Raw genomic sequence first — 135,678 nt, 5'->3', positions numbered from 1 at the left:
CTAGGCTATGCTGTTAGAGTTAAACAAACTAATCGATTAATCAATGAGTCAATCAATGTGTATGGATTTGTACTCATAATGCACCTCATTCCGAGCTCATGCTTCGAAAAGTCATTTGGTGTGACTGATGGTGAATTTCCCCAAAGTGACATGATTAGAGGTGATTATTTAATTTTGAGAGGGGGAGGTTCAGGCTCAGGTGTTTTGGAATTCCAGCCATGTTATTGTTGCTGTAACCCCACAGGGAATTAATCGGCCCAGGTCCGGTTACGAGCCTACCTGACTCTGACAGTATGCGGTCTGTGTAACTCACCGTCTTCCACCCTGAGTAAAGATAGCTTATTCGGATGCAGGGCTGGTTACAGTCAGACGTTTGATTTTTTTATCTCATGAGTAAAGATAGTTTATTAGGATGCAGAGCTGGTTACAGTCAGACGTTTGATTTAGCATATGAGCTCACCTTCGTTGCGTCACACGACCTTGGGGAAATGTTTGACTGTGCACATGTTGATTACGGGTTGCTTTCCCTTTCATTTACAATTGGTTCTACTACTTTCGGTAGTCACAGCCGATAACCGAGTAACTGATTCTTCATGGTGATAGTAATAATTAGGCTTATCGTGCCCGGTTTCAATGTGATACGGGCACGTGAATAGGCTACTGCGGTTAGCTGTAGGCCCTATGCCAAAAGGAGAAGTGGTGCGCATTTTATAGTCTGGCTACCGTCTGGCTGGACTATGAATCACTTCGATGTTGTCATTTGATAGTCACATGGCCTGAATAAAACACAACCACCGACTGTTTCCTTGTTGAGATTAAATTGGCACATAGCCTACGCGTTCGTGCTTTGTTGCCATTTTAGAGCAACAGCAATGTGTAAACAGTCATTTGTTGTATTTTCTTAAAACTGTATTAAAAAGTATGGATTTCAGCAAACAAAGAAAGGCATGAAACAACAGATGACAAACATAGGTATATGATACGGTTTAAGAATTTACATGTTTGAAGTAGGCCTATCGACGCATAACCACTCGAAGGAGTCAGAGGTTCATTAAAAAAAAACTGGAGGAGGAGTTTAGTTACTTGGCTAGTGATAATCTATGCATACTTGTCATGAATTAGTCATAACCGGTATTCACATAGCATGTTTCATCTTCCTGGAGGCAACAGTTTATTGAAACAAACACCCTGCGCCCATAGCTACTGGAAAATAGTTTGGGAGTGCTGCGATTTTATTGCTGACTGGGGGAAATAAATTGCAAATGCAACCTATTTCTATGTGGAAACTGAAATGGATTATTAATTCATTTTCCATTTTAGTAAACACTCTTATCCAGAACAACTTACAGTAGTGAGTGCATACATTTTTATACTTGTCCCCCGTGGGTATCAAACCCCCTAGCGTTGCAAGCACCATGTTTCACCAGATGAGCCACATCATCACATACCACTAGATGTCTCAATGTACACAATTACTGTATTGTGCATTGTTTTTCTTCGTGGTGATGGAAAGTCTACAGGTACAAACCTAGATTACCAGCCTATATAAAGTAACGTACATTTACATTAAGTGGTTTGTAAGGATGGTAAATTAACACTGCACAAAGAAATAGTTGTTTTCCATGTTATTTGATCAAGAAAAATGTTACATTTGATGTGGATGTTTTGTGTTTTTGCCCATAACTTGGCAGCCTTTGATGAAAATGTTTGAGGACAGGGTTTTGTTCTTTTGGATTCCATTACAATGAATCTCAGAGAAAGGGACAGGGCAACAACTCACGCAATTCCAACCATTGAATCCTGCTAGACACTGTTCTTAATTATACAACTACCTTCTTTTTTTTTTGCCAAAGTGGAGAGATGCTGAACATTTTCTTTGGCCCGAACTGCAGACGTCGATATCGGTCCGCTAATACAAGTAAAGGCCCAGTGCACTACTTTTGTGGGAAAAAATACATTTGTTCAAAACATATATTTTTTCTTTCAGATTTTTCAAGGGGGTGCTGCAGCACCCCTACTTCCCGTTGCTATGCCTGCACCCGTGAATAATATGTGTGCAGGCAGGCCATTTATATTTGTCTCAAGTCACATAAGGTGTTGCTTGCTTCCTTCTTCCAGTCACTGCTGCTTGTGATGACATCCAGAAAGAGATTAGGATGACACAGATTAAATGATGGCCATGGATGGACCCAGGGGTTCTAAACAGTGCTCTGGACCTGCCACATCTCATTGCGTTCCAAGACGTCAATCCTGAACCCAAGACGTCAAGGGGAGAAGATACCTTCTTCAGACCAGCTATGGTTAAAAAAAAAAAATTCCAATGTCATTTATGACCTTATCAGTGATGATGCAACTCTTGGCTTGACTGCCAAATAGTGTCTTGAATATATCTTATCAACGAGAACTGAGTATGGAAGACAAGGACATGTCTATTGAAGGGGCCATTGCGAATCACTGATGACGGTATATGTGGCCAAGCCTAGTACTTGCAGTCAGGATGACATTCATTCATTAATGCGAGTGACTTTACCGGTTACGGAATCTCCCACGGTGTGTGTGATCCCATCTACGTGGTGTCTCCGACCGGATGATTCATGCCAGGGTTTCTCCAGTGTGGGGCGGGAAATCATTCATACGCTGTTAAAATGATGTCACGCCATCTCCACAGCAATAGGCAATGTCTCGAGTCCACTTGACCTTTCATGAAGACGTTAAGACGCGTCACACACAGGAAAATACTTATTTGGTCTTTCTCTTCTGGGTTTAACACAATATCTTTAACCATATTTGAGAGAGAGTGTATATCATATGGTTATGTAGCAGACACCTCTTTAAGCAGGCTAATGAGAAAAATACATGGAATAGTTATTCTAGCATGTGGCTGAGAGGTTGTAGTAGGCTACTATACGCTTGGCTGACAAATCCTGGAATGGTATTGGAGAGAGCCTGCCAGACAGTGTGGTGCAGAGGGGGCCTCACAGGCATTGTGTTACTGTGGGTGTGTGTGTGTGTGTGTGTACTAGTGATCGAGTCAGCATGCGGCTACTGCAGTTATTTAGGTCACAGTGAGTGTTTCCTAGCATCGTCCTGATCTCGTGAGCTTACATTCTGTTAGGCGAAACAGAATGTAAGCTCGCGAGATCAGGATGGTTCGTATGAGGGTAAGTTTCCCCAGACGTCAGGTGTCTGTCACACTGGGTCCTCTGTCAGCCCCTGGTGGACGAGTTTAGAACTACACCTTGTTAGTACATCAGTCAGCTCTATGGCTCTAGAGAGCCTTATGACTTGGTCAGGGGGTATATCGGCGAGGCATGAGGCCAGCTCATGGTTATCATGCTAGGTTTGACTTCATAGAGCCATAGGCATGTTGGCAGAATGTTAAAGGTGTAGATCACTAAAGGACTATCGCAATGTAGGGCCCAGTTTTTCCGCACCGTGTGTCTCGACTTGTTATTGGCGATCACTAACTAGGGACAGGAGTTTCTGGTCAGGTGACAGGTCACATGGCCAGGAAAAAACAATAAACCCTGAAAATATTAACCATATGGATCCATGGAATGGATTTGAGTCATTTATTTACAAAAACAGAAAAGCAGTTACATGAACAAATAACAGTCACACAGGATATAATTGATGGGTCATACAAATGCTGCATACGGACGAGACCTGGCAGTGGTTCTACCGGACACCAGTCTTGGGGTCAATTTCATTTCAATTCAGGAATTACACTGAACATCTAATTCCAATTATCTTCAACGCTCAATAAGGAACATTGGGAAATGGAATTTGGTTTACGTTATGAATTGACTGGAATTGAAATGGAAATGACCCCAAACCTGCCAGACACTTATTTACATAATTTAAAGGAAAATAAAACAACCGTGATAATTGTTGGTTTTGTGCTTGTGAAAGAGTGGTTCCTCATGGTTTAAAATCTGATCCCTGTTAGTCTCGTTCTGCCTGTCCTCTCTTCCCTTACCATTTCCTCTCTGTGTGATTTTGTTGGTCTAAAACTTGAACTCTTTGTATTTTTTGGCACCACTTCGTGTGTCTTGGGGCTGGGCCTTCCTCTTCTTTTGCTGTGGGAGAGAGAGAAAGAGAAATGAGAGTGCAAGAAAAAAATAAGTTGTCAATATTGTCATACAACAGTGAAAACACTACTTTCCCCCCTTCTACTAACCCCCTATCCCAGCACAACATGTTGACATAGGTCTCTCTCTCATTATCTCTACAGGGCTGATAAGAGGGAGAGAGGAAGGAGGGAGATAGCTGTGCATGTGCACGTCCCTTTCAAATACTGCTATTATAGGAGGATGGCCATATTCACAAGCATAGAGATAACATGTTTTAAAAGCAAGGCCTTGCAATATTAGTTATGAAAGTACTTTTTTTTTTTTTAACATTGGATTCCTGGAGCTAAAGTTGTAATAGGGATTTAGGTGTTGAAATCACTCATACTAGTAGAGATAATAAAAATGGCCCTCTAGTCTTCCCATCTAGTGTTTGATTTTGCTTCCTTTTGAACTGAAAACGGGTACTACAAACACTCTTAACCTCAGCAAGGCTCTAGTGGTCTAATACATTTCGAAAACCGGGAATAAGATTTCCAGTACGCTAGCCTGCAGTCGCTCCCACCTCTCACCTTCTGTTTGGCGGCGTGCTCGGCCACCATGTCGCTGAAGTCCTCCTTCTCCACCTGGGCCTCCTGGTTCCTGACATGCTCTTCGTACTTCTGGGTCATGGCCATTGGGTCCAGCTCCAACTCTTCTGGGGCCAGGGCTACCTCCACCCCCTGGGACTCCTGGCCTCCACCCGCCTTACGACCAGCCATCGCCTGGAGAGGGATAAAGAGAGAGCGAGAAGCAAAAGACAATTTGAAATGGCAGTGGCACCCGAATTCCCTAGTGTGTGTGTGTGTGCGGTACAACTGCGTCTAAATGGTTTGGAGACCTGGCCAAAAGTAGTTCACTATAGATCGGGTGCTGATTCGGGCGCAGTTGTAGTGTGTGTGTGTGCGTATGATCCTGAGGATGGATGTAGATGTGTTGACTACGCAATGCATTAGTGTACAGTATGTATCAAAACTGCCATGAAAGCAGACGTGGTTCTTACCCCCGATACGTCGTAGATGTGTGTGGATGCCATCATGGCTGCCCCTCCAGAGCCCGTTCTCCTCTCTGGGAGCACCGTGAACAGCTGAGGAGTCTCATTCCTACACATAATTCCGCAGAAATAAAATCACCAGAAGATACAAACCCACACACTCACAGCCTAGGTAGCACAACACACGCAATAGAGAATACACACACAGCTTAAGTATGGCCACACACTCACCCGTCCATGGCCTCCTCAATCTTCTTCTTCCTCAGCTCGATGAGCTCTGGAGTCTCCATACCAGCAGGCACTGACGAGAAGCCTCCTGGAGTGATCAGACCACTGGGGGGAGAGGCATATACAAAACACACACAGGGCTGGGGTTGGAACACTGATCAAGGTACTCAAGTCAACCAAATGCAAATGTCATTCCGTGCGATCAAAGGCCAATTGATCCAACAGTATAAAGAGACTGGTTCATTTCAAGTCAATGTCAACTTGTGTTTCAAACGTCCAGTAAGCAACATGTGAATGTCTACCTGTCTGCCGGTGTGAAGAAGCCAGTTTCGTCTGGTTTCTCCTCGTCGCTCTCATCTTCCTCCTCTTCCTCTGAAGACTCCTCATCTGAAGGCTCCAGCTCTCCCCACGGCGTACGATCTACTTCCTCCTCCTCAGCCTTAGCCTACACAGAGAGAGAGAGAGAGAGAGACACACACACACACACACACACACATTAGGGCACCAGTCAATACACCAATAGATTAAAAGCAGGCTGGTTGTACGACATAGGCATATGTGGTAGTGAGTGTAGGGAAGTTTGGTGTATGGTAAATATTAGGGGTATGAGGCACGGTTGTAGGGTATCCATCAGTGTATGAGGAGGATCTAACCTGGAAGTCTCCTGCGTTAGTCCCGAACACATCACCGTACAGAGGCTTGCCTGTCTCATCTACAGGAGGCTTCCCCCAACCACCAGCGTGGTAACCAAACGAACAGCTCTGAGAGGAGGGAGAGAGCGAGAGTGGGAGTTAATCAGCTGTAATGAGATTCACGATACTGCAACATTTCAATACAGTGTTAATACTTTTGTAACAAGTCGGTAAATTGTTAAAGAGTGTGTCTGTTAAAGTCGGGATTACCTCTGGGATGGGTGAGTTGAGTCCAGGGATCTTGAGGTTAGGATAGGAGGGAGGGGGGCCGTATCTCTGCATGGCGATCAGCCAGGGAGGGGGCACCTTGTGGGAGTTCTGCACAGAGAGGGGATGGTGAAGCAATTTTAGTGACAAGACCATTGTGTATCAGTGTCATTCTGCTCTCAAAAAGACGATGATCATCAATACAATTATTTTAGTCAAATCAAACAAAGCACAACTATAAAGCTGCCCAGCAACAATAAAGTTAGTGGCGAGATAACAATAACATGAAGTAGCGGTGGTGGTGGTGATGAGGATGAAGATTAACTCACCGGTCCAACCGGCATGCCCAGAGCGATACGCAGTTCATCTGACAGATCGCCTGGTTTCTTCTCCTTCAGCCTCGTCTCAAACTCTTTACCCTGAAAGAGAGAGAGAGGTCAGTGTGAGAAACAGAAACCTACCAGAGCAGTCCACTGACAACCAGGATTTCATTCAAGAACAAGGAACTATTGAAGGAAACCCAAAATCAACCACATAGGAGAGCTGGGCCATATGGACAAAAATCCATATCGCGATAAATTCCCTAAATGTATGTGATATTGATAAATAGAATGGTAAGTTTATAACATTCATGTGCTAGGGAAGTGAATTTGAAATAATTCACTATTCAAATAATATCATGATATTTTTGGGGGATATCCGGATAGTCGAAAGAGATGGGTTAGCTGACAATGTCACACACAAAAAACGATGCGCATGCTTCAATGGTGCAGAAGTCCGTGAGTTGTTATGATTCTGGATGGCCAGATGGCTACCAACAATGATAAGAAACTGCCATGCTGGGGAATCGTAAGTGACTCGTTTCAGCCGGGCCGTCATTGTAAATAAGAATTTGTTCATAACTGACTTACCTAGTTAAACAAAGGTTAAATAAATAAAAGCTCATTTCATCTTGTTCTTGATACCATGTCTTGTTTTGAGGTGTTTTGACTGATTTCATGTCAATGCTAATATGGAAAAAATGTGCTAGCTGGCTAACCAATAACTGTAATGATGTATTTGAGACAAAAGTGCTCTTTGTGCAAATGTATTTATGTTTTCAATAAACATAGAATATAGTTTACATGTTGTCAACAATCTAAGCCAACCCTGTGTGTTTTTCCCCACAGTTGCGCACACATCGGATTTGTTGCTAAACAACCAACCTGTCTATACATGTAAAACTAATCAAATTTGTTTAAACTTGGGAATGCTAACTGCCCCAATGCATAGTGCCAACTGTAAAGTTTGGTGGAGGAGGAATAATGATCTGGGGTTGTTCTCATGGTTTGGGCTAGACCCCTAGTTCCAGTGAAGCGAAATCTTAACGTGACAGCATACAATTACATTCTAGACAAACACCCTTGGGATGAATTGGCACGTAGACTGCGAGCCAGGCCTAAACGCCCAACATCAGTGCCCGACCTCACTAATGCTCGTGGCCGAATGGAGGCAAGTCCCCGCAGCAATGTTCCAACATCTAGTAGAAAGCCACTCCAAAAGAGTGGAGGCTGTTATAGCAGCAAAGGAGGGACCAACTCCATATTAATGCCCATGATTTTGGAATGAGTTGTTCAACAAGCAGCTGCCCACATACTTTTGGTGTAGTATATCTACCTCGTAGTATAGGTCTCCATGGATGGAGAGTTTAGGCTTCATCTGCCACTTGAAGAAGGCGTCGTGGAGCTTCTGGTAGTCAATGTCGATCTTGCCCATCTTGGGACGAACCTTCTCCCTCATCTTGGTCTTCATGGTCTTGGCATCCTCCTGTGAACAGGGAACGTAGTGTTGAAGAGTTTACACAGGATAAAACAGATGCATATTAGATTGTGTCCTACTACAATAGAAATACATTAGGGTTCCCCGACTGGAGGCCCGCGGGCCGAATTTGGCACGCAGGTGATTTTATTTGGCCCCTCGAGTTTATTTTACTTTTTGGGGGGACTATAAAAACACTAGCAAATCAGCTCCAATTGATTTTCATTTTGGAAATCTGTTTCAAAGTATAATAGAGAGATATACTGTATATGATCAAAAGCGGCACACGCCCCATCAGATTTGTCTTGTTGTTGTTTTTCTGTAATACTACTAGCCACCTAGCAATTTTATAAAGTTGGTTTCAGACAGGTTCCCAATCTCCCAACCTCAATTAGCTACCAAGAAGACAATTTCAGGCTATCAATCAAGTTAAAGTAGCTAGCTTGTCTAATTATCTTAGCTGGCATGCCTGCTGGCAAGGTTGGTTGACTTTAGAAAAAGCAACTAATTACTAAATGTACTGAATAAGACTCGCATTCCTTTCAATCTTTTACCCCGATTTTAGCAGAGATTAAAATATCCACCAATCAGGAGGATACAGACAGCTCAAGAGGTGTGCCTAGATGTGCAGAAAAATATACTTGTTTTTTTTACGTGATCATACACAAGCAAGGTTTGAAATTACTATGTTTTAGTCAAATTTTATATCTGTGCTTCATGCAGTCAACAAATTTGTAATTATGTTCCGGCCCCCTGACCATCCGCTCAAGAAAAATCTAGTTGATGATCCCCGAAATACATGGTCCTTCCGTACTAAGTAATCACAGATAAAAGCAATGCCCCAACCACATTCTTACACCTATCTAGTCATGATGGATCCTTATTAACCTCAAAGAGGAAAGCATTCAAACATGAGTACATCCCAAAATGGACCCACTTATATTGCCACCAGCTTGTGGCCCGACTGTACCCACTCAACCCCAACCAGTCACCCACCTTCTCCTGCAGAGCCTCTCTCATCTCCTGGATGCCCGTCCTCTTGATGAACTCTGGCAGCTCAAACGGGGGCTTCTCTATACCCCTCTTGCCCTGGAGGTACTTCCTCTTGAAGCACCAGTGTCGGGGGACGGGGACCGTGTTCCTGGTTGCCTTCAGGTGTACCAGCAGCTTGGGCTCCTGGGCCGTCACATCGTGCATCTCCACCACGTCAGGACGCGCCACCAACTGGAGAGGAGAGAGGGAGGGGGATGACAGGAGAGAAGGGAGCAAAAAGAGAGGTAATAAAGTTGGGAGGTCACATGCTGACTAGACTTGGGACTCGCATGCGCCATCGCGCGCTTGTCAATTTAGTCCATTCACGATCAGGACACGCAGGTGGAAATATCAAAACTAACTCTGAACCAACTATATAAATTTGGGGACAGGTCGAAACGCATTAAACATTCATGGCCATTTAGCTAGCTTGCAGTAGCTAGCTTGCAGTTGTAGCTCATTTGTCCTGGGATATAAACATTGGGTTGTTATTTAACACAAGGTCCTCTACTCCAACAATCCACAGAGAAAAGGGTAAACCTAGTAAGATTCTAGTAATCTCTCATCCTCCAGTCTTCTTCTGACTTTATATGGCGGTTGGCAACCAACTTTTATTTGAATTTTTACATTTTTACCTTTATAGGCAATGCCAGTTAAGAACAAATTCTTATTTTCAATTACGGCTAGGAACAGTGGGTTAACTGCCTTGTTCAGGGGCAGAAAGACAGATTTTTACCTTGGATTATCACCCACGTGGGTATATGCTTCTAAAAACCAATAACAAGAGAGGCGCCTGGCTACGCAGATGCTCGTTGACGCATGCGACCGGCTTGGTTGAAATTAATGAATAACATGTTTTTTTTTTTTTGGTGTGGTCAGGATGTCAGACGATCCCGCAGGTGAAGAAGCCGGAAGTGGAGGTCCTGGGCTGGCGTGGTTACGCATGGTCTGCGGTTGTGAGGCTGGTTGGACCTACTGCCCAATTATCTAAAACGATGTTGGAGGCGGCTTATGGTAGAGTAATGAACATTAAATTATCTGACAACAGCTTTGGTGGACATTCCTCCAGTCAGCATACCAATTGCCTGCTCCCTCAAATCTTGATATCTGTGGCATTGTGTTGTGTGATAAAACTGCACATTTTAGAGTGCTGTTATTGTCCCAGCACAAGGTGCATCTTTGTAATAATCATGCTGTTTAATCAGCTTCTTGATATGCCACACCTGTCAGAACAGGTACATTAGAGTGTCTAGTTTAAGAAACAGATGCCCCACAAGTCCTCAACTGGCAGCTTCATTAAATAGTACCCGCAAAACACCAGTCAAGAGGCGACTCTGGAGGTTCTTGAAATTTTCCGGATTGAATTACCTTCATGTCTTAAAGTAATGATGGACTTTCGTTTCTCTTTGCTTATTTGAACTGTTCTTGCCATAATATGGACTTGGTATTTTACGAAATAGGGCTATCTTCTGTATACCAACCCTACCTTGTCACAACACAACTGATTGGCACAAATGCATTCAGAAGGAAGGAAAGAAAATCCACAAATTAACTTTTAACAAGGCACACCTGCTAATTAAAATCATTCCAGGTGACTACCTCATGAAGCTGGTTGAGAGAATGCCAAGAGTGTGCAAGCTGTCATCAAGGCAAAGGCTGGCTACTTTGAAGAATCTTAAATACAAAATATATTTTGATTTGTTTTACACTTTTTTGGTTACTACATGATTCCATGTGTTATTTAATAGTTTTTGATATCTTCACTTATAACATTCATGAAACACAGCATTAATGACACCAGCTAGATCTTATAACCACTATGTTATAAGAAAATGGTTTACCTGTTTGAGTTCAGCCACAGTCAGTCTGTTCATCCTTCTCAGCTTCTTCTTAGACAGCTTGGGAACATCTGTTCTGATCTCCTGTACACACAGAGAGAGAGAGAGAGAGAGAGAGAGAGAGATGGAGAGAGATCAAGAGATGGAGAAAGAGGAGTAAGGAGGACTTCCATGGTCAACAGTTCCAAAGAAGGAGTAATTGACAACATGAACAGGAAGACACTATCCCCCATGTCCCAATCCTCTAACTTTCTCCCTGAAAGTGCACTACTTAGGGCAGTAGGCTAGATAATTGAGACACTGAACAGTCCTGCTTGAGATGTTGTCTTCTTCCTCCAAGCCAAGGAATGAAGAAACCATAGGATAGATGAATACTAACGTCATCACTGTCATCGCTGTCTTTTGTCTCCTCCTCGAACCCCTTCTTCTTCAACATGGTAGGAGCCTCCTTCTTCTCCGGCTCCTTCTCTTTCTCTTTCTTCACATCGTCAGTCAGCTGAGGGATGAACAAAAATAAAAAAACAAACAGTGAGAGGGACGGAGACAAAGCCGGTTAAGTGAAGCAATTTACTGAACATGCAAACAGAAAACCAATATCCAAATTGAACAACAGTATATTGTATTTCATAAGTGGTCATCAAGATGGTAAATAATAAGGTCAAGAAGATTGCGGGCAAATGTGTAGGATGTTTTGACTGATCATTTGTTCATTCGTTATGAATAAACAAATGATCAAAACGGAGCAGGCTCTCACCTTGAAGGCCTCAAAGATCCTCTTGAAGAAGATGAAGTTAGGATCGTAGATCTCCGGTTCCTCAGTGACGTACTCGATCTCCACCTCATGCTCTTTCTCCTTCCCCCCATCCTCCTCCTTCTTCTCCACCGCCTGCTCCCTCTTCTCCTGCACACGCCTTTTCTTGTTCTTCTTCTTGCGGTTCCTGCGCTTGCGGTTTTTCTGAGAAGGGAAGAGAGAAAATGTCAGGAAATAGCACCATTTCTTAATCCGCACACCAACTCAGTAGCCTTGTGGTTAGAGTGTCCACCGTAAAATTCTACGGTTGTGAGTTAAATTCCCTGCTGAGTCGCATCATTCTGAATTCGCATTGGAGAAGCGCCAAGGTTCTTCCCCTCTGTTGCCTTTTGAAAAGGAGGCAAGGAGAGGACGGGAGGAATCAAGAAAATACAATTGAGATTCACCCACAGACAGCAGGAGAGAAGTTGTGAATGAGAACAATACTCACATCTTTCTTGGAGAGAGAACTGTCATCCTCTTCCGTCTCAGACAAGACGGGGGCGGAGGAGTTGTTCATCTCCATCTCCTGGCTCTCCTCCTCCTCTTCTTCTGGAAAAGGATAGAAAACACAGAACATTCACTGACCAGTTCAAGCTCCTATAAGGCTCTGAACCCAGATAACAAGAACTAGGACTGCAGTACTTAAGAATAGAAAGATACCGTCAGGGTTAGAGGTTTGGTTGATGTCAACTTACTGAAAGATATGAAGAAACATTCAATAAATATATGTGATAAATAGAGTTAGCTTACTTTATTTGTTTAAGTCATGATTTTGTCATTTGTTAAGGATTTATGCATAATCCCACTCCAGTGTGTAGTTCCCTGTTCTGACCTGTGGGAGCAGTGCTTAGCTGCTCCTGTCTGATCTCCTTTAGTTGGAGAATCTTCTCCAGGGCCTGAGGGATCTTAGGGCCAATGCCCACCTCCTCTCCCTGCCACACCTGTTAAACACACGCACACTAGATTTTCTTAGGTCATGTGTCTCCTGATACTAAACATATCGCATATACATTTCTTCTAAATCTTACACCGAGCAGACTTCTATAGCAGCTGAATTCTTACCTGAGATAACTTAAGTCGCAAGCATCCAGTTCAATTTACATGGGTGTTAAGTATTTGTCCCTTATGTTTAAGACAAGGACAATGTCTATTAGCTTGACGTTGGGTCGTACCTCTCTGGCGTCCTCCCCTGGCGGTGGGGGAACTCTCTGTCTCTGGGTATGCATCATGGACATACCAGGAGGGGGTGGGTTCATTCCACCAGTATTTATACCAGGAGGGGGTGGGTTCATACCTACAACACAACAAGACCCACATTTTGATTTACATCAACCATGTCGATGTACCGCCATTGTGTTACGTAAGCATGAAACAGATGAAAATGGACAGAAACAGGGAGGGATTATCTGGAAATGTTCAATAAGAAATGCTTGTTATAATTTTCTGTAGAGAACGACCGATATGGGTTTTGAAGGGCCGATATGGAGAAAAATTGAAAAATGGCCAATATTTTATGGCGATAATACCTTGAAAATTTGAACATTTTAATAATTTGAACATTTCAATAATTGAATTAACTTTTGAATACATATTCCCATAGAAAGCCATATACGGCTTCAACAAATCGTTTATACAACCATACAATCAATTTGACTTTGTTTTTAACACTATAACTACTTAACATAATGGTACACTTCTTGATAAACTGGGTGAAGCAAGATTGCATAGGCCTAGTCACAATACAGGTGAATTCATATTTAAGAGGACTGTCTTCATGGATTAATTTATTGACTCTTTTGGGCATTTTTCAGTAGTCTATGGGGCAAAAGAAGACAATCTGTTGCCCTTTCATTTGAGACCACGTTATAGGCCTACTGATAAACACGTTTTATTTTATAGAAGTAGCCCTTTGTCTTAAAAAATATATATTTTCAAAAATATGTGTTGTCTCTTTAAGAGACATGACACCACTCCTGTGTCGTGTAACCAAAGTATGTGAGCAGAGCCTAGAGAGGAGCTTGCCGAATTTGACTGAAGCGCAGAGCCAGTTTCCCAAAGGATGGAGCAGCGGCTGTCTCGGCCGCTCCAATTTCGCTCCAGTTCCACTTATTTCACGAGATCAGGACATGCATTTGTAGTCTACTTGTGTGCTGCTATAGCCCCTTGCTTTAGCTACGGTCATGGAGTTCGCTAAATATTTTCCATAAAGAAACTGAAAAAAAAACACAGGTGCAAAATCAAGGTGACTCACAAAGATGAGGACCAAGAGCAAGAGCACGGTGATGTAGTGCCCACTAAAGAATCACTGTGGAATCTGAAAAGACACGTACCCCGAAAGCATGATGATGTATTACATGCACATGCTAACAGAAAGGAACGAGATGGGTAGCTAGCTAAGTGTGCCATTGTATTCAAGTATTCATAAACAAAAAATTATCTCTTAAAAGTTTCCTTCAGGTTCGTTCTACTATCTATACAATAGGCTATCCTTGATTTTGGCTCAATAAGCCTAACATATTACCTCTTTCAAGAGGCTTTCTGTTTTGACAGGGTTATTTTTCCTTAAAAAAAACGCCTACATAAAGAAAAACTCCTCATCCCCGCCCAGCCTGGCAAGAGAGAGCCGAAGGGTGTTCAGCATCCCGTGGCTCTGCAATCGCAGAGAGGGTACTCTCTGCTACTGGCCTACTCTCCAGGCACCGTCACGAGCCTGAAGCCACAGACTCTGGCCAAACTTGTGTTTCTAAAAGTGAATTCAAAAGGCACCGTCATGGAGTTCACTACATTTTTTCATAAATAAGCTGAAAAAGCAGACCACTTGTATGGCATCATGTGGGCCAGCGGTCTTCTGATGTGAATGTTGTGAACAGAGTGCCCTATGGTGGTGGTGGGGTTATGGTATGGGCAGGCATAAGCTATAGACAACGAACACAATTGCATTTTATTGATGGCAATATGAATGCACAAAAATATCGTGACGAGATCCTGAGGCCCACATATATGCATATCTGTATTCCCAGTCAGGTGAAATCCATAGATTAGGGCTTGATTTATTTATTTCAATTGACTGATTTCCTCATATGAACTGTAAATTCACTGAAATTGTTGAATGATGCATTTATATTTTTGTTCAGTAGAGATGTGCAATGGATTATGATCATTGTAGTTAATTACCACGTTTTATGCGCTAGACTATGTAGAATAATGGCCTATTGGAAACTACAACTCTCAACTACATTACACAGTTCAGGCTGGATGTGATTCATCTCTAGAGAAACTGTGCAATGCGCGCATTGAGCTCACAGAAGAAAAAAAACGAACTAAATGGAATTCAAATAATTGAACTGATGACGCAATTCGTTTTTTTAAACTGAAAAATAACTTACGTTTTGGTTAATCGCTCAGCACAAACACAGCTTTAAAGTTAGCATACCTTGCATTAGGGTTTGCATATTAGCAATCACAAATAAAGTTAGTGTAGTGAATTGACGTTACCTAGCATCCCATTCTCATCGACGGGGCTGCAGTGGAGCAGGTTAAGAGCTTTAAGTTCCTTGGTGTCCACAACACCAACAAACTAACATGGTCCAAGCACACCAAGACAGTCGTGAAGCGGGCACGACAAAACCTATTCCCCCTCAGGAGACTGAAAAGATTTAGCATGGGTCCTCAGATCCTCAAAGGGTTCTACAGCTGCACCATCGAGAGCATCCTGACTGGTTGCATCACTGCCTGGTATGGCAACTGCTGTATATATTGTCAATGCTGCTCTTTAATTACTTGTTACTTTTATCTCTTATTCTTAGCCATATTTTTTTGTTGAAACTGCACTGTTGGTTAGGGGCTTGTAAGTAAGCATTTCACTAAGGTTGTTGTATTCAGCACGTGACTAATAAAATTTGATTTGATTACCTAGCAAAAGTTAGCTCTATGCTGAATGTTGTTTACCTAGCTAGCTACTGGTATGTTGCTTTCAGGGTTTTCGCCAAAATGTTCCGCCGGACAGTGTGACCGGAAAGATTGTAATTGACCTGAACACTAACGCATTATGGTGTCCACCCACGGTGAACAAAATCACATTTAGAGGATTGTAATTCATCTTAACAGAATAGAAATGTGCCTGTAAAGGTAGTAACACAAAGTAGAACGATGTTCTTATAAAAACATAACAGGTTTTATTGAAAAGCAAAACATTGCCCTCCCTGCTAGAAATCATAAATGAATATATATATATTTATATATATATTTAAAAAAAACATTATGCCTAGAAGAACAAGCTGCCTACACAGCAATAAAACTTCAAAATAGAATGTGTATAATATAACTTGCGAACGACCTGTCCTATAGACTATTTTTATGAATATTTATTAAGAATTAATAAATAACAAAACACAGCTGTTAAAATACAATCTAGGCCTGAACATTTTAACTAGGCCTAATAAATAACACAACATGGCAGTCTATGAACAGCAGGGCTAGCCCGCCCCACTCCCGATGCTAAAGAGGCCACTCTGGGAGGCCATGAAATTAAGAAATTAACAACCTGATATTGGACAATCAAATTCGATATGTAAATAAACAACATTCGGTAAGGCTGGCTCATGGAGAGAAAGCTTATTTCACAATGGTCCTGTAAAACAAGGCCCACGCCATGCATTTATGAAAGCACTGGTTACCATAACCAAAAGGATCTCTTTTTACACTTCTACTGGATGTTAATAAATGTTATGTTATAATTTGAACTATCGTGGGGGTCGTGACTCGCCATGTGTGATATGCGTGGCTCATTGATAAACAACTATTATATGCCGTAGGCTGACTAATGATTGCAACTCTCCGATGTGAATAGTTGCCAACGATCGTTCGTTTCCAAGAGCTACTGAATAAACTCAAATGAAATGCACCAATTTCACATGATAAGCCTACATATAATTACTCTCCTCTCTCAATCCATTCCAAATCTGTATACTATACATGACACAAGGTTGGGATAAGTTGATCTTGCCAAGGGCGGCAGCTGAACTGTTAGGACAGGGCCTGACGAACGCAATTTGCCTCTAATTTATTTGAGTTTGAGGTGGACCGTGACCTGCTCCAAGTGAGCCGCTGCTGTTGGGAAGTCGAAACTGTTACAACACCTTGGAGCAGCGTGCGATGCGCCTTGTTACTTTCTCCTCAAAAAAAAAGTGAAATCTTGAGGCATTCTATACTGTTTTGGAGAAAGAATCCCCTCGGTGGGCACACTGAACACAGAGATACTCAACACAACCGTCACCAATTTTTGCCAAGTCGGGGTACATTTATTAACCTAAAGTATATTTGATTTTGAAGTTGGAGCACACCATCAATGAATAAAAAGCATTATATCGCAATCAAAAAAATAATAATTATGCCGGAAACCCCTGGTTGCTTTGTAAGGGCTGCAGCCTGTATGAACATTGTCTTGCCAACCATTTAATCAATTATCACCTTAGAAATGTCTACATTCTGTGTGGCATTATTAAAGTGTGCAAAATGTATATGCAGCAGGAAAGGTCTAGAGTGGGTAGCTAGCAAGCAGCCCAGAGGTTCCTCGAGGACAGGCTAACTAGTTAGCAGTGGCGCCGGATTGCAGGAGTTTCACACGAGAGGCAAGTGTGTTAACATGCTACAAAGGGGAAAATCGGCTTAGCCGATACTCAAGGGCCGATTGCCGGTAACTAAGGGTTAATATCGGCCCGACCAATTACGAGTCGTTCTCTAGCGGTGTGCACTACTGACCTCTCATCATGGGGGGCATCATGCCAGGGGGTCGTGGCCCCGGGTCAGACATCCTGGTCCCTGGTCCTCCATGCTGCATCTTAGCGAGCTCTTGCTGCCTCTCATGCTCCATCATCACTGCCGCCTGACAGAGGGAGGAGAGATGAGGAGGAGGGAAGGAAGGAAGAGAGCAGGGAAGAAAGAGAGGAGGTAAGGAAGAGAGAGAAGGGAGGGGAGAGATGGATGAAGGGAAGAGAGGTAGGGAAGAGCGAGAATTAGAAGATGTGATATATTTCAAGCAAGGAACGGTACCATTACAATGTGATTGGTTGTGACACAAAACTACTGATCAATAACAACAAAATAATTTAGATGGGAGAAAGACATGAACAGCCTCCAACCCTCACCCTCTTCTGCTGCTCCAGAAGCTCCTGCTCCTTCATGTGCTCTTCCATAGCACGGGAATCCCCCTGAACACACACACACACAAAAGGTAAACTTTTGAAACTATTCATCACCAACTGATCAATACCAGAACCCCTCTACAGCCACTGCTTCCATCCCATGCAAGAGAAGACAGACTACTTTACAACTAGGGCCTAGAGTATTTCCTAGTCAGGTAAAACTCAGGGGCCTAGATAAAACCCTCTCCGGTGGTTTGGTCTTACCTGCTGCTTGGCCCTCTCCTCATGCTGCATCATCATGGCAGCCCTCTGCTGCACCATCTTCAGCTGGTCCTCCTGGGAGAGGCCAGGGGGCATGCCTGGAGGCTCCATGCCCATATGCATCCCTGGTGGAGGGGGTCCACCCGCCATCATGCTCATCGCCTGGAGCATACCCATACCAGGTGGCATGGGCGGCATGGGCATTGGGGGCATGGGGGGGATGCCTGGCATCTGGGGGACAAAGATAGAGGAGGGAAGGGTGGTTGTTGGTAAGGTTGTTTTTTTTATTTGGGTAAGTAGTTAATCCGGCACCATGTGCCCTAACCAGGAAAACTCCCCTTAGTTTTTACTGGTCAGATCACATGGTAAAGGTAAAACTCCTGGTCCTATTCATGACAGATTGATCACATGCTGCAGAGTGTATGGCTAAACAATCACAGTAAATGTAAGAATGAGAGGAATTAGATTGGACTGTCTAATAACCTTATAGGGTCGGTTGGTGCTGACCTGCGTGGTCATAGGTTTGTCATCACCCCCTTGGTTGGGCTTGCTGAGCATCATTCCAGTCTGAGTGGAAAAACACAGATGCACACAAAGATAAATTGATCAGATAAACGCACAAGATGCAATACACGCTTCCACTCTCCTCCTCACTAGCACACACTGACCCGCATCATGTATCCCTTGAGCCTGTCCAGCATCTCCTCTCTGGGGCCTAAGGAAGGAGGAAAAGACAACTGTAAACAAACAATGAACAATACAGCTGGGACAACAATGATTTCATTACAAATGGATGAAATTAAAGGTTCATTTATATTGCTGTGTAGTTAAATCAGCCACTTCAAGGAAAACATCTGGCATGCGTGACTTGCTAATAGATCATTTATCCTTGATCTGAAAATGTGGTTGGAAGGTTTGGGGGTGCAGCAATTTGTTTTCTTGGAGGGGGGACGTTTTCTCCCGTGCTGCAGATGGCTATATAGGTCCTATAATACAGGACTATTAAAAGCCCAGTGCAATAAGAATATATTTCTACCCGTTTGATATTTTTTGAATTCATTTTTTTCAGGGGCTGCTGTACCTCATCAGCCCTACTTCCCGCGGCTGTGGTCGGAGGTGCCGAATTGATGATGCGACGCAAATGCGGAGCCTCAGGAGGCCAACTTGAGCTTGGTACCGCGTCACTGTTCGCCTCAAATTTTGTACAAATGTCGCGGGCTCAATATAGCTTTGCATTGACGGTAGGTTTTATATAAACACAAACTTTGACAACTTCATTCACAACAGCTCTGCGCTGCTGCATGGTCAATCCGATATTTGCATTGGCCATGCAGCATTTACAGTGATACAGCCTCTGCAGAAGTCAGGGAATTCATACCTCTTGCACTTCGCTGAGCGGCGCAGAGCAAGTGTGAAGAAAGTTGTCAAGGAAGTGAGTTTGTGTTTATACAGGAACTCCCGCCCTCAACCAATCATGTCAATGCCGGACCTATATTGAGCCCTCCACATTGTTACAAATTTTGAGGGGCATGGCAATGCAATACTGAGCTCATTTTTGGGCTCTGCATGCCTCTGGGGCATCGCTATTGCGTCACATTATCCTTACGGCGCCTCCGACCATATTTTCGAATTAAGCATAAATTGGCTTTAAATGTGCCTTTTATCAATCAAACACCCAACCAAAACAGCAAGTTAAGATTAGCTGTTAGCTATCAACCACGATGACTCACTAACGTTAAGCAAAATACTATGCGTAGAGGTGTTGAACATGCATTTGTAACTAATATGTATTGTTTGTGTAGATAGCGAGCGAGTTAAGATACCGTTAGTTTGCACTCTCCATTACTTTCATGAGGGCCTGCGAGCTAACTTTGCCGCGGAAGTACATATGTATGGATAGCATGTTAGCGGCTAGCTACTGCTACACACAATTCATTCAATTCAAAGCTTGATTCTAATCATACCCATGTTAGGTGCGCCTAGCTCGCCTAGCTTGGCTTGAAGCTCCGGATTGCTCCATGTATTCAGGGCCGCCACAGAGCTCCCCAAGTCAGAAGGCATGGGCTCAGTCCCCGGCGGTCCGTCGGAAGCCATGTTGAAATTCAACAGAGCAATGGGACTCTACAGAAACAACAGACACGAAAACCTGACAAATCTTGCAAACCGGAAAAAGCAGTTGGAGATTTCTGGGTAATGTAGTTTGTGGTAGGAGGAATAATATTATCCATGGGTTTCCAAATAACAACCACTAGGTCGCAGTATTTAATTAAGAAAAACACGATCCTGATTCATTGCCAAAATTACATGCCAATGTGAAGTAAGAGGCAATGTATGCTTGATCCAAGAAATGTGGTCAGAGGCGCTGTATGCATGGTGTGACACAATTGTGGAGCCTCCAGAGGCCAAATTGAGCTCCATACAGGGCGCTGTATGTTCAATCTGTCACCTGCATGGGCCTTGCAGCATTTCCCTTACAAAAAAAGATTTCAGTCAGTGGAGTATAACTGCAGTATAACTGCAATTACTGCGTCCAAAATACCAGTTTCAAAACCGCAATCTTTTGTGTTCTGGTGATACTGCCTCTGCAGATGTCAGGGCATTCCTACTTCTTTGTGTCCTCAGATCCTCAAAAGGTTTTACAGCTGCACCATCGAGAGCATCCTGACGGGTTGCATCAATGTCTGGTATGGCAACTGCTCGGCCTCCGACCGCAATGCCCCCCCATTATTGGGGGAAAGCATACAGGAGAACCCTTGGTCATGAGTGGTGAGCAAACGCATCCAATCCCAGTGGCGGTTTAGCAAAGTGTGTTACACTCTGTGTGAACCGGAGGCATCGCCGCGATGGTTACATTTGTAACCCCAGCATTTGAGCCTGTGTGTAGGCCCCATGCCCTTACTTGGCATGATTGAAACCTGTAGTGCAGGGGCCGTAGAGCATATGAAACGAGAGTATTATACGTATGTGCTATTGGCAGGTAGCATACTGGTTAAGAGCGTTATGCTAGTAACAGACAGATCACTGGTTCAAATCCCCGAGCTGACTAGATGAAAACCCTGCCGACTTGCCCTTGAGCAAGAATTAGAACATCTTTATTTGACAACCAATAAACAAACAAGGGGGGGTAGAGCGTGCAGAGAGTAGGCATAACGATAGAACAGTTGGTCACTGAGTCCTTGACACACTCTCCCACGTCTCGGCATCTCCTGTTGTAGGAACTTTCAGGCGCATTCTGCCATGTAGGGGCCTCAACCAGCTATGAGTTGACTGTGGGCTTGGCCGTAGAGGCGGCTGGTGGCACCGGAGTAGGAGTAGAGGTTTTCACAGGTAGGACGACGACGTGCCACCGCTCCAGGTTGGGTCCGCAATGAGGTGGAGGCGTGGGGAGCCGAGTATCGGTGGGCAGCTACAGCTCTGGCTAGAGGAAGGTGCTTAGACAGCTGTCACATATCTTCCTCCATCTTCTAAAAGCTCTCCGTAGCCCCACAACGGTGACTCCGTAGCCTAAGGTGCCTCTGTGTAACTACAGAGATTGCCATAACTCGTACCGAGCACACAGCCAATGTCTGGTTAAGGTGGAGCACATCGCCAGACAGATGTGACACCTCCTCGACTTCGGCCTCGGAGAAGGATGTCTGACAGGTTGACATTCGGGGACAGGGCCGCAGAAAGCAAAGTGACATTGTTAGCCGCTGCCACAGCTTGTCAACTGAGGGTATAGCTCGTGTCTGCCAGTTGCGCAGTCTTTGAAGGGGGGCAGTGAAGGCATCTTTGCATTCCCTTATCAGCAACCTGGAACGAAGTGGGCAGCCAGCGTCTCCTCCAGCCGAGGGATACCACTGGTGGTGGGTTCTTGCCATCCATGCACTGTGGTAAAGGGCAAATATGATTTTGCCGGTGCCCTTGCCCTTTGTCCCATGAGCACCTGTTGTGGAAATATTGGTTCAATAATATCTCTCAGATACCGGAGCCTGGGAATTCAAATAGACTTTATTACAAAGTAACAAGCCGAGTTGGTCCATGGAGCAACTGCCGGACTCATTCTCAGCCCACTCCTTTTATACAGTTTCATGCTTATACAAGTTTCATAGTCCCCCCACTTCATGCTAACAACCATATCCCCTTGGCCTTACTCCACCATTGTTTCTTTGTTTCCAAATCTAAGTTCTTTCCTCCAGGCCCACCCACCATCATGCCCTCTGGCCAGGGGTCAGAAGAGAAGGGGGTTCCGAGGCATCTGGCAGCTCCCTCAATAAGCCCCGGGAAGTCAGAGCATAGGGAAGCTGGCAGAGTGGATGATTGTCCCAAGGAGAGGTCGAAATACTCTTCCCTTTCCTCGTTGTCACCGCCACACTCACCCTGAGGTAAGGGGGGCCCTGAATTTTTGTGTTAGTGAATTTGGCTTTTCGAAAAGAGAGTCCTCCATATCCCCATTGTTGTCCCCTTCAATGTCATCATCTCTGGAAGAACCCCCAGAACCTGAGATTGTGGAGATAACGATTTCGAGGGGGACCTCCACACCCGAAAAACGGCACGCGTTCCCGCAAGCGTCCCCTTGGAGAACAGCAGGGCGCAGCTGACACACTGCAGGGTTCCCTGGATGCTGTCCCTGGTGTGTTTTGGGCCCAAGCAAACAAAACATGTGTGAGTCCAAAGCCACTGAGAGAGAGGAACAGCTGCATTACGCTCTTAAAACAGCTTTTGGTGGGGGCTTCTTGCTCATGAAAGATGATGCTGAGTGGATGAACAGCGGCAGGATGGTCTTGAAGCCCATCTCGTCATGCAATTCTTCAGACTAATCTCCAATTTCGCTGAAGAAAATGGATTGTCACTAGTTACCACAGCCACAAAGTCACAATTGGCTATATAGTAATGATTAATGGAAACAAAAATGAGCTTTTTTGTCATCATTTAAGTTTAGGCTAGTAGTACAACCGAATGCATTCAACCGAAATGTGTCTGCCACATTTTACCCAATGCCTCACAAGGATCCACCCCTTTTTCCCCCAATTTTCACCTAAAATGGCATACCCAAATCTAACTGCCTGGAGCTCAGGACTTGAAGCAAGGATATGCATATTATTGATACAATTTGAAAGGAAACACTTTGAATTTTGTGGAAATGTGAAATGAATGTAGGAGAATATAACACATTAGATCTGGTAAAAGATATTACACAGAAAAACCAACTGTTCTTTTGTATTTTTTTGTACCCTCATCTTTGAAATGCAAGAGAAAGGCCACAATGTATTATTCCATCCCAGGTGAAATGTAGTTGTTGGCCAATAGATGGCAGCAGTGTATGTGCAAAGTTTTAGACTGATCCAATGAACCAGTGCATTTCTGTTCGAAATTTTGTATCAAGACTGCCCAAATGTGCCTAATTTGTTTATTAATAACTTTTCATGTTCAAAATTGTGCACTCTCCTCAAACAATAGTATGATATTCTTTAACTGTAATTGCTACTGTAAATTGAAAAGTGCTCTTTATTTAACCATATAAAACCTTAATTGTTCATCGAAAATGTTGAATAATTTACCACAGGTTAATGAAAAGGGTGTGCTTGAAAGGATGCAGATAACTCTGCAATGTTGGGTTCGATTGGAGAGAGTCTCTGTCTTTAATCATTTTCCACACACAGTCTGTGCCTGTATTTAGTTTTCATGCTACTGAGGGCCGAGAATCCACTCTCACATAGGTAGTGGTTGCAAAGGGCATCAGCGTCTTAACAGCGCAATTTGCCAAGGCAGGATAATCCAGAAATCTGGCAGTGGCTTCTGGTTAAATTCCATTTTCACAGAACCGCTTGTTGCAATTTCGATGAGGCTCTCTTGTTCAGATATCGGTAAGCGGACTGGAGAAAGGGCATGAAAGGGATAACGAATCCAGTTTGTCTCATCCGTTTTGGGAAAGTACCTGCGTAATTGTGCACCCAACTCACTCAGGTGCTTCGCTATATCACATTTGACATAAGCTTGAGTTCATATGCACGCAAAAAAATCATACAATGATGGAAAGACCTGTGTGTTGTTCTTGTTAATGCAGATAGAGAAGAGCTTTTCAATTTTGTCCCGCACATTTTGCGGAGAGTTGCGGAGAGTCCCTGTAATCCTAGACTCAGATCATTCAGGCGAGAAAAAACATCACACAGATAGGCCAGTCGTGTGAGAAACTCATCATCATGCAAGCAGTCAGAAAAATGAAAATTATGGTCAGTAAAGAAAACTTTAAACTCGTCTCTCAATTCATAAAAACGTGTCAATACTTTGCTCCTTGATCACCAGCGCACTTCTGTATGTTGTAAAAGCGTTACATGGTCACTGCCCATATCATTGAATAGTGCAGAAAATATATGGTAGTTCAGGGGCCTTGCTTTAACAAAGTTAACCATTTTCACTGTCGTGTCCAAAATGTCTTTCAAGCTGTCAGGCATTCCCTTGGCAGCAAGAGCCTCTTGGTGGATGCTGCAGTGTACCCAAGTGCAGTGGCGAAACTAGAGTTTTATACATGGGGTGGCCAGGGGGTGGCCAAGGCAACTTCAGGGGTCCATTGACCATGGCAGAAAACTTGTGTGTAACCCTAACCTGGCATCTAATGAGCATGAATGAATCAATACCTTTCACACACACACACACACACACACACACACACACACACACACACACACACACACACACACACACACACATACACACTGTACTCACATACTGGAGAGACTTAGGTCCCTCTGTTTTGGTGAATATATAATCTGGGTCTGTAAGTGTGGAACATCCAAAATGTTTTCAGAAAATAAAGCTCAAGCACCAAGGACATAAGATAGCATTTGCATAGTTTATTTACAAAATAGTAAATTCACAAAAAAACACTGCAATTTGACATACTGGGTATCAAGCAGAAATGGACTTGAAAAATAAAAATCATTTTTGTGCCCGTCAATATTACAAACTTACAGTATCATATGTATGCTCATATATATTATGCTAACTAATAGCAAAGAAAAGTTTTGGAATTGGCCTAATCAAGACCAAATTAAATATGTGTGACATGATACATGATATCATTTTAGAATGGCAGTGTACTAGCTAGTACACAGTGCAGGTTTTAATCATGACCAGAGGGACCACCTAAATGCCAAATTATCCTAGGTAGATTTAAAACAGCATAATTCTGCGGTTCTGGTGAGAACTGACAAAATGTTTCACAAACTCATCCATGTTGAGGGAGCGTGACTTCCGAGGTGACTTAACCTGTCATCAACCATTGTAGTCCTAAGTTGGGTTTTAATCAGTTTTAAATCTAATAAGCTTCTCCCGCAAGAAGCACTGCTGACTGGTGTAACAACAGAAATCTTACAAAGTCGAAATAGGTCATGGAAGACCTCTTTATAAGGTTCTAGATACACAACAAAGTTAAGGAGAGTAGACGGTCTGTCCCTTCCACTTTTCTCTCTCCTATCAAGAAGCCGCTTGGTTTGATGAACCTCATGTTTGAGGTCCTCTAAATCTTACTAAAAGGTCTGAGCAAAGGCTCCTAATTCAAGAATGTGGTCCTCTTTGGGTTGAAAGACTGGACCCCTTGCATTATCTCGCAATTCTTCTTTGAAAAACGCCATAGCAGCTCAGCTGTGAGACTGTCGAGCACCTGATAAAAGATTGGAAGCTCTCAACATCACTTTGGTCACCATTTTTCTGTCCTACAGTGCTCATCATCAATGAGTTGTGAAATCTTAAGCTTGTTTTTGGCTGTCTTTTACACACTGTTTGTACACTTATATTGCAGTGATCTGCAATAAAATGCAAATCTTGCACTGTTTTTAATCCTTGCAGACACACCAGAATGCTTTCCACTCATGGCGGATGCACCGTGATAGACTTGCCCCACAATATTATTTGTAACCCAGACCATGTTTTTCAAGGCAATCAATGATCATTTTTGTGAGACCTGCTGCATCTAAGCTTTCAGCTGACTGAAAGTGTAAAAAGCTTTCATGGATGGCCCTTGTTGTAATAGTACCTCACAATTAAAGACATTTGTTATTTTTTCTTTAAATCTTTGGTTTCATCTGTAATTACACTAAAAACTTCCATTTCTTTTACTTCTCTTATTATTTCACATTGCACCATCTCAGCTAAGCCCTCAAAAACTTTGTTCTAGTGGCTTGTGTACTTAGCATTGCCAGAAGAATTCATATTTTTCTCTTTGAGAGGGTCATGATTAGCTATTTCTTCTTACCCTGGTTGTGATTACCCTTGTTGTGAGAGTCATCAGACTCTCGATGACCTCTCTACGCATTATTTTGAGTGGCAGTTAATATGAAAGGTATAATTCAGGGATCCACAAGATTATATACTAACAGCTGCTGACAAAAATGTGTAGTTTAAAGTATAGGCCTGGCCTTCATTTGGGTCCTTTTGGAACAGCATATCTGGTGTTTGATGCAGTTGGGAGGGGCTAGTAGATGACATCTCCTGGGAGGTCTCTGTGTCATCCCATGATACATCTATTACATTAAAATAACAGAATAACCATTAGTGTATAATCACAATACAAATGTGATGAATGAAAACTAGTTAGAAAATTCAAACATTTATTCAATGGAAAATTGATCTTTCTGGACTGCACCATGCTACCTTGTTGACAAAATGGCCGAGCGCCACAGATTTCAGAATTGCGCTCCTCCCTCCCCGCTTTCTTTCGATGACGTGACGGGTCTTTTCCCGGTGACCAGCGGCTAAGCAGAATCGAATCCACCCACTGGTTATACCCATGCACTTCACGCTGGGCTGTGGATGGAACGGGGCTTAACATAACGGACTAGAGAACAGATAAAACAAAACAACATATTGAACCGCTAAACAACCACCAAAAGGTAGGATATTTCTTTAACTTTTCTTAAAATAAGTCACACGTGTAACTTCTTTTTACTCATTCGGGCAATTACTAGTTTACTATGAAGAAGGGCGACGTCATTACATCGGAGCTGTCTTCTAAAGACAACCTATAATGCTGCTTAGTACTGTAAAATAATTGTATTTCCCTGTAAATGTACAGCATTATACTGGCACCACAGTCACCAGCTTAATACTGTAATTAAATGTTCTGGGTCTGTCTCTGGCTCTGATCTGGTTTTGAAACCATGTAACATCATGTAGTGGTTGTATGGCTGTAGCAAGCAGTGTTGTAACAGTGTTTTGACATCTTCCTGTTCCCGTGAGGATTTCATGTGTGTTAGGCTACTTTTATATTTGTTTTAGACCGACCAATTGTTCCGTTACTTCTGAAGGCAGCACATTTCGAATTCATTTACTAAATAGCTTAGCGTTTAGTAGGCTCTCTATCCTCTCAGATACTCAACAAAAAAAGACTACTAAGTTCGGACTTGTCGCTTGTTTATTCAAGAGCCACAACTAAATCCAAATGTGGTAACTGTCAAATGTGTGGAAGACATGGGCGGTGAGATGAGAGGAGATGTTCTTCAACTCTGCTTGTCCAGCTGTTCACTGTGTCACCTCGAAGAGGGCATGCCTTTGACAGCTGGCCAGCCCATCAGTTGTTTTTTGATGGAAACTTTCCTGACCTTCAGAATGTAGTTTTTCCTGTTCATGTCTGTTTGTAGCTTACACTGTAAAACCATTCCCTGTACATTTACAGCCTTATACTGGCACCACACCAAGGATGCTGTAATATGATTTACAGTGAGGGAAATAGTACTGTAAACTATATTACAGCATCTCTGCTGTAAAGCAAAATTACAGTATTAAGCTGGTGACTGTGGTGCCAGTATAATGCTGTACATTTATAGGGAAAAACCTACAGTAAAATACAATTATTTTACAGTACTAAGCAGCATTGTAGGTTGTCTTTAGAAGACAGCTCCCTGAAATGTAATATTATAAGAAAAACAATATGTTTAGAAATATTTATACAGTACCAGTCAAAAGTTTGGACACACCTACTCATTCCAAGGTTTTTCTTTATTTTTACTATTTTCTACATTGTAGAATAATAGTTAAGACATCAAAACAATGAAATAACACACATGGAATCATGTATTAACCAAAAAAGTGTTTAACAAATCAAAATATATTTGATATTTTGGATTCTTCAAAGAAGCCACCCTTTGCCTTGATGACAGCTTTGCACACCCTTGACATTCTCTCAACCAGCTTCATGAGGTAGTCACCTGGAATGCATTTCAATTAACAGGTGTGCCTTCTTAAAAGTTAAATTTGCTGCATCAGATGACCTGGCCTCCACAATCAACCGACCTCAACCCAATTGAGATGATTTGGGATGAGTTGGACAGCAGAGTGAAGGAAGAGCAGCCAACAAGGGCTCAGCATATGTGGGAACTCAAGAATGTTGGAAAAGCATTCCTCCTGAAGCTAGTTCAGAGAATACCAAGAATGTGCAAAGCTGTCGTCAAAGCAAAGGGTGGCTACGTTGAAGAATCTAAAATATAAATTATATTTTGATTTGTTTATCCCTTTTGGTTACTACATGATTCCATATGTGTTATTTCATAGTTTTGATGTCTTCACTATTCACATAGCTAGCTTCCTAGTAGCTGAGTTAAGAAAACCTACAGTAGGTATATGGTAGTACAGTGCATTCGGAAAGTATTCAGACCCCTTGACTTTTTCATCATTTTGTTACATAACAGCCATAAATGGATCTGTTTTTTATTTATTTAATCCATCGAAACACAATAGCCTATACGTTGACAGTGACAAAAGCCAAGGCATGAGGTCAATGGAGGTCAATGGAATTGTCCGTAGAGGATTGTGTCGAGGAACGGATCTGGGGAAGGGTACCAAAACAATTCTGCACCATTGAAGGTCCCGAAGATTACAGTGGCCTCCGTCATTCTTCTAAGTATTCAAAGAGATTCTTCAAAGTAGCTACCCTTTTCCTTGATGGCATCTTTGCACACTCTTCACATTCTCTCAACCAGATTCACCTGGAATGCTTATCCAACAGTCTTGAAGGAGTTCTCACATATGCTAAGCACTTGTTGGCTGCTTTTCCTTCACTCTGCGGTCCAAATCATCCCAAACATCTCAATTTGGTTTAGGTCGGGGGATTGTGGAGGCCAGGTCATCTGACGCAGCACTCTCCTTCTTAGTTAAAATGGCCCTTACAAAGCCTGGAGGTTTGTTGGGTCATTGTCCTGTTGAAAAACAAATTATATTCTCACTAAGCCCAAACCAGATGGAATGGCGTATCGCTGCAGAATGCTGTGGTAGCCATGCTGGTTAAGTGTGCCTTGAATTCTAAATTAATCATAGACAGTGTCACAAGCTAAGCACCCCCACATCGTAACACCTCCTCCTCCATGCTTTACGGTGGGAAATATACATGCAGAGTTCATCCGTTCACCCGCACCGCGTCTCACAAAGACAGTGGTTGGAACCAAAAATCTCAAATGTGGACTCATCAGACTAAAGGATAAATTTCCACCGGTCTAATGTTCATTGTTCGTGTTTCTTGGCCCAAGCAAGTCTCTTCTTATTATTCGTGTCTTTAGTAGTGGTTTCTTTGCAGCAATTTGACCATGAAGGCCTGAATCACACAGTCTCCTCTGAACAGTTGATGTTGAGATGTGTCTGTTACTTGAACTCCATGAAGCATTTATTTGGGCTTCAATTTCTGAGGCTGGTAACTCTAATGAACTTTTTTTTGTTTTACCACTTTTTCTCCCCAATTTCATGGTATCCAATTGGTAGTTACCAGAGGTTGACCGATTAATCGGAATGGCCGATTAATTGGGGCCGATTTCAAGTTTTCATAACAATTGGAAATCTGTATTTTTGGACACAAATAAAAAATTTTACACCTTTATTTAACTAGGCAAGTCAGTTAAGAACACATTCTAATTTTCAATGATGGCCGAGGAACGGTGGGTTAACTTCCTTGTTCAGGGGCAGAACGACAGATTTTTACCTTGTCAGCTCGGGGATTCAATCTTGCAACCTTACGGTTAACTAGTCCAACGCTCTAATCACCTGCCTTACATTGCCCTCCACGAGGAACCTGCCTGTTGCGCGAATGCAGTAAGAAGCTAAGGTAAGTTGCTAGCTAGCATTAAACTTATCTTATAAAAAACAATCAATCAATCATAATCACTAGTTAACTACACATGGTTGATGATATTACTAGTTTATCTAGCGTGTCCTGCGTTGCATATAATCGATGCGGTGTGCATTCGCGAAAAAGGACTGTCGTTGCTCCAAAGTGTTCCTAACCATAAACATCATTACCTTTCCTAAAATCAATACACAAGTATTTATTTTTAAACCTGCATGTTTAGTTAATATTGCCTGCTAACATTAATTTCTTTTAACTAGGGAAATTGTGTCACTTCTCAGTCAGGGTATATGCAGCAGTTTGGGCTGCCTGGCTCGTTGCGAACTGTGTGAAGACTATTTCTTCCTAACAAAGACAGTCAACTTCGCCAAACGGGGGATGATTTAACAAAAGCGCATTTGCGAAAAAAGCACAATCTATGCACGACTGTACCTAACCATAAACATCAATGCCTTTCTTAAATTCAATACACAGAAGTATATATTTTTAAACCTGCATATTTAGCTAAAAGAAATCCAGGTTAGCAGGCAATATTAACCAGGTGAAATTGTGTCACTTCTCTTCAGTTCATTGCAGGGTATATGCAACAGTTTGGGCTGCCTGGCTCGTTGCAAACTAATTTGCCAGAATTTTACGTAATTATGACATAACATTGAAGGTTGTGCAATGTAACAAGAATATTTAGACTTATGGAGTCCACCCGTTAGATAAAATATGGAACTGTTCCGTATTTCACTGAAAGAATAAACGTTTTGTTGTCGAGATGATAGTTTCCGGATTTGACCATATTTATGACCTAAGGCTCGTATTTCTGTGTGTTATTATGTTATAATTAAGTCTATGATTTGGTAGAGCAGTCTGACTGAGCGATGGTAGGCAGCAGCAGGCTCGTAAGCATTCATTCAAACAGCACTTTAGTGCGTTTTGCCAGCAGCTCTTCGCAATGCTTCAAGCATTGCGTTGTTTATTACTTTATGCCTATCAACTCCCGAGATTAGGCTAGTGTAACCGATGTGAAATGGCTAGCTAGTTAGCGGGCTGCGCGCTAATAGCGTTTCAAACGTCACTCGCTCTGAGACTTGGAGTAGTTGTTCCCCTTGCTCTGCATGGGTAACGCTGCTTCGAGGGTGGCTGTTGTCGATGTGTTCCTGGTTTGAGCCCAGGTGGGAGCGAGGAGAGGGACGGAAGCAATACTGTTACACTGGCAATACCAGTAGTCAAAGGTATATGAAATACAAATGGTATAGAGAGAAATAGTCCTATAATTCCTATAATAACTACAACCTAAAACTTCTTACCTGGGAATATTGAAGACTCATGTTAAAAGTAACCACCAGCTTTCATATGTTCTCATGTTCTGAGCAAGGAACTTAAACTTTAGCTTTCTTACATGTCACATATTGCACTTTTACTTTCTTCTCCAACACTTTGTTTTTGCATTATTTAAACCAAATTGAACATGTTTCATTATTTATTTGAGGCTAAATTGATTTTATTTATGTATTATATTAAGTTAAAATAAGTGTTCATTCAGCATTGTTGTAATTGTCATTATTTAAAAAAAAAAAAAAAAATCGGTATCAGCTTTTTTTGGTCCTTTAATAATCGGTATCGGCATTGAAAAATCATAATCGGTCGGTTTTTGGGACTGCACTTGAAGAAACGTTCAAAGTTTTCCGCATTGACTGACCTTCATGTCTTAAAGTAATGATGGACTGTCGTTTCTCTTTGCTTATTTGAGCTGTTCTTGCCACAGTATGAAATTGGTCTTTTACCAAATAGGGATATCTTCTGTATACCACCCCTAACTAGTCACAACACAACTGATTGGCTCAAATGCATTAAGAAGGAAAGAAATTCCACAAATTAACTTTTAAGAAGACACACCTGTTAATTGAAATGCATTCCAGGTGACTGCCCCATGAAGCTGGTTGAGAGAATGCCAAGATTGTACAAAGCTGTCATCGAGGCAAAGGGTGGCTACTTTGAAGAATCTCAAATATATTTCGATATATGTTTGACACTTTTATGGTTACAACAATTCAATGTTATTTATTTCATAGTTTTGATGTCTTCACTATTATTCTACAATGTAGAAAATAGTCCAAATAAAGAAAAACCCTTGAATGAGTAGGTGTGTCCAAACTTTTGACAGGTACTGTATATAAAAAGGGCAAACTATTAACACAAGAAAGCAACGAATGCTCAAGAATTGGTTGCATTCTGGAGAGCTGAGCACATTCGTTAAAGGGAAGTGCCAACATCATCGCCACACACCCCTCGCCTTCTTCTTGTCTCAATGTGTCTTGAGTGTGATTAGACATTTTATCTTCACACATATTTTTAGATGCATTGCTTTCCACTGCCAGCCGCATCTCAATAATTAGCTAGGCCTATTGCCACGTGCTCAGACCAAAATTGCGGCATTCCCAGCTTGGCATATTAGCCTCCACGCTTGTGATTTCAAACAATCCACAGATACAAGAAGCACATGATCATCTGTGGCTAAGTCATGCTCTCCGGTGAAGTATTTTGAATGATTCTGAAACATGTTTCTTGTTCGCTTGGCCTTCGTCAGAGCTTTAAAACGAAATACTTAAACCATCTTTTGATTACTGAATGTGTCTGCACCGGGGTCTCGGGATGTGACTGCGTTATTTATATCATGTTAATCAGGCCTTTTGATTTGAACATGGATAGTTTTAGTTTTGTAGGCTAGGCTACCTATTTCCTTATTTCATTTATGGATCAAGCCTTAGCAGTCACTCCGATTTTGTTCCCAATGATCCGTGCGTTAGTTGATTATGTTGCTGTCCTGAATTTCTGAATTTGTACCCAACAGCGGTTCTGAATTTGCGATGTACCCCACTGTCCATGTCTTCAGTCCTGTTTAAGTAGGATAGATGGGCTGTATGGGCTACGGTATATGTTGAATGTGATTGTCTGCCTATAACCAGCCTGAGTAGGCATGTAACTCCATCCCTATTCTATTAATTTCTATTTAGAGAAAGTAATCAAATTAGAAATGAGCTATTATCAGGCCGGTTAATGCGATACATGTCTGTTGTTGAATTTGGTCAACTCCACCGCAGTCGACCCCGCCCCACCTACTCAGCCAGTGCTACTGCGTTGCGGCGGTGGCATACTGCATACTTTTTTTTCTTAACAGTACATACTAAAAAGGATGAGACGATGAGTACATAGTATGCCGTTTAAGTATGTAGTACGCTAGTATGGGTGTTCGGACAACCAGAGGGTGGTTGAAATGTGTGCTTCCTGCTATTTGGAGGACATGCACAATTACACTTGCGCAGGTTCCAATGCTTTAGCACGAATAATGGGGGTTATTATAACCGACTAATGTTACTTCAATAGAGTAAACTGTCTCTCTGTGTGTGTGTGTGTGTGTGTGTGTGTGTGTGTGTGTGTGTGTGTGTGTGTGTGTGTGTGTGGCCTATTCAGTATAGTAGTGCTTTCAGGTCTGGTCTAACTGCCTGTTTGTGGTCAAGCCTGTCTTTGTATGAAACAATAGGTAGGCTACACTACACCTTTAGAACAGCTTTAATTACCGCAGGCAAAAATTGATACAGTATTACACTGTCTAACTGTACTCAAAGTCCATGTGTGAGTGGTAGGCTGTTTCCAGCACAGGTAGGCCCCAGAGGGGGTTATCTATTATCTCAACCAGTCTTCTCTCTCTGCCTATATAGAGCTCACCAGTTGTAGTCTTCAAAAACGTCAATTAAACCTCTGGTTCGTTCAGCCATTCCTTATGGGGGAGATTTAATGGGGCTTTGGGGTAAAAGCTGAAAATAAGGTCTGAGGTTAACGCAGGTTTGGGAGATGTGATCTGTTTTGTTCTGTGAGATAACATCAGTCAGTTGACATGACCTTTATGAATAATGAAGCCTTTTACATGCTTTATGTGCTTATTTTGATAACATTAACGCTTCAAAATTCACAAAAAGTGCCGTTAGCTGATGAAGATGATCTGATAGAATAAAATTGTTAAAATCTCATAATCCTGTGTTTACCACAGACCTTATTCGCTGGGTTTATTCAAAACCGCCATTCATTTCCCCCATAGGCTTTGGTCAACGAGCCATGTCAGAGTTGGCCTAAATTAGTGTCTACAAAAAGAGGCCATTACTATTGCTCTCTATATGCGGTAGCAGTTAGCCTGGGGATAAGGTTATCTCCCATGTGATACAGATGTCAATAGTGACAAATTGTCACTTCATTGCTTAATTGTTTTAAGTTTTAGGCTATTTGATTAGCAGTAATAATACAATAGTGATAGGCTACAGATCAGTAAGAAACAATATGTCTTGAATTGGGCACACCAGTGGGGCTGATCATGATGTGTCTGGAATACTAATCTGTCATTTCACGTCAGTGAAACTATTTGCAGTGAGGCGCAAAACAGAAAAATATTCCACGTGAGGAACATCAAATATTAATTTGTGTTGAAAACCCTACGGATTACAAAAAGAAAACCAGCCCCGTCACGGACCAGGATGTCTTGCTCCCAGGCAGACTAAATAACTTTTTTGCCCGCTTTGAGGACAATACAGTGCCACTGACATGGCCTGCAACGAAAACATGCGGACTCTCCTTCACTGCAGCCGAGGTGAGTAAAACATTTAAACGTGTTAACCCTCGCAAGGCTGCAGGCCCTGACGGCATCCCCAGCCGCACCCTCAGAGCATGCGCAGACCAGCTGGCTGGTGTGTTTACAGACATATTCAATCAATCCCTATCCCAGTCTGCTGTTCCCACATGCTTCAAGAGGGCCACGATTGTTCCTGTTCCCAAGAAAGCTAAGGTAACTGAGCTAAACAACTACCGCCCCGTAGCACTCACTTCCGTTATCATGAAGTGCTTAGAGAGACACCCTAGACCCACTCCAATTTGCGTACCGCCCAAATAGGTCCACAGACGATGCAATCTCAACCACACTGCACACTGCCCTAACCCATCTGGACAAGAGGAATACCTATGTGAGAATGCTGTTCATTGACTACAGCTCGGCATTTAACACCATAGTACCCTCCAAGCTCGTCATCAAGCTCGAGACCCTGGGTCTCGACCCCGCCCTGTGCAACTGGGTACTGGACTTCCTGACGGGCCGCGCCCAGGTGGTGAGGGTAGGCAACAACATCTCCACCCCGCTGATCCTCAACACTGGGGCCCCAAAAGGGTGCGTTCTGAGCCCTCTCCTGTACTCCCTGTTCACCCACGACTGCGTGGCCACACACGCCTCCAACTCAATCATCAAGTTTGCGGACGACACAACAGTGGTAGGCTTGATTACCAACAACGACGAGACGGCCTACAGGGAGGAGGTGAGGGCCCTCGGAGTGTGGTGTCAGGAAAATAACCTCACACTCAACGTCAACAAAACTAAGGAGATGATTGTGGACTTCAGGAAACAGCAGAGGGAACACCCCCCTATCCACATCGATGGAACAGTAGTGGAGAGGGTAGTGAGTTTTAAGTTCCTCGGCATACACATCACAGACAAACTGAATTGGTTCACTCACACAGACAGCATCGTGAAGAAGGCGCAGCAGCGCCTCTTCAACCTCAGGAGGCTGAAGAAATTCGGCTTGTCACCAAAAACACTCACAAACTTCTACAGATGCACAATCGAGAGCATCCTGGTGGGCTGTATCACCGCCTGGTACGGCAACTGCCTCGCCCACAACCGTAAGGCTCTCCAGAGGGTAGTGAGGTCTGCACAAAGCATCACCGGGGGCAAACTACCTGCCCTCCAGGACACCTACACCACCCGATGTTACAGGAAGGCCATAAAGATCATCAAGGACAACAACCACTCGAGCCACTGCCTGTTCACCCCGCTATCATCCAGAAGGCGAGGTCAGTACAGGTGCATCAAAGCTGGGACCGAGAGACTGAAAAACAGCTTCTATCTCAAGGCCATCAGACTGTTAAACAGCCACCACTAACATTGAGTGGCTGCTGCCAACACACTGACTCAACTCCAGCCACTTTAATAATGGGAATTGATGGGAAATGATATAAAATGTATCACTAGCCACTTTAAACAATGCTACCTAATATAATGTTTACATACCCTACATTATTCATCTCATATGTATACATATATACTGTACTCTATATCATCTACTGCATCTTTATGTTATACATGTATCACTAGCCACTTTGTTTACATACTCATCTCATATGTATATACTGTACTCGATACCATCTACTGTATCTTGCCTATGCTGCTCTGTACCATCACTCATTCATATATCTTTATGTACATATTCTTTATCCCCTTACACTTGTGTGTATAAGACAGTAGTTTTGGAATTGTTAGTTAGATTACTTGTTGGTTATTACTGCATTGTCGGAACTAGAAGCGCAAGCATTTCGCTACACTCGCATTAACATCTGCTAACCATGTGTATGTGACAAATCAAATTTGATTTGATTGGGTGAGAAGACTCCTGACTACACCCATACTCCGCTGTCTGTCAACCCACAACAGTCACAGAAATGTGAACGTTCCTACCCAGACGATGTGTAGGTAACTGACATGCATGTATAGGGGTTGAGTAGGTATTCGGTACGAGCTGAAACTGTCCCAAAATATGGCCTTTTTCTACTAAAAGAGATATGTTCAATTTCCACTTCATTCTCTTCCGTCTAAGATGGTCGAACTTCATTCCATTATCTTTCCCCATAGTATTACCCTCGTGACTCTAAAGGAGTGGCGAGAGTCAGTTAGAAAGTCAACTCTGACCAGTGGGAAAAATCTTTGAGTCAGGGAACAACAGGCAATAGCGATGGGTGTGGCAGAGTAGTGGGTGGCAGCTGTGCCTGACCGGGCTCTCTTTCTGCACCAATGAGAAACAGACAAGGCTTAGGTTTTGTTTGTACTGACAGTTGAGGGGTAGAACAAGAAGAGACCTCAGTGTGAATAAGCGTCAGCCTGTGTGAGTGCGTGAAAGTGACAGGCTGAGAAAGAGTGAGAAAGAGGTGAGGCAAACTTAACTACAGAATGTGAGTAAAGGTTTTAAATAGATCAGAAGCAATTATATGCCTCAGACTCTCTCTCTCTCTCTCTTTCTCTCTCTCTCTCTCGCTCTCTCTCTCTCTCTCTCTCTCACTCTCTCTCTCTCTCTCTCTCTCTCTCTCTCTCTCTCTCTCTCTCTCTCTCTCATTTTTCTGTTTGTTGTGGGAGAGCATGAGTGGGAAAGCGGGAGAGAGAAAAAAAATAGAGTGATTGTGATGTGAGGAAACGGGGAAAGATAGAGAGGCTGTGGAACTATGAAAGAAGAGTCAAACAGAGAGCCTGAGAGTCTTTTGCATGTTCTTGGCTGTGTTCCCTCCCATTATGCGCTGTCTACACTGTGTCTCTCTCACACACACACACACACACACACACACACACACACACACACACACACACATACCAGCTACAACTTTACCTTAGTCTCTGCTCATGATTAGTAGCTGTCTCTTCAGTACAAATCAGTGGAGGCTGCTGTGGGGCGGACAGCTCATAATAACGGCTGGAACGGATTATATGGAATGGCCTTGTTTGATGTATTTGATACCATTCCACTGATTTCGCTCTCCCCGATTAAGGTGCCACCAACCTTCTGTGGGACAAAGTCCATGCAAAACATTCAGAGAGTTTTACATTTGCAGATTCAAACTCAGATAGCAGATTTAGTTTCGTGGAACATTTGGGTCTGGGAACAAAGCCATATGTTTTTTAAAACATTTATAGCAGAAGTGAAAATTTTGCCTGTTCTGGGAACGTTCATTTTTAGGTTGCAGGGAGGTTATGAGAACATTTTACTATGGTTCCTTGAAGTTTTTCCGTGGGAGGTTTTATAAACGTTCTGAAAACAGAAATGATAGGTTATTTGGAGGTAATTTAATACCGTTCTGAGAATGTTTTAATAAGACTTTTAATAACACTGGTAGCTTAGTTTGGGTTAACTGTTTTGAACTCCAAGCACAGATAGGACACAAAGAAATGAATTTGCTGAGGCATTAATTATACAAACACACAATTGTTTTATTATTCTGGCAGAGATTCAAACCTGTAATGTTCTCTATCCATGGAATTAGTCCACTGTGCCACCAGGATGGAACAAGCATGGCATGTTTTTTTTTTACTCGCACAAAGCTATTTAATTAGTCTATTCAAACCCCATATTCAATGTAAACAAGCACTCATTAAGATCAGGTGTGGCTAGTTAGTGGGCGCAGACAACACACCTGAACACACTTAACAGGATCAAGAAGAACATTGTTTCTGAACATTCTCTGAATGTTTTGAGAACATGACTTTAAATAGAACCACGATGAAACTTGCAGGGAAAAAATGATGCTGAAGTACTGAAATTCTCACAGAAGAACATTGTTTTTGAACGTTCTGAGAACATGACTTGAATAGAACCACGAGGAAACAAGTACAAAACGTTATCATGAAGTAGTGAAATTTGTACAGAAAAACGTTGTTTCTCTGAACAATTGTTTGTTGTTTCTATGTAGGAAACGTTATGCTGAAGTACTAAAATTCACACTGAAGAGTGTTGTTTCTTAACGTTCTCTGAAAGTTCTGAGAACATGACTTTAAATAGAATCACGAGGAAACCTGCAGAAAGTGTTATAACAAAGTATTGAAATTCCCACAGAAGAACGTTGTTTCTAAACAGTTTCTGAACAATTTGAGAACATTACTTGAAATAGAACCTTAAGGAAACCTGTAGGAAACGTGATGTTGAAGTACTGTAATTCCCACCTAAGAAACCTATGGTTCTCAGAATGTTATATGCTAGCTGGGACTCCCCAAGACAAGCACCTATGACTCAACTTTGTTCACAATGAGTAACTATGTTATTCACTAGAGAACTGAACTGAAGTCAGTTTGACTATTATTGTGAGTAATCCCAGTGCAATCCTCTGCTAGCTAGCGTGCATGGCGGGTTGACAATTTATAGGAGTCGGGGGGAGGGGGGCAAAGTGCTATTTGCTAACTCTTTCATGCTATGTGTATCTTGTTTCTTTTGTCTGTGCTGTACTGAGATGTACAGGCTGTATTTGAATGAAGTATACATTCTTACACGAGATAAACAGATATTTATGTGTTTTGAATTTCACTAATTTCCTTCTCTCTCTCTCTCGCTTCCTTCTCCAGGGGCTTTTGGTGGGACAACAAGGTACAGCCAACTCGCTGAGTCTCACCTCATTCTATTGGCTTCTGAGCCCTGTCTGCTAAAGGTACAGCCAGCCAATCAGTGAATTGTTGCCGTGACTCTGAGATCTGCCTGGTGCTGTGAAGAAGACGTTTTCCTTCTGAGCCCATCCTCCAGTCCCCACTCTACCACTTTTTACATGACTAGGACTGTCACTGCTCTCCATTAAGCCGTCTGCCTGTCACAGCCTATTATCACCACCTCATCTACAATTCTAGCCTCATAATTGGCCGTTGCTGTTCTATGTCTGATTCCTAACTGAACGTCAGCCTTTAACCTCCTCCCTGACTGGCTCCCTAGATTAGCTTTGACCTTTGACCTCGGCCACAGCCAAATACGACTACGGCCAGGTGAGAATGGAGCGGGTGTATGCGTCGGGGATGGCCGCCAAGTTGCGCAGCCAGTGGGACCGGGACGAGGGTCTGGGCCAGAACCACAACGCAGTCAAGTTCCAGGGCCAGGACTTCGAGTCGCTGAGGGCCCGGTGCCTCCAGAGCCGCAGCCTGTTTGAGGACAGCCTGTTCCCGTGCGCCTCCTCTTCTCTGGGGTTCAATGAGTTGGGACCACGCTCCTCCAAGACCCAAGGAGTACGCTGGATGAGACCTACGGTGAGATGATACTGCGGCTGGGACTGCCTGTTCCTTATACTTACTGAGCCTCTTGTAGTTTTTCCCGACCGTATTACCTGACCAGGAAAAACTCACCTACTGAACCGAGACCGTATCTGAGCCTTACTGAGATGATTCTTAGACCCGATCCTTAAAAGCCCCCTATAAGTATTATATATGACTATTCTCAGATGACTCTGACATAATTATTTGTCTTTGGCAATAGTTTGTGTGTGTGTGTCTTATCCCGTGTGTGTGTGTGTGTGTGTTCTAGCTGGCGTGCCTGTCTATCCTAATGCTCTTCACACTCCGTCTCTCCTCATTCCCTTTAATAATGCATCTCCTCCAGCACCTCGCCCCTCGGAACTGCAATATCGACATCCCTGGAGAGAACACACACCATGCTGCACCGCTCCTCAGCTCAAAATGCGGGAAGAGCTTTTTATAGCTTAGCTAGCTCTCACGCTGCTCGTGTCTTGAGTTATCTGTGGATGAGGGGCGGTTGGGAAGCAGAGAGAGGAGATGCAGTACTCGGTAGTTTAGCAGGAATGTCTCAGCCAGTGCTGCAGTGCAGTGTCAACACTGTGGTGAAAGGAAAAGAGAAATGTCAGCCTACCTGCCACTGCTGTGTGTGTGTGTGTGTGTGTGTGTGTGTGTGTGTGTGTGTGTGTGTGTGTGTGTGTGTGTGTGTGTGTGTGTGTGTGTGTGCATGTTTGTGAGCAACAACAACACCAATCTGCCATATCTTACCTCTCTCTTTCTTCCTCTCTCCCCCTTTCTCTCTTTTTCTTTCTTTCTCCCCCTCTCTCTTTCTGTCTACAGGAGATCTGTACCCGTCCCCAGTTCATAGTGGATGGAGCCACTCGCACTGATATCTGCCAGGGAGCTTTAGGTGAGTCCAGGTCTCAGAAGGAGGGTTGGCGGAGAGCCTGATGGAACAAGCACTTAGTCAAGAGAGAGAGAGAGAGAGAGAGAGAGAGAGAGAGAGAGAGCAGAGATTTGATTTGATTGCAATCTTGGTACTCTTGTGTATTCCTCTACAAACACTGTGTGCGATGCATAATTTACACTCTGCTCTGCTATCTCACATCTATAAACAAAGTAACAACCTCCCTCTGGCTGAGATGCACTGGTACTATACCGCCACTACAGTAAACATAGGGCAGGTATACACGTTGCCTGGTACTGTATCGCATACTACCTCTGAGCCGAATGGTTGATTTGAAAGTCTTCTAATCTCTTGGTACTGAATCAAATGCTGGGAGAGAGCTGCCTACCCCTCTCTTAAATATGCGGCATACCGAGCCCAGAAAGAAGAAGTGGCGTGCTCAACTCTAAAGTTTGTAGTAGCAAAGAGTATTTGGGTGCCGGGGTTTAAAAGGCATACATAAAACCTGCCCTCGCTGGAGTAGTCTTTAAGTTTGAATGTATTTTTAGCAGTAACATACAGCCTTCGTCTGCGTTTGGATAACAATAGGCATTCACCCCTATTTATAGATCATGTCACATTAGAAGGAAGCAGTACTACTATCTTTTTTTCAGCACGCCGAACCCAACCGTGGCGTCTTCTGTGGGCTTTTCAGCCTATGCCTCTACCCTGCATGGGCATTGTATTATATGACCTCTTCTGTTAGAGTTACAGTAGATCGAGCTATTTAATCAGCATACTGTAGGTCCAGACAGTTCAAATTCAAACACACTCCTTGGAGGTTACATAGGGTCAGGATGAAGTGTGTGTGAACAGATTCTCGGACCTCTCTCTCGTTACGCTTTCCTTATAAGGTGCATTCCAGTATTACAAGGTTTTCACCACTTAAGCCTGAAGTGCTCCGTTCCCACAGCAGTGAGAAACAGACAGCAGTATCTGTCTGTAATTAATAAGTCTAACCAGAGCCGAGAGTTTAGTCAGTTAACTTCACCTAGCCTTGAGGCTCGAAATGATTCAAAGGAAGAACAGTTGGGAACTTTTGAAGAGGTGAATGATGAACAGGGCCAGGAGTTTTGTCTTTACCGTGTTACGAGATCAGAAAAAACTCTGGGCGTTACTTGTATGCTATAATCAACAGCCAGAGTATTTCCAGGTGGTCAAAACAAACACTACCGACTGATGAATGTTTGGTGACTTTTTTTTAAGGGACTGATACAATGCATTGCTATCATTAACGTAGTCTACCTATGACTGATGTATTATGTTGTGTGTGTTCCTGTCTGTGTACTTGTGTGTGTGTGTGTGTGTGTACACGTGTGTGTGTGTGTTTCAGGTGACTGCTGGTTGCTGGCAGCCATAGCCTCATTGACTCTGAACGACAACCTCCTCCACAGAGTGGTGCCTCATGGACAGGACTTCGGAGGCCAGTACGCTGGCATCTTCCACTTCCAGGTCTCCACACACTCACTTCCTGTTTCTGATTTGACTGTATATCCATCTATACGATAATATATACTAATATACAGTAATACAGATATTCAGCTACTCTTGAAGTGAACTCGAAGTTGTGGCGGGGAGTGAGCTGGCAACCGGAGGCAATCTCAGGTGCCAGCTACCGCCGATGTTCCCTCGAGCAAGGAACTTCACCCCTAAACTGCTCATTGGATGCAGCACATGCGGCTGCCCTCTGCTCCAGCATCTCCAACCTAATATGTGTTCGTATGTATATCGGGAGGGAGGGGTGGGTGGATGGATGGGGGGTTGGATAAAAGCAGAAGACAAATTTCCATCTCATGTGGGCTAGTAAAAACAAGAAATGTACCTTAATTCACTCCAAGGCATGCTTCCTGCTTCTTGCCAGGCCTTATCACGATGACCTTTGCTTTGTACACAAAACCAGTCCTCTGACACACAGACACACCTATCATTCTCTGTGTAGGACCTTAAAGCGACACCACAGTTGCCCTCTAAATGGACGTCTCCATGCATGGGCGACCAGGTGGTGCTTGCGTGTCCGTGTCCAGTGCCCACTGTAGCGGCCCTCACTTTCACTCAGCTTTCCTCTCACCGAACCCTTTGATGGCAGCCAGCTGCCCACATTAATAGAGTCCGACTCAGTTGGGGGCCAGGGTGCCAGGACAGAGACGGAGAGACACACACAGAGACAGGAGCCAATACGGAGCCTGCTAGCCTAGTGCTGACCACTGCCCTGTCATTCAGAGTAACCATTACTGCTGCTACACTGAGCAGCAGGCAGCCAAGCTAAACACAGCACATCCACCATGAACACATTCATTAATGCAAACACAGTACTATTACATTGTAATAGCGTCCTGTGTGTAGCTGGTGTAGAGAGTCAGGCGCAGGACAGCAGAGATGAGTAATCAACGTACATTACTCAAAATACAAAAATACAAGGCAAATATTACGAGCCCACGGACCGATTTACAAAGAACAATCACTCACAAAAAAACATGGGGAACAGATGGTTAAATTATAAACAGGCAATTGGGTGAGTGAAACCAGGTGTGTAAGACAAAACAAATGGAAAATGAAAAGGGGATCGGGGGTGGCTAGAAGGCCGGTGACGTCAACCACCGAACGCTGCCTGAACAAGGAGAGGGACCTTGTAACAGTACCCTCCCAGAGCAGCGCGCCGACACCGACCTCGGGGACGACCCGAAGGACGAGGCGCAAGGCAATCCGGATGGAGACGGTGGAACTCCCGCAGCAACGAAGGGTCCAAGACGTCCTCCATCGGCACCTAACATCTCTCCTCCGGACCGTACCCCGGACCGCACCTCAGACTACTGGAGCGGGCCAGCCACCACTGGCCTGAGGAGAGAAACATGGAACGAGGGATTAATACGGTAATCTGGGGGAAGCTGTAACCTGAAGCATACCTCGCTCAGTCTCCTCAGAACTTTGAATGGCCCCACAAACCGCGGGCCCAGCTTCCGGCAGGGCAGGCGGAGGGGCAGGTTTTGGGTCGAGAGCCAGAGCGGAGTATATCAGAATGTCGTCAATATACACCACTACACCTTGCCCGTGCAGGTCCCGGAAAATCTCGTCAACAAAGGCCTGGAAGACTGATGGAGCATTCATCAACCCGTACGGCATGACAAGGTACTCATAGTGCCCTGAGGTGGTACTAAATGCCGTCTTCCACTCGTACTAAATGCCGTCTTCCACAACGCACCAGGTTGTAAGCGTTGCTGAGATCCAATTTTGTGAAAAAGCGCGCCCCGTGCATTGACTCAACCGGTGACGTCCACAATTCCAGTGGGTCAGAAGTTTACATACACTAAGTTGACTGTGCCTTTAAACAGCTTGGAAAATTCCAGAGAATTATGTCGTGGCATTAGAAGCTTCTGATAGGCTAATTTACATAATTTGAGTCAATTGGAGGTGTACCTGTTAATGTATTTTTAGGCCTACCTTCACACTCAGTGCCTCTTTGCTTGACATCATGGAAAAATAAGCCAAGACCTGGTTCATCATTGGGAGAAATTTTCAAACTCCTGAAGTTACCACGTTCATCTGTACAAACAATTGTATGCAAGTATAAACACCATGGGACCACGCAGCCGTCATACCGCAAGGGAAGGAGACGCATTCTGTCTGCTAGAGAAGAACATACTTTGGTGCGAAAAGTGCAAATCAATCCCAGAACAACAGCAAAGGACTTTGTAAAGATGCTGGAGGAAACAGGAACAAAAGTATCTATATCCACAGTAAAAACGAGTCCTATATCGACATAACCTGAAAGGCAGCTCAGCAAGGAAGAAGCCACTGCTCCAAAACCGCCATAAAAAAGCCAGACTACGATTTGCAACTGCACATGGGGACAAAGATCCTACTTTTTGGAGAAAGGTCCTCTGCTCTGATGAAACAAAAATAGAACTGTTTGGCCATAATGACCATCGTTATGTTTGGAGGAGAAAGGGGGAGGCTTGCAAGCTGAAGAACACCATCCCAACCGTGAAGCACGGGGGTGGCAGCATTATGTTGGCATCATGAAGATGGAAAATTATGTGGATATATTGAAGCAACATCTCAAGACATCAGGCAGGAAGTTAAAGCTTTGTTGCAAATGGGTCTTCCAAATGGACAATGACCACAAGCATACTTCCAAAGTTGTGGCAAAATGGCTTAAGGACAACAAAGTCAAGGTATTGGAGTGGCCATCACATAGCCTTGACTTTAATGCAATAGAAAATTGCAGAACTGAAAAAGTGTGTGTGCGCAATGTACAGAAACCCAGCCTAAAACCCCAAACAGCAAGCAATGCAGGTGTTGAAGCACGTTGGCTAGGAAAAACTCCCTAGAAAGGCCAAAACCTAGGAAGAAACCTAGAGAGCGACCAAGCTATGAGGGGTGGCCAGTACTCTTCTGGCTGTGCCGGGTGGAGATTATAACAGAACATGGCCAAGATGTTCAAATGTTCATAAATGACTAGCATGGTCAAATAATAGGTCTGGGACAGGTAGCACGTCCGGTGAACAGGTCAGGATTCCATAGCCTCAGGCAGAACAGTTGAAACTGGAGCAGCAGCACGGCCAGGTGGACTGGGAACAGCAAGGAGTCATGCCAGGTAGTCCTGGTCCTCGGGCTCAGGTCCTCTGAGAGAGAGAAAGAAAGAGAGAATTAGAGAGAGCATACTTAAATTCACACAGGACACCGGATAAGACAGGAGAAGTGCTCCATATATAACAAACTGACCCTAGCCCCCCGACACATAATCTACTGCAGCATAAATATTGGAGGCCGAGACAGGAGGGATCAGGAGACCCTGTGGCCCCATCCGATGATACCCAGGGCCAAACAGGAAGGATATAACCCCACCCACTTTGCCAAAGCACAGCCCCCACACCACTAGAGGGATAACTTCAACCACCAATTTACCATCCTGAGACAATGCAGAGTATAGCCCACAAAGATCTCCGCCACGGCACAACCCAAGTGGGGGCGCCAACCCAGACAGGAAGATCACATCAGTGACTCAACCCACTCAAGTGAAGCACCCCTCCTAGGGACGGCACCTGACTCACTTACACCAGCTCTGTCAGGAGGAATGGGCTAAAATTCACCCAACTTATTGTGGGAAGCTTGTGGAAGGCTACCTGAAATGTTTGACCCAAGTTAAACAATTGCTACCAAATACTAATTGAGTGCATGTAAACTTCTGACCCACTGGGAATGTGATGAAAGAAATAAAAGCTGAAATAAATCATTCTCTGGACTATTTGTTGTGCACTTGAGTGAGGACCCAAAAGCGGTTTAACAAAAACAGAGTTCTTTAATGAGAACACAGGAAAGACATAGATCCTCTTCAGACGTTGATAATGGCAAAAATAGACAACCCGCAGAGAGGGCGACAAATGAAACATAAAGTCCCTCTGATAAATAACAAGAGAGTCCCCTTCTTAGCAGCAGAGGAGAATAGCTGGGTTAGCGGCGACAGGCTGCAGGTCGCTCTGGGTAGGTGCGGGTCATAGAGGAACAGTGGTACCTGATCTCACGTAGCATCAGATGAACTGGACACAGAGCAAACGAAAGACAGTTAGTAGTGTACAGGATGCACCTGCCAGGCAGATTCCGACAGGATAGGACAAGGATGAAGCAAACGAGACGATAGCTTGCTTCTGGCATGAGAAACTCAAACGAGAATCTGACACCGAAAGTAGCAGGAACAGAGAGAGAAATAGAGACCTAATCAGAGGGAAAAAGGGAACAGGTGGGGAAAGGGTGAACGAGCTAGTTAGGGGAGATGAGGAACAGCTGGAGAAGGAGAGAAAGAGAAGGTAACATAATAAGACCAGCAGAGAGAGACAGAGTGAAGAGAAAGAACAGGAACAAGACATAATAAGACATGACACTATTTTTCTGACATTTCACATTCTTAAAATATTGTGGTGATCCTAACTGACCTAAGACAAGGAATTTTTATTAGGATTAAATGAAAAACTGAGTTTAAATGTATTTGGCTAAGGTGTATGTATACTTCTGACTTCAACTGTATGTGCATGTGATCTAATTCACCATATATCCCTTCCTCCATTGTGTGGCCTTCGTGTTAGTTAACAGTTGAATGTTTAAACCCAATAATACATTGTTCTGTTGAGATCTCCCTCTACACACACACACACTTTGTTTTACTATCCCTGTGGGGACAGAAACATGTATTCCCATTCAAAATCCTATTTTCCCTTAACCTAACCTTAACCCTAACCACCCTAAACCTATCACCACCTCCTAAACCTAACCCCTATTGCTAATTCTAACCCTAACCCTGATTGTTAGGGCCTTCCCCATTTCTCCTTCTCCCAAATCCGTTCAGCTGATGTTCTGAAAGAGCTGCAAAATCTAGACCCCTACAAATCAGCCGGGCTAGACAATCTGGACCCTTTCTTTCTAAAATTATCTGCCGAAATTGTTGCCACCCCTATTACTAGCCTGTTCAACCTCTCTTTCGTGTCGTCTGAGATCCCCAAAGATTGGAAAGCAGCTGTGGTCATCCCCCTCTTCAAAGGGGGGGACACTCTTGACCCAAACTGCTACAGACCTATACCTATCCTACCATGCCTTTCTAAGGTCTTTGAAAGTCAAGTCAACAAACAGATTACCGACCATTTCGAATCTCACCATACCTTCTCTGCTATGCAATCTGGTTTCAGAGCTGGTCATGGGTGCACCTCAGCTACACTCAAGGTCCTAAACGATATCTTAACCGCCATCGATAAGAAACATTACTGTGCAGCCGTGTTCATTGATCTGGCCAAGGCTTTCGACTCTGTCAATCACCACATCCTCATCGGCAGACTCGACAGCCTTGGTTTCTAAAATGATTGCCTCGCCTGGTTCACCAACTACTTCTCTGATAGAGTTCAGTGTGTCAAATCGGAGGGTCTGCTGTCCGGACCTCTGGCAGTCTCTATGGGGGTGCCACAGGGTTCAATTCTTGGACCGACTCTCTTCTCTGTATACATCAATGAGGTCGCTCTTGCTGCTGGTGAGTCTCTGATCCACCTCTACGCAGACGACACCATTCTGTATACTTCTGGCCCTTCTTTGGACACTGTGTTAACAAACCTCCAGGCAAGCTTCAATGCCATACAACTCTCCTTCCGTGGCTTCCAATTGCTCTTAAATACAAGTAAAACTAAATGCATGCTCTTCAACCGATCGCTACCCGCACCTACCCGCCTGTCCAACATCACTACTCTGGACGGCTCTGATTTAGAATATGTGGACAACTACAAATACTTAGGTGTCTGGTTAGACTGTAAACTCTCCTTCCAGACCCATATCAAATATCTCCAATCCAAAGTTAAATCTAGAATTGGCTTCCTATTTCGCAACAAAGCATCCTTCACTCATGCTGCCAAACATACCCTTGTAAAACTGACCATCCTACCAATCCTCGACTTTGGCGATGTCATTTACAAAATAGCCTCCAATACCCTACTCAACAAATTGGATGCAGTCTATCACAGTGCAATCCGTTTTGTCACCAAAGCCCCATATACTACCCACCATTGCGACCTGTACGCTCTCGTTGGCTGGCCCTCGCTTCATACTCGTCGCCAAACCCACTGGCTCCATGTCATCTACAAGACCCTGCTAGGTAAAGTCCCCTCTTATCTCAGCTCGCTGGTCACCATAGCATCTCCCACCTGTAGCACACACTCCAGCAGGTATATCTCTCTAGTCACCCCCAAAACCAATTCTTTCTTTGGCCGCCTCTCCTTCCAGTTCTCTGCTGCCAATGACTGGAACGAACTACAAAAAGCACTGAAACTGGAAACACTTATCTCCCTCACTAGCTTTAAGCACCAACTGTCAGAGCAGCTCACAGATTACTGCACCTGTACATAGCCCACCTATATTTTAGCCCAAACAACTACCTCTTTCCCTACTGTATTTAATTAATTAATTTATTTTGCTCCTTTGCACCCCATTATTTTTATTTCTACTTTTCACATTCTTCCATTGCAAATCTACCATTCCAGTGTTTTACTTGCTATATTGTATTTACTTTGCCACCATGGCCTTTTTTTGCCTTTACCTCCCTTATCTCACCTCATTTGCTCACATCGTATATAGACTTGTTTATACTGTATTATTGACTGTATGTTTGTTTTGCTCCATGTGTAACTCTGTGTCGTTGTATGTGTCGAACTGCTTTGCTTTATTACATTTAACATTACATTTAAGTCATTTAGCAGACGCTCTTATCCAGAGCGACTTACAAATTGGTGAATTCACCTTCTGACATCCAGTGGAACAGCCACTTTACAATAGTGCATCTAAATCATTAAGGGGGGGGGTGGTGAGAAGGATTACTTATCCTATCCTAGGTATTCCTTGAAGAGGTGGGGTTTCAGGTGTCTCCGGAAGGTGGTGATTGACTCCGCTGTCCTGGCGTCGTGAGGGAGTTTGTTCCACCATTGGGGGGCCAGAGCAGCGAACAGTTTTGACTGGGCTGAGCGGGAACTGTACTTCCTCAATGGTAGGGAGGCGAGCAGGCCAGAGGTGGATGAACGCAGTGCCCTTGCTTGGGTGTAGGGCCTGATCAGAGCCTGGAGGTACTGCGGTGCCGTTCCCCTCACAGCTCCGTAGGCAAGCACCATGGTCTTGTAGCGGATGCGAGCTTCAACTGGAAGCCAGTGGAGAGAGCGGAGGAGCGGGGTGACGTGAGAGAACTTGGGAAGGTTGAACACCAGACGGGCTGCGGCGTTCTGGATGAGTTGTAAGGGTTTAATGGCACAGGCAGGGAGCCCAGCCAACAGCGAGTTGCAGTAATCCAGACGGGAGATGACAAGTGCCTGGATTAGGACCTGCGCCGCTTCCTGTGTGAGGCAGGGTCGTACTCTGCGGATGTTGTAGAGCATGAACCTACAGGAACGGGCCACCGCCATGATGTTGGTTGAGAACGACAGGGTGTTGTCCAGGATCACGCCAAGGTTCTTAGCCCTCTGGGAGGAGGACACAATGGAGTTGTCAACCGTGATGGCGAGATCATGGAACGGGCAGTCCTTCCCCGGGAGGAAGAGCAGCTCCGTCTTGCCGAGGTTCAGCTTGAGGTGGTGATCCGTCATCCACACTGATATGTCTGCCAGACATGCAGAGATGCGATTCGCCACCTGGTCATCAGAAGGGGGAAAGGAGAAGATTAATTGTGTGTCGTCTGCATAGCAATGATAGGAGAGACCATGTGAGGTTATGACAGAGCCAAGTGACTTGGTGTATAGCGAGAATAGGAGAGGGCCTAGAACAGAGCCCTGGGGGACACCAGTGGTGAGAGCGCGTGGCGAGGAGACAGATTCTCGCCACGCCACCTGGTAGGAGCGACCTGTCAGGTAGGACGCAATCCAAGCGTGGGCCGCGCCGGAGATGCCCAACTCGGAGAGGGTGGAGAGGAGGATCTGATGGTTCACAGTATCGAAGGCAGCCGATAGGTCTAGAAGGATGAGAGCAGAGGAGAGAGAGTTAGCTTTAGCAGTGCGGAGCGCCTCCGTGATACAGAGAAGAGCAGTCTCAGTTGAATGACTAGTCTTGAAACCTGACTGATTTGGATCAAGAAGGTCATTCTGAGAGAGATAGCGGGAGAGCTGGCCAAGGACGGCACGTTCAAGAGTTTTGGAGAGAAAAGAAAGAAGGGATACTGGTCTGTAGTTGTTGACATCGGAGGGATCGAGTGTAGGTTTTTTCAGAAGGGGTGCAACTCTCGCTCTCTTGAAGACGGAAGGGACGTAGCCAGCGGTCAGGGATGAGTTGATGAGCGAGGTGAGGTAAGGGAGAAGGTCTCCGGAAATGGTCTGGAGAAGAGAGGAGGGGATAGGGTCAAGCGGGCAGGTTGTTGGGCGGCCGGCCGTCACAAGAAGCGAGATTTCATCTGGAGAGAGAGGGGAGAAAGAGGTCAGAGCACAGGGTAGGGCAGTGTGAGCAGAACCAGCGGTGTCGTTTGACTTAGCAAACGAGGATCGGATGTCGTCGACCTTCTTTTCAAAATGGTTGACGAAGTCATCTGCAGAGAGGGAGGAGGGGGGAGGGGGGAGGAGGATTCAGGAGGGAGGAGAAGGTGGCAAAGAGCTTCCTAGGGTTAGAGGCAGATGCTTGGAATTTAGAGTGGTAGAAAGTGGCTTTAGCAGCAGAGACAGAGGAGGGAAATGTAGAGAGGAGGGAGTGAAAGGATGCCAGGTCCGCAGGGAGGCGAGTTTTCCTCCATTTCCGCTCGGCTGCCCGGAGCTCTGTTCTGTGAGCTCGCAATGAGTCATCGAGCCACGGAGCGGGAGGGGAGGACCGAGCCGGCCTGGAGGATAGGGGACATAGAGAGTCAAAGGATGCAGAAAGGGAAGAGAGGAGGGTTGAGGAGGCAGAATCAGGAGAAAGGTTGGAGAAGGTATGAGCAGAGGGAAGAGATGATAGGATGGAAGAGGAGAGAGTAGCGGGGGAGAGAGAGCGAAGGTTGGGACGGCGCGATACCATCCGAGTAGGGGCAGTGTGGGAAGTGTTGGATGAGAGCGAGAGGGAAAAGGATACAAGGTAGTGGTCGGAGACTTGGAGGGGAGTTGCAATGAGGTTAGTGGAAGAGCAGCATCTAGTAAAGATGAGGTCGAGCGTATTTCCTGCCTTGTGAGTAGGGGGGGAAGGTGAGAGGGTGAGGTCAAAAGAGGAGAGGAGTGGAAAGAAGGAGGCAGAGAGGAATGAGTCAAAGGTAGACGTGGGGAGGTTAAAGTCGCCCAGGACTGTGAGAGGTGAGCCGTCCTCAGGAAAGGAGCTTATCAAGGCATCAAGCTCATTGATGAACTCTCCGAGGGAACCTGGAGGGCGATAAATGATAAGGATGTTAAGCTTGAAAGGGCTGGTAACTGTGACAGCATGGAATTCAAAGGAGGCGATAGATAGATGGGTAAGGGAGAGAGAGAGAATGACCACTTGGGAGAGATGAGGATCCCGGTGCCACCACCCCGCTGACCAGAAGCTCTCGGGGTGTGCGAGAACACGTGGGCGGACGAAGAGAGAGCAGTAGGAGTAGCAGTGTTATCTGTGGTGATCCATGTTTCCGTCAGTGCCAGGAAGTCGAGGGACTGGAGGGAGGCATAGGCTGAGATGAACTCTGTCTTGTTGGCCGCAGATCGGCAGTTCCAGAGGCTACCGGAGACCAGGAACTCCACGTGGGTCGTGCGCGCTGGGACCACCAGATTAGGGTGGCCGCGGCCACGCGGTGTGGAGCGTTTGTATGGTCTGTGCAGAGAGGAGAGAACAGGGATAGATAGACACATAGTTGACAGGCTACAGAAGAGGCTACGCTAATGCAAAGGAGATTGGAATGACAAGTGGACTACACGTCTCGAATGTTCAGAAAGTTAAGCTTACGTAGCAAGAATCTTATTGACTAAAATGATTGAAATGATACAGTACTGCTGGAGTAGGCTAGCTGGTAGTGGCTGCGATGTTGACACTACACTAATCAAGTCGTTCCGTCGAGTGTAATAGTTTCTACAGTGCTGCTATTCGGGGGCTAGCTGGCTAGCTAGCAGGTTGATTGCGTTACGTTACCTTAAAAGAACGACAATAGCTGGCTAGCTAACCTAGAAAATCGCTCTAGGCTACACAATTGTCTTAGATACAAAGACGGCTATGTAGCTAGCTAGCTACGATCAAACAAATCAAACCGTTGTACTGTAATGAAGTGAAATGAAAATGTGATACTACCTGTGGAGCGACGCGGAATGTTGACCGGGTAGTTGAAGTTCAATTCGGTAGAGGTTGGCTAGCTGTTGGCTAGCTAGCTAGCAGCATCTCCTGCGTTAAGGACGACAAATAGCTGGCTAGCTAACCTCGGTAGCTAACCTTTATCTTGGCCAGGTCGCAATTGTAAATGAGAACTTGTTCTCAACTTGCCTACCTGGTTAAATAAAGGTGAAATAAAATAAATAAATCAAATTGTAACCTTAACCGTAAACCTAACCCCTTAGCCTACAATAGCCTTTTTCTCTGTGGGGACCCGGCAAAATGTCCTGATTTTTTTCGATTTCTCCCGGGTTCCACTATCCTTGTGAGGACTTCTGGTCCCCACAAAGATACTAAGAAACACACACACACACACCGTCTAAACCCAATAATAGTGTTTTGTTGAGATCTCCTGATCCTGTGCCAGATCTCGTACGCCTGGGTGACTCATCCTCCCAAATGTAATTGGATGTTCTAATTGGGTTAGCCAGATAAAGGGGGAGCTGTGCTGCAGATTCTGGGAATGTGGTATGTGCTTAGCTCGGCGCAGAGATGAGCTGTGAGACTCGACAAATCCTGTATTGTAAAGGTTGCTGATAGGATATTATTATCAGATGGTGAAAGGAACTACACAGTTGAAGTGCTGCGGCTCTAGGACAAACTACACTCCCTCACGCTTGCTACGCAGATGTGGATATTTGGTTTACTTTCCTTGTAGCCAGCACTGGTGTGTTTACATCAGATATCGTTGTGATAGTGTTGAATACTAACTTCCACCTACATCAAATGTTCACTTTTTCTCCCATTTCACATCAATGCATGTCTAGGGGAAGATTCTACTTAACGTGGAAGTTAGGATTTGCCCCATAAAGGCTAACAGGGTAGACAGTGGCTCATGGTTTGGTTCCCCCTCTGTGTGTGTTGGTGGGCGTAGGGGGTGTTGTAATACTTCTGTGTCAACCCAGCCGATCATGTGATCCTGTTCTGCAGTCGACCGTACAGTCCCAGCAGTCACTTTAGCCCTGCAGAGCATGCAAAATTAACCATTTATCTTTCTCTATCCCCCCCCACCACCAACCCACACACACAATAGCAGCTCAGCTGTGGCTCTATGCTCTACATCCCCTCCCCCTGCCACTGTTTGGAAGTCACAAGTCATTGTCACTGCTGGTTTTGACACTTCAGTATTGTTACATTCATGTATCCCAGAGCCACATACCTCAAACTCTATATAATGTTCTGGTGTCCCTGATGTGATTTTGTGGTGGTGGAGCTATATTGCCTTGCCGTAGGTCTGCATCAGTTAGCTACGTGCAGCTGAGGAGAATGGTACATGCATTATTGGACAGCCTGTATTTCTCCCTCTAAAAGCATACTAACATCACAGTGGTGTAGGCAGGCTACATGGAACCCATGTGTATTGGAAGGAAGATAGCGTGATTGCTCAAGATCTTGCCATAAATTCCTGTGGTTGTTACCTCGGTCTTAGTTCCTCCCTCTTCCCTGTTGAGCCCGATGATGATATTGTTCTAATGCCACTTCTGCCACCTGGTGGTCATTGGGTGTAAGTGACTAAAAGCTCCGCTCTGGTTAGAAGTTACCCCCTGGGCACAGTTCTGCGATCAGCTCAACCTCACCACTAGAGGGGAAATCAGAGTTTGTCTTCAATGTTAAATGTATTCGTTCTTGGTGCTTGTGCTACTTTGCACAAGCACCAAGAACGAATACATAACTAATACACTACGTGTAAAACTGACCTTAAATCAGTGCTTAGCTGCATCTCACTTCATCCTATCCCTATTCAGATTGCAGTGGCAGGTAGGAGAGTGGGTAAAGGTAGTGATATTGAGCTCCCTATTATCTGTGTATTGTAGTTCTACTGCCTGTGTGTTGTAGTTCTACTGTCTGTTTTGTAGTACTACTGTCTGTGTTGTAGTTCTGGTAGTCTCCCTAATGTGTGTGTGTTGTATTTCTACTGTCTGTGTGTTGTAGGTCTACTGTCTGTTTTGTAGTTCAACTGTCTGCGTCTTGTAGTTCTGATAGACTCCCTACTGTCTGTGTTTTGTAGTTCTGGCAGTATGGGGAGTGGGTGGAGGTGGTGATCGATGACAGGCTACCGGTGAAGGATGGGAAGCTACTCTTTGTCCACTCTGCCGAGGGAGGAGAGTTCTGGAGCGCCCTGCTGGAGAAAGCCTACGCCAAGTAAGGCGGGATGAGGGATGGGAGGAGTTTAGAAAAAGGAGAGAAGAGGGTGGTTAGAAGGATTGTATACATGGGCTTTGCATTTATTTCACTCTGTATATGTTGGTATGGGTTATGATATCTGTAAGTCTTTCTGAATAAGAGCGTCTGCTAAATGACCAAAATGTAAATACAAATGATGTGAAATGATATGTCTATATGCATACGTCCTGTGTGTGTATATTGTACAGAAATTTCTGTTTTTAAATAGTCTTGTGATACAGAATTGTCCGCCCTCGTTACAGGCTGCATGGCTGTTACGAGGCCCTGTCGGGAGGCAGCACGTCAGAGGGTTTTGAGGACTTCACAGGAGGGGTAACGGAGATGTATGAGCTGAGGAAAGCGCCCTCTGACCTCTACAGTATCATCAGCCGGGCCGTGGAGAGAGGATCGCTGCTGGGCTGCTCCATAGACGTCAGTACTCAGATTTGTTACCTTAATTTGTTCGATTATGTCATAGAAAACACTGCCTATTTTAATAAGCTTAAACGCGGTGCTAAGAACCAGGATGTTTCGCAGACGTCATCATTTTCACAGACTTTGCCATATCATGTCCCTGACTGGAACATGTAACAGTGTGTCAAGAGTCCCTGTGTGTGTATCCTCTCAAATCAAATCAAGTCAACGGATGTCACATGCACTAGGATGCAGCAGGTGTAAACAGCACAGTGAAACGCTTACTCGGACTCTGTCTTCTGTCCCCAGATCACCGGCAGTCAGGACATGGAGGCCGTGACCTTTAAGAAGCTGGTGAAAGGTCACGCCTACTCAGTGACCGGGGTCGACGAGGTGAGCCAATGACTGCTCTGGTTCGAGTGGCCAATTCCCCCAATTGCATCATGTGTTAGTGGAGTTCCGGGAACAGACGGACACAAAAGACAGCATTAAAAGGAATACAAACGTCTCTACCTTTACCTGTACATCAACCACATTGATTGAATTGACAGAAGGGTGGCCATTTCCCCAGCTACGATACATCTGTCTAATGCAGTATCCCTCTCCATCAGGTGGCGTACAGGGGGAATATGACCAAACTGGTCCGCATCCGCAACCCCTGGGGAGAGATAGAGTGGACGGGTGCCTGGAGTGACAAGTAAGAGAAGGAAACACTGCTATCCACCTCTCATGTTGCCTATCATATAACTAGTGAGAGTGGTTTTATCCTGCAGGTGTCATATTACATATCATACTGTGTAACTAGTGAGAATGGTTTTCTGTCCCTATTGATATGGAATACAGTCGGTAATGTATTTTAATTGGCGAATATTTTAGCTCCAGAGAGTGGGAGAGTGTGGACCGGTCAGTCAGAGGGCGACTCCAGAACCGCAGTGAGGACGGAGAGTTCTGGTGAGTGTGTATTTGTGTCACCAAGTCTGATGGCCTCTGGGTACGATACTTGAGAGAATGTGTGAGTTATTGCGTCATATACACGACAGACTGTCCCTTCCTCTCCCCTTCCCAATCCCCTGCCTTGCACCTCTCGCTCTCTAAATCCCTCCTCTCAGGATGTCCTTCAGCGACTTCCTGCGTGAGTTTACGCGTCTGGAGATCTGTAACCTCACAGCAGACGCCCTGGAGGCCAACCAGCAGAAGAAGTGGAGCTCAGCCGTCTACCAGGGGGAGTGGAGGAGGGGCAGCACGGCCGGGGGCTGCAGGAACTTCCCTGGTAAGGAGGGAGGGAGGATATAAAGAAGTGGTACACAGTTGATTAGAAAATGTCTTCTGATAACTCCCCCCCCCCCCCCACCACACAATACTTAGCCACATTCTGGATCAACCCACAATTCAAGATCGACTTGCAGCACCCCGACACAGCCGGCCAATCAGATTGCAGCTTCCTGGTGGCACTGATGCAGAAGGACCGGAGAAAGAAACGCAAGGAGGGCAAGGACATGGAGACCATCGGATTTGCCATTTACGAGGTGTTGAGGTGTAATATGTATGAATATGCCTAGATCAATTCTTCTCTATCTCCTTTCAGTGTGTGTTAAACAACAGTGGGTGATACTGAAATCCTAATTCTACTCTCACTTACTCCAGGCTATAGTAAATGGTTCAACTAAACTCAAATATATTTCACACACGGGCCTCACATAGACAACTGCATGCTCGACTTCAATTCCTAGTATTATATCTTAAGGGTGTAGAGTAACAGTAATATATTATTCACCAGTGTCCCCTGGGAATAGCGTCACAAATTCATTTTCTATGGAAATCTCTACAGAACTCAACTTCCGTTGGGTTGTACATTTCCTATACTATCCTATGGTAGCAAAGGGTCACTAACAAATATGTTCAACCTTTTATTCAAATAACTTCTGTCCAACTCCTAACGTTTTATTCCACCATTGGGCAATTACCTAATAAAAAACCCTATACAGGCCTTTGCAGACACGGTGAGCATCAGCTTGGTTTTATTTGAGTCAGCCGTGTAATGATAATGGTGTAGGTGCCCTATGTTAGCCTTTCCTACCTATTATCTAACTTGCAATAATGTCAGTGGGTGTTGTATCAGATTGAACTCTATTTCCTCCACTGTCTTCTCATATGCCCATAAAACAAAAGGTCCTCCACCAATTCCACTTAAAAGGCTCCTTAACTAGCCTTCTACAAGTAATTATAGGTTGTGTTTCAACTAATACAAGATATGTTGAGGGTTTTACTAGTTCCTCAGGGTGTAGGGTAATATACCTCTTATAGGTATTATCTTTATCATACCCTCCTTTTCTTATACAATGAACTCCTTCCTGTCCCTCACTTCCAAAAATACCTTTCTTATACTATTCCAATGTCATGCCTTTATCTACATGCTGTTCCTCATCCTCCTCTTATATCAAAAATCCACTTATAACAGCTCTCAGTCCTCAGACCAAATAACCAATTCTCGATTTGTTTATCTCCCCACCCACTGCACATTTCACTCACACCAAACAAACACATAAGGACAGACGACAGTTTATTTCTATCTTCCAGGTGCCCCATAGGTTATCGCCTGTTTCAGAACTTTCACGCTAGATACAGCTTCTGCTCCCTAACTACTTTTGAGTACCCTTCCGGAAGTTACCCCAGCACCCCCTACACGCAAGAAGGCGAGCTACTGTTCTTAATACATATAACGTATAACACACATTGACATACAACAATTACCACACATTCATTGACTTATACAGGCACATTTTTAGGTTCCTTTGTTTTTATAATTACAAGAGGGAGGCGGCGCTTTTACATACCAGCGAAACACTGGACACCCACCTCATTTAAATCACGGACTTCGATATAACAGGTGTCTGCTTACCTTACAATTTGGTGATCAGAGAAGGTGGTTCAGGTTCCGTGCAGTGGCGTTGCACTCACTCCCTCCTGGCAAGCTCGCCAAATGTTGACTCCGTTTTTCTGTGCTCCGTTTTTTACTTAACAAATAAGGAACACTCAAAATGTGCACAATTTAAAAAAAATCTAAATACAGCTGTAGACAGAAGATCAAACATCACACATACAACTGATGTCTCTCCTGAGTTCTGCAAAATAGGAAAAGTCCAAGTTGCTTTTATCATGCTTGTAGTCAACCCCCTGTGATGGAACTGCCTTAGTCATTACCTTCTACTCATGAGACCAAGCCCATGCATCCACAGCTATACAAACATAGTTTCAGTGTTATGTAAAGGCTCAGCAGTAAATGTCCCCAAATTGATTTATAGTGGTATGTCTGACTAGTCTCTTATCTCTTTCACCCCAATTTGACTCCAACAGAGGCAAGAGACGTTTTCTTCTTTTTCCATATTTTGCAAGGCAGTAGAATTGACTGTATGTTTCTATCTAACTCTTGTCTTTCTGTGTCTTTCTACAGGTTCCTAATGAGGTATGTATTTTCTGCTGGCCAGTACTATTTTACATTGGGTTGTGATGTAACTGCGTAATAAATTAAACACTTGTTGGACAGCATAACTGTATTTGAGAGATATTTAGTGCATTAAAAATCTGTTGGAGAGTGCATTAAAACCTCTTAGGGATCCCTTCACCCCCATTCCCGCTTGAATCCCGGTAATGGGATTGATTTGACAACATCCAGTGAAATTGCAGCGTGCCAAATTCAAAAACAGAAATACTCATAATAAAAATTCACAAAATATACGTGTGTAATACATTTTTTAAAAAGCTTAACTTGTTGTTAATCCAGCCACCATGTCAGATTTTTAAAAAGGCTTTACGGCGAAAGCAAACCATGCGATTATCTGAGGACAGCACCCCGCATACAAACACATACAAATCATATTGCAACCAGCCAGGTGCGACACAAAAGTCAGAAATAACGATATAATTCATGCCTTACCTTTGAAGATCTTCTGTTGGCACTCCAAAATGTCCCAGAAACATCACAAATGTTCCTTTTGTTCGATAAATTCCTTCTTTATATCCCCAAAATGTCCATTTATTTAAATCCGTTTGATTCAGAAATACACCGGTTCCAACACGCCCAACATGACTACAAAGTATCTAATAAGTTACCTGTAAACTTGGTCCAAACATTTCAAACAATGTTCCTAATCCAAATTTATGTATCCTAAAACCTAAATAATCAAAAAAAATTAAGACGGGATAAACAGTGTTCAATACCGGACAAAAACAAAGTGAAGCACGTTCCAGTTCGCACGCTCCAAAAGACTTGAGTCCCTTTGTGTGACACATGGAAAGGAAAGGAATACTTCTTCATTTCTCAAAGGAAAAACATCAACCAATTTCTAAAGACTGTTGACATCTAGTGGAAGCCATAGGAACTGCAAGCATATTTCTATTAAAAAAGGATTACCATAGAAATCTAATGGAAAACACATTGAGCTCCAAACTTTTTTTCCCCTGGTTGGATTGTGCTCAGGGTTTCGCCTGCCAAATCAGTTCTGTTATACTCATAGACATTATTCAAACAGTTCTAGAAACGTCAGAGTGTTTTCTATCTACTAATAATATGCATATCCTAGCTTCTGGGCCTGAGTAGCAAGCAGTTTACTTTGGGCATAGTTTTCATCCGGATGTGAAAATACTGCCCCCTAGCCCAAAGAGGTTTTAAGAACCTGTTGGACAGTGCATTAAGAACCTGATGGACAGTGCATTAAGAACCTGTTGGACAGTGCATTAAGAACCTGATGGACAGTGCATTAAGAACCTGTTGGACAGTGCATTAAAAACCTGTTGGACAGTGAATTAAGAAACTGTTGGACAGTGCATTAAGAAACTGTTGGACAGTGCATTAAGAACCTGTTGGATAGTGCATTAAGAACCTGTTGGACAGTGCATTAAAAACCTGTTGGACAGTGCATTAAAAACCTGTTGGACAGTGCATTAAAAACCTATTGGACAGTGCATTAAAAACCTGTTGGACAGTGCATTAAGAACCTGTTGGACAGTGCATTAAAAACCTGTTGGACAGTGCATTAAGAACCTGTTGGACAGTGCATTAAAAACCTGTTGGACAGTGCATTAAGAACCGGTTGGACAGTGCATTAAAAACCTGTTGGACAGTGCATTAAGAACCTGTTGGAGAGTGCATTAAAATATGTTGGACAGTGCATTAAAAACCTGTTGGACAGTGCATTAAAAACCTGTTGGACAGTGCATTAAGAACCTGTTGGACAGGGCATTAAAAACCTTTTGGACAGTGCATTAAGAACCTGTTGGACAGTGTGTCATAGCTGAAGTGGAATGTAGCCAAAAGGCCTATATTGACCTGCATGTCTCAAAGGTCAATGAAGCTTGTGCTTAGGCTCACAGCCAATTGTCTCATATGGAGATGCATGGTAGCATTCTCCTAATTTCTATGGTAGCATAGACATAAATTCAGGGATTAGAGGTCAGGGGTGCTTTCCATTTGTCTCTGTCCTCTCAGTATGCGGGCGGGACAGGGGTTAGAGGTCAAGGGTTAGAGGTCATTAAACAAATTCACACACAGAGCATTCCCTTCTCTCCATCCTATCAGTACATGGGTTAGGTTCACCTAGTTTAACTAACTCACTCATACTGCATTCCCCTGCCCTCTGTCCTTAGTATATGGGCAGATCAGGGGTTAGAGGTCAGGGGTTAGTGAGTTCATTTTCCCCCTGCTCTCCCTGTCCTCTCAGTACGTGGGTAGATCAGGCATCCACCTGAAGAGAGATTTCTTCCTGACGCACGGTTCCAGCGCCCGCTCTGAGCTCTTCATCAACCTGAGAGAGGTGAGCTCTCGCTTCAAGCTGCCCGCCGGGGAGTACATCATCGTCCCTTCCACCTTCGAACCCCAGAAGGAGGGAGACTTTGTCCTTAGGGTTTTCTCTGAGAAACCAGCTAACTCAGAGTGAGTAATATGGAAACAGAGTGGTGAACAGGACATATGAGGAGATTATGGACGATAGAAAGGCAATTCATTTAATGTAAGGACATTGATAATAGTGTTCTTTTCTGTCTGTGTTAGGGAGCTGGATGATGACGTCACAGCTGAACTTCCTGCAGAGGTGAGGGGAAGAGACAAGGGCTGAAATGGCACCCTGTTCCCTATATAGTGTGTTACGTTTGACTAGGGCTCTGGTCAAAAGTAGTGCACTGTGTGGGGAATAGGGTTCCATTTCAGATGCAGACCATGGAGAATCCTGTTTGATTAACAAGCCCATACTGTAACATGCCAACACCAGTACTACCAACAAGAAAGAAGAGTTGACATTCCTCTGTATCTCTGTTTCAGTCGCAGCTGGACGAAAGCCAGATTGACGCTGGCTTCAAGAGTCTGTTCAGACAGCTGGCTGGGGAGGTGAGGAGACTCGGGAGGGGAAGTGAGGGGACAGCAGGGCGAATGGGCTGATGGGAACTGTAGTATTTCCTCATGTTCTGTTTCTGTGTCTACAGGACATGGAGATCAGTGCCACAGAGCTGCAGACCATACTCAACAGGATCATCAGCAAGCGTGAGTCCCTAGGAATAGAATTAGAACATAGTATTGTGCTTTATACAGCGCATTCGGAAAGTATTCAGACCTCTTGACTCTTTCCACATTTTGTTACGTTACAGCCTTACTCTAAAATTATTTATTTTTTTCTCCTCACAAATCTACACAAAATATCCCATAATGACAAAGCAAAAACAGTTGTTTTTTTTTGTGCACTTTTATTATAAATCCAAAATAATCGGAAAAATCACATTTACAGACATTCAGAGACTTGTCCTGAAACCACTCCTGTGTTGTCTTGGCTGTGTGCTTAGGGTTGTTGTCCTGTTGGAAGGTGAACCTTCGCTCCAGTCTAAGGTCCTGAGCGCTCTGGAGCATGCTTTCATCAAGGATCTCTCTGTACTTTGCTCTGTCCATCTTTCCCTCGATCCTGACTAGTCTTCCAGTCCCTGCCGCTAAAAAACATCCCCACAGCGTGATGCGGCCACCACCATACTTCACTGTAGGTGTAGTGCCAGGTTTCCTCTAGACGTGATGCTTGGCATTCATGCCAAAGAGTTCAATCTTGATTTCATCAGACCAGAGAATCGTGCTTCTCATGGTCTGAGAGTATTTAGGTATTTAACTCCAAGAAGGCTGTCATGTGCCTTTTACTGAGGAGTGGCTTCTACCTGGCCACTCTACCATAAAGGCCTGATTGGTGGAGTGCTGAAGAGATGATTGTCCTGCAAGGTTCTCCCATCTCCACAGAGGCACTCTGGAGCTCTGTCAGAGTGACCATTTGGTTCTTGGTCACCTCCCTGACCAAGGTCCTTCTTCCCCGATTGCTCAGTTTGGCCGGGCAGCCAGCTCTAGGAAGAGTCTTGGTGGTTCCAAACTTCTTCCTTTTAAGAATGATGTAGGCCACTGTGTTCTTGGGGACTTTGGTACTCTTCTACAGATCCGTGCCTTGACACAATCCTGTCTCGGAGCTCTATGGACAATTCCTTCGACCTCATGGCTTGGTTTTTGCTCTGACATGCACTGTCAACTGTGGGACCTTATATAGACATATATCTTTCCAAATAATGTCCAACCAATTACGTGTACCACAGGTGGACAACAATCAAGTTGTAGAAACATCTCAAGGATGATCAATGGAAACAGGATGCGCCTGAGCTCAATTTAGAGTCTAATAGCAAAAGGTCTGAATACTTACGTTTTTTATTTAACCTTTATTTAACTAGTGAAGGTATTTTTTTAGGCAAGGTATTTAAAAAAAACACATTTGCAAATAATTTATAGAAACGTCTGAATACGTTCCGAATGCACTGTATCTCTGTATATGTGAGCCAACTCAACATCTTTCACAATCCTTCGAACGGAGACCCACACTGTCGGTCCTTCCAGGCAGATTTGGATTTTACAGATGCGCATAAATCTCTTTTTCTCTGTCTCTCTGTCTCTCACACACACACACACACACACACACACACACACACACACACACAGACAAAGATCTGAAGACAGATGGATTTGGACCAGAAGCTTGTCGCACTATGATCAACCTGATGGACGTATCCTTGGTGTACTTCAATCAATTCTTTATACAGTACTAGTCCCATCTGTCTGGTCTTTCGGCATCTGTCTGGTCTCTCTCTCTGGTCTCTCTCTGTGACTGTCTGTATAAACAGGGTTCCTTGACCGTGTCCTTCAGACTGATGGTAGTGGTAAACTGGGACTGGCAGAGTTCCACGTGCTGTGGGAGAAGATTAAACGATACCTGGTGAGCCGAGCTGAAAATCCTGTTCTCCTATTCACTTGCTTCATTCGCTTGAACTGAGCCTTCACTCTCATCATTAGTTCCTTGTCCAGTCTCCGTAGAGCATTTGCACTCGTTTCCCTCTCAATCTCTGTCCCTCTCTCCCTCTCTCTCTCTCTCTCTCTCTCTCTCTCTCTCTCTCTCTCTCTCTCTCTCTCTCTCTCTCTCTCTCTCTCTCTCTCTCTCTCTCTCTCTCTCCAACCCTCCACCAGACTGTATTCCGTCAGTTTGACCTGGACAAGTCAGGCACCATGAGTTCCTATGAGATGAGGATGGCTCTGGAGGCGGCAGGTCCAGTAGCTCTTTCCCTTAAACCTTAATCTGTTTGTTTTTTCTTCTGTAGTGCATCATCGCTACTTTTATTTAGCCACAGTACGGACACCTGGCGAACCGACAATAACTGAAAATAGAAATGCATACGTTTGACCCATTGTTCCCTATGAAAGCATATCTGGTGGGTTTAAACCCATTTGAAATGGTTCCTGCCTTTGTCAATTTTCTGTCTGTGTGATCAGGCTTCAAGCTGACCAACCACCTGTTCCAGCTGATCATTCTGCGCTACACTGAGGCCGACCTGACAGTTGACTTTGACAACTTTGTTACCTGCCTGGTTAGGCTGGAGACCATGTTCAGTGAGTACAGTCAAATCAAATCACATTTTATTGGTAACATACACATGGCTAGCAGATGTTTAATGCGAGTGTAGCGAAATGCTTGTGCTTCTAGTTGTGACAGTGCAATGCAGTAATATCTAACAAGTAATCTAACAATTCCCCAAAAACTACCTACTACACACAAATCTAAAGGGGTGAATGAGAATATTTACATATAAATATATGGATGAGTGATGGCCGAGTGGCATAGGCAAGGTGCAGTAGATGGTATAAAATACAGTATATACATGTGATATGAGTAATGTAAGATATGTAAACATTATTAAAGTGGCATTATTTAAAGTGGCATTGTTTAAAGTGACTCGTGATCCATTTATTAAAGTGGCCAGTGATAGTTATAGCTGTTTAGCAGTCTGATGGCCTTGAGATAGAAGCTGTTTTTCAGTCACTTGGTCCCAGCTTTGATGCACCTGTACTGACCTCGCCTTCTGGATGATAGCGGGGTGAACAGGTAGTGGCTCAGGTGGTTGTTGTCCTTGATGATCTTTTTTTCCTTCCTGTGACATCGGGTGCTGTAGGTGTCATGGAGGGCAGGTAGTTTGCCCCCGGAGATGCGTTGTGCAGACCGCACCACCCTACGGAGAGCCTTGTGGTTGAGGGCGGTGCAGTTGCCAAACCAGGCTGTGATACAGCCCGACAGGATGCTCTCGATTATGCATCTGTAAAAGTTTGTCATGGTTTTGAGTGCCAAGCCAAATTTATTTAGCCCCCTGAGGTTCACCACACTGTCTGTGTGGGTGGACCACTTCAGTTTGTCTGTGATTTGTATGCTGAGGAACTTAAAACTTTCCACCTTCTCCACTGCTGTCTCTTCGATGTGGATAGGGGGTTGCTCCCTCTGCTGTTTCCTGAAGTCCACGATCATCTCCTTTGTTTTGTAGACATTGAGTGAGAGGTTGTTTTCCTGACACCACATCCCAAGTGCCCACACCTCCTTCCTGTAGACTGTCTCATCGTTGTTGGTAATAAAGCGGTAATAAAGCGGCACAACATCTCTACTTCATTGACCTTCAACACTGGGGCCCCACCAGGGAGGGTGCTCAGCCCCCTCCAATAGTCCATGTTCACCGACGACTGCGTGGCCGACCATGCACGCCTCCAACTCAATCATCAAGTTTGCAGATGACAATACTGTTGTGTCATCTGCAAACTTGATGATTGAGTTGGAGGCGTGCATGGTCGGCCACGCAGTCGTCGGTGAACATGGACTATTGGAGGGGGCTGAGCACCCTCCCTGGTGGGGCCCCAGTGTTGAAGGTCAATGAAGTAGAGATGTTGTTTCCTACCTTCACGACCTGGGAGCAGCCCGTCAGAAAGTCCAGGACCCAATTGCACAGGGCGGGGTTGAGACCCAGGGTGTCCAGCTTGATGATGAGCTTGGAGGGTACTAGGATGTTGAATGGTGAGCTGTAGTCAATGAACAGCATTCTTACATAGGTAATCCTCTTCTCCAGATGGAATATGGCAGTGTGCAGTGTGATGGCTATTTCATCGTCTGTGGACCTATTAGGGCAGTATGCAAACTGAAGTGAGTCTTGGGTGGCCGGTATGGTGGATGTGATATGATTCTTGACCAGTCTCTCAAAGAACTTCATGATGACAGAAGTGAGTGCTACGGGGTGCTACTAGTCATTTACCTCTTCCTGTACCCTTCTTGGGTACAGGAACAATAGTGGCCATTTTGAAGCATGTGGGGACAGCAGACTGGGATAGGGAGTGATTAAATATGTCCGTCAATACACCAGCCAGCTGATCTGCGCATGCTCTGAGGACGCGGCTAGGGATGCCGTCTGGGCCAGTAGCCTTGCGAGGGTAAACACTTTTAAATGTTTTACTCATGTTGGCCACGGAGAAGGAGAGAGGGGGTGCAGTCCTTGTTAGCGGGCCACGATGGTGGCACTGTATTATCCTCAAAGCGGGCAAAGAAGGTGTTTAGTTTGTGTGGAAGCGTGATGTCAGTGTCCGTGACGAGGCTGGTTTTCTTTTTGTAGTCCGTGAGACTACATCTTGTGTCTGAGCCGTTGAATTGCGACACTACTTTGTCCCTGTACCGGCATTTCACTTGTTTGATTGCCTTGTGGAAGGAAAAATGTCAATGTTTATATTCGTCCATATTCCCAGACCTCCATGGTTAAATACGTTGGTTCGCGCTTTCAGTTTTGCGCAAATGCCGCCATCCATCCATGGTTTCTGGTTAGGGTAGGTTTTAATAGTCACAGTAGATACAACATCTCCAATGCACTTCCTTATAAACTCACTCACCGAGTCAACTTATAGATAGATGATATTCATCATCCATACGATATCCTTGCATAAGGTATATTTTACACTGATGTTTCAGATTGGCTAATGATGTATGATCTTGATCCAAATGTTCAGAATAGTGAATGTCATATTCGTATGGGTGCTTTACATTTTCAACTGACTTTCGTAACACTACTGTACCTACAGAAACCTTCAAGACGATGGACGCAGATTCTGATGGAGTCATAGAACTCAACTTCTTCCAGGTCTGATCTCACATTTCTATCTCTCTGTTACGTTTCTGTTGTTGTTCAGTTGATCGGAGTATAAGAGTGTTGTCTCAGTCATAGCTTAGCCTACACAGTTGAAAGGGGTTCCTTGTTATGTGATTCTTATGTCGCTATTCATAATGAGCAAAGTTCTGATGATGTAAAAGTCAAATCAAATCATATCAAATGGTATTAGTCACATGCGCCGAATACAACAGGTGCAGACCTTACAGTGAAATGCTGACTTACGTGCCCCTAACCAACAAGTCAGTTTAAAAAAAAATACAGATAAGAATAAGAAATAAAAGTAACAAGTAATTAAAATTAAAGAGCAGCAGTAAAATAACAATAGCGAGACTATATACAGGGGGGTACCGGTACCGGCACAGAGTCAATGTGCGGGGGCACCGGTTAGTTGAGGTAATATGTACATGTAGGTAGAGTTATTAAAGTGACTATGTGCTCTCTCTCCCCCTCCTCTGTACTCTCTCGCTGCATATCTCTCTACCTCTCCTCCTCCTCTCTGTCTACAGTGGATCACCCTGACCATGTTTGCCTAAAGATGATGGACTCACTGATGTTATTGCACCAGACTACACTAATGTAATTTCAGAAGTGCCTTTCTCTGGCTCTTCCTCTCTGCACTGCAGGGATCCATGGATAAAAATTTAAAAAAAAACTTGAGTAATGTTTACAACATTTAATATGGGGATCATGTGCCAAGACATTGCCTGTTACCTTAGAAACAGAGGGAGACAACTCTACTCACATGGCGCCACAACATAGAGGAAGACGGCAGGGAATTTTGATACTGCCTCCTATTGGATAGGAAGAAAACTTCCTAAAGTTTTTGTTTTACATCTTGTGCCAATTTTCACAATTGCCTTGTCATATTTTCAACGTTCCTTTTGGAAGCCATTTTGTGACCTGTGTTTCAGGAATAGGCAATGGGGGTGTTGGCATGGAGTTTGGGTCAAAAGGATTTTCTCTGCTGAGAAAGAAGGCAAAGTGCTATTGTAATTTGGAAGTACTTCATCATCCTTAGAGGATTGAATCACCGGCATGACAATTTGTTTTAGAAGTCTGTATATGTCAGTACTTTTCAGTGGGAAAACCCCCACAATATCATTGTAATGCCACATACTCAAAACTTGATATCCTCATTTTTAATGAATGCCAAAGACACTTCAAGGATATCCCAGCTTTTTATTTAAAAAAAAGGTTTAGTGTTCCAAGGGGAACATGAAACTAGCCACTGGGCACAGACGTCAAGTCAACATCTATTCAACGTCATTTCATTGAAATGACATGGGAACAACATTGATTCAACCAGTGTGTGCCCAGTGGCTATTTGTATTTTAGTATTTGTGATGTAGGTTATAAGCGATGACTGATTTTTGATTGGAATAGCAGGCATCAACCTGATCGCATGTAATGTCAGATGTATTCATGGATGGAGGAGGGTAAAGTACAGTTGGAGACATTTTGCCAAATTGACTGAGGGAAACAGTATGATTCTTATTGCCATGACATTCAATTCTATAGTTACCATTTTTCTGTGTAGATTGATAATAATTTGTCTTATATGCATTATGCAATCACGACTGTTGTTTACAGTGCACACTCTGGAATTGTGTTATGCTCGCTCTTATTATGGAATTATGTACCTTTTCCATTTCTATCTATACAAAACTTCAATAAACTTTTCCGGAACACAATTATATTCATGTGGATATGTCATAATTTGGGTTTTGAGCAAAGCTAACATCTCTTCCAAAAATCAATATCAGACTCATGGAATGTGTCCCATTGTAAATGTATAAACCCACAAAGAATACTCCCAAGTTTCTTCCTCAAACTTTTCTGAACTTATAATTCACACAAGTGAGCATTAGAGGGGGAAAAAGGCGAAGCGAGAGGATTTACTTCGCCCACAATTTGTCTGTGTGATAAATAGACCCAAGTGGGGAGGTCTATGTGTAACGCTCAATGAGTGAGTGTGTGTGTGGAGTCAGGAGCAGAGAGCAAAGGATGCGGGGAAAAAAACACTTTAATGTCCAAAATCAAAAGATCAAAATAGTATTTACCCAACACAGGCGTAACTATAAAACAAATAGTACCCTTTTGGTAAAATACTAGGACAGCGAAAAAACCCAACACAAATACTAACACCTCTCACAATACAGTAGAACAAGCCCGCACAAACAGAAGCGGGCTAAACAAACTTAAATAACCCCACCCTAACAACCAAACAAGGAACAGGTGAAACCAATTAGACAAAAACAAACGAACACAGAACAAAGGATCGGTGGCAGCTAGTAGACCGGCGACGACCGCCGAGCGCCACCCGAACTAGAAGGGGAGCCAACATCGGTAATATTCGTGACACTATGAGAGTGTGTTGATTTACATTAAGCGTATTTGATCGAATAGAAGTTTCATAATGTTTCAGCTGTTACAAATGTACTGATGTAAGTGATGGCATTCAGGCCACTTTGAGAAAAACTACTGTTCACATGCGTATATGCCCTCTCATTGGCTAGAATGGTCCCACCTGATCTCACCTCCTCCCGTCTGCCTTCCATCTTTGAGAACATTTATTTCCATTGTTAGAGCGGTCATTTGACTATCTTGTCACTATAAATAGACAATCTTCGATATCATTAACCAATAAATCCTCCAATCGACTTGATCACATGAATAAATACAAAACTTTAGTAAGCACATTCATATTTAAAAAAGAACAAGAGCAAAAATAACACTATGTCAACAACTAATGTACATTAGACAGGATACATACGTTAAAAGACATGTACAGCAGATCCATAGCTTTCTCATTGTTAAGTTAAATCAAGACATTTACACATTCAGCTCAATATTAAGTTAATATTATCAACTTATAATAGACAATAATAATAACGATAAACATTTTTGAGAGCCTGTAGAGTCGCGCATGACAGGAATGTACACCATCGTCTTGAAAATGGGAAGAATGTTTTAAAAAGAGGGACTGTGAGCGTGAGAGGTCAGCCAGTAAGTGACTGTTCCACACAGCTCTCAGAGCAGGCAACCTTGTGTCAAAAGCAGGTCTTTGGGTTTCATAACTTCAAGGCGGTCGGTTTCTACTGATCCAGAGTCAGTTTTACCATAGAAATTGAATTCCTAGAATCGGTTTTGCACCTCAGACCAAGGCAATTTCACTTACACTTCATTGGTACACACAAAATGGCCGCCAGTCCACCCATTGTCTTAAATGGGATTCCCATTGTAGGGATTCTATTTCGATGAGTTCGGTGGTTGGTTCCATTCGTTCATTTAGGCGTTGGTGTTGTTGTATTCCATGCGGGTGACCATGGTAGAGATCAGTTTCTCCAGCTGGATGGCGCGGTGCTGGCCTGTCTCAAGGACTTCCTCATGGTTGGCCTTCTCCTCACTGTCGTAGTCCATCACAGCCCTGTTGGTTATCAGGGATAGGGCGAACATACGCATGCCGCAGTGACGCGCCGCAATCACCTCGTGAGCCGTGCTCATGCCTGAGAGAGAGGGAGAGAAAGAACGTTAGAGCAGTATAGACATAGGGAAAATATGTTTGATAACCGCGTCAGTTATGTTTCCTCAATATAAGAGAAGATTTTGAGTTCAATATGTCAAATGCAATGAACGGAGCATTGTGACGGTCTTGTGATTAAGACTCGGGGAAGGCACGGTGGAGATGAGACTTACCGACAGCGTCAGCTCCCAGTTTGTGCAGCATGCGACACTCCGCGATGGTCTCGAATGAGGGCCCGCCCAGGACGCAGTATACACCCTCGCGCAGGAAGTCACCGTAGCCTAGTTCCTGTCCCACATCCACAGCCAGCTGCTGCAGCTCTCTGTCGTACGCGTCCGACATACAGGGGAACCGCACACCGAACCTAGGAAAGTGAGAGAGCGAGGGAGGCAGGGAGAGATGGTTACACCTCAATGCCACAAAACTAGAGATGCACGATATATAGGTAAGCATATGGGAATGGGCCGATATTAGCTAAAAATGCCAACATTGGAATGTCTAGCTTAACGCCGATGTGCAAAACCAATGTCAAAGCTGACGTGCATACCTATACAACGTAGGTAGATGACGTGCATACCTATACAACGTAGGTAGATGACGTGCATACCTATATAACGGGTAGTTGATGCATACGTGCATACATACTATATAGGTAGTTGACGTGCATACCTATATAACGTAGATGACGTGCATACCTATACAACGTAGGTAATGACGTGCATACCTATACAACGTAGATGACGTGCATACCTATACATAGGTAGTTGACATACCTATATAACGTAGGTAGATGACGTGCATACCTATACAACGTAGGTAGATGACGTAATGACGCCACGAAAAATACAGCGCTACACGTGCAACACGGCGTTCCTAACCGAGCCCGCAATGTCTGCCGTGTGGATCTATTTTGGTGTTTCGAAGGAAGATAGCAAAAAGGCCATCTGCAACATTTGTGCTGCTGTTATTTCCCGAGGAGGGGAGAAAGGAAATCTTTCAATACCACAAAACTAATTACTCATTTGAAAGTGCATCACCCCCCAGACGTTCAGCGACTACTAAAGCTGAATAAAAACAAAAGTGCACACTACCAACAACTAAACAAGTTCCAGTCGAGCAGTCATTTGAAAGAGCAAGAACATTTCAGCGAGACAACTCAAAGGCGAAATCCATTAATGCCAAGATAATGGAATTCATTGCCCTTGACAGTCAACCGTTCTCTGTCGTGGATGATGTTAGCTTCCCCCGGCTGGTTAAGCACCTCGAGCCCCGGTACACACTACCAAGTAGCCACTATTTTTCAGATGTTGCCCTACCAGAGTTACACAGTATTGTTGACACTCACCTCCATCAGCTACTTGCAATGAGCGTCACTCTTATTAGCTTCACTACTGACATTTGGACGAGCGATGTCAGCCCCATGAGCATGCAGAGTCTGACAGCACAGTGAGTCAATGAGGATTTCGTACTGAGCAAAGCCGTATTGCATGCTCAAGAATGTCCTGGTTGTCTACCTCTGTTGTCATTTCAATGGCATTTGAGAACATGTTTGAAACTTGGAATCATGAACACACTCCTAGCTCCATTTGACCAACTGACTCGAGAAAAAAGCTCATCAACTACGTCTGCAGCAGACATGATGTCATGGCATTGAAACGCCTGCTCAACAAAATTGCAGACAGACCGTGGGATGCAAACTTGAAAAAAATACTCTACTAGAGGCTGTGAACAAGCGATGAGGTGTCATTCTCTCTGAGCCTCTTCACTGTGTCGCCACCATGCTCGATGCTAGGTACAAGGACCGCTACTTCGACGCAGACAAGAAACTGGGTTTACGTGAAATGTTACATACACAGCTGGACAAGATGTAAACAGACACAGTGACAGAGCCCACCGAGGAAGAGAGGCCACAGACGGACAGATTGAGCTGAAACTTCACTGCTTGACATGTATGATGAAATCATGGTTGAGAATAAAACGACAGAACAAACTAACAACGAAACAGCACAGCAAGTGAAAGAAATAAGTTTTGATTATGTTTTACTGTTAATGGGGACATACGTGAATGCCAACAAAATAACTTTTTGGTTAGTGTATGTGTGTGTTTCAACTATTTAACTGTACTAGAATGCTTAAAAGGCCACTAAAGTGTTAAATATCGGTTATCGGTATCGGGTTTTTTGGCAAGGAAAATATTGGATATCAGTATCGGCCAAAAATATCATATCAGTGTATCCCTACACATAACTATCGTGAGCGTAAAGTTAAACAAAATTCTCTCTGTCATGCACACGCACACACACTTGCCAAGCCTACCTGTCGTCGTTTGCTCCAGCAAGTGGGTTGCTGCCAGCAAAGCCGGGCATGTTGATGTGGTCTTTCATGATCATGATGTCTCCCACTTTGAAGTCCTGGTTGAGACCGCCAGCAGCGTTGGTCAGCATGACCGTCTCTACACCCAGCAAGCTGAAGATACGCATAGGCAGGGTGATCTGGAACACGCATACATTCCCAGTCAAACGTTTGGACACACCTACTCATTCAAGGGTTTTTCATTATTTGGAATCATGTAGTAACCAAAGAAAAGTGTGAAACAAATCAATATATATTTTAGATTCTTCAAAGTAGCCACCCTTGCACACTCAACACACCTCTCTCAACTAGCTTCGCCTGGAATGCTTTTCCAACAGTCTTGAAGGAGTTCCCACATATGCTGAGCACTTGTTGGATGCTTTTTCTTCACTCTGCGGTACAACTCATCCCAAATCGTCTCAATTGGGTTGAGGTCGGGTGATCGTGGAGGCCAGGTCATCTGATGCAGCACTCCATCACTCTCCTTCTTGGTCAAATAGCCCTTACACATCCTGGAGGTGTGTTGTGTGATTGTCCTGTTGAAAAACAAATGATAGTCCCACTAAGCACATACCAGATGGGAAGGCGTATCACTGCAGAATGCTGTTGTAGCAATGCTGTTTTTTTTTAAATCACTAACAGTGTCACCAGCAAAGCAACCCCACACCATCACATCTCCTTCTCCATGCTTCACGGTGGGAACTACGCATGCAGAGATAATCTGTTCATCTACTTTGCGTCTCACAAAGGACAGATTTCCACTGGTCTAATGTCCATTGCTCGTGTTTCTTGGCCCAAGCAAGTCTCTACTTCTTATCGGTGTCCGTGGTTTCTTTGTACTAATTTGACCATGAAGGCCTGATTCACGCAGTCTCCTCTGAACAGTTGATGTTGAGATGTGTCTGTTACTTGAACTCTGAAGCATTTATTTGGGCTGCAATTTCTGAGGCTGGTAACTCTAATGCACTTATCCTTTGCAGCAGAGGTAACTCTGGGTCTTCCTTTCCTGTGGCAGTCCTCATGAGAGCCAGTTTCATCATAGCGCTGGATGGTTTTTACGATTGCACTTGAAGAAACTTTCAGAGTTCTTGATATTTCCCGCATTGACTGACTATGTCATAAAGTAATGATGGACTATCGTTTCTCTTTGTTCATTTGAGCTGGTCTTGCCATAAAATGGACTTGGTCTTTTACCAAATAGGGCTATCTTCTATATACCACCCCTACTTTGTCACAACACAACTGATTGGTTCAAACGCAATAAGATAAAGAAATTCCACAAATGTACGTTTAACAAGGCACACCTCTAAATTGAAATGCATTCCAGGTGACTACCTCATGAAGCTGATTGACAGAAGGCCAAGAGTGTGCAAAGCTGTCATCAAGGCAAAGGGTGGCTACTATCATGAATCTCAAATATAACATATTTGGATTTGTTTTTTGGTTACTCCATGATTCCATAGGTGTTATTTCATACTTTTGATGTCTTCACTATTATTCTACAATGTAGAAAATATTAAAAATAAAGAAAAATCGTTGAATGAGTAGGTGTGTATAAACTTTTGACTGGTACTATACATGGTCAATATATCACAAATACACTGGTATTACAATATACAGCTAAAATGTGGATATTCTAATATAGGCGAGTTCAGTGGTTCCCAAACCTTTTAAAGTCCCGTACCCCTTCAAACATTCAACCAGCGCACTCAATTGTTGTTTTGCCACCATTGTAAGTCTGCCACACACACCGTAAGATACATTTATTAAACATAAGAGTGAGTTTGAGTTTGTCACTTCCCACGAGCCGGGTTGTGACAACGAGCTCTTATAGGACCAGGGCACAAACAATAATCTTCAATAATTTTGCTCGTTATTTAGCCATCTCACATATAAAACCTCATTTGTTAATCGAAAATGTTGAATAATTTACCACGGGTTAATGAGAAGGGTGTGCATGAAAGGATGCAGATAACTCTGCAATGTTGGGTTGTATTGGAGAGAGTCTCAGTCTTTAATAATTTTCCACACAGTCAGTGCCTTTATTTTGTTTTCATGCTAGTGAGGGCCGAGAAAGGACTCTCACGTAGGTACGTGGTTGCTAAGTGCATCAATGTCTTAACAGCGCGATTTGACAAGGCAAGAAACTCTGAGCGCAGCCCTATCCAGAAATCTGGCAGTGGCTTCTGATTAAATTCAATTTTCACAAAGCCGCTTGTTGCAATTTCGATGAGGCTCTCTTGTTCAGATATCGGTAAGTGGACTGGAGGCAGGGCATGAAAGGGATAACGAATCCAGTTGTTTGTGTCATCCCTTTCAGGAAAGTACCTGCACAATTGCGCACCCAACTCACTCCGGTGCTTTCCTATATCACATTTGACATTGTCCATAATCTTGAGTGTATTTGCACAAAGAAAAAATCATACAACGATGGAAAGACCAATGTGGTGTCCTTGTCAATGCAGATAGAGAAAAGCTCCAACTTCTTAATCATAGCCTCAATTTTGTCCCGCACATTGAATATAGTTGCGGAGAGTCCCTGTTAAACATCACCCAAATCGGCTAGTGGTGTGAGAAACTCGTCATCATGCAAGCGGTCAAGACAAGTGAAAATTATGGTCAGTAAAGAAAACTAAAGCTTGTCTCTCAATTAACAAAAAAAAAGTGTCGATACTTTGCCCCTTGACAACCAGCGCATGTCAGTATGTTGTAAAAGCGTTACATGGTCTCTGCCCATATCGTACCCACTACCCTCTGTAGCGCCTTACGGTCAGATGCCGAGCAGTTGCCATACCAGGCGGTGATGCAACCGGTCAGGATGCTCTCGATGGTGCAGCTGTAGAACTTTTTGAGGATCTGGGGACCCATGACAAATCTTTTCAGTCTCCTGAGGGGGAAAAGGTTTTGTCGTGCCCTCTTCATGAATGTCTTTTTTTTTTTTGACCATGATAGATAGTTGGTGATGTGGACACCAAGGAACTTGAAACTCTCGACCCACTCCACTACAGCCCCGTTGACGTTAATAGGGGCTAATTGAGTACACGTCCTGGTAGTCCATCTGGCCCTGCGGCTTTGTGAATGTTAACTTGATTAAAGGTCTTGCTCACATCGGCTACCGAGACCGTTATTACACAGTCATCCAGAACAGCTGGTGCTGTTGCTTTCCTCGAAGCGAGCATAAAAGGTATTTAGCTCGTCTGGTAGGCTCGTGTCACTGGAAAGCTCGCGTTTGGGTTTTCCTTTCTAGTCCGTAATAGTTTTCAAGCACTGCCACATCGGACGAGTGTCAGAGCCGCTGTTGTAGGATTCAATCTTAAACCTGTATTTATGCTTTACTTGCTTGATAGTTCATCTGAGGGCATAGCGGGATTTCTTACAGGCATCCGGATTAGTGTCCTGCTCCTTGAAAGCATCAGCTCTAGCCTTTAGCTCTATGAGGATGTTGCCTGTAATCCATGGCCTCTGGTTGGGATATGTACGTACGGTCACTGTGGGGACGTCGTTGTCGATGCACTTATTGATGAAGCCGAAGACTCCTCAATGCCATTGGATGAATTCCGGAACATATTCCAGTCTGTGCTAGCAAAACAGTCCTGTAGCGTAGCATCCGCATCATCTGACCACTTCCATATTGAGTGAGTCACTACTGGTACTTCCTGCTTTTGTTTTTGCTTGTAAGCAGGAATCTGGAGAATAGAGTTATGGTCATATTTGCCAAATGAAGGGTGGGGGAGAGCTTTGTATGCATCTCTGTATGTAGAGTAAAGGTGGTCTAGAGTTTTTTCCCTCTGGTTGCACATGTGACATGCTGGTAAAAATTTGGTAAAACTGATTTAAGTTTGCCTGCATTAAAGTCCCCGGCCACTAGGAGCACGACTTCTAGAGCTGTGCCAGGCCCGCCACGTCTTTTGACTCATCCAGCTGTAAAAGCATAGAATTCACTGGCTTGTATGCGAAGCAGTAATTGTTTCAAAACATCTCCTGCCATGTCACTGATGCGTCGTGAAACAGTGTTGTTTGATGAAGACATTGTATAGTTTTTAAGGGCCTTTTCCCCCAGCATTGTCCCAGCCATATCCGCGGCAGCAGGAAGAATTAAGTCCTCCACAATAGTATGGGGCTTGCCTGTCCTAGCCACTCGGTAGCTCACCATATAAGATGCTTCTAGCCCTTTCTTATTAATGGTATCTGTTGCTTTTATACATGTCTTACTACTCGAAAGTCGTCTTTATTTTCACTCCAAAACCTCCGGTGGCTTATTTTTCAAATGGTTGTGTTTCGTTTCTAAATGTCTGCGCAAGAGTGAAGGTTTCCCGCGAGAAAGTAACGGTTAATGTGATTGGATGTTAATTATTTGACTAGGATGCCTGTATTTGACATTGTTTTGTTATTTCACTGAACACTCGATGGTTTCATTTTATTTTTTTGGCAGTGAAATGAGGCTATACAGGGAAGAATAAAAAAATTACCCAAATGTATAGCCCCGTTTGAAAATATAAATGTACTGTTTAAAAATGTGAAGAGAAATAAATAAATATATATATATTTTTTTTTTTTGATGTACCCCAGTTTGGGAATACCTGGGCTCGTTGATTTAATACTATGTGTTTTTATTCTCTTTACTTCTATGTATGGTATATTTAATATTTTACCTGAGTATTTGACTGACGCATCTTGTTGTCAAAAAAGGCATAATAATAAATCCATTTTCTCTACCTATCATTTAAAGTAATCCAGAAGAACACCATATATGTCTGAATCCTACAGTTTCTACGTGGTATGTTGGTAGACAGACATACCTTCTGGATGGAGTATCCCTCGTACAGGTGGAAGCGTCCCTGCATGCACACGCATGGCCTTCCCTTCAGCGTCCCAAACACCAAGCGTCCAGCATGGCCATGCACTGGAACATGCAACAACCAATTAGAATGCACTGACGACGCACAGCAACCAATCAGAAAACATCTTATAGAACCACACTTAGAAGAAAAAGGTGATTTCTATGGAGAACCCTTTTGGAATCAAAAAGGGTTCTACTTGGAACCAAAAAGGGTTCTCCTATGGGGACAGCCAAATAACTCTTTTGGAACCCTTTTTTTCCTAAGAGTGCAGCTGTTTTTCATAGGCTATAATCTGAGCCCAGAATTCTCCCTGGTTAGGTAACATGGCCAACGTAGACCCCATATACCTTGCCCTGTACATCTGCAATGCAGATTCACCAAATAAGAAAACAAGTAGACAGATATACACTACTACTACTACATGCCTGTGCTCTGGGGGAAGTTGGGGATGTCCTTGTAGTTGAATGCCACTTGGTCTTTCAGCATGTCAGCCAGTCCTCCCATTCCTGAACCACACACGATGCCAACCACGGGGCGAACGGAGGTCTGGGCCAATAGCCAGTCTGCTGTGGCCTTGCAGTCCTCGAAGCTGTACCTGAAACTCACAGAAATAAGACAGATAGACGTTAGAATATAATTTACTTATAGTAATACTTTATAATAAAACAAATGGATGTCGTGGTCAATGCGATCACGACACATAGCTGATGTGCCACGGGGTGTTTCAGAGTGTCTATGGGAAGTTGAAGTGTGTGTGTGTCCTTATTAAACATATGTTTTCTGAGCAATAATCTAAGTCTGTGTGTTAATGAGCATGAGCCTCCATAGTGTCGAATCTCCCAAGGACACAAACACAGACACACATACATACACACACACACACACACATTCCATCAGTCACACTGGAGTCATTCTTCTCCTCCGCCTTTCACAAAGGTCAACACACACACACAGCCCATAGTTTTAGCCCATTATAACACGCTACTGTTCAAGCCTATATCAGTTTGTTATGTTATCTGAGTATCAACTTTGACCTTAAACACACACCCATTTCTAAGAACCATCATATTATGAAAACACGTCCATATGGTGTTATTGTACACTGTGCTACATCATATAGCCTAACCATAACCATGAATCTGAGCCCACCTCATATGAGGCTTTTGCCTACATAGCCTCTCTCAAGTGAAGTTACATTACTAAATCGTCAAACACCTGCGTACAGAATAACTGTGAATAAAAGTGTAAGACACACACATTATTTCATCAAATATTATGCTACAATATAAGAGTAAATTGACTATTATAACAATTTATTATAGCCTACAGTAGGGTTTATTTTTATTTATTTATTTTCAGGCGCGCAACTATTAAGATTCCCACATCTGTTTTGTATAATAGAAAATCCTGTTAGGCAGGCAAGTTTCTGCCGCGACCTCACCTGCTATTCAGCGTAAACAGAGTTTTTTTGAACGGGAGGATATTTTTTTTCTTATTCGATAATATGATTTCAACTATCATTTAATCTCAATGAAAATATCAAATTCTTTCTGCTTCTCCAATCGCATGTGACTCGTCCGATCCACACAAATCCATTTCTGGTATTTCATCCACACATTACTATATCCTCCACTTGCACAGCTGACCATGTGTGGTAGACCTACAGTAGCACCATATTGAATAAAAGTTGCGGATGGGTACTGTTAGTAAATACAATGATATAATGATGCAATTGCCTGTTAGGCTACGCACTTGCCCGCATAACAATGTGAGAAGCACGTCCAGAACATGAAAGGAATTAATGAAATTTAGCTAATAGTTTATGCTACTCACCCGGTGCTTGAGTCTGGAAACATGCTGAAGTAATGTAATGTCTCTTGAATCCTCTCAAATGCAGCGATTTATCAATTAGCTTAATGTAACTGCAGCAGATAGACTTGTTTGGCGGCAAAACGTCAAGCGGAAAAAAAATCCTTACAAATGTAAACTTAAAATAAATACATTAAAAGTGATAGGCCTATTTATAATAATGTTATATCGTTTAAACGGTCAAAATCTTCAGTTGAAAACCGTTGAGTTGTTTTGTAGCCTTTCAGTTAACTGTTAAAATGCTTTGGCGCTCGATTCGCTGATCAGTGTTTAGTCAGCGGCGTAGTTATACACGGAGCCCCTCTATGTTATCCCTCCCCCTGAGTGACGCAAAAAAGATCCCGAGGTTTGGATTGGTCTGCACAGCACACCTCCTTTAAACTGTGCAATTTTGGACAGAAATAATGCACTGTGACTGGTGGAAATATGTGGTACATCAGTTTGAGTTTATTCTAGGGCAAATCCCGAGACGCCTCTTCAGAATGGTCAGCACATCAGACGCTTCAAATAAATATTTATCAACAATGGGGTGTAGCCTAGAGCCTAGGCTACTGATTGTACCACGCCTATTTCATACGAACCGTCTACTGTTGATCACTTGAAAAAGCGAAAGTTAAAAACAAAAACGTATCTGGCTTATTTTTCAGCATTTTATGTATCGACAAGATATAATATGATGATGGGGATTCACACAAGGAAGTGACTTAACAGCCTGGACATGAATTATGCTTTTGTTTTGAATATCACCCGTGACTCGATATACTTCTCTCATCACAACCCACCGATGATGATTATTGCATTATTTGGGTAATAGGCACCGACACACTCAAAGAAAACACATGGAAGCGCGCGCAAAACCCATGTAAAAATGTTGCAACCTGATCTTTGGCAGAAATTAGCAGACAGAGAAAAGTAGCTCAATATTTTTTAAATCTTTGGATCTACCAGTTCTTCCAAATATAAGAAAGAAGCTCTAAAACGAGTGAAATGGTCCATGAGTGATGGACACCACATCCCTCTTTCTATTTTTTGTGTAGGCTACCACCTTGAACATAGTGTAAGGGCAATAAACATAGCTATTTGACACTTGAGATTGTGTGCCTGATAGTAAGATGATATAACATCCTTATAGGCGGCAGGTAGCTTAGTGGTTAGAGCGTTGGGCCAGTAACCCGAAAGATTGCTGGATAGAACCCCTGAGCTGACAAAGTAAAAATACGTCAAGGCAGTTAACCCACTGTTCCCCGGTTGGCTGTCATTGTTAATGAGAATTTGTTCTTACCTGACTGGCGTAGGTAAATAATGGTTAAGAAATAAAATAGTGCCTCTACGTTTGGCTATTCTAAAATGGATTACATTCTTAAAAATGCTCACCAATCCTCAGCAGTCTACACATAATGACAAAGCGAAAACAGGTTTTTATAAATGTTTGCACGTTTACAAATAAAAAACAGAAATACCTTATTTACATAAGTAGTCAGACTCTGCTATGAGACTCGAAATTGAGCTCAGATGCATCTTGTTTCCATTGGTCATCCTTGAGACGTTTCTACTACTTGATTGGAGTCCACCTGTGTTCAATTAATTTGATTTGATATGAATTGGAAAGGTACACACCTGTCTATATAAGGTCACACAGTTGACAGTGCATGTCAGAGCAAAAACCAAGCCATGAGGTCGAAGGAAATGTTTGTAGAGCTCCGAGACAGGATTGTATTGAGGCACAGATCTGGGGAAGGGTACCAAAAACATTTCTGCAGCATTGAAGGTCCCCAAGAACACAGTGGCCTCCATCATTTTTAAATGGAAGAAGTTTGGAACTACCAAGACGGTTCCGAGAGCTGTTCGACTGGCCACACTGAGCAATCGGGGGAGAAGGGTCTTGGTTAGGGAGGTGACCTAGAACCCAATGGTCACTCAGACAGAGCTCTAGAGTTCCTCTGTGGAGATGGGAGAACCTGCCAGAAGGACAACAATCTCTGCAGCACTTCACCAATCAGGCCTTTATGGTATAGTGACTAGAAGCCACTCCTCAGTAAAAGGCACATGACAGCCCGCTTGGAGTTTACCAAAAGGCACCTAAAGATTCTCAGACCATGAGAAACAAGATTCTCTGGTCTGATGAAACCAAGATTGATCTCTTGAATGCCAAGCGTCACGTCTGGAGGAAACCTGGCACCATCGCTATGGTGAAGCATGGCGGTGGTAGCATCATGCTGTGCGGATGTTGAGAGATCCTTGATGAAAACCTGCTCCAGAGCATTCAGGACCTCAGACTGGGGCGAAGATTCACCTTCCAACAGGACCACAACCCTAAGCACACACCGAAGACAACGCAGGAGTGGCTTGAGGACAAGTCTCTGAATGTCCTTGAGTGGTCCAGCCAGAGCCCGGACTTGAACCCGATTAAACATCTCTGGAGAGACCTGAAAATAGCTGTTCAGCGACTCTCCCATCCAACCTGACAGAGCTTGAGAGGATCTGCAGAGAAGAATGGGAGTAACATGCTGACCAGACCGGACACGTCACGTGCGTGAGCGTCGCAAAATACATTTAGAAATCCATGTTATTCAATTATTGCACCCACACTCCTCGCTCGCGCCAACGAGCTTTTGCGATGCCAAGGGCTAAAACAGAACTCCTTTCTATTTCTGACGCAGATCGCGCTGAAAGTCCTGCCTCTCCCATCTCTTCATTGGTATATAGAAGCAGGTACCCATGTGCCATCTCCTCATTGGTTATACCCACGTGGGTGATTGAAAGACAAACTGTTTTGCCAGTAATTGTGGTAATACTATGAAAGTTTAGATGCAAATCACCATATAAGTTCAAAGATGAAAAAGCCTGGAAGGAGGAGAGATGACTAAAAACGATTCGGTTGGCCATTTTATGTGTGGATTAATTGGCGGAGTAGAGGAGCTTGTGCATTTCAGGTAAAATAACAACTCAATGTTTATATCCCAGGACAAATTAGCAAGCAAGTGCAAGCTAACTAGCTAAATTGCCACACATGTTTAATGCTTTTCGACCTGTCTCCAAATTAGTGTCATTGGTTCAGAGTTTGTTTTGCTATTTTAACCTGTGTGTCGTGAACGCGTTTGGTGTAGGGAGACAAAATAAAAGTATGCACGTTAGCGCACGCTCGCAGCTGGTTTGTGTTCCGTGTTACTCCCCAAATACAGGTGTGCCTAGCTTGTAGCGCCATACCCAAGAAGACTCGAGGCTGTAATCGCTGCCAAAGGTCTTTCAACAAAGTACTTAGTAAGGGTCTGAACATTTATGCAAATGTGATATTTCTGTTTTTTTATTTTATACATTTGCAAAAATGTCTAAAAACCTGTTTTTGTTTTGTCAATTTGAGGTATTGTGTGTTGATTTAATACATTTTAGAATAAGGATGTAACCTAACAAAATGTGGAAAAAGTGTAGAGGTCTGAATACTTTTATTTTATTTACTCATGACACACTGTTACATGTTCCTGGCTCTACTATAGTCAACATGAAAGATGACAATGGTCTACAAGGTCTAAAAGTAAAAGAATGGAATTAAGAAATATATAAATATTAGATTGAGCAATGTCTGAGTGGCATTGACTAAAATACAGTACTTTAGTATACATTATACATTACTCATATGAGATGAGTAAAGCAGAAGAACACATTATGTGTGCAATCTGCTACTACAATCTAGCTCTGCCCTCAATTTAAGGACTTCCCTCCGTGCTGCTGTGCTGTTTGTTGCTACTTGGCTGTCTGCCAAACTTTTTTGTATTTTATCTTTTTACTTTTAACACATTTACAAACGCCTTCGTTTTTTCCTCGCTAGACTTTTTTTATTCGACTTTTTCATCCCCGATGCTTTATCTGGACATGGTTCTACAGGACCTCCACCAGCCGAAAGACTCATAATATACAGGAGAACTATCGCCGTATGGTGAGGTTAGCCATGTTGCAAGCACAGCTTCAGATGCAATCATTAGGCAAGGGCATTTTAATTGTAGGAAAGGATGAAACAGCGTCTGTGCCACCAGTAAGTACAGATAGTAGTATAAATCCCCCCCGCACAGTCCCCGCCACCGGACAATTTTCTCAAGGCTTCTGGAAAGAAATGCTGTTTGAATGCTCAACCGATGTTGATCATTCAGCCGACAGAAACTTTCAACCGGTTCTCCCCATTAAGCAACGAGTCGGAGACAGAGGCCAAGCTTTCTCAGGTCTCTCCTCCACCCATTAAGGGGTCTGAGCCACCAAGGCCTCCCACCATTAGCTCTGACAAATTGAAAACCCTAGTCATTGGCGACTCCATTACCCACAATATTAGAATTAAAAAGAATCATCCAGCGATCATTCACTGTTTACCTGGGGGCAGGGCTACCGATGTAAAGGCTAATCTGAAGATGGTGCTGGCTAAGGCTAAAACTGGCAAGTGCGGAAAGTTTAGGGATATTGTTATCCACATGGGCACCAACGATGTTAGAAGGAAACTGTCAGAGGTCACCAAGAGCAACATAGCTTCAGCGTGTAAATTAGCTAGAAGATGTGTCGGCATCAAGTAATTGTCTCTGGCCCCCTCCCAGTTAGGGGAAGCGATGAGCTCTACAGCAGTCTCACAACTCAATCGCTGGTTGAAAACTGTTTTCTGCCCCTCCCAATAGATAGAATTTGTAGATAATTGTCCCTCTTTCTGGGACTCACCAACAAACAGGACCAATCCTGGCCTGCTGAGGAATGATGGACTCCATCCTAGCTGGAGGGGTGCTCTCATCTTATCTATCAACATAGACAGGGCTCTAACTCCTCTAAATCCACAATGAGATAGGGTGCAGGCCAGGCAGCAGGATGATAACAAGTTCAGTAGAGTCTGCCACTAGCACAGTCAGTGTAGTCAGCTCAGCTATCCTCATTGATACCGTGTCTGTGCCTCAATCTAGGTTGAGCAAAACTAAACATGGTGGTGTTTGCCTTAGCAATCTCACTGGAATAAAGACCTCCTCCATTCCTGTTATTATTGTGAGATATCACAATCTCTTTCAAATCTCAAAATAGGGCTACTTAATGTTAGATCCCTCACTTCCAAGGCAGTCATAGTCAATTAACTAATCACTGATCATAATCTTGTTGTGATTGGCCTGACTGAAAAATGTCTCAAGCCAGATGAATTTACTGTGTTAAATGAGGCCTCTCCTCCTGGTTACACTAGTGAGCATATCCCCTATGCATCCCACAAAGGCGGAGGTGTTGCTAACATTTACGACAGCAAATTTAAATTTCTCCCCCCAAAATTGACTGCATTTTCGCCTTTTGAGCTTCTGGTCATGAAATCTATGCAGCCTACTAAATCATTTTTATAGCTACTGTTTACAGACCTCCTGGGCCATATACAGCGTTTCTCACTGAGTAATCATGGCAGATAATATTCACATTTTTGGTGTCTTTAATATTCACCTGGTAAAGTCCACAGACCCACTCCAAAAGGCTTTCGGAGTTATCATTGACTCAGTAGATTTTATCCAACATATTTTTATTTATTTCACCTTTTATTTCACCTTTTTGGGATAGGGGGTAGCATTTTCATTTTTGGATGAATAGCGTGCCCAGAGTGAACTGCCTCCTACTCTGTCCCAGATGCTAATATATGCATATTATTAGTATTGTATAGAAAACACTCTGAAGTTTCTAAAACAGTTTGAATGATGTCTTTGAGTATAACAGAACTCATATGGCAGGCGAAAACCTGAGAAAAATCCAGCCAGGAAGTGGGACATCTAAGGTTTGTAGTTTTTCAAAGCTTGGCCTACAGAGTACACGTCAACCGTCTTTTGAAACTTGAATGAGGATTCTACTATAAAGGAGGGGCTCATGAGACCTGTTTGAGTCAGTGGTCTGGCATAGTGCCTCGGTCTCATGATGCGCGCTCCTGGCAGAGTTACCTCTCGTTCCAGTGCCTTTCTGAAGACAAAGGAATTCTCCGGTTGGAACATTATTAATGTTTTATGTTAAAAACATTGTAACGATTGATTCCATACATCGTTTAACTTGTTTCTAAAGGACTGTAACGGAACTTTTCTAGTTTTTGCCATGAAGATGGATTACTGGGCTGAACACGCTAACAACAAGTGGCTATTTGGACATAAATGATGGAACTTTATGGAACAAATCAGTCATTTATTGTCAAACTGGGATTCCTGGGACTGCCTTCTGATGTGGATCATCAAAGGTAAGTGAATATTTAAGGTGTTGTTTCTAACTTTGTTGATTCCAAAATGGCGGCCATTCCTCTGGCTGTTTTGGGTTCTGAGTGCCGTTCTCAGATTATGCTTTTTCCGTAAAGTTTTATAAAAATCTGACACAGCGGTTGCATTAAGGAGAAATCTATCTTTAATTCTGTGAATAACACTAGTATCTTTTATCAATATTTATTATTAGTATTTTTGCAAAATCACCGGATATTTTGGAATCAAAACATTACTGCACGTAAGGCGCCAATGTAAACTGAGATTTTTGGATATAAATATGCACATTATCGAACAAAACATACATGTATTGTGCAACATGATGTCCTATGAGTATCATCTGATGAAGATCATCAAATGTTAGTGACTCATTTGATTTATATTTCTGCTTTCTGTGACTCCTATCTTTGGCTGGAAAAATGGCTGTGTTTCTTTGACTTGGCGGTGATCTAACATAATCATATGTTGTACTTTAGCTGTGAAGCATTTTTGAAATCGGACATGATGGGTAGATTAACAAGATGTTTATCTTTCATTTGCTGTATTGGACTTGTTAATGTGTGAAAGTTACATATTTCAAAAAAATAATTTGAATTTCGTGCGCTGCCTTTTCAGCGGAATGTTGTCGAGGTGTTCCGCTAGCAGAACCCCTGCACTAGAAAGGTTAACCAGGTAGGCCAGTTGAGAACAAGTTCTCATTTACAACTGCGACCTGGCCAAGATAAAGCAAAGCAGTGTGAGAAAAACAACACAGAGTTACACATGGGATAAACTAAAGTACAGTCAATAACACAATAGAATAATCTTTGTACAGTGTGTGTAAATGTTGTTAGATGTATCGTGGATGTCCGAATCTTTGTCTCCGGACATACTGTACTGATTGCCACAGTCATACCCTGGATCTAGTTTTGTCCTGTGGAATAAATATTGTGGATCTAAATGTTTTTCCTCCCTGGTATACAGAAAATATTCAAGCCCTGAAGCTAGCTTCCAGAAAATATCCATGTACTGAAGCTAGCTTCCAGAAAATATCCAAGCCCTGGAGCTAGCTTCCAGAAAATTGGAATGGAACTGGGGCTCCACCAAACTGGAATTCATCCGACTAGCTTGAAAAGACAGTACCGTGCAATTTCGAAGAGCCCTCACTGCTGCTCGATCATCTATTTTTTTTCAAAACTAATTGAGGAGAAGAAGAACAATCCAAAATGTATTTTTGATACTGTTGCAAAGCTAACTAATAAGCAGCATTCAACAAGAGAGGATGGCTTTCACTTCAGAGGTGATGAATTCATGAACTTCTTTGATGAATAGATCATAATCATTAGGAAACAAATTACGGACTCCTGCTTGAGCCTGGGTATTTCTCCAAAGCTCAGTTGTCCTGAGTCTGCACAAAACTGCCAGGACCTAGGATTAATGGAGACACTCAAGTTTTTTAATCCTGTATCTCTTGACACATTCATAAAAATAGTCAGGGCCTCTAAACCCTCAAGCTGCATACTGGACCCCATTCCAGCTAAACTAAACTGAAAGAGCTAGTTCCTGTGCTTGGCCCTCCTATGTTGAACATAATAAATGGGACCCTGTCCACCAGATGTGTACCAAACTCACTAAAAGTGGCAGTAATAAAGCCTATCTAGAGAAATCCAAACCTTGGCCCTGAAAATGTAAACTGTTGGCCTATATCAAATATCCCATTCCTAAAATACATTTTAAAAATACCTGTTGCGCATATACTAAATGCTTCAGTCTGGTTTTAGACCCCATCATAGCACGGAGACTGCACTTGTGAATGTGGTAAATTACCTTTTAATGGCATCAGACCAAGGCTCTGCATCTTTCATGCTCCTATACCTTAGTACTTTTGACACCATCAATCACCACATTCTTTTGGAGAGATTAGAAACGCAAATCAACACGGACAAGTTCTTGCCTGGTTTAGATCTTATCTGTCGGAAAGATATCAGTTTCTCTGTGGATGGTGTCACGCCCTGGTCGAAATATATTATGTTTATTCTTCATTTATTCGGTCAGGCCAGGGTGTGACATGGGTTATTGTGGTGTGTTTTTGTCTTGGGTTTTTGTGGGATGTCAAGCGTTAGTCTATGGCTGCCTGAGGCGGTTCTCAATCAGAGTCAGGTGATTATCGTTGTCTCTGATTGGGAACCATATTTAGTCAGCCATATTCTTTGTGTGTTTCGTGGGTGATTGTCCTTAGTGTCCTTGTTCCTGTATCTGTGTTAGTTTACACTAGTATAGGCTGTTTCGGTTTTCGTTACGTTCTTTGTTTTGTAGTGTTTGTATTTAGATTTGTGTTACGTTTTGTTCATTAAACATGGATCGCAATCTACACGCTGCATTTTGGTCCGACTCTCTTTCACAGCATGAAAACCATTGCAGAATCACCCACCACAAACAGACCAAGCAGCGTGTCAACAGGCAGGAGCCACAGGAGAAACAGCAAAGGCAGCAGCATGAGCAGCGTAAAAAGGACTTTTGGACTTGGGAGGAAATCCTCGACGGGAGAGGACCCTGGGCTAAACCAGGGGAGTGTAGCCGCCCCAAGGAGCAACAAAAGGAGGTATCGACATGGGAGGAGGAATTATTCGGAGAAGGACCTTGGGGTCAGCCTGGGGAATATCGCCGCCCCAAAGAAGAACTAGAGGCGGCGAGAGCTGAGAGGTGCAGGTATGAGGAGGCAGCGCGGCGGCGCGGTTGGAAGCCCGGGAGTCAGCCCCAAAAATTTCTTGGGGGGGGCTCACAGGGAGTATGGCGACGCTAGGTAGGAGACCTGCACCAACTTCCTGAGGTTACCGGGGGGCTAGAGAGACCGGGCAGGCACTGTGTTATGCTGTGGTGCGCACAGTGTCTCCAGTGCGGGTGCATAGCCCGGTACGGTATATTCCAGCTCCTCGTATCGGCCGGGCTAGAGTGAGCATCGAGCCAGGTAAGGTTGGGCAGGCTCGGTGCTCAAGAGCTCCAGTGCGCCTATGAGTTAATAATTGCCTGATTCAGTTAATCACTTAATTAGAAACCTTTAATCATTCGATGAGCAACAGTTGTCATATTAACTAATACAACGTCACGACACTACCTTCTTGTAATTTGTGCTGTTATCTGTGCCCAATAATGTTTTGTACCATGTTTTACGCTGCTACCATGTCGTGTTGCTACCATGTTGTTGTTATGTTGTTTTTCTTCCATGCTGTGTTGCCATGTGTTGCTGCCTTGCTATTTTGTTGTCTTAGGTCTCTCTTTATGTAGTGTTGTCTCTCTTTTTGTGATGTGTGTTTTGTTTATATCGCATTTTTATGACATTTTTTTTAACCCAGTACCCCGTCCCCGCAGGAGACTTTTTGCCTTTTGGTAGGTCGTCATTGTAAATAAGAATTTGTTCTTAACTGACTTGCCTAGTTAAGTAAAGGTTAAAAAAATAAATAATAAAAAAACATTCAGTTCGTGCTGAAGATGGCTGCTAGAATCTTGACTAGAACCCAAAAATGTGATCACATTACTGCAATGTTAGCTTCTCTACACTGGCTTCCTGTTAAGGCTCGGGCTGATTACAAGGTTTTACTGCTAAACTACAAATCATTTCATGGGCTTGCTTCTACCTATCTCTCCTATTTGGTCCTGCCGTACATACGCTACGGTCACAAGATGCAGGCCTCCTTATTGTCAATAGAATTTGTAAGCAAACAGCTGGAGGCAGGGCTTTCTCCTATAGAGTTCCATACTTATGGAATGGTCTGCCTATCCATGTGAGAGATGCAGACTCAGTCTCGACCTTTAAATCTTTACTGAAGACTCATCTCTTCAGTAGGTCCAATGATTTAGTGTAGTCTGGCCCAGGGGTGCGAAGGTGAACAGCAAGGCACTGGAGCAACGAACCGCCCTGCTGTCTCTGCCTGGCCGGGTCTCCCCTCTCTCCACTGGGATTCTCTGCCTCTGACCCTATTACGGAGGATCAGTCACTGGCTTACTTGTGCTCTTCCATATGCGTCACTTGAGTGGGTTGAGTCACAGACATGCTCTTCCTGTCTGGTTTTGCGCCCCCGCGGGCTCGTGGAGGAGGAGGAGATCTTCATGGGCTATACTCAGCCTTGTCTCAGGGTAGTAAGTTGGTGGTCTGTTGATATCCCTCTAGTGGTGTGTGGGGGCTGTGCTTTGACAAAGTGGGTGGGATTATATCCTGCTTGGTTGGCCCTGTCCGGGGGTATCTTTGGACAGGGCCACAGTGTCCCCCGACCCACCCCTGTCTCAGCCTCCAGTATCTATGCTGCAATAGTCTATATGCCGGGGGGCTAGGGTCAGTCTGTTATATCTGGTATAATTCTACTGTTTTATCTGGTGTCCTGTGTGAATTTAAGTATGCTCCCTCTAATTCTCTATCCTTCTCTCCCTCCCCTCCCAGAGGACCTGAGCCCTAGGATCATGCCTCAGGACTACCTGGCCTGATGACTCCTGGCTGCTCCCATTCCACCTGGTTGTGCTGCTGCTCCCCGTTTCAACTGTTCTGCCTGCGGCCTAAATGGACTCTTTTAATCTCCAACCGGCACAGCCGGAGGAGGACTGGCGACCCCTCAGAGCCTGGTTCCTCTCTATGCTTCTTCCCTAGGTTCCTGCCTTTCTAGGTAGTTATTCCTAGCCAACGTGCTTCTACATTTGCATTGCTTGCTATTTGGGGTTTTAGGCTGGGTTTCTGTACAGCACTTTGAGATATCAGCTGATGTTAAAAAGGCTTTATAAATACATTTGTTTGATTGATTGATTGATTAATTAAACAAGGCTTACCTAGGCTCAAATAGCCTTTGACATTATAGAACATGATCATAATCCCAAAATGTATTTGGTCTCTCTTTTTTATGATTTAGCATTAAAAACTTAGTGCCAAGAATCTCAGGGAGAAGTCACGAGACTAGTTCCAGTAACTAGTCTTGAACACAGTAAACACCACAACACAACAGAGTGGTGAGGCTCTAACATACATTGGCCTTGTGAGGTTGTTTGGCTTTGACACCCATCACGAAGTACTGTATTATGTTGCTCAGACAGATTACCCTTTTATTTTACCTTTATTTAACTAGGCAAGTCAGTTAAGAACAAATTCTTATTTTCAACGATGGCCAAGGAACAGTGGGTTAACTGCCTGTTCAGGGGCAGAACGACAGATTTGTACGGTGCAAAAGTAAGGTCAACTCAGATAGTCCTTGTAGCCATTTTGTTAGCTATTTAGTACCTTGTCAGCTCCGTAGATTTGAACTTGCAACCTTCCGGTTACTAGTCCACCGCTCTAACCACTAGGCTACCCTGCCGCCCCACCCTGATCTGTTTGGGTGCTTTTCCATATCTGTTATTGCTTTTTGAGGGGAGGAAGAGAGTCACCCGCTCTAAAATACATACAGACAGATTCTAACTACACGGGACTCGCCTTTCACTTGACCAATAAGAGAGCTCAGTGAGCTGACCTGCTGTGATATCACAGTCTGACCTGTTTGTTCTTTTTCACGTTTGCCAGTGTAAAGATCAATAGAAATGTTCTAGAGTCTTCTAAAGCACCTGTCACCTTGCCCCTCTTCTGTTCCCTTGTTGCATCAGACCTCCGACGGGATAAAAGGTCAGCACAATATTTAGACGACTATCTGACCGGCTGTGACGGTTGTGTGTGTTTTCAAGTTTCAAGATTTAATGCACAAGTACAGTGACATTCCTTTCTTGCAGCAGTCAATAACAATGTAATACTAAAAATAGCAATGCAAAGCAAAAATACACAAGATATAAAAATCAGAAGAACATGATCAGGTAAGCAAGCATATTATGTACAGGGCCAGTTCCAGTACTGTATAAACTATGTGCAGGGATACTGGATTGATAGAGGTAGATATGTATAGGGGTAAGGTGACTAGGCATCAGGATATACAATAAACAGAGTAGCAGCAGCTTGTATGTGAGTGGGTGTGTGTGTGTGTGTGTAGATTCAGTATAAATGTACGTGGGTATTATGTGTGTGTGATGGAGTGAGTGTTTGGAGTATCAGTGTGTGTAGTGTGTAGGGCCCTGTGAGTGTGCATAGAGACGGTGCAAAAATAAGGTCAACTCAGATAGTCCTTGTAGCCATTTTGTTAGCTATTTAAGTTAGCTATTTAGCTGTCTTTCAGGAGCCTGTTGGTGTCAGATTTGACGCATCAGTACTGCTTGTCGTGCAGAAGCAGAGAGAACAGTCTATGGTTTGGGTGGTTGGAGTCATTAACGGTTTTCCGGGCCTTCCTTTCACACCACCTGATATCGAGGTCCTGGATGGCAGGGAGCTCGGCCCCGGTGATGTAATGGGCTGTCCCCACCACCCTCTGTAGCGCCATGTGATCGAGGGCGGTGCTATCGCCATACCAATCAATGGTTCAGCCTGTCAACATGCTCTCAGTGGTACAGCTCTAGAACTTTTTGAGGATTCGAGGGCCCATGCCAAACCTTTTCAACCTCCTGAAGGGGAAAGGCTCTTCTTCACGACTGTGCGTGTTTGTGGTCCATTTAAAGTTCTTAGTGATTTGGACACCGAGGAACTTGAAGCTCTCGACCCACTCCACTATAGCCCCGTCGATGTGGATGGGGGCGTGCTCGACCCCCCCCCCCCATTTCCTGTAGTCCACAATCATCTCCTTGGTCTTACTGATGTTGAGGGAGAGGTTGTTGTTTCAACCCCACATTGCCGGGTGACTGACCTCCTCCCTGTAGGCTGTCTCATCATTGCTGGTAATCAGGCCTACCACCATCGTGTCATCAGCAAACTTGATGATGGTGTTGGAGTCTTGCGTGGCTACACAGTCATGGGTGAACAGGGAGTTAAGGAGGGGACGAAGCACACACCCCTGTGGGGCCCACGTGTTGAGGGTCAGCGTGGCGGAGGTGATGTTGCCTACTCTCACCACCTGTGATCGGTCCGTCAGGAAGTCCAGGATCCAGTTGCAGAGAGAAGTGTTCAGTCTTAAGGTCCTAAGCTTGGTGAAGATCTTGGAGGGGACAAGGGCGTTGAACGCTGAGCTGTAGTCAATGAACAGCATTCTCACATGCAGTGCATTCGGAAAGCATTCAGACCCCTTGACTTTTTCCACATTTTGTTATGTTACAGCCTTATTCTAAAATTAATTAAATTGTTTTTCCCCCTCATCAATCTACACACAATACCTCATAATGACAAAGCAAAAACAGGTTTTTTTAAATGTTTGCAAATTTACAAAAAATGTAAACTGAAATATCACATTTACAAAAGTATTCAGTACCTCTACTCAGTACTTTATTGAAGCACCTTTGACAGCGATTACAGACTCAAGTCTTCTAGGGTATGAGGCTACAAGCTTGGCACACCTGTATTTGGGGAGTTTCTACCATTCTTCTCTGCAGATCCACTCAAGCTCTGTCAGGTTGGATGGGGAATGTCAGTGCACAGCTATTTTCAGGTCTATCCAGAGATTTCAGATCGGGTTCAAGTCCGGGCTCTGGCTGTAGGTATGGTGCCAGGTTTCCCCCAGACGTGACGCTTGGCATTCAGGCCAAAGTGTTCAATCTTCTTTCTCATGGTCTGAGAGTGCTTTAGGTTCCTTTTGGCAAACTCCATGTTCCTTTTACTGAGGAGTGGCATCTGTCTGGCCACTCCACCATAAAGACCTGATTGGTAGTGCTGCAGAGATTGTTGTCCTTCTGGAAGGTTCTCCCATCTCCACAGAGGAACTCTGGAGCTCACGACGGTTCTTGGTCACCTCCTTGATCAAGTCCCTTCTTCCCTGATTGTACAGTATGGCCGGGCGGCCAGCTCCAGGAAGAATCGTGGTAGTTCCAAATTTCTTCCATTTAAGAATGATGGTGGCCACTGTTTTCTTGGGGGACCTTCAATGCTGCACGCATTTTTTGGTACCATTCCCCAGATCCATGCCTCGACAGACAATTCCTTCGACATCATGGCTTGGTTTTTGGCTTGGTATGGCTTGGTTTTTGCGCTGACATGCACTGTCAACTGTGAGACCTTATGTAGGCAGGTGTGTGCCTTTCCAAATCATGTCCAATCAATTGAATTTGCCACATGTGGACAGGATGCACCTGAGTCTCATAGCAAAGGGTCTGAATACTTAAGTAAATAAGGTATTTCTGTTTTTGTTTTATTATACATCTGCAAACATAAAAAGACAACTGTTTTTGCTTTGCCATTATGAGGTATTGCGTGTTGATTGACGTGTTGATTCATCCATTTTAGAATAAGGCCGTAATGTAACAAAATGTGGAAAAAGTCAAGGGGTCTGAATACTTTCCGAATGCACTGTAGGTATTCCTCTTGTCTAGGTGGGTGAGGGCAGTGTGCAATGCAATTTATATTGTGTCGTCTATGGATCTGTTGGGGCGGTATGCTAATTGGAGTGGGTCTTGGTCTAGGATGTCTGGGATGATGGAGTTAATGTGTGCCATAACCAGCTTCTCAATGCACTTCATGATTACAGATGAGAGTCCTAGAGTGCGGGAGTCATTGTGGCATGAAGCCTCAGAGTTCTTGGGAACAGGAATGATGGTGGTGTGTGTGTGTTGCGGGGATGGGCGGGTGGAGGTGAATCATCATAGACGAGACAGATACCAATGAATAATATGATATTAATGTGATATTATCCAGTTAGCATGCGTGTTATTGTGTTTTTTTTGCTTAATATTTGTCCTACCTTGCTTCTCAAAGTGCATCCTTAGATGTAGGCCTAATGCCTGGTAAAATACTAGTAGACAGACACACACAGCAGGAATTATTACATTTACATTTACATTTAAGTCATTTAGCAGACGCTCTTATCCAGAGCAACTTACAAATTGGTGAATTCACCTTCTGACATCCAGTGGAACAGCCACTTTACAATAGTGCATCTAAATCATTTAAGGGGGGTGAGAAGGATTACTTATCCTATCCTAGGTATTCCTTGAAGAGGTGGGGTTTCAGGTGTCTCCGGAAGGTGGTGATTGACTCTGCTGTCCTGGCGTTGTGAGGGAGTTTGTTCCACCATTGGGGGGCCAGAGCAGCAAACAGTTTTGACTGGGCTGAGCGGGAACTGTACTTCCTCAGTGGTAGGGAGGCGAGCAGGCCAGAGGTGGATGAACGCAGTGCCCTTGTTTGGGTGTAGGGCCTGATCAGAGCCTGGAGGTACTGCGGTCGTTCCCCTCACAGCTCCGTAGGCAAGCACCATGGTCTTGTAGCGGATGCGAGCTTCAACTGGAAGCCAGTGGAGAGAGCGGAGGAGCGGGGTGACGTGAGAGAACTTGGGTAGGTTGAACACCAGACGGGCTGCGGCGTTCTGGATGAGTTGTAGGGGTTTAATGGCACAGGCAGGGAGCCCAGCCAACAGCGAGTTGCAGTAATCCAGACGGGAGATGACAAGTGCCTGGATTAGGACCTGCGCCGCTTCCTGTGTGAGGCAGGGTCGTACTCTGCGGATGTTGTAGAGCATGAACCTACAGGAACGGGCCACCGCCATGATGTTGGTTGAGAACGACAGGGTGTTGTCCAGGATCACGCCAAGGTTCTTAGCGCTCTGGGAGGAGGACACAATGGAGTTGTCAACCGTGATGGCGAGATCATGGAACGGGCAGTCCTTCCCCGGGAGGAAGAGCAGCTCCGTCTTGCCGAGGTTCAGCTTGAGGTGGTGATCCGTCATCCACACTGATATGTCTGCCAGACATGCAGAGATGCGATTCGCCACCTGGTCATCAGAAGGGGGAAAGGAGAAGATTAATTGTGTGTCGTCTGCATAGCAATGATAGGAGAGACCATGTGAGGTTATGACAGAGCCAAGTGACTTGGTGTATAGCGAGAATAGGAGAGGGCCTAGAACAGAGCCCTGGGGGACACCAGTGGTGAGAGCGCGTGGTGAGGAGACAGATTCTCGCCACGCCACCTGGTAGGAGCGACCTGTCAGGTAGGACGCAATCCAAGCGTGGGCCGCGCCGGAGATGCCCAACTCGGAGAGGGTGGAGAGGAGGATCTGATGGTTCACAGTATCGAAGGCAGCCGATAGGTCTAGAAGGATGAGAGCAGAGGAGAGAGAGTTAGCTTTAGCAGTGCGGAGCGCCTCCGTGATACAGAGAAGAGCAGTCTCAGTTGAATGACTAGTCTTGAAACCTGACTGATTTGGATCAAGAAGGTCATTCTGAGAGAGATAGCGGGAGAGCTGGCCAAGGACGGCACGTTCAAGAGTTTTGGAGAGAAAAGAAAGAAGGGATACTGGTCTGTAGTTGTTGACATCGGAGGGATCGAGTGTAGGTTTTTTCAGAAGGGGTGCAACTCTCGCTCTCTTGAAGACGGAAGGGACGTAGCCAGCGGTCAGGGATGAGTTGATGAGCGAGGTGAGGTAAGGGAGAAGGTCTCCGGAAATGGTCTGGAGAAGAGAGGAGGGGATAGGGTCAAGCGGGCAGGTTGTTGGGCGGCCGGCCGTCACAAGAAGCGAGATTTCATCTGGAGAGAGGGGAGAAAGAGGTCAGAGCACAGGGTAGGGCAGTGTGAGCAGAACCAGCGGTGTCGTTTGACTTAGCAAACGAGGATCGGATGTCGTCGACCTTCTTTTCAAAATGGTTGACGAAGTCATCTGCAGAGAGGGAGGAGGGGGGGGAGGGGGAGGAGGATTCAGGAGGGAGGAGAAGGTGGCAAAGAGCTTCCTAGGGTTAGAGGCAGATGCTTGGAATTTAGAGTGGTAGAAAGTGGCTTTAGCAGCAGAGACAGAGGAGGAAAATGTAGAGAGGAGGGAGTGAAAGGATGCCAGGTCCGCAGGGAGGCGAGTTTTCCTCCATTTCCGCTCGGCTGCCCGGAGCTCTGTTCTGTGAGCTCGCAATGAGTCGTCGAGCCACGGAGCGGGAGGGGAGGACCGAGACGGCCTGGAGGCCTGAATGGGGGATGTAGTCTAACAGGGTTAAAGACCACATAATACTGTTATCCAGCGGAGGAATGTGCCTGCTGAGGACACACACTTTATGATGGGGACCAATGCCATCCCGGGTCAACTGTCTGTCTGTCTGTGTGTCTGTCTGTCTGTCTGTCGGTCTGTCTAATTGCTTGTCTGTCTGTCACAGGAATTGTACGATGAACGGGTGATCTAGTTTAATGGGGTTAGTGACCAATGTCATCCCAGGTCAACTGTCATTGCGTGCGTGTGGTATTGTGTGTGTCTGTGTGTCTGTCTCTCCGTCTCTCCGTCTGTCGGACTGCTTGTCTGTCTGTCTGTATGTCTCTGTACGTTTCTGCAGTAGGTGTTTACCATACGTGCTGGTTGTAACCTGATTGCATGCCCACCATGTGAATATAAAAACTGTTTTCTGGGTCTGATAATGTGCACACTGCTGTGTCTGAAACAGTGTTAGTCCTGCATACACCACACTAGTATATCTCACATGGTAGCAGATTTCTTCAAGCAGGTCTATCATCTGATGAAGGCACATGCCACATCCCAAGTACCATGGTTCCACTAGATGTACTAATTCAATCTTACCACAGTACCCAAATGATAGGCCTAGTAGCTAATCTGGTGTGCCAATATTTGTTCTGTCTGTTCAGAGCCAGATCTCTACTCATGCAGTGTACTGTATATGGCTCTTATCAGGGTGGCCATACACATCCTTCCGGGACTTGGTCAAGGTTGGGGTGTGTTTGTTTTTGCCCCTGGATGCATTTGCATTTGGAAGGTATTCAGACCCCGTCCCTCTTTCCACATTTTGTTATGTTACAGCCTTATTCTTAAATCAATTTACACTAAATACCCTATAATGACAAATGCGAAAACAGGTTTTTAGAATGGTTTTATTTACTTAAGTATTCAGATCCTTTGCTCCAAGACAGGATTGTGAGCATCCATGTAGGCACGTGTGTCAGGGAGAGAGGTAGGCCATAGATTAGACAGAGATACCGGTGGTCAGTGTTTTGTCATTTTATGTGTTGTCGATGTGTGAAACAGATGGTCAGCCCAGCAGCGGTGATGGGAGAGAGAGAGAGAGAGAGAGAGAGAGAGAGAGAGAGAGAGAGAGAGAGAGAGAGAGAGAGAGAGAGAGAGAGAGAGAGAGAGAGAGAGAGAGAGAGAGAGAGAGAGAGAGAGAGAGAGAGAGAGAAGGGGGCTATCCTACAGTGTTACAGACCTGTCACCATACTTCATGTATGATGTAGACAGGGATGTGTGAGTTCTCAGGTAGAGATCCCAGACCTACCTCCTTCCATTCCTCACAGGTGCACAGGATTGTGGAACTAGGATATGACTGGAAGATTGTGTGTGTGTGTGTGTGTGTGTGTGTGGACAGCGGTATTGTGCCTGTCCCCGAGCTTGTAACCCAAGTTGAGGGCTCTCCTCCAAGCAATGAGTCGATTACAGGAAGTTGAACGAGGCCACTCACAAAGACGCCTAGCGGAGTCAATAACGAGGCTGAAGAAAGCTCAGTGGACCGTGAGAAAACTGCCTTTACCACGTCCCTGGGTTTCGGTTTGACCAATGCCCCCAACACGCTCCAGAGGCTCATGCAGTGGTGTCCGGGGGGATTCCCTGCTGATTTACCTCAACGGCATCATTGTGTACTCGCCGGATTTCGGAAGCCATCTGGCCTTTCTGGAACAGGTTTTCCAGAAGCTGCATGACCATGGGTTGGAACTCCATACCTTGACCACGTCATCAGCTAGAAGGGGGTGGATACAGATCCATCCAAGGCTAAATTGACGAGGGAGTGGCCAGTTCTCCAGACTGTGAAGTAAGTACGGTCCTTTCTTGGCTTTGCTAGTTATTACCGGCATCTCATCCAGGCTTCTCCAAAGTGGCTGCACCACTCAACACTTTGTTACAGGAAGTGCCAGTCACCTGGACACCAGGCCAACAGGCCTTTGACCGTTTGAAGAGCCTTGTTGAGTGGCCCTTTCCTGGCCTAAGCAGACTTCTCGCTCCCCTTCCGACTGTACACGGGTGTCAACCTTGAAGGTCTGGGGCTGGTTCAAGTTGCACAAGTTCAAGATCGCCAAGAGCGAGCAATTACTTACGCCAGCTACAACATGCATCCAACAACGAAGAAAGACCGGAACGATAGCTCCTTCAAACTGGAGCTCTTGACTTTCAAATGGGACACAACTGGTACTGGCAGACCAGCAAGGGTACGCTCACAATATCAACAGTTTTACTTTGTTACATGTGTGTGTGTGTGTGTGTGTGTACAAGTGTGCATGTTCTTGCGTGAATGTTTGTCCTTGCGTGCATCTTGCGTGCATGTGTGTTTACTGGACTACGACTGGAGGACACCACTTCTCCCTCCCTGAGCCTGCCAGCCAGCCCGGTTATTAAACTCCAGCTCATTCCCCTGTTCTATTGTATAACAGCACAGTGCCCTGTTCTTTCTTTCTGCAAGTCATCTGGCACTGACCTGCTGTTGGGCTCTGTCTGGAGCTCACACAGGCCTGTACAGACATAGGCTAAGCACAGTATGTACAGTGCCTTCAGAAAGTATTCACACCCCTTGACATTTTTTTGTGTTACAGCCTGAATTTAACATTTTATTCAGATTTTGTGTCACTGGCCTACAAAATAACCCCGTAATGTCAAAGTTGAATTATATTTTTCAAATTGCTGACAAATGAATAAACAATTTAAAGCTGAAATGTCTTGAGTCAATAAGTATTCAACCCCTTTGTTATGGCAAGCCTAAATTAGTTCAAGAGTAAAAATGTACTCATCAAGTCACATAATAAGTTAAATGGACTCACTCTTTGTGCATTAATAGTGTTTAACATGAATTTTTGAATGACTACCTCATCTCTGTACCCCACACATACAAATATATGTAAGGTACCCCAGTCGAGCAGTGACTTTCGAACACAGATTCAACCACAAAGTCCTGTTTTTTTTTTTTTACAATACCTCGGGAAAAAAAGCAGCATACTATAAGGGCACAAGGCGAGACCCAAATGCAGACACAGGAGGCAGATGGTAGAGCTACGATATTTATTATAACAAAGGGAGTAGGCAAAGGCAGGTCGGGGTCAGGCGAGAGTTCATAAACCAGGTCAGAGCCCAAACAGTACCAGACGATAAGGAGTCTCGAGGTTCGGGCCAGGCAGGGATCAGAAACCAGATCCGAGTCCAAAAGAGTACAAGCGGATAGACAGGCTGGTAGTCAGAACAGGCAGAGTGGTCAGGCAGGCGGGTTCGGAGTCAGGACAGACAAAGGTCGAAACCAGGAGGAATAGAAACAAACTGAGACTGGGAAAAATAGGAGCAAGGAAAAACGCTGGTTGACTTGGCAAACAAGACAAACTTGAACAGAGACAGGAAACACAGGGATAAATATCCCAGGGATAAATATCCCGGGGATTATACCTGGAGGGGGTGGAGACAACCACAAGGACAGGTGACCCAGATCAGGGTGTGACACAGACATTGAATATCTGAAGTTATTAATTACACTTTGGATGGTGTATCAATAGACGCAGGCACTACAAAGACACAGGCGTCCTTCCTAACTCAGTTGCCGGAGAGGAAGGAAACCGCTCAGGGATTTCACCATGAGGCCAATGGTGACTTTAAAAAAGTTGCAGAGTTTAATGGCTTGAGAGCAGAAAATTAAGGATGGATAAAGAACCATTACTAACCTAAATGACAGAGTGAAAAGAAGGAATAAGACAAGTAAAACGGCAAATCCAACACAACACATCACTGAGTACCACTCTTCATATTTTCAACCATGGTGGTGGCTGCATCATGCTATGGGTATGCTTGTCATCGGCAAGGACTGGGGAGTTTTATTTAGGATAAAAAGAAACGGAATTAAGCTAAGCGCATGCAGAATCCTAGAGGAAAACCAGATCCAGTCTGCTTTCCAACAGACACTGGGGGACAAATTAACCTTTCAGCAGGACAATAACCTAAAACACAAGGCCAAATATGCAATGGAGTTGCTTACCAAGACACTATTTAATGTTCCTGAGTGGCTTAGTTACAGTTTTGACTTGAAACGGCTTGAAAATCTATGAAAAGACTTGAAAATGGCTGTCTAAGCAATGATCAACAACCAACTTGGCAGATTTATTTTTTAAATCATTAATGTGTAAATATTGTACAATCCAGGTGTGCAAAGCTCTTAGAGACTTACCCAGAAAGGCTCACAGCTGTAATCTCTGCCAAAGATACTTCTAACATGTATTGACTCAGGGGTGTTCAAAAAAACGCATGTTTTCACTTTGTCATGATGGGGTATTGTGTGGAGATGGGGTATTGTGTGGAGATGGGGTATTGTGTGGAGATGGGGTATTGGGGTATTGTGTGGAGATGGGGTATTGTGTGGGGGTAGATGGGGTATTGTGTGGAGATGGGGTATTGTGTGGAGATGGGGTATTGTGTGGAGATGGGGTATTGTGTGGAGATGGGGTATTGTGTGGAGATGGGGTATTGTGTGGAGATGGGGTATTGTGTGGAGATGGGGTATTGTGTGGAGATGGGGTATTGTGTGGAGATGGGGTATTGTGTGGAGATGGGGTATTGTGTGGAGATGGGGTATTGTGTGGAGATGGGGTATTGTGTGGAGATGGGTGAGATTCTTTCTTTATTTAATCAATTCTGAATTCAGGCTGTAACACAACAAAATGTGGAATAAGTCAAGGGGTTTGAATACTTTCTGAAGGCACTGAATGTGCATATACAAACATGCACAGGCACAATCATGCACACACACACATACACACACACAAATGCACACACAAAGTCTACTATTTACCAGGTATTGTTACTTTAAAATAACATGGTTATGCAGTAATTATATAATAATTACATAATAACTACCCTTTGGATTCTGTGAAATCTACTGTAACAAACAGTGCTGTGTACCTAATGCATATAAGCTTTTGTATTGGTGAATAGCTACCCCCTCAAGTCAAGGAGACCAGGGCACACTAAGTCAACAACGACTATACGGTCTACACTCTGAAAAAAAGGCTTCTAAAAGTGTTATTCTACAAGTACAAGGGTTCTACACAGTACCTTTATCCATATAGAACCTTCTCCGTAGACGGGTGTGTTGTCTAGCAACAAAACAGATGAGTGCACATCTTCAGGGCGAAACAGACGGGGTTGGCTTAGAACCATAGGACTGTTGGCAACATCTAAACTATATTTAGCCTCCAAATGCTTCTTGAAATCAAGTGCATTTTCACAATGAGCACTTGTTGTCTCTCGAATACATTGTTACAGTTGTAGTACGAATTTTTGTCATATTATTATGCGTGTGGTATAAGTCAAAACAAGACATGGTATCAAGGACAAGACACAACTAGCGGAAACAAGCTGCCTACGATTCCCCGTCTGGCAGCTTGTCATTGTTGATAGCTATCTGACAGTTCAGAATCACAACAACGCACGGCCCTTCTTCCCCTGTGATGCACGTGCGTCAATATTCGTGATGTTGCCAGGCAACCTGGCTCTGGAAGACAGGGTTCTGAAAGAGTTCTTTTGGGTTCGAACAGTGTAGTAGACCAGGTCTGCATCCCAAATGGCTCTGTATTCTCCTAGACCAGAGGGCACATGAGGCCTTTGAGTCCGAGACGAATCACGCGGCAATGTGTAGATGTGAAGGTCCCGTTCATTGGACCCACAGTTTGAGGTTGGTTATCTGCAGACCTCGTGAAAAGGAAAATCAAATGATCTATTTCCAGAAGGCTCTAAAGACATGCGGCCTCTCATTGAAAATTAAGGAGTGCAGAACAGAGCTACGTCGCGGCATACACAGGATCAACCACACACAGAGGGGGGGGGAGGGGGGGGGGCGTACTTTCAGGCATGACCCCTTTAAAATGATCCCTTAGCTTCAAGGGTTCCATGAACTATGTTAGATAGTATTGACAGATTTGGGTAGCTGTCCTTAAGCACATAATGTAGCTAGGATCAGTTTTGTTATCTCCCAATGACATCCTTAACCATCAGGGGAAAAAATACTTATTTTACCTTAGATGTCTAGAGCCCTCAAATTCCACTCTGGACCTCGAAGCCAGTCCCACTGCTTTTTTTCATTGTTCCCCTCCAATCAGGGACTGATTCAGACCTGGGACAACCAGGTGTGTGCAATAAATTATCAGGTAGAACAGAGTAGCAGCAGGCTCCGGACCTCGTAGGGTAAGATGCACCAATTTGTAAGTCGCTCTGGATAAGAGCGTCTGCTAAATGACTTAAATGTAATGTAATGTAATGGTAAGAGTTGAGCAGGGTTTCCCAGACTCGCTCCTTGCAGTGCTAGGGTTTTTGCCGTAGCACTACACAGCGGATTCAAATAACCAACTCATCATCATGCTTAGATTATTTGAGTCAGCTGTATAGTGCTAGCGTAAGTGGGGGCCAGGAACGAGTTTGGGAAACCGTGGTCGAGAGGCTGACATAAACGTGTGAAGATTTCTTCACGCAAACCTCTGAGTCCCCTTACTGCTAGAACTGAGAACGCAGAGCCGACTTCAAACACTTCAACCAAAGATGATGGAAAAATGAAGATAGTTCACTCAGGCCGTTTACCTTTGAAAAAAATGGTCAGTTCCATGTCTTCTTAACGGGGGATCTCCCATAGACACCCATGCAACAGAAGCTGGGTCTGGTCTGCTTATATCATGGATTTTAATGTTAACCAAAAAACATCAACTTGAGCATGCACATTAAATTCAACCTGTATTGTCTACCACTGTGGAGGTTTGCTATTGATGACCACTAGATGGCGATGGAGCTTAGCTGTTGACTGGAATAGATGTTTCAGACCTCGGAATGATGCCGACACTAAATACAATCCAGTACCAAAATACTTGACTAAAAACAAGGATTCATGTGTGTATTCTGCTATAAACATATTATTATTTATTTAAGAATGTTACCTATAAGCGCAAAACGTATGTAAAAACTGTGAAAAGTGAATATGTGCTTGTCTATGTTTGTTATCTTCCTTTTTTAGGTCCAGTGACAACCAGTCATTATGGGCAGGAACCTGTTTTGAGACCCACATATAAAAATATACAGTTGAAGTACAACAAACTATAGTTTTGGCAAGTTGGTTAGGACATCTAGTTTGTGCATGACTCAGGTAATTTTTCCAACAGTTGTTAATAGACAGATTATTTCACTTATTATTCACTGTATCACAATTCCAGTGGGTCAGAAGTTTACATACACTAAATTGACTGTGCCTTTAAACAGCTTGGAAAATTCCAGAAAATTATGCCATGGTTTTAGAAGCTTCTGAAATGCTAATTGACACCATTTGAGTCAATTGGAGGTGTACTTGTTGATGTATTTCAAGGCGTACCTTCAAACTCCGTGCCTCTTTGCTTGACATCATGGGAAAATCTAAAGAAATCAGCCAAGACCTAAAAAAAACAATTGTAGACCTCCACAAGTCTGGTTCATCCCTGGGAGCAATTTCCAAATGCCTGAAGGTACCACGTTCATCTGTACAAACAATAGTAAGCAAGTATAAACACCATGGGCCCATGCAGCCGACATAGCACTCAGGAAGGAGACACGCTCTGTCTCCTAGAGATGAACGTACTTTAGTGAGGGAAGTGCAAATCAATCCCTTAACAACAGCAAAAGACCTTGTGAAGATGCTGGAAGAAACAGGTACAAAAGTATCTATATCCACAGTAAAACGAGTCCTATATCGACATAACCTGAAAGGCCGCTCAGCAAGGAAGAAGCCACTGCTCCAAAACCGCCATAAAAAAGCCAGACTATGGTTTGCAACTGCATTTTTAGAGAAATGTCCTCTGGTCTGATGAAACAAAAATATAACGGTTTGGCCATAATGACTATCATTATGTTTGGAGGAAAAAGGGGGAGGCTTGCAATCTGAAGACACCATCCCACAACCATGAAGCACGGGGGTGGCAGCATCATGTTGTGGGGGTGCTTTGCTGCAGGAGGGACTGGTGCACTTCATAAAATAGACGTCATCATGAGGAAGGACAATTATGTGGATATCTTGAAGCAACATCTCAAGACATCAGTTAGAAAGTTAAAGCTTGGTCGCAAATGGGTCTTCCAAATGGACAATGACCCCAAGCATACTTCCAAAGTTATGGCAAAATGCCTGGTTAAATAAAGGTAAAATAAATATAAAAAAACTGGTATTTCACCCAGTAGATATGGGAGTTTTATCAAATTTGGGTTTGTTTTCGAATTATTTGTGGATCTGTGTAATCTGAGGGAAATATGCGTCTCTAATATGGTCATACATTACGGCAGCCTTTCTCAATAGCAAGGCTATGCTCACTGAGTCTGTATATAGTCAAAGCTTTCCTTAAGTTTGGGTCAGTCACAGTCGTCAAGTATTCTGCCACTGTGTACTCTGTTTAGGGACAAATAGCATTCTGGTTTGCTCAGTTTTTTTGTTAATTCTTTCCAATGTGTCAAGTATTTATCTTTTCGTTTTCTCATGATTTAGTTGGGTCTAATTGTGTCCTGGGGTACTGTGGGGTGTGTTTGTGAACAGAGCCCCAGGACCAGCTTGCTTAGGGGACTCATCTCCAGGTTAATCTCTCTGTAGGTGATGGCTTTGTTATGGAAGGTTTGGGAATCGCTTCCTTTTAGGTGGTTGTAGAATTTAACGGCTCTTTTCTGGATTTTGATAATTAGCGTGGATCGGCCTAATTCTGCTCTACATGCAATATTTAGTGTTCTACGTTGAACATGGAGGATATTTTTGCAGAATTCTGCATGCAGAGTCTCAATTTGGTGTTTGTCCCATTTTGTGAATTATTGGTTGGTTCTCTCTCTCTCTCTGATCCTCATACCTGTCACGCCCTGGCCTTAGTATTCTGTGTTTTCGTTATTATTTTGGTTAGGCCAGGGTGTGACATGGGGATTTATGTGGTTTGTTTTGTCTGGGGTTGTTTGTAGGTATGGGATTGTGGTTAGAGTAGTACTCTAGGTAAGTCTATGGTTGCCTAGAGTGGTTCTCAATCAGAGGCAGGTGTTTATCGTTGTCTCTGATTGGGAACCATATTTAGGCAGCCATATTCTTTAGGTCTCTTGTGGGTGATTGTTCCTGTCTTTGTGGCATCAGATAGGACTGTTTTGGTTGTTTCTTGTTTTGTAGATTGTTGTATGGTCATCTTTATTAAAGATGTACAAAACTAGCCATGCTGCATTTTGGTCCGCCTCTCTTTCACCAGAAGAAAACCGCTACAATACCACTGCCCCTTCTACTCCTCTGCGTTCTCCCTCCTCTCTATACCTCCCTCTCCCCCGGTCTCGCTCATTCTTTTACTCCTTTCTTCATACTCATCCCCAGGACATTTACATTGTTTTTTTTAGTGTGTGTAATATATATATATATATATATATATATATATATTTGTACATTTATATATATATATTTGTATATTTATTTATATTCTTTATTATTACCTTTATTGTTTTATTTCACATTGACCTGCATTGTTGGAGCTCTAAGTTGAACATTTTCACTGTACCATATAATCACACCTGAAACTTCTGTACATGTGATCATTAAAATTAGAATCTAATCGTTCCAAAAAATAACTTGCTAAGGAGAGAGAGAACATTATTTTATACAATGACACAACAATACATCTGCTATCAACCACCGGCAAAAAAAAGAATCATGTTCATGTTCTTCACCTGAGAAAATCCTAAACCCGCTTCAGTGTGCAACAGGTATGACCTCTATCTCCATATTTGCCTTCTGATAATGCGGTGTAATATTAACCGGTCTTTCTTGACACTTTGCTGCAGCAAGCACAATCAAGCTCATCCCCCAAATGCTGGAAGGTTCTTACCCATCTCTCCCAGAGAGCTTCTCATCTGAGCTCCGCGACCTCCTGTGTGACATCTTCCAGCAAGACCCGACCATTAGGCCTTCAGCTGGTGACATCGTGGCCAAACCCTTCATTATCAGTTTCCTCACAAAAAAGGTTTGTTATACAAGATCATATGATCAATTCATATAATGAGTTTGTTCATTAATTAGTCCATTCATCCACAAGTTCATTCATTCAATCAAATTATCTGTCTAAATTACATTTCTATAGAGTGAGAAAACTGTGGAGGAACTCCAGACCACCTTGGACAAGCTGAGAACTCTGGCAGACGGCTTGGAGAGTATGCACAAAGACACCACCATAGGCAGTCTGACGGGAGGTGTTATTGGGGCAGCTGGAGGAATCACCTCTTTAGTCGGGCTCATCATGGCTCCCTTCATTCTGGGCGCCTCCCTCATCGTCACTGGGGTGGGTATTGGGATTGCTATCACTGGTGGTGCCACAGCAGGAGTATCCAACATCACCAACATGGTCAATCAGTCCACCGACCGCCTAGCCATCAAGAACATCATCAAGGAGTTCCAGGAGAAGATGAACTCTGTGGTGACATCTCTACAAGACATCACTGAGGGTTTGGAGACACAAATTACAATTTCAATGCAAATGCTGGGGTAAATGCTGGGGTAAGGTTTGGGAGGGGCCTGGGGCTCTTCTGATTTCTCCGGGTGGCCACCATTGGCAACTTCCAGTACAGTTCGTGTGGCATCGGTGGCGACAGGAATATTTTCAGATATTTTTGTATCTGTTGATATCTTCCTCATCGCCATGGATGCCAAAGAGATCACAACATCCGACAGGCGAAGGCGAATGAGCAGCTGGGTGATACCAGTATGTTAGAAGGGATGGACACAGACTCCTTCACTGAGCTGGAGCCTGGATGTGAAGAACCAAAGGCTGAGGTCAAGTCAGAGACCATGAAGTTCATCCAGACGATCAGACAGACAGCTGAAGGGCTACAGGAGAGCCTGGACGAACTGAGGGAAGTCATCTCATTCATTCCTTAGAGGACTGTTACTTAGACGACTGATCTACTCAGTTTTATTGATTTTAAAAGACGTAGAAACAAGAAATAGAACGGAAACACAGGTATTGGCAGTGTGACTCTGACACCCTGATAGGCCTACAGGTTGTAATCACGAGCAAATTCCTTTTTCCATTCTCAAATGCTTGCACAATATATCCACAGGTACACCTCCAATTGACTCAAATGGTGTCAATTAGCCTTTCAGAAGCTTCTAAAGCCAAGACATCATTTTCTGGAATTTTCCAAGCTGTTTAAAGGCACAGTCAACTTAGCGTATGTAAACTTCTGACCCACTGCAATTGTGATACAGTGAATTATAAGTAAAATAATCGGTCTGTAAACAATTGTTGGAAAAATGACCTGTGTCATGCAAAAAGTAGATGTCCTAACTGACTTGCCAAAACTATAGTTTGTTAACAAGAAATTTGTGGAGTGTTTGAAAAACGAGTTTTAATGACTCCAACCTAAGTGTATGTAAACTTCCGACATCAACTGTACACACAAGTACTCTCTTTAGGGGTCCCCATGCCCGGATGAGGGAACCCCGCACTCAGCGGGATGTAGACTACAGGATGGAACAACACTTGTTGGCAGGTGAGTGGATCCATGAGATTGATGAGTATGTGAAAAAGGTCCAGCCAAGGACGTTCAGCTGGGGCACGCGGTAAATTCAGCACTCGCCAAAACAAACTTCAAAGGTTGTCCTTTTATTTTTCCAAGAAGCAGGATTCTATAAAAGAGGAGATCAATATGAACATGTAATAGATATTTCACTGTTCTGGGTAGGCATAAGTGTCCAGTTGTCTTATTTGCTATGATGTCCTCGCAGTAGGAGCACGTGTAGGCTCGAGTTTCTCTCCTTGCAGGCGGACATGACATGGCCTCACAGAGCAAAGCCAACATTTGGCCAGTCAAACCATTGGCCAACTTTGCCGACGCAAAATTGCGAGGAGCCAAGGACTCAATAAAGTGTATTTTGTTACTTCTGATTTGTAACTACCTACATGCTTTCTAATAGTGAAATAACTTCCAGGTTTGTATCTCAACCATCAGGAATTTACATGAGAAAGTTGACAAAGGCTGAACAGTCGAGGAACCCTCAACAAGGGACCCATTTACAGTGTACAGTCAGGGAAGGAGAGAGAGAGAGAGAGAGAGAGCGATAGGGTGGGAGGAGAAACTGGGAGGAGAGTTGAATTAATGAATTAAAATGTCCTGTGTCCAGTTGAGTGACTGAATAGGCTACTTTTTCCATTTATAAAGAGAGACAAGAGAAAATGTCAGAGAAGAGAGACACTCCAACTTCTACATGAACCCGAGAACCATCACAGCTTTAGATTCAACGGGGACATTGAAACTACTTTATTACATAATAACTCTGCAACAGTCAATCGGAACCAGTATCGACTGACACTTCAGCTTCAGAGCAACCACTGATTTGTGTTTGGTAGCCTAAATTCGGTCTTAGCTACTGAAACCTGTTTGATTTGAACTAACTGTCATGTTGTTAGGCCTATTAGAATTACAACGGAAATATGTAGAACTATAATCAGGATCAAAATCTGTAGACAATGAAAGTTGGGTCTTGTGAACATCCGTGTGAGAGAACTGTCAACAAGTGCGCATTGCTTCAAATGCACGAGGTCGCACTGATCAACCAAAAAGGCAAATAGTCAACTTGCTCTTTCCGCGATATCAATTTCTTTTCATGGTTTTTGGGCGATACAAACAACTTTTTCCAAGTTTCAAAATTGCATTCAACAATTGCAACAAAAGGTGAGTGATGACCAGCACATTAATCAATAGGCCTGAATTCAATTTGTTTTTACTACTAGATCACCATTCCCATAACTTAATGCATCTCCACGTTGTTATGATAGCGACAGAGCAACAGGATGTGGTGACTTCTCACATGAGCGACAGCAGGGATAGTTAGATATATGGCCTATATATAAAGGCCAGCACTCACTTGATGAACAAAAAAATATTTATGCATGTTCCACCCTCTTCATGAGTAATAACCATAGAATAAAGAAATAAACCATTTGAATGCTACTTTGGCTTGGTATTGCAAAGAGAACATAAGCAGAGAGAGCACAGGTGCATCCACACAGAGAGAACAGGATGAGTGCTACAGATGTAGAATCTTAATTTGAGCCAGTTTGTTACAGAAGGAAAAAAATCCTGCAGGAACAGTAAATGTGAATTATTATGTTGATTATAATTCATGGGTATTTTTTTGTAGAGGTAGATACTTTTTTGTTAGGGCAAATCAAAATATTGAGAAGCTTTTTGTAAACCTTGAATACATTACAAGTTTGCTAAATGCAAGGAAAATTCTCAGCAATCAAAAGAGTGATCAAATTAAGATTCTACATCTGTACTATGTAGGCTACAGGTGAGTGTTTTTTTTTTTTTTTTTTACAGTAGCCCGCTGTGTCTGTGGCATTTATAAGAGGGGCTGCAGTTTGTGAAAACCTGCATATACAGTATCTAAAATGACCATTTGGATGCTGGAATCATTTTCTTCCTCCTCTCCATCACCGAAATAATAAGTCCATTTTTCTAGTCACCGTTACAGCATTGACTACACAGTCAATCAATAAAACTATGTATTTAGTGACAGTATTTGATCTGAATGGATCCTACAGGTGTTTATGTAACATTTCTGTCGACTTGGTTGAGTCTGTTTAGGAATCAATCCCCACTTTGCTGGAGGCACGGCTGTATCTGGAGTTTCTGTTTAAACACAGTAACAGTAACAGCCTCATGTCTAAAGTGGAAGAGAAAAGTGTTTAGATACTGGCGTTTAGTGTAGACAATATATTATACTGTATATTATACTGTATATTATACTGTAGATACTGTATTGGCCATGGCGAGTGTTCTAAATCACACCTGTAGGAAGACAACCTGACCCCATGACATTTTAATTGGACATTCCAGACCACTCACTCCCAGGCTGCAGTCAAGTCAAGTCTACCAATGTGTCAAACTGACACTGTTGCCCTCAGTAGACTGGTAAGGGTACAGTGTGGAAGACATACTGAAAGGGTTATTTGGAGATGTTTGATAAGGGCCAGTGTGTGGGTAGTTTGAGTACCTGAAACACAAATAGTTTGGCTAAGAAGTTGTTTTAAGAATTTGTATGGGTTACTTGTCGCAGTGTTTGGAGAGGCTGTGTGTGGGGGGAGGGGATTTTCTTTACACCTTATACTGTTCATGTACATGGAAGTAGGGGTGCTGATAAATCAGAATAAAAATGGCTTCATTTTTCACAATATTAGTGTACTGGGCCTGTATTACTCCTGTATGAGCAGACAAAAATAGTTGTCAGCAGCGTGGGGGAAAAAAATGCTCGGAGGTCGTTGGAGTGTTGTATAGAGGTTGGGGATTTGGGTAGGGTGAACACACAGGGGAAGGAAGGAGTGTGGTGAAGTGCAACGCTCAGGAATACTAATGAGCATCTTTTTTTGGTCACCAATCTGTTTTAATACACCTTCTGTCTCTCTCTCCACATATCTTTCCCTCTCACTCTTGCTCCCTCTCTCAATCCTCCCTTCCCCTTTTCGCTTGCCCCCTCACACTCTCCAACATATACTCACATATGATCACACACATACGGTCACACACACACACTTTCTCCCTCTCTCTCACTCACTCGTATTTTTCAATGGTGGCTTTTGTCCCTTTCATCTACTCTCTAAACAAAGGATTCTTGTGAACACAGGACAGAGGGAGATAGAGAGAGGGAGAAAGGGATGAAGAGAGACTATAGTCGAGAGGAAGACACAGAAGTGTTAAAAGGAATACTGAATTGAGCGGAAATAATTGTAACAGTTTGGTCTATGACAATGATAACGTGTCACAGTCATTGTTTCAGGAAAAGTTAACATTGGTGTAACATTGTTGTGTATGTCCCTGTATATGTGAGTCAGTGTTTACTGTATGTGTGGGAGGGGCCTCTGTAAGGTTCAGAGGTCAGCTGTGAATGCACTTAGCCTGTCACAAGTGCCGCTTCACCCCCCCCCCCCATCTTAGTATTCTGAGCACAGACATTTAAACAGATCCCTATTCATACTCACAGTGAGCTCCAGCACTAGAGAGAGAGAGAGGAAGGAATAGAGCAAGCGAGTGGCGACACAGAGAGAAAGGCCAGAAAGGAGAGTGTGTATCAGAGTGCCTAGTTCTCTGGCTTTGCTACGGTTGGTTATTTTTGACTGGATCCGGAAAGCAGAGGCAGGAAGAGACAAATGGGACCGTTTAGCCAAGAAAGAGGGCGAGAGTGTGAGAGCGAAAGAAAGAAGGCGAGAGAGAGAGAGAGAGAGAGAGAGAGGATGCAGAAGGACATCCAGAAGGATGCTCGGGCCAAAGTCACACACAAACAACAAGTATCCATATCCACAAAGGGGAGAAACATGCCTCTTACTAGCCCCGATAACACACAAGCTATATTCTTCAGGCTATCCTGCCTCCACAAACCACACCACGTAATTCATTCTCTGACACAGAAACACATTTATTGGGAGGTGAAAATAAGCTCAATAAGTGACAGTTGTAGAAGGACCGATGAATGTCCCATCTGCACGTGGTAGTAGACCACTGGGGAAGTGTGAGTCTAATCATCAACGTAATCAACTATTATAGGCCCCCTATTATAGGGTAATAGTTTGAGGTCTTATGAAAGTCCACAACCACTAAAAGTGTAAAGTAGTAAGACGATTACACCTTTTTTTATATTAACTGTTAGGGATGAAGGGATAATGAAAGAGATGTCAGACCATGTCAGGGATTAAACCACATTTGTAAACAGTTGATCCAGCATCTCTCATTCACAGATATTTCTTTGTCTTTATTTGTTACTTTTATTTTCTTATTCTTATTTTTTTTTAGGTCTATATTTTTTTTCCCCCAACTGCGTTGTTGGTTAGGGTTTGTAAGTAAGGTCTAGTCCTGTTGTATTCGGCGCATGTGACAAATACAATTTGATTTGATACTCCATGCTGCTTTTCTATTCCAGTGTTTGAATGGGGAATAAGTGAGCCTTGTTCCTGTCCCTCTCGATCGAGCCAGCCTGATGTGCTGCAGACACAGGAGTCCCTTAGCATTATAGAGTTGTTTTTTTTACGTGAAAAGACAGCTGCAACTTCACTCTGAAAGGGGGATTTTTACTTTGAAAGGGGAGCTGCTGCTCCATCTGAAAAGAGAGGGATGAAGAGAACGAGTAAGAGAGCGTTTTAAATGGACCACCTTGGACAGCAACAGGCCTGTCTCTGTCCACTTGGAAAATTTTATTGTGTGTCACATTTATAATCTCCCTATCTTTCTCTCTCCATGTCCCCCCCCCAAAAAAATGTTCCACTCCTGTCATCTCTTTCATTCATCCCCTTATCAACTTTTCTCCTCCATTCCTTTCCTATTCTCTCCTTTCTCACAAACCCCATCTTTTCAACTTGTTTTTCATAAACTTTATCTCTTCGTCTTTCTGACCCCCTTGCCCTCTTCACCCCTCTCCCTCACACTCCTTTTTCCTCCCGCTTATCCACTCAATCTCCCCCTCAACCCTGGTTTTCGCCCTCTCCTCCCATAAAGCTGCAGCCATGACCTCGGCCACTCCCCCGTCCTCACGTGGCTCCTCCCCCGAGAAGGTGTGTCACTCAATGACCCAGACGGAGGTTCTGAAGCCGCTGCTGGGGGCGGTGGGGGTGGCGGCAGGGGAGGCAGCGGCAACGGTTTGTGCGCTCCGACGGAGACGACGCGTTCTCTCCAAGGACGGGCACAGCAACGTGCGCATCGAGCACGTGAGCGGGCGCGGGGCGCTGTACCTGCGTGACATCTGGACGACCTTCCTGGACATGCAGTGGCGCTACAAGCTCTTCCTGTTCTCGGCCAGCTTCGCCGGGACCTGGTTCCTGTTCGGGGTTCTGTGGTACCTGGTGGCGCTGGTGCATGGAGACCTGCTAGGTGAGGATGGAGGGAGGGGAAAGGGGGAGCAGAGGGTGGAGAGGGCAGGGGCGGAGAAAGAGAGAGAAGGCGATACAGAACGTAAGTCAAGAAGAGGGAGAATGAGAGAGGTGGAAGAATGTGCCTTCCTTAGTTTAGCCCTTACTCGGGTCATATCCGCAATTTGTTCTTCAACCGCCTGGCATGTCAAACAATCTGCTCAGAACCTTGCCTCTTTCCCTGTATCTCTGCTCTCCCTCCTTCCAGAGTTTGACCCGCCGTCCAACCACACCCCGTGTGTGATGCAGGTGCAGACCCTAACGGGGGCGTTCCTCTTCTCGCTGGAGTCCCAGACCACCATTGGCTACGGCTTTCGTTGCATCACAGAGGAATGTCCTGCCGCCATCATCCTCCTCATCCTCCAGCTTGTCGTTACCATGGTTCTGGAGATCTTCATCACAGGAACCTTCCTCGCCAAGGTACCTCACCGTGTCCTGGGCATATCAATATCATGGTTACGATTACCATCCCATTCATTAATAAAGCCCAGCACCACACTACACTCAACAGATTCTTGTGTACATCAGGAATGGTCCACCATCCAAAGGACATCCAGCCAACTTGACACAACTGTGGGACGCATTGGAGTCAACATGGGCCGGCATCCCCGTCGAACGCTTTCGACACCTTGTAGTCAATGCCCCCAGACGAATTGAGGCTGTTCTGAGGGCAAAATGGGGTGCAACTCAATATTAGGGGTTCCTAATAGTTTGTACACTCAGTGCCCAATACTATGAAACATTTGAACTTTGGATCGACACACATGACCAATGTTCGGTAATATAGTCTGGCCACCATATGCACTGCATCCATACATACAACACACAACAGTACAACTATATGCACTGGCCCGACTCAGCACTGGACTCCTGTGGAAACAACAGTGTTAATTATCCTCCCCTTTCCTCTCCTCTCCTCTCTTATCTACGAGGGTCAGGGTTATCATTCTGGCCCCTCAATAATAAGACTTACAAGCCCTTTCTTTATTTTTCACTCAGTTGTGTGTGTGTGTGTGTGTGTGTGTGTGTGTGCGTGTGTTGGGGCTGGAGGTTAAAATGATAGGAAGTGCATGCCATGTACTGTACTGTATATATTGATAAGGAGACGGACAGCAGGTTGTTAACAAGCCTAACAAATAAACAGGACATGTTACCTGTAGCATTGTGGGTAGTGTAGTTCACCATGCTACATTGTGTGGCTCTGACACACTCTTCCCCCCCCCCCTGTCTTCCTCAGGTGGCGCGGCCCAAGAAGAGAGGCGAGACAGTGAAGTTCAGCCGGCACGCCGTGGTGTCCAATCACGAGGGCCGACCCTGCCTCATGATCCGAGTGGCCAACATGCGCAAGAGCCTGTTACTGGGCTGCTCGGTAGAGATAGTGTGTGTGTGTCTCTGTGTGTGTTAGTGATTGAGTATTACAAAAAGAAAAACATATTTCCTGAAAAAAATGGGATCACCATGGTAGATATAGGTTGTCGTCATGTTGTCAAGCTTATTCAGGATTCTCACACATGTACCGTCATACAATTTAATATGACTCCATTTTTGCTACCAGGTAACAGGGAAGTTGCTCCAGACATCCCAGACCAAGGAGGGGGAGACGGTGCGACTGGACCAGAGGAACGTTCCCTTCCAGGTGGACATGTCCAGCGACAGCCCCTTCCTCATCCTCCCACTCACCTTCTACCACATCATTGATGACAGCAGCCCACTCAGAGCCTGGGCCATCAAGGGTACGAGTCTCAATAGAGTTGACACTTTTATTGCAGCGGGCTAAATCAGGGTCACACAGAGAGATTCTTGGTCGTCTTAAACAAATCTACTGTGAAACAAAAGTATACGCCTCACTCACATGGTTATGGGCTTAAAAAGAAGAAGACACCTGTCAGATATAGAGATGAAATGTATTCAATTTTGAGTTTGCATCCCAATATTACACTTTCTATACACATCGCAGAAGACTGAAATATAACAAAACAGTTTGACATATGAATAACATTCCACACACAAAGCCAAAGAGTGCGCTTTTGGTCATTGACTGCTGGAAAACGCCACCATTATGGTTTTTTTGCGCATGTATGATGAGTAACCTTGCCTGACACCTGAAGAGTCATTGGTGTTGTGTATTCTTGTTCTATAGGCCCCATTTTATGTCAAGTGTCCTGAAAGCCATGTCTTCACATGGGAGTAATATAGTAGGCAGGCATAGTGTAGTTACAGGTACAGTGTAGTGTTCTCCTTCCCAAGGTGCTGTTGTAGCAGTGTTTTTGGGGGTTTAGTGAACTACGGTACTGTACAGTCCGTGTAAAGTAGGTGAAGTTGTTGCTATCATTTACATCTCATATATCTTGATCCTCAATGGGAGGAGAGGGTCCGTTGGGGACTGAAACCATTCTGTGTGGAAAGAAAGAGAAGGGTGAATTTAGGGAGGTTCGAGATGAGTGTTGTGATGGAGAGAGGGGACATTGGCAGTAGAGGGATGGGGGAGTAAGTTTGTGTGTGTGTGTGTCTGTGTGTGCGCATGCATTCTGTATGTGTATATATGCGTACTGAATGTTTATGTGTGTATTCTTACATACTATGTGTGTGTTTTGAGGGACCGCACCGGGAGAGGGCTCTCTCTCTCGCTCTGTGTGTGTGTGTGTTTGTGGAATGTGTGTGTGTGAAAGTGGGTGCCAGGGTGTCTCATTAGAAGACAATGGGGTACAGTCCGATACAGTGAGGGGCGGGGGATCCTGTTACAGGAGGACAGGCCTCTCATCACCACTAACCACGGGGTTATTACCGACCCACTCTGAATGCTGATCTACCTCTACACTGCTCTACCGCTCCACTACTACACTGCTCTACCGCTCCACTACTACGCTGCTCTACCGCTCCACTACTACGCTGCTCTACCGCTCCACTACTACGCTGCTCTACCGCTCCACTACTACGCTGCTCTACCGCTCCACTACTACGCTGCTCTACCGCTCCACTACTACGCTGCTCTACCGCTCCACTACTACGCTGCTCTACCGCTCCACTACTACGCTGCTCTACCGCTCCACTACTACGCTGCTCTACCGCTCCACTACTACGCTGCTCTACCTCTCCACTACTACGCTGCTCTACCTCTCTGCTGCTCTACCTCTCCACTACTACGCTGCTCTACCGCTCCACTACTACGCTGCTCTACCTCTCCACTACTACGCTGCTCTACCGCTCCACTACTACGCTGCTCTACCACTCCACTACTACCCTGCTCTACCTCTCCACTACTACCCTGCTCTACCTCTCCACTACTACGCTGCTCTACCACTCCACTACTACCCTGCTCTACCTCTCCACTACTACCCTGCTCTACCTCTCCACTACTACCCTGCTCTACCTCTCCACTACTACGCTGCTCTACCTCTCCACTACTACGCTGCTCTACCTCTCCACTACTACCCTGCTCTACCGCTCCACTACTACGCTGCTCTACCGCTCCACCACACCTCTCATTACCACTAACCACAGGGCTATTACTGACCCACACTGACCAGTGATCTACCTCTTCACTCCTGCGCTCCTCTACCTATCCCCTCTGAAACTGACTCTCACTCCCTCTCCACTCCTTCACTGCTCTACACCCTTAGAAAAAAGGTGCTATCTAGAACCTAAAAGGGTTCTTTGGCTGTCCCCCACCCTTTGAAGAACTAGTTTTGGTTCCAGGTAGAACCCTTTCCACAGAGGAGTTTTGGTTCTACCTGGAACCAAAATGTGTTATTCTATGGGGACACCTGAAGAACCCTTTAGGAACCCTTTTTCTAAGAGTGTATCTCTCAATTCCTTTGCTGCTCTATTGCTTCGCTCCTTTGCTTCTAACTCTCTACTCCATCACTGCCCTACTTCTATTTTTCCACTCCTTTGCTGCCCCTCCACTCCTCTCTGATACGGACTCTCCTTCCTATCTCTCCACTCCTCTCTGATACTGACTCTCACTCCTCTCCACTCCTCCACCTCTCCACTCCTCCACCTCTCCACTCCTCTCTGATACTGACTCCTTCCTATCTCTCCACTCCTTCACTGCTCTACCTCTCGGCTCCTCTCTGATACTGACTCTCACTCCTCTCTGATACTGACTCTCACTCCTACCTCTCCACTCCTCCACTGCTCTACCTCAACACTCCTTCACTGCTCTACCTCTCCACTCCTCTCTGATACAGACTCTCACTCCTCTCTCCACTCCTCTCTGATACTGCCTCCTTCCTATCTCTCCACTCATTCACTGCTCTACCTCTCCACTCCTCTCTGATACTGACTCTCCTTCCTATCTCTCCACTTCTTCACTGCTCCACCTCTCCACTCCTCTCTGATACTGACTCCCCTTCCTATCTCTCCACTCCTTCACTGCTCTACCTCTCCACTCCTCTCTGATACTGACGCTCACTCCTCTCTGTTTTATCTGCAGCACTGTGTGGTATGTATGTATGCTTATCTCTCTACATCTCTCTTCCTGTGCACCCCATCGTTCTCTACTCACCGAAGCAGTTCTCTTTCTCTCTCTATTTCCTGTCTATCATGAATTTCTGTCTAGTTGAGCCGCCAGACTCCTGTTAAATTGACTGTGCTCAGATTATATGGTATTGTATTACTGTACACATAAAAAGGCTTTTTAATGATGCCTGATCCCAGATAACACTCCATTTTGCTTTGGCTTCATGCGGTGTACCTTGAAAATGTAAGTAATATCTGATCAAATCTTAATACTGTATAAAAGCAGCATGCATAATACTACTATGAGAAGTATCATAATACTAATAGTACATAATACTACAATCATTTCCCCTGCAGTATCTATGGATCTAGCTTCTAATACGGCCTCCTCTCACAGTAGCTCTGCTTGCAACTCCTCGTGATGGATTTCTGTAGATATATCTGGACCTCTTTGCAATGGAAAGGGGTTACCATGAATTTGACAGTAATTTACAGGCAGCTCGGTGACAAGTAAAATTCTCTTTTTGACCCTTGCCTGTTCTGACTCCGAGCTCGCCTGCCTGACCACTCTGCCAGCCCCTGAGCCTGCCTGACGACCTGTACCTTTGCCCCCCTATGGATTATCGAGCTCTGCCTTACCCTGACCCTGAGCCTGCCTGCCTGCCGTCTGGTACTGTTGCCCCACCTCTGGTTTACTGACCGCTGCCAGCCTTGACCTGTCCATTGCATGCCCCTGTTCGAATATTAAACTATTGTTTATTCAATGTGGTCTACATCTGGGTCTTACCTTCATACCTGATCATACGAACTGGCCATGACTGACCCAGCAGACCCGGACCAGCTGCGCAGCTCCATCTCCTCCCAAGGAGCCTCCATTGGTAGGCACGAGGAATTCCGCGGGTCGTCTGGGTGGCAGCCTGCCACGGTGGTAACCCCACCGCCCCTCAGCAACTCGGCGGTTAGCAGCGCCACCCCACCTTCCCGGGAGCCTCAGTTACCTCCTCCGGGAACACTTTAAAGGAGAGCCGAGCACCTGTCGGGCGTTTCTAGCTCAGTGTGCCTGCAATTTAGAGCTTCAGCCCTCCTCCTTCCCCTCGGATCGCACGTTGATGTCTGGAAGGGCTCTCACCTGGGCTACCGTCCATATGGGAACCGGCTATATGCGCAAGCCTGGAGGGGTTTGTGGGAGTGGTGAGGAAGGGCTTTGATGCCCCGTTCTCTGGGAGAGAAAATGCCTGGAAACAAATCCAGCTCTGGCAGGATGCCTGCACAGTGGCCGACTATGTGGTGGGTTTCCGTACTTTGGCAGCGGAGAGTGTGTGGAAGTCGGAAGCACTGTTCGTCATGTTCCTGCACGGCGTCTCGAGGAGGTTAAAGATGAGCTTGAGGCTCGGGAGATACCCACAGATGTTGACCACCCTCATCGCTTTGACCATCTGCATCGATGGGCGATTGCGGGAACGACGGATGGAGAGGAAATTCGGAATCCCATGTCCAGGGATTCCACCTCGCCTCCGTGTCATCCCTAAAGTCCCCGATGGTCCCGTAGCCAAGAGCACCCAAGATTTTCCGAACTTCCTCAAGAGTCACCGAGGAGGGCCGAGGCACTGTATCCCGAGCCCGTGCAATTAGGCAGGCCTGGGCTATCGCCAGCGGAACGGCAACACCGGATCAGCACAAGGAGCTGTCTGCATTGCGAGAGTTTGTCATTTTGTCTTTCTACCTGGTAAAAGACCAGGCTCATGGGTAGGAGCGAGTACTCTGGTGGGCCATATGGGGAAGTTTTCTGCTTCCCTTACTCGTACCCTGTCATTCTGCTGTGGGGAAACCAGTCAGAATCTCTCCGGGTCCTTATTGACTCCGGGGCTGATGAGAGCTTTTTGGACACCACAATGGCTTCTAAGCCGAACATTCCCATTCAGCTACTCTCCATTCCCGTGGATGTTAGAGCGTTGGTCGATCTATAGGTCAGGTCACCCATAACACCACTCCCATCAAGCTGCGAGACCATTCAGTTCCTGCACATGAAGTTCCTCCAGATCTCAGTGGTTTTGGGATTCTCCTGGCTCCAGTGACACAACCCACTCATCAACAGGTCTATGGGTGCCATCATGGGCTGGAGTCTGTTCTGCCACGCCCATTGTCTGAAGTCAGTGCAACCTTCACCGGGACGTCTTCCTGGGTCCTCAGAGGTGGTTGTAGATCTCTCAACCATTCCCGTGGAGTACCAGGATCTCCGGGATGTGTTCAGCAAGACTCGGGCCACTTCCCTTCCGCCGCACCGCCCATATGACTGCGAGATTGACCTTCTCCCTAGCACCACGCTGCCCCGGAGGAGTCTGTACTCACTATCGGGACCTGAAACCAAGGCTATGGATGACTACATTGGGGACTCCCGAGCTACTGGATTTATCTGTTCCTCTTCCTCTCCCAGTGACGCAGGATTCTTCTTCCTGGAAAAGAAAGACAAGACCCTGTGCCCGTGCATCGACTACCGGGGACTCAGTGACATCACTGTAAAGAACCGTTATCTGCTACCACTCATTTTCTGGGCCTTTGAGCCGCTCCACTGTGTTCTCCAAGCTGGATCTACGAAACGCCTAGCACCTGGTGCGAATACGAGAGGGGAATGAGTGGAAGACCGCGTTCAACACGGTCAGCGGCCACTACAAATATCTGGCCATGCCCTTAAGCCTCACCAGCACCCCTGCCGTGTTCCAGGCTCTGGTGAATGATTTTCTCCGCAACACGGTGAACCACTTTGTCTACATTGATGACATCCTCGTCTTCTCCTGCTCCCTCAAAGAGCATGTGCTCTGTGTCCAGCAGGTTCTCCAGCGCCTTCTGAAGAACCAGTTGTTCGTTAAGGCGGAAAAGTGCGAGTTTCATAGCTCCACCATTCCCTTTCTGGGCTACATAATCTCTGCTGGGTGTGTCAAGATTGATCACAAGAAGGTGAAAGCAGTGGTGGATTGACCTCAGCCTATGTCCAGGGTGCAGCTGCAATTCTTCCTAGGGTTCGCCAACTTTTATCACCCTTTTATCTGGGGTTACAGCACCCTGGCTTCCCTCCTGTCTGCCCTCACCTCTACGAACTGGGCATTTTGGGATCTTAATTTGCATCACTGTGCCTTTTCCCACCGCCTCATCGCCACGGAGAGGAATTACGATGTGGGGAATCGGGAGCTTCTCGCGATGAAGATGGCATTGGAGGAATGGAGGCACTGGCTTGAAGGGGCGGAACATCCGTTCATTGTGTTGGACCGAACACAAAAACCTGGAGTATCTCCGCACTGCTAAGAGCCTCAACTCCAGCCAGGCGAGATGGGCCCTGCTAATTACCCGGTTCAAATTTTCCCTCTCCTACCTACCGAGGTCCAAAAACATCAAGCCGGATGTCCTGTCTCGTCGCTATAACCCCACAGCTACCACCCCGGAGCCCGAGACCATCCTTCCCACCTCGTGCCTGGCGACAGCACTCAGCTGGGGTATCGGGAAACAGGTCTGGGAGGCGCAGCGGTCCCAGTGAACGCAGATGGGGTCCAGATAACCGGATGTTCGTGCCTGACGCTGTCCGCTCCGCAGTCCTGGAGTGGGCCCATTCTTCCAGGCTTGCCTGCCACCCGGGCTCCCGGCAGACCCTGGCCTTTGTGCGACAATGCTTTTGGTGGCCTACCATGGTTCCCGACGTTTCCGCCATTGTTGCCGCCTGCACGGTCTGTGCACGAAACAAAACCCCTCGCCAAGCTCCAGCTGGCCTCATCCAACCTCTGCCTGTCCCTCATCACCCCTGGTCTCACATCTCTTGGACTTTGTCACAGGTCTCCCACCGTCTGCTGGCAACACCGCCATCCTGACCGTGGTGGATCGCTTTTCCAAGGCTGCCCACTTCATTCCTCTGCTCAAGTTACCCTCTGCCAAGGAGGTGACCCAGCTCAGGGTGCAGCACGTCTCCGCCAACCCCACCACCTGGAGCCAGGAGCTGGTGTGGGTGGAATATGCCCGCAACACCCTTCCCTGCCATGGGCCTATCACAGATTGGAGTATTACAGATTGAGTCTGTAATACCAACATGCTTCAAGCAGACCACCATAGTCCCTGTGCCCAAGAACACAAAGGCAACCTGCCTAAATGTCTACAGACCCATAGCCCCCACGTCCGTAGCCATGAAGTTCTTTGAAAGGCTGGTAATGGCTCACATCAACACCATTATCCCAGAAAACCTAGACCCACTCCAATTTGCATACCACCCAAAAAGGTCCACAGATGATGCAATCTCTATTCCACTCCACACTGCCCTTTCCCACCTGGACAAAAAGAACACTTATGTGAGAATGCTATTCATTGACGACAGCTCAGCGTTCAACATCATAGTACCCTCGAAGCTCATCACTAAGCTAAGGAACCTGGGACTAAACACCTCCCTCTGCAACTGGATCCTGGACTTCCTGATGGGCCGCCCCCAGGTGGTGAGGGTTGGTAGCATCACATTTGCCACGCTGATCCTCAACACTGGAGCTCCCCAGGGGTGCGTGCTCAGTCCCCTCCTGTACTCCCTGTTCACCCATGACTGCATGGCCAGGCACGACTCCAACACCATCATTAAGTTTGCAGACGACAACAGTGGTAGGCCTGATCACCGACAACGACGAGACAGCCTATAGGGAGGAGGTCAGAGACCTTGCCGGGTGGTGCCAGAATAACACCCTATCCCTCAACGTAACCAAGACTAAGGAGATGATTGTGGACTACAGGAAAAGGATCACAGAGCACGTCCCCATTCTCATTGACGGGACTGTAGTGGAGCAGGTTGAGAGCTTCAAATTCCTTGGTGTTCATATCAACAACAAACTCGAATGGTCCTAACACACCAAGACAGTTGTGAAGAGGGCACGACAAAGCCTATTCCCCCTCAGGAAACTAAAAAGATTTGGCATGGGTCCTGAGATCCTCAAAAGGTTCTACAGCTGCAACATCGAGATCATCCTGACTGGTTGCATCACTGCCTGGTACAGCAATTGCTCGGCCTCCGACCACAAGGCACTTCAGAGGGTAGTGCGTACGGCCCAGTACATCACTGGGGCAAAGCTGCCTGCCATCCAGGACCTCTACACCAGGCTGTGTCAGAGGAAGGCCCTAAAAATTGTCAAAGACCCCAGCCACACCAGTCGAAGACCATTCTCTCTACTACCGCACGGCAAGAGTGCCAAGTCTAGGGCAAAAATGCTTCTCAACAGTTTTTACCCCCAAGCCATAAGACTCCTGAACAGGTAACCAAATGGTTACCCAGACTATTTGCATTGTGTCCCTCCCCTCAACCCCTCTTTTATGCTGCTGCTACTCAATGTTTATCTTATATGCATAGTCACTTTAATTATACATTCATGTACATGCTATCTCAATAGGCCCGACTAACCAGTGCTCCCTCACATTGGCTAACCGGGCTATCTGCATTGTGTTCCACCACGTGCCAACCTCTCTTTTTACGCTACTGCTGCTCTCTGTTCATCATAGTCACTTTAACCATACCTACAAGTACATACTACCTCAATAAGCCTGACTAACCAGTGTCTGTATATAGCCTTGTTACTCTTATTTTCAAATGTATTTTTACTGTTGTGTTATTTCTTTACTTAACTACACACACACAACACACACACCTTTTTCGCACTATTTGTTAGAGCCTGTAAGTATTCGGCGCACGTGACAAATAAACTTTGATTTGATTTTGATTTGAAGATAGGCCATGTGGAGATGTTCATAACTTGTATGATAAGATTAGTACAGATTTTCCTCAGGGACCCCACATGGGGCACCGAGCAAGTTTGGAAACCACTGTACTGACCTCTTTCTCTGCTTTCTCCCTTGCTCTGTCTCCTCTACTCCCTCCTGTTTGCATTGCAGTCTGCCTCAAGCCTCACCACTGAGCACCACATCACTGTCTGTCTCATTAGCCTACTTTGTTATGCAAAGTAATTATGAGAACTTAGTAACCAATTTATTTATCCTGCTGAGGCAGGCTCTGTTTCAAGTTAGCTTCTTACTTCATCCTTCTAGCTAGTTAAGTAATACTAGCCAGCCTTTGCCGGGCAGCTAGCCATCTGAATGACATACAGTTGAAGTCAGAGGTTTACATACACTTTAGCCAAATACATTTCAACTCAGTTTCACAATTCCTGACTTGTAATCCTAGTAACAATTCCCTGTCTTAGGTCGGTTAGGCTCACCACTTCATTTTAAGAATGTGAAATGTCAGAATAATAGTAGAGAGAATGATTTCTCAGCTTTTATTTCTATCATCACATTCCCAATAGGTCAGATGTTTACATACACTCAATTAGTATTTGGTAGCATTGCCTTTAAATTTTTTTAACTTGGGTCAAACATTTCAGGTAGCCTTCCACAAGCTTCCCACAATAAGTTGGGTGACTTTTGGCCCATTCCTCCTGACAGAGCTGGTGTAACCGAGTCAGGTTTGTAGGCCTCCTTGCTAGCACACGCTTATTCAGTTCTGCCCACACATTTTCTATATTGAGGTCAGGGCTTTGTGGCCACTCCAATACCTTCATTTGTTGTCCTTAAGCCATTTTGCCACAACTTTTGAAGTTTGCTTGGGGTCATTATCCATTTGGAAGATCCACTTGCAACCAAGCTTTAACTTCCTGACTGATGTCTTGAGATGTTGCTTCAATATATCCACATAATTGTCCCTCCTCATGATGCCATCTATTTTGTGAAGTGCACCAGTCCCTCCTGCAGCAAAGCACCCCCACAACATGATGCTGCCAACCCCTTGCTTCACGGTTGGGATGATGTTCTTCAGATTGCAAGCCTCCCCCTTTTTCCTCCAAACAAAACAATGGTCATTATGACCAAACAGTTCTATTTTTGTTTCATAATAACAGAGGACATTTCTCCAAAAAGTATGATCTTTGCCCCCATGTGCAGTTGCAAACCGTAGTCTGGCTTTTTTTATGGTGGTTTTGGAGCAGTGGATTCTTCCTTGCTGAGCGGCCTTTCAGGTTATGTCGATATAGGACTCATTTTACTGCGAATATAGATACTTTTGTACCTGTTTCCTCCAGCATCTTCACAAGGCCCTTTGCTGTTGTTCTGGGATTTATTTGCACTTTTCGTACCGAAGTATGTTCATCTCTAGGAGACAGAATGCGTCTCCTTCCTGAGCGGTATGATGGCAGCATGGTCACATGGAGTTTATATTTGCGTACTGTTTGTATGGTGGTACCATCAGGCATTTGGAAATTGCTCCCAAGGATGAACCAGACTTGTGGAGGTCTACAATTTTTTTTCTGAGGTCTTGGGTGATTTCTTTAGATTTTCCCATGATGTCAAGCAAAGAGACACTGCGTTTGAAGGTAGGCCTTGAAATACATCCACAGGTACACCTCCAATTGACTCAGGCTAATTGACATAATTCATCAGAAGCTTCTAAAGCCAGGACAATTTTCTAGAATTTTCCAAGCTGTGTAAAGGCACAATCAACTTAGTGTATGTACACTTCAGATCACTGGAATTGTGATACAGTGAATTATAAGTGAAATAATCGGTCTGTAAACAGTTGTTGGAAAAATGACTTGTGTCATATACAAAGTAGATATACTAACCGACTTGCCAAAACTGTAGTTTGTTAACAAGACATTTGTGGAGTGGTTAAAAAACTAGTTTTAATGACTCCAACCTAAGTGTATGTAAACTTCCAACCAACTGTATAAGCGACTACCAGTTGTGCACTCATTCTCTGAGAGTTGTTTTTTTGTTTGTTTGGGGGAATTGCAAACACCGTCAGCAGCGTCTCAAGTTTTGCCTACTTCTCTAGTGAAACGGCTCTGAGCTGGGGTAATTTGTTTCACTTCTCAGGCCTCAGGCCTGTGCCAAGAGAGGGCGGACTTAGCCGTTTGAGAGAGTGGTGTTATGGTGTTGGCGTAGGAACTGGGGCAGGTTCTGAAGAAAAAGCTCATCTGACTAACTAGACTGTCTACCACATACCATGCATTTTGTACTGTATGTATGTATGTATGTATGTATGTATGTATGTATGTATGTATGTGTGTGCGTGCTGGCACCTTAATTGGGGAGGATGGGCTTGTGGTAATGGCTGGAGTGGAATGGTATCAAATACATGGTTTTCAGCCATCATTATGAGCCATCCTTCCCTCAGCAGCCTCCACTGGTGCATGCATACATGTGTGTGTGCTTGTGCGTTCGTGCATGGGCATGTGTGTGTGTTACGAAACACTGTTTTTGCCTCAGTGAGAGCAGTACTGGGTTCAGGTTAGGATAAGGGCTGTTTTCACAGATGACGGAACATCTCTGAGTGTGGGCTGTTGACGCAGGTGTGTGCTTGTTGGAGTGTATATGCCTTGTCGCGTATTATTTGTGTAATGGTGGCCGTGTGTTAGTGAAAGGTGATGCGCATGTTAATGGTATCATTATGTATATGTTTTCTTTAATGGGTCTTTGTATGAATGTGTGATCGGCTTTCAGGAACAACCGCTTGAACAGTGTGCTTGATGTTCTTTATGAGTATAGTCATTTGTGTTTACAGTCAGTGTGTGTTTTTGTGAGTAGCTGTGTGGGTTTTATGTTTTGGAGCAGGCTTGTGGAAAAAGAGTGTGTGTATGGTAAGAGGCCACACACTAACTTCTCTCAATGGACTGTGTTTATAGCTCAGTCGCCATGGTGCACTTTAGCCTTGGTTTTACGCAAGGAAGTCCCACGCCATTTAGTCCATACATTTTGTGATCTGGATTCAGCAGAGAAACCAGATGTTAAGTCAAGATATAACATTTAGCCTTTTATTGTTACAGCCCATTCTGGCTCATGCATATTTAGTGCTGAAGAGTTTGCATCTTTCGTTTGTTCTCTCTGTCGTAGGAGGGGGATGGACGGATCCGGATCTGGCAGACTTTGAGCTGCTGGTGATCATGAGTGCCACGGTGGAGCCTACCTCCGCCACCTGCCAGGTGCGCACCTCCTACCTGCCTGACGAGATCCTGTGGGGGTATGAGTTCCCCCCCGTGATCTCCCTGTCCCCTTCGGGGAAGTATGTGGCCGACTTCGCCTTCTTTGACAAGGTGGCCAAAACAAAGACCACCCCCCTCGTCAAACAGGCCTCGCCCCCAAGCCCAGCCATGCGCTCCTCCCTTTACCATGGCAGCAACAGAGGGGGCACGGAGGAAGGGGCAGACCCGGAGAAGATCAAACTGGAGGAGGGCTATAGAGGGGAGGAGAGGGGGAGGGGCATGGGGCGAGATAGTAGTCTTCTCAGTGTCCGTATCAGCAATGTCTAGAGAGAGAGAGAGAGAGAGCACGAGTAGGATGCAATGAGAGAGCAAGGAGATATGATAGGAGATACGTATCGAGATTGAACACTTATCAAGTGAGAAAACATTATTGAATGCAATAGAGAAGAGCTGCTCCCCTGTTGGGAAACGTGAACACAAAACACACACACTTACACACATATGCACTTGTGTTTTGGATTTGATGGGAATGTATCACCCCTTGTGGTTGATGAGGATTCCACAAGCAATAATCTGGAAAGGGACAACATACTGTACATCCCATCTGGGTTTACTGTACTGTAATCAAAGATGAACTAAAGGGGCTTTTTAAACTTCATATGTCTGTATTTTTTTAATGAAAGTACTTGTGTAACTATAAAGGTTGACTGGTTTATGTGAACATAACATGGTTTACTTGGACATAATCACAGAATTATGGTACTGTCTGTTTTTTACACAAAAAGGTACTGGGAGTGGAAGCACTGGAAAACAAACAATTTTTCTTGAAGGATTTTGACTGAATATATCATATTGTATGTATGTGTATTTGTCCCTATCGATGCGAACAAAGCCAGTACTCATTCTTATGAATATATGTTTAGCAGGGCTGGGGTAAATTACGTTTCAATTCCAGTCAAAAAAGTAAAGTAAACCAAATTCCAAATCCAAATGGTCCTTCTTGAAAAGCATTGAAAATAATTGTAATTTCAGTGTACATCCTCAATTGTCTGGCATTGAAATGGAATTGACACCAACCCTGATGTTCAGAGTCTGTTTTCTTTTCACTGGAATATATGCATTGAAGATGTATGTTAACAATACTAAAAGCACTTTAACTTGGTGGAAAATTGTACTTTACACAATGGAGAGTAATGGGACTAACTTCCTAATTTCATTCGCTGTGTGTGTGTCCGTGTGCAAGCATGTTTATATGAGTCAATGTGAGTGCAATTCTGAATGTGTATGTACTTCGTATTCATAATGCACTTCAAAACCTGAACACTTATGCCTTTTGATATGTCAATGTCATTTTTACAGTACAGTCGTGGCCAAACGTTTTGAGAATGACACAAATATACATTTTCAAAGTCTGCTGCCTCAGTTTGTATGATGGCAATTTGCATATACTCCAGAACGTTATGAAGGGTGATCAGATGAATTGCAATTAATTGCAAAGTCCCTCTTTGCCATGCAAATGAACTGAACACCAAAAAAAACATTTCCACTGCATTTCAGCCCTGCCACAAAAGGACCAGCTGACATGTCAGTGATTCTCTCATTAACACAGGTGTGAGTGTTGACGAGGACAAGGCTGGAGATCACTCTGTCATGCTAATTTAGTTCAAATAACAGACTGGAAAGCTTCAAAAGGAGGGTGTTGCTTGGAATCATTGTTCTTCCTCCGTCAACCATGGTTGGTTGCAAGGAAACACATGCCGTCATCATTGCTTTGCACAAAAAGGGCTTCACAGGCAAGGATATTGCTGCCAGTAAGATTGCACCTAAATCAACAATTTATCGGATCATCAAGAACTTCAAGGAGAGCAGATCAATGGTTGTGAAGGCTTCAGGGCACCCAAGAAAGTCCAGCAATCGCCAGAAATGTCTCCCACAGTTGATTCAGCTGCGGAATCGGGGCACCACCAGTACAGAGATTGATTAGGAATGGCAGCAGGCAGGTGTGAGTGCATCTGCACGCACAGTGAGTCTGAGAATTTTGGAGGATGGCCTGGTGTCAAGAAGGGCAGCAAAGAAGCCACTTCTCTCCAGGAAAAACATCAGGGACAGACTGATGTTCTGCAAAAGGTACAGGGATTGGACTGCTGAGGACTGGGGTAAAGTCATTTTCTCCGATGAATCCCCGGAAAAGACAAGGTGGGTACTACCATCAGTCCTGTGTCATGCCAACAGTAAAGCTTCTCAGCCAAGGGAGTGGGCTCACACACAATTTTGCCTAAGAACACAGCCATGAATAAAGAATGGTACCAACACATCCTCCGAGAGCAACTTCTCCCAACCATCCATGAACAGTTTGAGGCAAACGTGATAACTAAGTGGCTCAGGGAACAAAACATCAATATTTTGGGTCCATGGCCAGGAAACTCCCCAGACCTTAATCCCATTGAGAACTTGTGGTCAATCCTCAAGAGGTGGGTGAACAAACAAAAACCCAAATTCTGACAAACTCCAAGAATTGATTATGCAAGAATGGGCTGCATCATTCAGGATGCCAGGGTGGATTGCAGAGGTCTTGAAAAAGAAGGGTCATCACTTCAAATATTGACTATTTGCATCAACTTCATGTTATTGTATTGTCAATAAAAGCCTTTGACACTTATGAAATGCTTGTAATTATACTTCAGTATTCCATAGTAACAGCTGACAAAAATATCTAAAAACACTGAAGCAGCAAACGTTGTGGAAATGAATATGTGCCATTCTCAAAACTTTTGGCCACGACAGTACATTACACCAACTCCTCTCTATCATGATATCATTAGCATTGCCATTCAGAGGATATTGACATCCTTTTCTATGGTGCCAGTAAATGTATTTTGTAATGCCTGTCAGAGCTGTGTAGGTCAAAGGGTTTGGTTCATCAGGGCCACATTAAGTAGCCAAACGTTGTCGAATGTTGCAGATAGAAATACCACGAATAGAGCTGACCTGATTCCTTATTCTACATGTCACACAGAGCTGTTTGTTTTACATAGAATATTTTTATATGCTATGTCCTGCTGAACGTGCACCATGTCTGTGATTGTTCATAATGCGTTGCCAGGCCAGGGCCCATCTCTAATAATGGAACATCACCGTACACCGTAAAACAAAGTGTTTAGGATCTGAATTTGGATTTAAACGAGTCAAATAATTCAGATGAAACCACGGCACAGTGTTTAGATTGTAAACGGCGCAACATTTTTGTTCGCTGTAACACTTTTTAGTCACATAAACACGTTTATTCAGCACAAGGCGTATAGGTTTTAAACACTGAGGGTGTTGGAACACTACCCTATTTGCATACTGTACAACCCAGCATGTCTTTTGAGTGAATGTGAGAGATACCCACCCATGACTTATTTTGTTAGTGACAGTGAAATGGTTGTTGCATTCAAAGAAGCCTTCACCAAGCGCCTTCCTAAGTTAATTGCGTTTCAATTTAAAGTAAACCCTGTATGACCACAAATGATACATTTCATAAGGCCTTTAGTTATGGCTTAGTTATCATCGACACTATAGTCTGATCCTGACTCATGGACCACATCAGACCTGCGAGTCACAACACGCTGGTTCGTGAAGTGATTAGTAATTCCTATCGGAATCCAGCCAGAAAATGAATAGCCAACTATTTGAATCTTTTATCACTCAAAACCTGAACTCAGAATGACTGCTATGGTGAAGGACTTCTTGTGAATTTCAAGCAGACTAGACGCTTATGATATTACTGCCTTTCTCAGTTCCCCTAAAGGAAGTATTATAAAAAAAGGGGAAAGGAGAATGAGAAAACCTTCAAATTGCACCACCATCTAACCCTGCACCTGTACACTATCCCCAACAAAATCCCACCCCATCACACGACTTGGCCCTAAACAATCTGCATGGGCACCCCCAGAGTTGACACGGTGCTTTCTCTATCCAACTGTACACTCGATCTGACTATGCCCTTGTCGAAGTATTTTGTGTTTGTCTTCATTTATTTGGTCAGGCCAGGGTGAGGCATGGGTTTTTGTATGTGGTGTGTTTGTATTGGGATTGTAGCTTAGTGGGGTGTTCTAGTTAAGTTTATGGCTGTCTGAAGTGGTTCTCAATCAGAGGCAGGTGTTTATCGTTGTCTCTGATTGGCAACCATATTTAGGCAGCCATATTCTTTGAGTGTTTCGTGGGTGATTGTCCTTAGTGTCCTGATGTCCTTGTGCTGTGTTTATTTACACCAGTATAGGCTGTTTCGGTTTTCGTTACGTTCTTTGTTTTGTAGTGTTTGTAATTGATTTGTGTTTTACGTTTGTTTATTAAACATGGATCGCAATCTCCACGCCGAATTTGGTCCGACTCTCCTTCCCACCTAGAAAGCCGTAACAGCCCTCCTGCACATTTCTCACATCGTGAAATCTCCCTTCTACACACGTTACAATCCTTGGCACCTAAAGCACCGAAGTGGGTTCGGAACGTAGGCCCTCACAGAATAGCAAATACAGTTCCTTTAGAAGGTATTCATACCTCTGGACTTAATCCACATTTTGTTGTGTTGCAGCTTGAATAGAAAAAATATATAAAATACATTTCTCAGCCATCTACACACAATACCCGATAATGCTAAAGTAAAAAGTGTGTCCTTAACGATTGCAAGCATAGCCATAACATAATGCAGCCACCACTAAAATTGGACAGTGGTACTCAGTAATATGTTGTATAGGATTTGCCCAAAACATAACACTTTGTATTCAAGGCAAAAAGTGAATTGCTTTGCCACATTTTTGGCAGTTTTACTTTAGTGCCTTGTTGCAAACAGGATGCATGTTATTATTATATAAAGGCTTCTTTCTTTTCATTTTGTTTAATCCGGTTAGTATTGTGGAGTAACTACAATGTTGTTGATTCATTCTTCGTTTTCCCTTATCACCACCATGTGACTGTTTTAAAGTGACCAGTGATTGGCCCCATGTTGAAATCCCAGAGCGGTTTGCTTCCTCTACGGCAACCGAGTTAGGAAGGGCGCCTGTATCTTTGTAGTGACTGGGTGTATTGATACACCATCCAAAGTGTAATTAATAACTTGCCAGCAAGGACCCTACTGTTATCCCCCACACTTACAGTATTTGATTATTCCGCTTCTTCACAATTTTGCTAGTGTCTGACTTGCCTACTTGTGTCTTTGAAAATGATTTATATGTGACTATGTATTTTTTCAGCCTTTCATGGACAGTTTGGAATAACTCCTACAAATACACATTGGATATTAAATGCTCCAGGACAATTTAGTATAGTGCACATGCTCTGCAACGATGGTAGAGGGGGACTCACAAACACATATATTTTGTCTATGTAGTGTAAGAGGATGGCATGAGTTTGCAGCTAGTATGAATAAACCACCTGAATATTAAGACAGTACATTTTGGAAGTAATCAGACACATTGACTTGTTGGAGTCCACCTGTGGTAAATTCAATTGATTGGACATGATTTGGAAAAGCACACATCTGTCTATATAAAGGTCCCACAGTTGACAGTGCATGGTCAGAGCAAAAACCAAGCCATGAGGTCGAAGGAATTGTCCATAGAGCAACGAAACAGGCTTGTGTCGAGGCACAGATCTGGGGAAGGGTACCAAAACATTTCTGCAGCATTGAAGGTCCCCAAGAACACAGTGGCCTCCATCATTGGCCTCCATCATTGGAAGAAGTTTGTAACCACCAAAACTCTTACTAGAGCTGGCCGCCCAGCCAAACTGAGCAATTGGGGGAGAATGGCCTGGTTCAGGGAAATGACCAAAAACCCAAAGGTCACTCTGACAGAGCTCCAGAGTTCCTCTGTGGAGATGGGAGAACCTTCCAGAAGGATTACCATCTCTGTAGCACTCAACCAATCAGGCCTTTATGGTAGAATGGCCAAACGGAAGCTACTCCGCAGTAAAAAAGGCACATGACAGCCCACTTGGAGTTTGCCAAAAGGCACCTAAAGGACTCTGACCATGAGAAACAAGATTCTCCGGTCTGATGAAACTAAGATTGAACTCTGGCCTGAAGTGGCCCAGCCAGAGCCCGATTGAACATCTCTGGAGAGACCTGAAAATAGTTGCACAGTGACACTCCCCATCCAACCTGACAGCTTGAGAGGATCTGCAGAGAAGAATGGGAGAAACTCCCCAAATACAGGTGTTCCAAGCTTGTAGCGTCATACCCAAGAAGACTCGAGGCTGTAATCACTTCCAAAGATGCTTCAACAAAGTACTGAGTAAAGGGTCTGAATACTTATGTAAATGTGATATTTCACATATTTTAAAGAGATTACAAAATGTTTGAAAGCAGTCTATGGCCAAGGAAACTGTAATCTATGATTTTGTTATCCACTGCCATCAACATTAGTTTTTCTTGTGCAGAGTATTCCCTCTGACATTCCCACTGTTCTCACATTTGCCTGTCTCCCCATCTAATTTCGTTATTTTCTGAATAGTGTCAAACCACCCCAAAAATATGTTGAACAAGATATTAGCATACTTTAAATTTCACCCCCCACAAATCTCAAATTAACAAAGTCTTCGAATTTTGGGTTCATTTAATGTTCAAAGTATTCCGAATACACCTGGCCTGTCCCCCCGTGGGTGTGAACGATGCTGAATGGGTGTAGACAAAGAAGAGCTCTCCAGTAGGTGTACCAAAATATTCACAGGCCATTTTTTCAAACGTGGGGTTACAAGTTGATCAACTTTCAAAGCAGAGTTACTTTCCGATTATTCCTCAACTGCAGTGCATGATATACCATTTTCTAGCTCTGAGTCTCTACTTTTATCCAATGTAAAAAAAAACAGAATTTTAAATGTTGTTACATCGGACCAAATCGGGGTGGTGGGTTACATAATGACATCGTATAATGTTATTGTTAACCCAAAAACACCACATCATTTTAGGATGGTTAGTTGAATGCCACACCCCTCCCCCCAAATTATCATGCGGCCAAAACTACACGTGCCATTATGCAGAATGTGCCTAACATTGTTTTTCAAGTAGGCTACACTGTCCCGCAAATGTTCCGCAAAATCATCCTGTTGTCCCGCATTTATTTATTTTAAATGCAGACCTGGCGTCGAGCGCAAGACCGAGAAGACCCCGTCTGTCCTTCTGAGTTTGATGCAGATTGTTTGCCGATAAAGTCATGCTAGAGTGTATAAGTTGTTGTTCTGAACACACACTACAGTGTTTCAGGTTTATGGGCATGTTACAACAGTATACAGGAGGGAGATTCCAAGGTGTGAGAAGTGCGCAGGAGGGCATGCGACAAAGGAGTGTGACATTTCGGTGGAAAAAGTAGAGTGTTTCAATTGTGAGGGTGGCCATGTTGTTTGGGATCAGAAACGTCCTGTGCGAGTGAGACAGGTGGAAGTTTCCAGGTTGAGAGCAATGCAGAAACTGTCATATGCTGAGGGAGTGAGGAAAGTAGAGGATGGTAGGCACAAGGGTGAGGGAGACAGAGGATCCTTGTGAGTAGTAGGCCAGTGCAGAGTGACCCGAGCATTTTGTGCTTTAGTAAGGTTGGCTTATTGGCGTTTATTGCTATTGTCATTAATTGTACTGCGCAGATGGAAAGGAAATTCCAGAAGATTGAATTGGTAGCCGCAGCAGCAGAAAAGTCTTTGGAGATCAGACATTGTAGTACAGAAGAACTGCAGGGGGTTTTGAGAGAAGGGGTTCCAGCCTGATGTAGGATCTGTTGGGAAGGGGTTGTAGAGTATATGGTTGGTTGGTTGGTAGGTAGGTTGTTATGTATGTATGTATGTGTGTATGTATGTATAAACAAATGTGTAATGCAGTTTCTGAACAGTGAAAAGCAGCAATACGCAACAAAGCGTCTAGTCTGCCGAAAACCACATGAAGGAAGAATCCAACGTTATGCGTCCTTAAAAAACTGCCAATAACAAATGACAGTTTCTTTTTTCCGATGTGTAGCATATTGAAAACTTTAGAGCCTATTGTTTTTATCCTTCGTAAAACAAAAATTGTCCACCTCACGGTTCAACTGTGGTAAATGCATCAGGGCATTGCATGCATATAGGCCTACAGTAGGCGTCCACTGTATGACTGATATTTCAAAAAAATAGGAAAAGAGTTGGGAGTCAAAGTTGAAGCCGAAATTGAGGTAAGTAACTGACGATCTGATGTTCAAAAGTTTCATGAAAAGAAAGTAAAAATATACTAAAAAAGAATCACAAAAATGCTAATTTGGGTTGGAGCTTGCAAATCCAGGCACTTGTCATCTCCCGTCTGGATTACTGCAACTCGCTGTTGGCTGGGCTCCCTGCCTGTGCCATTAAACCCCTACAACTCATCCAGAACGCCGCAGCCCGTCTGGTGTTCAACCTTCCCAAGTTCTCTCACGTCACCCCGCTCCTCCGCTCTCTCCACTGGCTTCCAGTTGAAGCTCGCATCCGCTACAAGACCATGGTGCTTGCCTACGGAGCTGTGAGGGGAACGGCACCTGGTACCTCCAGGCTCTGATCAGGCCCTACACCCAAGCAAGGGCACTGCGTTCATCCACCTCTGGCCTGCTCGCCTCCCTACCATTGAGGAAGTACAGTTCCCGCTCAGCCCAGTCAAAACTGTTCGCTGCTCTGGCCCCCAATGGTGGAACAAACTCCCTCACGACG

At 44.3% G+C, this 135,678-nt stretch overlaps 4 protein-coding genes and 1 pseudogene across 7 annotated transcripts; 3 read left to right on the top strand and 2 right to left on the bottom strand.

The window, feature by feature from the left end:
• Positions 1-3,558: 3,558 nt before the first annotated feature.
• On the bottom strand, positions 3,559-20,228 carry LOC135516178 (splicing factor 3B subunit 2-like). Of its 2 annotated transcripts, none has more exons than XM_064940275.1 (22): positions 20,059-20,228; positions 18,763-18,809; positions 18,578-18,661; positions 18,098-18,325; positions 17,837-17,899; positions 17,451-17,574; positions 12,863-12,984; positions 12,523-12,631; positions 12,139-12,239; positions 11,652-11,852; positions 11,277-11,393; positions 10,901-10,981; positions 9,024-9,251; positions 7,887-8,036; positions 6,560-6,649; positions 6,234-6,341; positions 5,985-6,092; positions 5,634-5,776; positions 5,335-5,436; positions 5,113-5,212; positions 4,643-4,834; positions 3,559-4,079 (listed from the first exon to the last, which is right to left on the bottom strand). In XM_064940275.1, exons 1-22 carry the CDS (start codon positions 20,186-20,188, stop codon positions 4,008-4,010), a joined length of 2,700 nt encoding a protein of 899 aa, XP_064796347.1. In that variant the 5' UTR covers positions 20,189-20,228; the 3' UTR covers positions 3,559-4,007. The 2 variants fall into 2 exon arrangements, with proteins under 2 accessions (XP_064796347.1, XP_064796348.1); XM_064940276.1 differs by having other exon boundaries at positions 18,602-18,661.
• Positions 20,229-26,840: 6,612 nt separating this feature from the next.
• Positions 26,841-68,556, top strand: LOC135516177 (calpain-1 catalytic subunit-like). The gene is made up of 22 exons (XM_064940274.1): positions 26,841-26,964; positions 39,367-40,032; positions 40,855-40,924; positions 42,294-42,412; positions 54,768-54,901; positions 55,186-55,354; positions 55,646-55,729; positions 55,948-56,033; positions 56,213-56,287; positions 56,446-56,606; positions 56,702-56,862; positions 58,788-58,799; positions 61,054-61,265; positions 61,383-61,422; positions 61,650-61,715; positions 61,811-61,868; positions 63,342-63,406; positions 63,547-63,615; positions 63,864-63,942; positions 64,167-64,283; positions 66,777-66,835; positions 67,372-68,556. Exons 2-22 carry the CDS (start codon positions 39,781-39,783, stop codon positions 67,396-67,398), a joined length of 2,115 nt encoding a protein of 704 aa, XP_064796346.1. The 5' UTR covers positions 26,841-26,964; positions 39,367-39,780; the 3' UTR covers positions 67,399-68,556.
• Positions 67,515-79,734, bottom strand: LOC135516176 (purine nucleoside phosphorylase-like). Its single transcript, XM_064940273.1, has 6 exons — positions 79,415-79,734; positions 78,007-78,176; positions 77,540-77,643; positions 72,705-72,880; positions 70,562-70,752; positions 67,515-70,371 (listed from the first exon to the last, which is right to left on the bottom strand). The coding sequence occupies exons 1-6, from the start codon at positions 79,435-79,437 to the stop codon at positions 70,154-70,156; spliced, it is 882 nt and encodes a 293-aa protein (XP_064796345.1). The 5' UTR covers positions 79,438-79,734; the 3' UTR covers positions 67,515-70,153.
• Positions 79,735-98,722: 18,988 nt separating this feature from the next.
• Positions 98,723-107,532, top strand: LOC135515456 (apolipoprotein L3-like; annotated as a pseudogene).
• Positions 107,533-108,772: 1,240 nt separating this feature from the next.
• On the top strand, positions 108,773-131,350 carry LOC135516175 (ATP-sensitive inward rectifier potassium channel 10-like). 3 transcript variants are annotated; one of them, XM_064940272.1, is made up of 6 exons: positions 108,773-109,328; positions 113,151-113,516; positions 113,763-113,974; positions 114,792-114,923; positions 115,110-115,287; positions 126,911-131,350. In XM_064940272.1, the coding sequence occupies exons 2-6, from the start codon at positions 113,153-113,155 to the stop codon at positions 127,324-127,326; spliced, it is 1,302 nt and encodes a 433-aa protein (XP_064796344.1). In that variant the 5' UTR covers positions 108,773-109,328; positions 113,151-113,152; the 3' UTR covers positions 127,327-131,350. The 3 variants fall into 3 exon arrangements, with proteins under 3 accessions (XP_064796344.1, XP_064796342.1, XP_064796343.1); XM_064940270.1 differs by having other exon boundaries at positions 113,145-113,516; XM_064940271.1 differs by lacking the exon at positions 108,773-109,328 and having other exon boundaries at positions 112,910-113,516.
• Positions 131,351-135,678: the final 4,328 nt, after the last annotated feature.

The sequence above is a fragment of the Oncorhynchus masou genome, chromosome 27 (assembly GCF_036934945.1).
Source record: "Oncorhynchus masou masou isolate Uvic2021 chromosome 27, UVic_Omas_1.1, whole genome shotgun sequence".
Lineage (NCBI taxonomy): Eukaryota > Metazoa > Chordata > Actinopteri > Salmoniformes > Salmonidae > Oncorhynchus > Oncorhynchus masou.
Note: the sequence above shows the minus strand (reverse complement) of the source record. Positions and strands in the feature narration are given on the sequence as shown.

What these genes read in the sequence shown, in the direction of transcription:
- LOC135516178 (XM_064940275.1), bottom strand. Translation starts at nt 20,188, where the DNA reads ATGGCTTCCGACGGACCGCCGGGGACTGAGCCCATGCCTTCTGACTTG. An exon ending in GCTAGGCGCACCTAACATGG is followed by an intron (nt 18,810 to 20,058) that starts GTATGATTAGAA and finishes CTCCTTCCTTAG; the next exon opens with GCCCCAGAGAGGAGATGCTG. An exon ending in ATTGAGGAGGCCATGGACGG is followed by an intron (nt 5,213 to 5,334) that starts GTGAGTGTGTGG and finishes AATTATGTGTAG; the next exon opens with GAATGAGACTCCTCAGCTGT.
- LOC135516177 (XM_064940274.1), top strand. Translation starts at nt 39,781, where the DNA reads ATGGAGCGGGTGTATGCGTCGGGGATGGCCGCCAAGTTGCGCAGCCAG. An exon ending in CAGCTGAACTTCCTGCAGAG is followed by an intron (nt 61,423 to 61,649) that starts GTGAGGGGAAGA and finishes TCTCTGTTTCAG; the next exon opens with TCGCAGCTGGACGAAAGCCA. An exon ending in AGAAGATTAAACGATACCTG is followed by an intron (nt 63,616 to 63,863) that starts GTGAGCCGAGCT and finishes ACCCTCCACCAG; the next exon opens with ACTGTATTCCGTCAGTTTGA.
- LOC135516176 (XM_064940273.1), bottom strand. Translation starts at nt 79,437, where the DNA reads ATGTTTCCAGACTCAAGCACCGG. An exon ending in CAACTTCCCCCAGAGCACAG is followed by an intron (nt 77,644 to 78,006) that starts GCATGTAGTAGT and finishes TGCATGTTCCAG; the next exon opens with TGCATGGCCATGCTGGACGC. An exon ending in ACTGGGAGCTGACGCTGTCG is followed by an intron (nt 70,372 to 70,561) that starts GTAAGTCTCATC and finishes CCTCTCTCTCAG; the next exon opens with GCATGAGCACGGCTCACGAG.
- LOC135516175 (XM_064940272.1), top strand. Translation starts at nt 113,153, where the DNA reads ATGACCTCGGCCACTCCCCCGTCCTCACGTGGCTCCTCCCCCGAGAAG. An exon ending in GGTGCATGGAGACCTGCTAG is followed by an intron (nt 113,517 to 113,762) that starts GTGAGGATGGAG and finishes CCCTCCTTCCAG; the next exon opens with AGTTTGACCCGCCGTCCAAC. An exon ending in CAGAGCCTGGGCCATCAAGG is followed by an intron (nt 115,288 to 126,910) that starts GTACGAGTCTCA and finishes TCTCTGTCGTAG; the next exon opens with GAGGGGGATGGACGGATCCG.